Genomic DNA, 144,179 nt, shown 5'->3' with positions numbered 1-144,179 from the left:
TTCAAAGCTTCATTTGGGGATGCGGAACCCCAATTCCTTATTTTGTATATGTATATTGGCTATTACTGGCATTGGGGCAATGCACTTGAGAGTGCCCAAATGAAGAGTTAAGCCAGATGTGATAAGAACATAAGAATACAAGAAGAGCCATGCTGGATCAGACCAAGAGCCCATCTAGAATTCTGTTCTCACAGTGGCCAACCATCTGCCCACCAGGGACCCACAACAGGACATGAGTGCAACAACACCCTCCTGGCCATGTTCCCCAGCATCCTCCTGCCCATGTTCCCCAGCATACTGCATCTGATACTGGAGTTAGCACATAGACATCAGAACTAGTAGCCACTGATAGCCTTCTCCAGGCATTTGTAATGATACGGCAGAAAACACTCTCCTGGAAGTGGAAGTGTTTGACCTGAGATGACCCAAATCTTATTGTGGGGAACACAGTGCATCCTTATTAGTTTTATACATATACTGGCAATGATTGATGTAGGACCAGCACACAAGAATGCATCTTGCGGCAAAACAAAGTGTTGGGCTAGACAAAATGCTAGGAAATCTCATATAGGTGTGAGTATATGATTTTGTGGTGGACCAAAGATATTGGATCAGTGGGTGCAAGAATAAGAATTCCTTATTCATTTCTGTATTTATTGTTAAGTATTGGTGTGGACCCAGCATGCTTGACAGTGTCATGTTCTAAAAAAAATTCAAAAAAGCATTGGGCTGGGCACGATGTTGGGGTATTTCATAGAAGACATTTTAGGGGAAGTGTTGGTGGGTTCTTTGGGATGGACCAAAGCATATTTTGGGCTGCACACCTCCAGCTCCTTATTGGCAAGTGTCAGTGGAGGCTGGTGGCTCTGAATTTGGTGGGGCTGGGAATCCATTCTGGTTTTTTGTCAGAATAAGCCAGAATTCTAAATAACCAAGCCATGATTCTGAAGCCTATCTCCCAAACAGTTTCCAAACCTTGGATAGCTCCTTTAGAGTTCTGGATGGTTCTGACTGAAACCCAGAATCAATTCACAGCTCCAGTGAAATGAGACACATTAAAGAACTTTGCACAAAAGTTTTGATTGCAGAGAATTCTTGTGGAGCTTGATGGGGACAGTCCCCCTGTCATTGAGATATAAGGTAGCTCAAGGCTTATTTTTGGGTACAGGAACATACAAACTTCAGTTCCTTATTGAGGCTCTTCATTCAGCTCTGTTTTGTGGGAGTAAGAAACAGGGAAGCAGCAAACAATGTCAGCCTCATCCCACTTTCCAAGTCCCTCAGAGGAGTGATAAGTCTGTCGGCAAACATAGGGCATCACTTGCTCCAAATTTTGAAGCCAAACAGACTTGCTCTTGGCATCCATTATCTGCTTCTTGCCAACATGAAGGCACTTTATTTTATTGTATTCTTATTAAAAAAAAAACCTGTGTTATATTGGGAAGGATAATAGGAACTGTTGAATTTCAACAAGCAGTTGGTAGCCATAAAGTAAGCAATTGCTTCCTCAGAAAAGATGAGACATAATCATTATTATGCTGTACCCAGCAAATCTTTTAAAAAATACTTTGGCTGAGAAAAAATGTTTTGAAGATGTTACCATTATCATTAAAATAAGTGTCTGGTATATTTTCTTCCCACTGTTCTTTTATCTCTAAGTTGCAAGTATTTTATTGTACATAGAACCCTACTTCAGAACCAGCAGGCTCTTTCTCATTTTGTAACAGCACTACAGAATAGTGTGTGTGTTTTTCAATATATATCTCAAGTGATTTCCAAAAATATCCAGTCAGAACGAAAGCTCGAATTTAGGGGTGAAGGCAGAGGGAAAGAATGGTTTGTCTCATTTAACCTGCTTTATTCATTCTTTACCGAATTAAATCTGTTAAGTACAGATTTAAATGTTCATTCCATTCTAAATCTCAATGATGTTGAGCCTCATCAGGGGTGTGTGTGTGTGTGTGTGATGTTTCCCTACCTTTGCTTTGTCTCTGGCTTCTGTCACATGGGGGAGGAAGGGGAAGGAAGCAATGACTACCTGGCCCATTCAGTTTTGGGGTGCATTGGGGGGGGCATTTCATGCTGCTTCTCCTGCATACAGCAGGAAACTGCAAGTTTTGTTACAGCCCCCCAAAGTCAGATTTTCCAGGTCTTTTTTGCGATGGAAAAACGAGCAGAAGGAGCGGGAGAGGCGCAGGAGGTGGATGGTGTCATCAAAAGGACCCATGAACATGCGTAAGTGGCCAGGAATGAGTGTGCTATAAAACACTTGTCTGATGACGCTCCTTGGCAGCTCAATTCTATAAGCAGCCATGGGTTGGAACCGGGGTTAAAGCAGCACAACGCCAAAACCTGTAGCACTGCAGTAATATCAGCACCTGCACAGCTAGGCCAGAAAGGCTCCCCATTGTCAGATGTACCATAGAGTATTTTTGCAATACTTGTGGCATACCATGGAATAGAACAGAGAGAGAGAAAGAGGGCAGAACAGAGAGGGGTGGGTAGTGGAATGGAATCCATTCACCTACACCAAGTTGAACCTGTTTCAGCCAATGGGATACATTCAGCTTAGGAGAAGATCTTGGGGGGCCCATTCCAGTGATGGGAGGGACCAAAAGCAAAAGGGGTGTGGCCAAAGGCAAAAGGCTTGAGGTCAAACTGCCCCAAATACTAGCATATTGTAGTTTAAAGCCCTTACTGCCAGTAGTTTAGGAGTCTTAGAGCATCATCAGACAAGTGTTTTATCCTACGCTTGCGACTGGTCAGTGATGGATCTTTGTGGGTCATTTCGATGATGCAGTGATCCTGATGCGCATCTCCTGTTCCATTTCCTGGTTTTCATGTTTTAAAATAAGCCGCAGAAAACCTGACTTTTTTGAAAAGTCGGCATTTCCTGCTATGCTATAGAGGGCACTGTTCCCATGATTCTGTAGGGCCCCTACACTGGTCATCTTGGGAACCCTAGAAAACCAGACTAGGACCCCCAGGTGGGACCAAATTTGGTGCCTGAGGTTCAACAGCCCTGACTATTACAGTATTCTGGGGGAAGCTTGGCTCCTGCACAGCTAACTTAACTGGCCTAATATTTGGCCTCTACATACCTAACATTAGGTAGCAACCTTTATAACAAGTTCACACTTAGATACAGATACAGAGATATATCCACTTACCACCATAGGCTGCTGTTTTAACTAAATCAGGGCAAGTCATTCAGTGTGCCTTTGTAGCTACATGCACAAAGAGAGAGAGAGAGAGAGAGAGAGAATGAGAATGAGAATGAGAATGAGAATGAGAATGATCAGGCACATCCTTTCCAAGTAATTACACCACTTCAGTTCTTACTGGAATCCATGTGTTTCCAACTCCTCTTGTTACACTTCTGCTTTACCAAAACAGCTAACATCTTAGAAGGCATTGCACTTCCTGCATCTTCATTGTCATAGTCTCTCTCTTTGGGTGTTTCCAGATGGGGGGCTTCTAGTGCTAGGCACTGGACAACTATTCCATCTTTCCCTCCTTAACAGATTTTCCGTGTTAAGGAAAAAGAAGAAGCTGTGGGGAAACATAGGAGGATTGTGACTGGAAAACAATGTCATCTGGTTCCCGCGCCACCACCCTGTAAAATTCCATGAATGAGGCAGGGCAATGGTGTGATAAAAGCCTCATCTGGAAGAACCCTTTCTTTTTTTCAAATTCCTTCAGAGGGGCTTGCTCCCAAGTAAGCATGCATAGGATTGCAATCTCGTTCAATTAAGATTAGAGGCGTTAATTGAATTGTTACTCCTTTCTATAACACCATCAAATGGCATTTTACAGAACATAACAGGGCAGTGTTCCTGCCTAGAGAATCTTACATTCTAAAATTAGGTTTAGGAGAGACAATAGAAAAATGGAAGCTGGGTAATTTATTGTGGGTTCACTCCAGCTTTAGAGTATTTGGTAAGTGGCTGTTCCTACACTTTTTGTAACATACCAGACAGTGCACATCCATTGTTTTCTGAAAACTTCCACTGACTTTAATGGCTCCTGATTGCATCTTCAGAGTAAAATGTATGAAAAACAGCAGACACTTTTACAGATGCAGAGCTTTGAATCTTCTAATTTCCATGGCGGAAAATGTTCTCATTAAATATTACATTTGTTCTGATCCTAAATCACACATTTTTAACTGATAAACAGCCATATTTTTAGAACTGCTTTACTATTAAGTTAATGAACACTGGACTACATTGCACCAATTAAGGATTGTTTCGGGCAACCAGATAGCAAGATTATAGAAGCAAGAGGATTCTTAAGGGTGTTATTTAGCTTGCAATTAATATGAATGGCAGAAAAACTTATTCACACAAGACTGGTGCAAATTTACATCTGACAGTGTAGCCTTATACAGGCCTATTCATTTAAGTAGTTATAAGATTGCAGTCTAAATGTTGCTTCTGATCTGGGTGAGGATGCAAATGTCCATCAGGGACTTCTAGCTGTTGCACAGAGCTCATTGCATATAACTTGAGTTGGATCAGAGCCCTTGAGTTTGGTGCACAACCCACAGCCCATGCAGCTGAATATGGAGCCGCCTGTCAGTCCAGTTGGACTGCAGGAGTGGAAACATTGCAGATCCAGTCCTGCTGTGCTGGGACAGGAATGTCACTGGGGATTGTGAATGGTGAAAGTGCCATCCAACCCCCAGAAAACAAGATTGCTATTTTCCCGCTGCTAGTGGTGGCGGCAAAACAGGGATCTTGGTGGCAAGGCCATCCCAAAACGTTTTGCCACCTGAGGCAGTGCAACAAATGGCACCCCACACACTCAAGGCTTCAAAGCCAGCCAAGTTCTTTTGGTACATGGCACAACAACTCATAAGCACCTCTCCCATTCCTGGCAGTAGAAATGTAATAATAACAAAGTAAATCACTAACAATTTGTTGTCCTTTTATGGCACCTAAAATCTGCTGCCTGAGGTGATGGCCTTACTCTGCTGCAGTGACTATATGTCTAGAGGTAGCTATTTCTGCTGAGACTGCCCACCAGGAACTAGGGCCTTCAGCTTTAGCCCATTTGGAAGACTGTGCCATTCTTGCTTCGTTGGTTTTGATTGATTTTATATGACGTTAAACTGGCAGATGCCATCAGGGTGTTTTATAAGCATAACACCTCAAAACAATAAAATAACAATCCCAAAAAATAAATGTAACAAAGAAAATTTCAAAATATTAAAATAACATAAAAATATTAAAACATCAAAAATATTTTTAAAAATAGTAATAAAGAGACAGCAATGAAGGTAACAGCAGAGCAAAAGATGTAATGCCTGCTGATAGATGAATTTCTTAACCTGGCATCTAAACGTATACAGGGTAGACCCCAGACAGATCTCTCTGGGATGGGCCACTACAGAGAAGGGTCTTGCACCACTGTGGGCAGAGTAATCCAGAGAAGAGCCTTGGAAGATGATCTTAACTATTGGACAGAAACATATGGGAGAAGCTGCCTTCCGGTAGACTAGTCCTAAGCCATTTAGGACTTTAAAGGTCAGCACCAACACTTTGAATCTGGCCCAGAAAATGACTGGCTACCAGTGCAGTTGACCCAGCACTGGAGTAATATGTTCAAAACGGCTAGTCCCAGAAAGCAGCCTCATTGCTCTGCTTTGCACTAACCAAAGCTTCCGGACTTTATGGTAGGTTCTAATTGTGAAATTATCCTTGCCTGGTCTGAATTTAAAGTCAGGCTCCTGCAACTAAAGAAAAGCTGCTGAAAGCAAATGTTGGAAGAAAGGCATTAAAGTCATGTGCCTAACGATCATTTCATTGACTCCACCACCCTTTGATTTTTATTTTCATATCCACCAAGTGCCCCAGGCACTAAACACAGAAAATGCAAGAAGGAGAGAGAGAAAGAGAGAGAGAGAGAGCAGCAAGAAATCCAGCACAACAGTTCTTGTTTTGGAACATTCACTTCGCGGTGATTTATTAAGGACTCCTGAATCAAGCTGATTAAAATGCATAAACAGTTCAGAACAGTAAACAACCATGTCTAAGGATGAAAAAATGGGACCCACATGCTGTGCATGGAAATTGCCCTTAACAACATGGCCTATTGTTCAACAGATAGGAAGCCAAAGGTTGCTTGTAATCAAATTTGAAGTTTCCCATCACTTCTAAAAGAGCTACTTCCTTGTGTAAATGTTTTCAATTTGTTGTTGCTAAAAAGTGTTTCCTGACTTTCTCCTTACAGAAGCCCAGATTCCTTTGACTGTCAGGTGGAAAGACAATCTGGGACTGAGAGTTAGTTGGGATTTTTCTTAAAGGTGAAGCAAAATGCACACTGAAGACAAAGGTTCCCACAGGAATAAAGGATGAATAGTGGTCCAGTGTTAGTGTAAAAAACAAAAACAAATGGACACAGAAAACTAGCCTTATTTTACAGCTTAAAAATATAAAATATAGAAAGAATGCCATCTATTTCTATAGTGGAAAGCCTTAGTCAAAGCTTAACATTTGTTGCATCACCAGACAAAGACTGAGGGCTAAAACAGATGTTACTTTAAATCTGTGTCTAGCAGTTACGTCTCCCCGCCCCCCATGTTTCACAGTAGAGTAGATGCAGGGGATCCAGTCCAGATTAGGACCTTAGCATGGAGTGAGGGTAGGGAGGCTTTTATGATCCAGATCAGGTGCCCTGCACTATTCTAAAGTAAAAAGGGGGAAAGGGGGAAAAAGACCTACTGCTACACAGATTTAAATGAATGTCTGTCTGCAGCTTTAGGATTCAGATATGATCAATAAGAACCATGCCATGCCACTGCAGATGTCTGGCTTGTACAATCTTTAGGTTTGGGTAATTAAATATGAAGAACAATCAGTTCGTGGCCCTTTGAAATAATCTAATTGACTTCAGACTAGGTTTAAAATTGAGACTCATTTACACCATGATGCTAAGCATGTTTGCACAAAAAGTCAGCTCCAATGCATAACATATCTTACTCCTAAGTATCTGTGCGTAGGAAACTATGGCTTTAACTGAGGATGTGCTATACTACAGAGGCCTTGGAGTTTGGGATTTCAAGTTCTGTGTTTCCTTTATTTACAAATGTTATCACAGAAACCACGTGCATTCTAGCGAGGCTAAAATTACCACCTGTTCCTTATTCAGAAATGAATACTAAATTTCAATATGAATGAAGAAACTGTTCCTTGAAATGAGTTGCAAGTCTTACCAGCACCCAAACTTAGTTCCCATAAAGGGCACAAAACTATATGCTTTTATTTTCAAGAGCTTGGCCAGGCAAACAGGCCTTTGGTGGGAAACCCTTGATGGGTTCTCAGCAACATTTGTGCTACTTAGAGTAGACCCAGTGAAATTAATGGGACTTAAGCTACTCATGATTGATTTAAGCCCAATTATTATTATTATTATTATTATTATTATTATTCTCTCCCTCTGGATTGAGGCACGGAACATTATTAAATGCAATATAAATCAAATGCATAACACTGATTAAAAGAGCATGTAAAACCAATGCAATATTAAAATAACAATCAGAACATCTTAAAATTCTTAGATTTAAAATTCATCTGGATAGCCCCATTCATTTCAATGGGTCTACCTTAAGGACTAACTAAACAGACCTCTTTCTTCAGGTCTCTGGTGTAGGGATGCAAAAATATGATCCTTGGGTGAGATCCAGCCTGTTCCTAGTTGTCTTTCTCCAGCCTATTTTATTTATTTATTACATTTATTAGCCAATGACAGGCAAAACTGTTCTTAAGCCATGGAAGATGGGCACTGTAGTCCAACAATATCTGGAGGGCCAGAGGTTGCCTGCCCCTGTACATAGGACCTGGAAACAGGGTAAGAGGCAAGGGATGTCAGTGGGTGAAGAAATGATCCTCACATAGGTTTGAGCTCCAGATGTTTAGAAAGAATTCTGCCAGAAAGCCAAAGCCATTGCCAGATGGACAAATGAAGAAGCTTCTTATGTTTTGGTCCCATTTCAAGCAGCCACCATGCTGCTGTTTGTAAGAATTAATTAAATCAGGGATGGACTTGTCCATCAGCCCCCATCAGTCCTAATCAGTGCAGCCAATGGTCTGCATAACTGAAACATCTGAAAAGCCACAAGTTGCTGTCCCCTGGTTTATATGAATGGAAATCATTTATATGTAAGTAGACTTAGGTATGCTTGTGCATCTTTATTGGTCCCTCCTTTTACAGAATTCATACCCTTTTGTTCCTGTGTTGCTCTTCAAGAATTTGCATTACATGTGTTCAGACATCAGCTCAAGAATGATCAGCAACAAGGAAAACAATGAGAATCAAATGTGCCACTTGAAAAATAAATTGGGTTGCCTATCCACAAGATGATTTACTCCCTGGTAGGCTCTCATGTTTGCTGTTGCAACTAGCAAGCTTTAGAGCAGCCTCCCCCAACCTTGTGCCCTCTAGAACTTTTGGACTTCAATTACCACCAGCCCTAACCACTATGGCCAATGATCAGGAATGCTGGGACCTGTAGTCCAAAATATCTAGAGGGCACCAGGTTGGTTTAGAGGCATCAATGTGCTTTGTGATACAGGTTCCACAAGGAACTCTGGAGGAAAATTTGTATGACCTCTTCAAGAAAGCACTGACTTTTCTGAGACAAAATCCAGAATTAGAGCCTTAAATCAGAAATGGCCACCTCACCAAATACAGATCCCACCAGCGATTATGAGTGTCATCAGGTGGGTGGATTTTTGCATTTCCCTGCTGTTGCTATGGCCTCCTGCTGCTGTCCCACAATAGTGATTGTCACTTTACACAGGGAGAGAAAGCAGGAGCAGCAACGACCACGTGGCCCATTCAGGGGTTGTTTATATTGCGCCACTTTTCCTGCACACAGCAGAAAATGGCAGCACATTCTGTTTTTTAAAAAAGAAGATTGATTAAAAGGGGTCTATTTTGCAAAGGAAAAACAAGTAGAAGGATCAGGAGGTCTGTGGGAGGTGGACATCATCAGCTAAAGGATACACGAACATCCATAAGTGGGGAGCGTGTGATAAAATGCTCAACTGATGATGCTCTATATGTTTTAGAATATATCCCAGAACCATGGGGGTGGAGTGAGGGGTAACTGATGCTGATATAACCTGGGCAACTGCAATAGTAACCACAATCTTAAACAAATTGATCATAATTCAGGAGCACCAATTTACGCATGCTTAAGCCCACAAAGATCAATGGTCGCAATCCTATAGCAACTTCTCGGAGTAAACTCATTGGATTCAATGGGATTAGAGATGCACAGTAACACTTCTAAATCCATCAGGGATTGTGTACTAAACACATAAAAATAAAGGAGATGTGCCTAAAAAGAAATCCTATTGAGGTAAATGGACGTTAATGGACAGTGGCACGTTTATATCACATTGGTTTTAATGGGATGTTAAAAGGACATCTAGCTTTTGCTAGACCATCTCTGCTCCATAGAAGTACATCTATTGTAACCAAGGAGACTTTAATTCCAAGTAATGTGTTTAACCTGAATATAGAACTATTTGTGTCTGCATTTGTAAATGACCTGGATATATAATGAGAATTAGGATTGGTTTGGGTTTTTGCTTTCTTTACTGCCTAATAAATGGTTCTGTGTGATATGCAGACCTACCCACACACTCTTCCTAAGTAGATCCATGGACATTGACAAATGAAGTACTTTCTGTGCATAAAGAAGATGAGATCATTCCAATCTAACTTTGGGTTTGCAGATATACTTTAAAAAGTCTATCAAAATGGGATGTTCTAAGAAAGAAATTCAAAATACCACAGTTAGTCAATGGCAGGTGTAACTGTATCTTCAACTCATCCGTTCCTGAATGAAGCTGGAATTTCAGGAAGGAGAACTGAAGGACCAATGGAGATGCTGGTAAATGAATTTTGGCAACAAAGGATGAAATGGTGGATTACAAATGAGCCTTCCTTTTAGTTAGCTTGCTAAATTGGTGTGCAGAGCTGGAAAAAGAGAACAATGAATGCCTCCTGACACCAGGCTGTTTGTCTGGTGAGGGCTCCTCAGTGCAAATGTTGGTACTGTGTGAGGTGGATTTTTTTTGTTTTTTGGTCTTTCTATAAAGTCCTAATGAGCTCCTTGGGTGAGAGTGAAACCCGTTGCTTTTTCACACTGTGCTCAAGACCCCTAAACTTCACGGGGTCAGGCCTAAAGAAAGGGTAATGGACCATGAGGTCCAGCTTAATAGACCCGATATTAACACAGCAGCAAGAATGTCACCAAATGCAAAGTTTAGGGCATGCCGTGAATGAGGTATTTGTTACCCTTCATAATATACAAAGATCATCACAGAGTAGTAGCACTAAATCAATGTCAGCTCTGCAGGACTTTGGAAATCTTCCAGCTATGAAATAACTTTGCAGATTTGCCCTCCCCTGGAACAATTGCCATCTTTTGCTTTTAAGCACTGCATCAAAACAATATTGATATATGTGCACAATAGTCAAATAATAATCAACCTTACTTCCTCTTAAGGTGTGTGTGTGGAGGGGGGGAGACTCTCTCTGTAAAACTTTCACTGTTATTGACTCAAATAACAGAATATTTACATATGTGTGGAATAAAAGCGTTGCTGAACTTGTTCATGTGAGCCAGCTTAAATAAATAAAAGAATCAGAATTGCCTATTTAGGGCACTGTCCAATGTAATGTTGCGCTACTCAACCTCCAGCGCAATATGAATGCTTCTTGCTGGTACAGGTTTCCCTGGAGAACCCGACGCACCATCAAGCGCTATTGACATTGCATTAGAGGTTGTTTATGCTGACGCAACATAATTTACTTTAACGGTAGTGTCACATTGGATATCGCCCTTAGAACCAATCCACAGAACACTAGGGGCTTCGCTAGACCTACCTTGGAATCCGTGCAGGAGGAGGGGTGAGCCTGTGCTACAAGTAGTGTGGGCCATTGCCCCTGTCTACATGTAAGACACAACGGGCTGCAGGAAGGACCCGTCACGTCTGCCATTTTTTTTTTTAGTTTTAAAGGGCCATGTGCGCAGGAGCACACTAACGATAAAGGTAAGGTGTTTTTTTAAAAGGGTTCCTCGCTCTGGTTCCAATGTCCCCCCTCTCCCCATGGCTCCGTTTTCCCCCATCTCCTCCTGGCTCTGTTTCTCCCCCCCGCCCACAATTCCCGTTTCCCCCACACACCCGCAATCCCCAGCCCGCGATTTCCATTCCCCTCTGCCCGCGATCTCCATTTCCCCCCACCCGCGATCTCCGTTTTCCCCCCGCCCGCAATCCCCCGCCCGCGATCTCCATTTCCCCCCATCCCCCCTGGCTCCGATTCCCCCTATCTCCCCACCCTGTCCTGATGGCTGCAGCACTGCGCGCCATCCGCCGCTTTTCCCAGCTACTCGCGAGTAAATGTGGTAGCCGGGAAAAGCGACGGGCCGATCTACACGCCTGATCCCAGGAAATACCGGGCCACAAGCAGTGCCGGTTACCCCAGGGCCAGGGAGGTTTGACCCCTACCTGAGCCCAGGATCCCCTGTGTGTCATCTGGACGCACAGGGACGAGCCCAGGCCTCGCACCGGGCTAACCCCTCATCTAGCAAAGGCCTAGCTCTATGTCAAAATGTGCATTCAGGAAAGGATACATCTTTATGGGATTTGGCCCTGGATGATTTCTTTGCAAGATCCCAAGAAACAAATTTGTACACTTATCCCATTCAGCATTGACATAAATGACATTGCTGCATGTGCTCTCTAAACAGGGATCCCCAACTTTTTCAGTGGTGATGACATTTTAAATTGTGAGAAAGTGTCATGGATGCTCTCATAAAGTGGCTTCCATGGTGCCGGGGGGAGGGGGAGGACTTGACAAAATGACTGCAGTGTGGATATGGTCCATCATAAAACACCCATTTCCCAGAAAGCAAACTGGAAAGACTAAAGGAGAAATAATTTGCCCAAGAACCTAAGTAACAAGACAGGGATGGGAGGCTGAGCTCTTTTGAAACCACAGTTTTTCTCAGAAGGTATACTGATCAGATTCAGAGAAAGTAACTAGTTCAAACAAACTTTGTACATGGCAGAGGTGGGGTCTGAGACACAAATGCTAAATCACATATTTACACTCTCAAAGCACAACAAAATGTCCATTTATAGAAGGCAAACAGATGATACTTGGAGAAACACAAATCCACACATACAGAGGCAAAACAAGCACTCACACTACACACACTTATACAAAATCCAGGTAAAACATACCCACCACACCAAAACAACCACACCAGTTCTCTCTCTCTCTCTCTCTCTCTCTCTCTCACACACACACACACACACACACACACACACACACCTCCAACACCCCCCACCCCAGGATGTTCCCTACCATGAAGGGCCCAGAGACATTCTTGAAAATAAAAATGATGCTGATGGACAGCACTTCACTTTGCAGCATGCCAGCATCCCAGTTTTAAAAATAATAATATTTAAAAAAAATCAAAAATAGAATAAAATAATAATGGAATGATACATTTGAAAAGGAAGTGAGGCAGGTGGCTACCAGGAGGAGGGCCTTCTCTGCTGTGGCACCCCGGCTGTGGAATGAGCTCCCTAAGGAGGTTCGCTTGGCACCTACATTATATGCCTTTAGACGCCAGGTGAAGACCTTTTTATTCTCCCAGCATTTTAATAGTCTATAAATAAATTTTAACTTGGTGTTTTAAATTTGTAATTTTGCATTGCTGCTGTGTTTTTCTGATTGAGCTTTTGTATTGTATTTTATATTATGGTTTTATACTGTTGTTTTATATTTTGAATGGTTTAAATTTTTATGAACCACACAGAAAGCTCTGGCAATTGGGTGGTATAGACATGCAATGCAATAAAATAAACTAAATCAAATAATAAAATTATGTACACCTCTACTTTCTGTATCTATCATTTTACAATGTGCAATCCATTTAAGAAAACAATGTAGATACACTGTGTTATACTTATATATATAGTCTTTCTAAAATGCATCAATAAACTTATTGAAATAAAATAGAAATCAGGAATAGCAGGGGACCTAGCAGGTGCCTAGAGAGGGGTCTTTGGGCATACTGATGCCCACAGGCACCACGTTGGAGACCCCCAACCTGTAAAGATTTCAACTGCACTTTTAAATCTTGGTCTTCATTATTGAAATATCTACTCGCAGTCCTTCAGTTGTGCCTATTGCATAGAATGAGCTTTCCAGAGAGCTTCGCCTAGCACCTACATTGTGCTCATTTCAGGGCCAGGTGAAGACCTTTTTATTTTCTCAGGTGTTTTAGTTTTTCAGTTGTTTTTATCTGATACTGTGTTTTAAATATTTGCGCTGCTGCTAGTTTCTGGTTCATTATTTTTGTTTTCCAATTGCAGTTTAAACTGTTTAACTTTTATATTATATTTTATCTGTATCTTGTATAGTATGGTTTTAATTGTTGTGAACCATCCAGAGAGCTTTGGCTACTGGGTAGTATAAAAATGTAATAAATAAATAAAACTACTTCGCAATTGCAGTGTGTATTTGTTATATCCTCCCCAATCTAGAGCAGTGTGTTTACTGTTTCACTTCTAAGGCTGCATTCAAACACTCCACAGACTATATCCAAATGCACCATAGTATATTCCATTCCAGCAACTTTTTGGTTTGCATTCTGTACAGTCAATATGCTTTGCATAACCTCCTCCTCCATGTACACCCATGTGCATTTTTTCATGCTTCCTTGTACACTAGGTTATACCAGGCAGTGGCCAGGCATAGAAGGGGGACTACTTGCCTTTTACCTTACTAGTTGAGGAAGCAAAAGTTAGAGGAAAACTTGAAGTTATACAGGAATTAATTAGTATATGAAGGATGTAGGTTTCAATCCTATATATACTTACCTGAAAGTTAACTCAGCAGGGCTTACTTCTGAGTAAGCGCCTGTAATATTGCACTATTAATAAACTGGTTACTCTACATCTTTGAGGTGTCCTTATCTCCTTGTTTCCTGTAGTGGTGCCTTATCTTGTTTCCACTTCATTTGCTCCATTTAACCATATTTTGTTTTAAAACCATCTCATGCAACTGTGCTGTTGCTTGTGAAACTCAACCATACAGTTCCTATGGTGTGTCTCTTTGCTGCTGGTTAATCATCTGCCTGGGGTTTTTCCAACAACTCATTTGGTATTTATTTGTCAGTTCTACTCACAATAAATTAAAACTTTCCAAGCCAGGAGACTAAGGAGTCTGCGTTAGGATCACAACTTTGGCTCTTAAATCTAGCCAAGCTTGTTCCTTGCACTGGTTGGTTTTTTTATAGTCAATTGCAATGCAGCAGAGGCGGCAGAAGCAAGCAGATACTTGAGACTGCAAACTAAAAACACCACTGCCACCAGGAGGCCAACGTGAATAAAGTGGAGCAAAGTCCACAGAGCAGCTATCAAATTGTGTTGTTGCATTTGTCAAAGCCACATGGGGAAAGATAACAATGGAAAGCGCTTAATGAGGGTGTATAGTAATTACAGCTCAAAAGTTGCATTGGTTAAGTGATTATGTTAGCATCTACCCCGGGCAGGCATGACAGAACATGTTTGTAATTGTACTGACATGGTTGCCACATTGCTGTTAATGAACAGCCGGTATAGTGTAGTCAGGCTAAGAGACCGAGCTGCAAATCAAGAAATCCCTGGTTCTGCTACATGGCCTTAAGCAAAAGAATCTCTCATAGCCTCATTTCCCCACCCCATCTGAAAAATGGGGGAGAATCAACTAGAACTGGATAATGCATGTAAACCACACTGTTGCTGTGGTTGTTATTCCAGTAATGAAAAGGTGCATCGTCCTGAATAAAACAGGGGGTGTCTATACGACACCACTTTGGTAGCTGATTCCCTCCATCCCCTGCAGCATCGCTGCTGCGAGGCAGAATTGATAAAGTTACACAGCAGGAGTGGGTGCAGGCTATCCACCCAAGGAACCGCAGTGCTGGAGGCCATTAGGCTTGTCAATCCCATTCCCTGTCTCCTCCTGCCCTGCGTTCTGGCACTTGCCTTGTCATTGGACCCACCCCTTACCCTGCACTTGCTTAACCCAAACTGAGGCCACCACTGACAGATGAAGAAACATTGTGGTGACCTTGGAGCAACTGAAAAAAATGTGGGGGGGGGGACATTAAAAAAAGCACCATTTTCTGAGGGGGGGAGCCAGATGTGGCTGGGGTTGGCAGCTGCATCATATAGACAACAAAGTGCCACTGCACAGCCATGACGGGGTATACAGGGCATAGGGACAAGCCCCAGCCATTCTTCCTAAATAGGGCCAGGCATAGAAGAAACTAAAAACGTTGGCTGCAGCCTTCAGACAGCTCATTCAGAATAGTTCCCCCCTGTCCCCCCCCCCCCATAGTGAATAGCTGTATCCCTAATGAAGAGCTACAGAACTATATTTGGGTGGTGGGCCAAATTGCCCTCCACACAGTCCAGATAACATCAGTGAATGTGGCCACACCCATTGATATCAGTGGATGTGTCCATGCCCACTGATGTCATTTTCCCCCCCATGCCCTTGCATTTTGTATCACCCACCCCATGACAGCCTAATGGCTGCAATGACCAAGCCTACATACCAGATTATACTACCCCTGTATAGTGTCAGGAATAATTTGCAGCTAAAAATGAATCGAGCATATGCCTGGGGAAACAGGCTGTTTTTAATTTTAACCATCAGTCTCTAAATATCATACTCTTTTTACAGAGTTCAAAGAGGATGTGTGCATTTTGAACATTCTTCCAAGCATTGTACTTCCCCAACCCGGTGCCCTCCAGATACATTGGGCTACAGCTCCTATAATCCCCAGCCAGATTCTTTAGGGCCTATTATTACCTAGTAAATGTGGTGAGAGCATCTGCTCTCCTGGCACAACAAATGGGAAAAACTTTAAATTATGCATTAAGGAATAGTTTGGAGAATGCATTTAATATCAGATTCATATAAATGTGTTTTGTGGTTGTAGTTCTGTTAGAGAAAATATTTTTGAGGGTGTTTCCCCCCCCCCATTTATGTAGTTTTTTTTCTTTTAGTCGGAAAAAGCTATAATAAACATACACAGGATGGATTACATTCCATTGTCTTTCTCTGAGGAGAAATTACAATTTGCTTTATTTGAAGGAATGAGGCTTTAATGAATGTCCACAGCCCAACTATACAACAGGCTCATCTACACCAAACAGGATATTCCACTATGAAAGCGGTATGAAAGCGGTATATAAAAGGCAGGAGCCACACTACTGCTTTGTAATGATATGGAAGTGCGGGATCTACACTACTGCTTTATTGTGGTATTGAAGTGCACTGACAACCATTGGGGCCCTTGAGACATCTACACCAAGCAGGATATAACACTATGAAAGTGGTATGAAAGCAGTACATGGTATGTGTCATGGATCCCAACAGTTGTCAGTGCACTTCAATTCACTAGTGTGGCTCTTGCCTATTATATGCCACTTTCATACCACAATATCTGCTTGGTGTAGATGAGCCCTACGTGTCTGAGGAAGTGTGAAGGCAAGGGAAAGGTCTCTTACATTAATCTAACTTCTATATTTTTGAAGATTCATGCTTGTACTTCTGAAAAGCAAAGGTTAAGATGTTCAGATTCTAAATGTGAGTTAATGCGCAGATTTTACTTACATAGAGGAAAAAATGATTCTTTAGTTAAAGGTTGTATAAATGTGCCCTCGTGTGGTCAAATCATGGAATGCAGTTACTGGGAAATGATCAGAGGTAGCTAAGGGACGAAGAAAAAGCTATTGGATGAAGTTCCCAAGGACAAGAGGGAACAAAAAGATCAACATACTATCAACACAAGAAAGAGGCCTTTAAGGTATGGCATTTCTGCAACTTAAACGCAGTGGTTTCAATTCCATGCTACCTACTCTGTGTCACATTCTTACAGTTGTCAATAGGATTCCAATACAACTTGGCAATATCTCTAGGGCATATGAAGTTATACTTGCTTCCATATACTTTCGGTATCTGTCCTAGCTTTGTCATCTGCGTCAGAATGTAGTAAGGAATAGGATTTCTTCCGCCCTTTTGGCTCATTCTGAGATTATTGTTTGCGCTGAATTATAGCCAATGCTGTAAAATGGCTTTCCCCATCTAGCTGCAGTGTCCCAAAATGACTACAACTTCATTGCTGCAGCCCGCAGGAGGAGGGGAGGTGATGGCAGTTTTGCGGAAGGTCACACAGGGTAAACGAGGACAGAAGCTACCCATTCCCTTGTAATACCACCTCAAACCTCCTTACATTCCCTAAACGGATATAGTATGCAGGGAAAGGAACATATGCTCAGCAAAGTGCCCATGGCAACCAGTCCTTGAGTTTCCTAGGTGATTCACTGGCAGTTAGCCAAAGGGAAGAAGTGTGACAAAGTTAAATACAAGGCAGAGGGCTTTGGGGGGGGGCACATTTGCACTCAGGTGAAAAAATGCAGCAACCTCCCAATAGTTAAAACATTCAGGTCAAATAGTCTTCTCTACGTCCTGGCTGGTTGATTTATTTTATTTATTCCTGATATTTATGCCCATCTTTCCACTGTACTGCCTACAAGTTGGCTACAAGATTACAGTGAACGCAGTTAGAATGGCATGCTTCTGTGCCTGCAAACTGATAGGAATTGTGATATTAACTGGAACACTAGACTTCAATTTTGTCAATGCAGGACCTCCATTCAGTCCCAAATTGCAACATGCCACACAATTTTTATATTTTAAAATTATGTGTTCTCTTCCCCCACTGCCCTGCTTAGGGTGACCAAATACAAAGGAAGGAAGGGCACCTACATTTTAGGATTGCAAGTGCAGCTTTTCAGAAGCTGCTGAACTCAACATTTTTTTTAAAAAAAATATTGTTTTATTTATTACAGTTATATCCTGCCTTTTCTCCTCTTACAAGGAACCCAAGGTGGCTTGCATAGTTTTTCTCCTGTCCATTTTATGACATGAGGTAAATTAGCTAGGGTGACCATATGAAAAGGAGGACAGGGCTCATTTAACAGTTGTATTGAAAAGGAAATTTCAGTAGGTGTCATTTGTATATATGGGGAACCTGGCCAAATCTACACCAAGCGGGATACAACACTTTAAAAATGGTTTGAAAAAGGTAAAAGTAATGTGTCCTGGGCCTGAACAGTTGTCAAAACCATTATAAACTGTTATAAGCACTAGTGTAGATCCTGCCCTGGTGAAATTTCCTCTTCATCACAACAGTTAAAGCTGCAGGTGCCCTGCCATCTTTTAAATCTGGTCACTCTAGTATAACTCCTGCAGCTTTAACTGTTGTGATGAAGAGGGAATGTCACCAGGTTCTCCATATATACAAATGACACCTGCTGAAATTCCCTTTTCTATGCAACTGTTAAAGATACAGGAGCCCTGTCCTCCTTTTCATATGGTCACCTTAAGTTAGGCTGAGAGTCAGTGACTGGTCCAAAGTCACCCAGTGAGCTTCATGGCTGAGTGGGGCCTAGAACCTGAATTTCTATCACCACTACACCACACCAGCTCTCTAGAAATACATATATTTCTAACAACTATTTATTTATTAGATTTATATCCCACTTTTTTTCCTCTTTAAGGAACTCAAGGCATTATACATAATCCTCCTCTCCATTTTATTCTCGCACCAACAACAACCCTGTGAGATAGGTTGGTCTGAGAGTCTGTGAGTGGCCCAAAATCACCCAGTGGGCTTCCATGGCCGAGTGAGAACTAGAACCTGGATCTCCTGACTCCCAATCCATTATACCACACTGCCTCCCTATTCAAGATAAAGGAACTCTTGTCATCCTTTCTGTATGGTTGGTTACTCCCCCCCCCCAGTCGCTTTCCCTTCTTCACTTAAAGAAAAACAAAGAAACAAATTAAAATGGTGGTTGTGCCACACACTAATGCCACCCGCCACAGGCTGAGGCATGACTCTCTTGTGGATCCAAGTTCGTCAGTTGGACCAGTGGACTAGAATGCATATTTTATTTTAAAATGACTCTCTTCCACCCTAAAGACTTCCCCAACACATCTCTACCCCTTAGAATTCTTATTCATCTGTGTTCTGCAGACTACAAAAATCAGGACAAAATTGGATTTGATTATGCACAAGATATGACACAGAAGTAAATTATTGTTGTTAATGACCTTAGTGGCCTAGTCCTCATTCTCTTCCCCAGCCGCTCAAAATCCGGTAAGCTTCATGCACAAGTTCTTGTGTACATGGAACTCCTATAGGGTAGATATGAGTGTTTGTCTCAAGCAGCAGATATTGGACATCTTCGAAAGGAATCCAATTCTCAGTTATTTAATATACCATATTTATATGGCACAGGCAATGGCAAGAGGAAAGCTGTCTCACAACAGTGATGATGTACAAACTATCCAATAGGTCTCATGGTATAACCACACACATACACACACACCGCACACACACAAACACACAATGGACTGGCAGGCAGGTGTAAGTCTGTCACAAAGGAACAACTAAATGGCCACCATCAGCAATTAGTTTCTTGGGAAGAAAACCTGTGAACATGATATCAAACAAAGGTATGTGATGGACCTCCTGGTGTCGCCTGACTCTTTGTCAGGAAGATTCTGTGCTACTGTACAAATGCCTTGATGTTCCTGCAGTTCCGTCTTGGGACCAGCAGCCCAGCTGGTTCAGGGAACAGAACACCAGCCTCTAATCCACAGGGCTTCCCCAATTTGATGCCTTCAGCACAGCACCACCACTGTGGAAGGAGGATTCATTTTTAGCACTTTCTGAGGTACTATGAAAAACCTGGAATGTGATGGAAGCATTTCCATCAAACAATACTTCCATGCTGATGGTTCCTAGTGCAGCAATAAAAATCAAAACATTGTGCAGCCATTCCATTCCATCTTACCTGCTAAATAGATTTTCTGTGGCAAGAAAAGGAATGGAAAAAGTGGTGAGAAAATACAGTGGGGGGGATACAAATAGAAGATGATGATATCTGGGCTTCCATAAAATTCCATGACTGAGGCAAGATGGTTGCACAAGAAAAGCCTTGCCACATTTTGCCTGTGATGGAAACTCATCAGAAAAAAATGTGTGCATTGTACAAGAGGAGAGCAAAAGCACTGACATATCTCTGAAAGTTTACCATCTGTATGACTCCTAAACACATAAGAAGAGCCCTGCTTGATCAGACCAAGGGTCCATCTAGTCCAGCCTTCTGTTCACAAAGTGGCCAACCAGCTGCCCATGGGAAACCCACAAGCAGGACATAAGCATAATAAATGCAACAGCACTTTCCCGCTCATGTTCTCCAACAACTGGTATTGAGAGGCATGCTGCCTCTGATACTGCCATCTAGACTAGACTTGAGTGGGCACAGAAAATGTGGATATTCCTAATCCTCATGCCACAAAGCAGGCTGAGATCACTGCAGGGTGTGATGGAGCCACATTGGGTGCACATCTAAGCATGCCAGATGGATATCCATTTTCAATTGCTGGCGAAGTTTTTCTCCCAGGCAGAATGATTTTGCTCCAGTATAATTGGTATAAAAAGAACATATTGTTGTATAACAGAATAATTATACAATAACAGATGCAAATCCATGACTCATAATTTAATAGGGATGTTTTCCCTGAATAGGTCTTATATTCATCCTGATCTCAATTTTGTTAAGATGACCTTGGGTTTATTGTAAATTGTTGTTACCAACTCAGATCAATAGAGGGCAAAAGAGACATTAACTTGCATTGGAGGTTGCATGGAAACATGAATATTAAGAAGTCTTTGGAGGATTAAATGCAACAGGAAACAACACTAAAATGCATAATGGTTGCTTCCCACAGTATTTCTCTCTCTCTCTTTTTTTTGTAAACACAGTAATTATAATTTCCTCTAGTGCTTCACTGCCTGCCTGTCACTAAAAAGAAATAGAAATATTGGGAAGTAAATTCTGGTGCTTGGAAATGCACCCCAGCTACAGGAATCTGTTTTATGTTTTTATCAGGCCCTGCACAATTTGGAAATGTGTTTTTGCCACTGGGGGCTGTGATTGGAGGAATAAACAAGCTCACAAAATGAAGGAATTGCTCTTTTGATTTTCCTGGGCTGTTCCCTATTTTAACAATGCTTTTAATACAGTATGTTCCTTTGACTTCAGGTTCAGAAAGTTCAGTTAGTGCAAAACAGAGCAACAAGTCTGCTTAATAGGACTCGCCATACTGAACATACTACTCCAGTGCTTTGTCAGTTACACTGGTTGCCTGTCAGTTTCTGAGCCCAGTTCCATGTGTTGGTGCCAACCTTTAAATAAAACCCTTAATGACTTTAGAATCAGTCTGCCTGAAGGACCGCCTTCTCCCATGTGTTTCTGCCTGATTGTTAAGATTTTCTTTGGAGGCTGTCTCTGAGTGCTTCCACCCACAATGGTGTGGTCTACTAGGGAAAGAGCCTTATCTGTAGTGCCCCCACCCCATCTGTGGAATGCCCTTCCCAGGCAAATCAAGCTGTGTATCTTCACTGTATACATGTAGGCCTTAGCTAGACCTAAGGTTTATCCCAGGATCATCCCTGTTCATGTAAATGACACACAGGATATCCCGCGAACAGGCAGGGACGACCCCGTGACAAAGCTTAGTCTAGCTAAGGCCTTAGACACCAGGTTAAGACCTGTTTTTTCCCCTTACATGTCTTTTTACTGCCTTTAATCAAGGGAGAGTTCTGGATAATTTTTAATTGGTTTATGGTTTTATTTTTGGATAGTTTGTCTCACACATTCCCACCAACATCACTGTCTGGATTTAAAATGCCTGAAACTAGTTGTGATGGGTCTATACTACCTCCAATATCAAGGGCAGAATATCTGTGTATACCAGTTGCTGGGGGATGTGAGTGGAGGAATACTACTGCATACATGTGCTTTTGTGGGCTTCTCACAGTAATAAGAGAATTCTGAACTAGATAGGCCTTTGGTCTAATCCTGCACAGCTCTTATGTTCTTATGATGTATCAGATAAAACATTGAACTTGAACAGTCAGGATGCAGTTTCAAGTCCCTCCACAGCCAGTCACTCTCTCTTAACCTAACCTACCTCAAAGAGTTGTTGTAAGAAGAATAAACATGCATGCAGTCCCAAGCATCATGAAAGAAGGGTCCATGGAATAAGGGTGGCATAATAAATAATAATAATTTATTTCTTGGATCGAGGCGCAGAACAACAGTGAATATAAAACACATTAAAAACTGATTAAAAACACAACAATATTTGTTATTATTGTTGTTAATGAGGATGATGATAGAGTGGCAGATTTGTAGGATCATAGAGAATTGTAGAGTCATAGAGTTGTAAGGGACCTCAAAGGTCATCTATTCCACTGATGCAGCATCCCCACTAAGTGGCCATCCAGCCTCTGTTTAAAATTGCTAACAAAAGAGAGTGCACCACCTTCAGAGCCAGTCTGTTCCATCGTGAAACAGCTCATATGGTCATAAAGGTCTTTGTAATCACCATCATTGCCATTATCATCATGTGTATGTTATATGGCAGGTCATGACATCACCAAGACATCTCCCTTAGGACTGATGTCTGGCTGGCTAGCTCACCAGCACATTCCAACGGCCCTTGGTTAATCACTGTCCCTATGCGTTGTTTGCTATTGGAGTTGCTAAAGTTGCCATTGCTCAGGGTTCAGCACTCTCGGCAGAGCCTCTAGAGCAGTTAAATGGAGTGAGCCCATGAGTGCAATGCACAGGCTATTTGACAACCTGCACCTGCAGGGGTATATTTTGAACCACTGATCTCCTGTTTTAGATTGTGTATGTATGTGTGTTTATTTCCTATGATATATTAGATATCTATGATATCCTATGTTATTGATATCTTAACACAGCATTGTCTTCAGCAAGATGGACATAAAGTTTCGCTAGTCTTCCTTTTGGGCATAAGAATTGGGGCGTCGCAAGCGTCTCCCTGTGTTTTCACGAGTGAAATGAGTTGGAGGGTATGTGTGAATAGACAAACCCTTCCCCAGGGAGGCACCCCTAACTCGCTGCTCAGTGCTTTGGTTCCTGGGGCTGGGCGGGCTCTTCATCTTGCAACCCTCCTCCAGGTGCTTCGGCCCACAACTCCCATGCTTCCTGGGCTATGCTGTTGACCCGCCGGAGGAGGGCCACAGAAGTTGCCCATCCATCCCTGAATTAGCAGCAACCCTGCTGAGCTAACTTGCCGGCCACGTCGTGCCTTGAAAGGAAAGAGAAAACAAAACAGCAGTCTCTATAGCAACAGGAGGAAACTCCCCTCTGGGTTTCCCGCCTCTTTCGCCTCTCCGGGGCAGCCGGCCAAAAGGCGCCCCGTTGTGGCGCAGCGCTCGCCTCGCCCCGCCCGGCGCTTCCCTTCCCCGCTTCGCTTTTGTAGCCCGGAGAGCTGCGAGAGCAGGCGGGGCTTTCCGTCGCGGAGTGGCGCGGGGCCCAAGGCTCCCCCTCTGGCCGCTGTGCTGGTGCTCCCTCGGCGCCTCATATCTGGCTGGAGCAGCGCGCCGCTCCACGGTTGTTGCTGCAGCTGCTGCTGCTGCTGCTGCTGCCAGGGGCTGCGGTGCAAGTTCGCTTCTCTCAGCCGCGAGCAAAAAGGACGGCCGCCGCGAGCGACAGAGTTCTGGCAAGGATGAATGTGGAGAACCAGGAGGTGATGCTGGAGCTCGAGGAGGAGGAAGACGACCTCGACGACGACGAGGAGGAAGAGGATGGGGACATTGGTGAGTAAAACGGTTAGGATGGAGGTTAGAAGGAGCTAAGGCGCAGGAAAGAAGTTTGGAAGAGAGAGGGAGAGAAATGGAGGCGGATGGAGGACCTGAGTTCCAATTTAAGGCACAGAGAGAAGTCCCGTCCCCCTCGCTTTCTTTGCATTCATGACAGATGAATATCTTAAGAGTTTCTCCAAAATTGGAGAAGCAAAGATGATTTCTCACCTGTGCCGTTAGTGCCCTTCGATTCACCTCACTTCCTGAGAGGTCGCCAGCGCTTTGGGCTATCCTGCAGGCAGCACAACTGAGCTGGAAAGTTTTGCCTCTGAATTCCTCCTCCCGGTTCACTGCCCAGCCTCACCCTTATTATAGTTCGACAATCAACAAGCCCCGAGGAGCAAAGACTTTGGATTCCTGAGTTGAGGGGCTTTGGCGTTGCCTTCCGCCCCACCACACCCACGTCACTGTCGGTTTTAAAATGCCACTCTGATTTGACTGGGACTTGTGCAAAGAAAGTTGCCTGTAATGTAGGTTTTGATGAGCTTGGGAAAGAATTTGGGTTTATGCTAGTTTAAAGAGCAGTGAGTTGTCACTTTTCCAAATAAATGTGAATCAGAAAACAAATGATGCATTGGGAGGAAAAATGAAACCAGCGGAAATGGGACTTTTCACTAGATGATCTGGAAGCACTCAATAGCATTCCTTTTTCCCATGTGAAAGACAACACTTTGGAATGCTAGGATATTCGTTAATGGGCACAATCCAGGAAATGTTAGTCAACGGTCATCAGTCGGGACTTAAGATAGTCACAAATGCTGTTGAATAAAATGAGATTTCAGTGGTTTGTACCTATGAAAATGCTCCACACCGGATATTAGAACAGCAAGGGCTTGACATGCCTTTATCGGAATGGATTTGGGGTCATCGTAAGACATGTGATTATAAAAATCTGGGATTCAGTATGTATAGAGCCATATTGTCCCCTGTTGTAATTAATGGATAAGGATTTAAATAAGCAAAAGAGGAAAAATTGAAGCTTAGTTAAGAGGGGCATTACTAGATTTCAACATTTCATATTACTATGTATTATATTGTATGACCAATTTGTACACAGATACCCTAATGTCCACTTACCATTTTACTATAGATTTGAAAGTATATTCAAACCATGGTAAGAGGCATAAATATGGAGTATTAACTAGACTGGCCAGAAAGTAACTCAATTTATCAGATCTATGCTGGAGTTGTAGAAGGGGGAAGGGGACTTTTGCACATATCTGGGATGAATGTCCTCAGATTAAAAAATATATTGGTTAGGTATTGCACAAGGAATTAGAAAGTTAATAGGTATGCTATCCCACTGACCCCTCAAGTTGTTTTGTTAAAGACAGTAGAAAAAGACATTTTAGGAAAGAACATAGCAGCCTGCTTCACATATAACACTCACCCATGTTTAATTTATCCATGGTTTGTTGCTCTACCCCAGTGTTTGTCCTACAGACAATCAAACAAAACATGGTTGTTTTCTCAATCCTTGGGTTGTTTCCCTCCTCCTTTGCCTACTCCTTCCTTGTATCCCAAATGCCTTTGCAGTGTAATAACATTGCCAACCGCTTTCCCCGCTACCTCTGTAGAATGGCAAAACAACCCACAAATTTGGATTCATATGTAAGGACAACCCATAGTTTTATCGGGCCTAGTTTCGGTGCCACTGTGGAATCAGTTTTGGAATCAGCATCTGATTTAGACTTAGAGCAGAATAATTTTTAGAACCCAATCCAGTCATGGGATGCTCAGGGCCTGAGAGCCTGGCTCTGCCTGTCTTTCCATTTGATTGCAAGCCGAAGGAGAGTGATATCTATCAGCCACAGCTGCAAGACCTCTGATTTATGCCCTGAGAAATATTCTGTGGGAACTGAGTAAAAGTAGGACTCTGCAGGGGAGAAGGCTTTAAGACTGTCACCTGGGTTATGGTGCCAGCTGAAAAGGGTGGAACAGAGAAGCTCCCTCAGACGTAGTGTTTGTTTACTGGCCAGATTCCCCTGTCAGAACATCATTAGCAGTCCGTCTTCTGTATTTAAGCTCATGTACAGGCTAAAGAGCCTTTGTGAGAATGTCTCAAATGCCCAAAATACTTTCTTTCTTGGATTTATTATGAATCTGTGACTCTTGTCTCCTTTGAATCCTGTACTGTTAAGCTTCTGTCTGGGAATGTATGGCTGGACTTTGGACTATAACTGTGTCTGCATGGCTTCTAGGCTTGGGAGTTTCTATTGAACAAAGCAATGCACCAATAGCCTTTTGCCTAGGTTATCTGATTTCTTGGGGCTGTAACTATGGCCTTAGCTAGACCTGCCTATATCCCGGGGCGAACCCCGGGATCGTCCCTGTGCATCCACATGACACACAGGGGATCCCGGGATCAGGGAGGGATCAACCCTCCCTTGCCCCGGGATAGAGCCCTCCCCTTTGGGCCCGCTTTTTCTGCGGTTCTGGGCTGAGCCCAAGACTGCGGAACATGTGGCCCATTTCTGCGGTTTGACCCGGCTCCACATGATTACTCGAGCGGAGCCGGGAGCTGCACACAGGGCGCAGTCCTCCTCAGGAGCACTGCACCCATCAGGGTTAGGGTGAGGGGAGCGGGGAAACCAAATTCAATTTTAAAAAAACACTAACCTTCAGTGCACGAGCGCTGGTGCACTGCCGTCGCTTTAAAAAAATATGGCAGGTGCGACGCCTCTCTTCCTGAGGTCGTCGCGCCTTACGTGTAAATGGGGGAGAGATCTCGCGTTAATCCCAACGTGAGATCTCCCCTCCTCTGTCCCGGAACAAAAGGTAGGTCTAGCTAAGGCCTATGTAAGCTGTGCCATGAGCTTGATATGTGTTACATGATCTGCTGCAATAAAGAGTTTTGTTGTAATCAACGATTTGTGTTGACTTGTCAGAGGGTGTCAGAAATCTGGGCCTGATTGGTTAAAACAATCCAGAGTTCACAACCCAACAACAAGGTATAGGACAGGTTTGTATGACATGACAGCCCACTACGAGTTATTTAACTCACAGTGAAGCTGCAGTGTGTACAGGGCATGAGCAGCTGCCATTTTGCACATGCAACTATTGTTTGGGTGTTGTGTCATGTGAACCTAGAGAGAACAGATGAAGGGTTATGTGTTTAATGCTTTCAAAACCAACACTCACTGGGTTCACATGACATGACACCTCCAAGCACAGGTTGAATATATGAAATGGCACCCATGGGCATTGTTGCTCATCATGGGTTAAATATCCCATGATGAGCCACACTCTATCATGTGAACCAGGTCAAACTTTCTCTTTCTGGGTTGTTCATGGTTGACAAACTATGGTTTGTTAGCACAGCTGCATTCACACATCATGGAAATCCAGAATTCAACAACCCAAACCATGGAGTAATGTTAACTAATGCATGCTTTTTTGGCAAAAAAGTTGGATATTTGCCCTTCTACAATCTCTCAGTTAATGGAGTCAAAAATATGGAATAGTATGAAAATGTATAAAATAACACCTGATAAACTTTTATGGAATGGAAAGAGTAACATAAAGATTGGAACAGGTGCAGGTGTTTTGGCTTAGTAGCAATAGACTATTTGACAACATGATCTTAATAATAATTTGGTTTGTAAAGCTGGATTATATAATCACTGTTGAAATTAATGATTATGTATGACATATCTGGTAACAATAAATTAATTCAGAATGCATACCATGTATTTATCAATTGCCTTTTTTTCAAACAACTTGTTGCTCAAGTTGTTCTTTACTGAAAGTAGCAATAATAATAGTCAATTACAACAAAGACTACTAAAGCTGTGTAAAACCAGTGGCTCATAATAATAATAAAACCAGTACAAATTAAAGGTTACCTAGAAAAGCCATAACCTATTATACTCCATATGTCAGAATACATTAAAACATCACTTCTTGTACTCTAGTATCATAGAATTGTAGAGTTGGAAGGAGCCTATAAGGCCATTGAGTCCAACTCCCTGCTCAATGCAGGAATCCACCTTAAAGCTTACCTGACGGCTGTTTAGCTGCCTCATGAATGCCTCTAGTGTGGGAGAGCCTACAACCTCCCTAGGTAACTGGTTCCATTGTCATACTGTTCTAACAGTCAGGAAGTTTCTCCTGATGTCCAGCCGGAATCTGGCTTCCTGTAACTTTCCGTGTCTTGCACTCTGTGATGATATAAAGAGAGGCTTTCATAGCATCCCTAAGGAGAGACTAGTAGAGTTGGGGTGCCACCCCAGAGCAGCCTCTACTTCAGACACAACCAGCCTAAACTAATGAAGATAATACAGTGAAAGGCTTTTAATTAATGTAAGCAGAAGCATTTATGAATATATACAGAAGGATTATAGACAGGAAAAGATCAGGAAAGTGGTCAACCAGGTAACTACAAATCTAAAGCTGGAAATCTGAAATATTTCTACTGCACTGTGCAGGGCTAGTTCTAAGAATGTTAATATTGACACCTAAGAACTTGATACTGGATCAAACCAATTTTAAATGCTTTCCAGACCTACTTATATAAGTATATTTCTGCAAAAGTAGAAAATTGCCTTTAAAATGTTTTTAAAATATCTATACAAAAACTCCCTTTTCTCACATCTTGTCCTTCCACTTTGTAAGCTGAATTTGACATTTATCTTTTATAAATTATAGAGTAGGTCTGTCTGTGTATTTGACATGAGTCCTCCTTGCAATCGTAAAACCTTTTACTCTGCCTATGTTGTTAAGGAAATAAAATAAAGCAGAGGCAACAGATGACTGATATGTGTAATATCCATCAGTGATTCATGCAAGCAGGGGAGACTGGCTGTTATGAACTGTCCAGATTTATCAAAGGGATAACAGGTGAATGATTTCTCATCTTTGTTTCAAATTCTAGCAGAATAAAATTAAATAGACATATGAATGTCTCTGTTGCCATTTACTGTATGTTTGTATCAAATGTCTATATTTGCCAGAAGGGAGCAAAATTGTATATGCAGCTATCAAAACTATCATTTTGTATTCAAAAAGTCTTATAGTTTCACTATGTTAAAAGCTAAATGTAGCTAAAGATAAATGTCAACACAGTTTTAACAAAAATGACAGTAGGTGTTCAATAAAACCTTACCTCTCCAGTATTCCATGTTTTAAACAGGCTTTTAGCTACAATGTGTAAAGTATTAGCACATCAGTATGTCATATTTCTGGATTATGGATCCCTTGTGTGCTAGTGCTGAACATGCAGAAAGGCCAATCTGGTTTTTAAAAGAGATTTCAGAGTTCTTTGTCAGTTACGACAAACAGGAACTAAGCTTTTCACCACTTCCTTCTTCATGAATGGTACAGTCGTGTTGTGGTTTTAAAATCAAATTATGCTGTCTTCCCACCATTATTATTCCCTAAAGAGAAACTTTGTTGTTATTCATTTTATTTTCAAACTTTCTAAGCCACTCTTCAATATAAATATTCTTGGTTGTTGCTGTTAAGAATCATGCCTAAACTCTGAACCTATGCTGCAATCCACAGATGATGTTTTTATTCTAGAAGGAGAAGAGTCCCATTACAATTTGAGAGATTGCTCCTGAGTAAACAGCTAGCAACAAAGCAAACAATCCCTCCTGTCCCCAGTTATTGCAGATCAAGTAAAGGCTTGCACCTCAAACAGCTACAGTGGTACCCTGTGCAAAGCAGGGGTTTTTGTGAACCGCCCAGAGAGCTTCGGCTATTGGGCGGTATAAAAATGTAATAAATAAATAAATAAATAAATAAATAAATAAAGCAACAAGACCCAGACAAACAGCTCTGCCCTTCTTGTGGCAGACATTCCAGTTGCTACAGCTCCTGACAAGCACAAGGCTGCATTAGATATTCAATGACACAAGGGACTCACAGACAAGGCTGCCTGATATTAGGTACTCTATTAGGCAATGACCCCTTCTCCACACCTACATTTCTCTAATATAGTCCTCATGCAGTGCTATTTTACTGTGTGGTGCTGATGTGCACTGATGCTTTGGCAAAGGGACAAGGACTGCTAGCAGCAGAGCAGCAATAGGATGAGGTGCCTTTTTGTGCTTACTCTGGAAACTTAGTGCCACACCCCATACTCTAATTTGGCTGCCACAGTGCATAGGTTCTTAGAATTATATAGCTCAGTGGTATACCATATGGTCTGCATGCAGAAGATCCCAGTTTCAATTCCATACACCTTCAAGTTAAAAGGCTCAAAGAACAGGTGATAACTGAAGACCTCTGCCTGAAATCCTGGAGAACCGCTGTAAGGCTCTCTTATATACTTCCATGGAACCCATTGTGCCCAACTTAGAAATTTGTTTAATTCGGACACAAATGAGTTGTGGAATTGGAAAATAGGAGATCATGTGCGATCCATAACATCTTTCTTTGCATGCCTCCATGCATTTTCTAGACTCCTCGTATTCTCTCCATTTTTTTTTTCATTTTGTAGGAAAAAACAAATTTCTAGCCATTATACATGGAGAAAATATGCTGACATTATATCCTAAAGACTCAAAAATTGGCACCAAAGTGGTGTACATAATCCTCCTCTTCTCCATTTTATCCTCACAACAACAACCCCATGAGGTAGGTTGAGCTGAGAGTCTGTGACTGGCCCAAAGTTACCCAGTGGGTTTCCATGGCCGAGTGGGGACTAGAACCTGGATCTCCTGACTCCCAGTCCAACACTTTAGCCACTACACCACACATTGATGTTCTCAAAAGGGATGCCAAATAATATCATTTTGATTTATGATGAAAAGAAACTGTAACAGAAGAAAATCAATAATAAATTCTGCTTAATTTGGTGCAAATATACATAACTCTGAGATTAATGCAAAAATGCTTATCAGATTTAGGGACAAACTTGATGAGATGCTGGAGATCTGTGAACTTGATACTTTTATCAAAGCTGAAAAGCACCCAAGAAGAAGCCTGAATTGGATTGGGGCTGTACTGCAAGGGATATCTGTTCTCCCTTTTCACCATGCCATTTCCCCAATTGAAATTGCCCCATGAAGGTGCTGTTAGTCTCTCTGAGGGTGGGGGGTGTTGCAAGCATTTGATCAAAGTGGGTATGGCTATAAAGATTATTATATGGCAGTGATATTACTTTTAGTTTTATTTTCCAAAGGTTCTGGATCCCAGGATTCTGTAGTGATATTGGGCAAGGGTTATCAGAGTTTAGGCTTGCAGGATTTGTTTTGTTCCCCAAGATTCACCAACTCCAATACCCACCAAACAGAGCCTGGTGCAAAAGATAATGGGCCTGTTAGGACCATCACAGGGGTAAAAGAAGCCATCATGGCCTCTCCCCCCACCCACCCACATGCCTGGGTGGCTTCCTAGATGGCTTCATACCCATCCTAAAACCCACGACTTGCAGTAGGGGTTGTAGGGTGAAGCTACTCCCATGTGCTGCATGCTGGGTATGGATAACATGCCAACCCATGCTGTATTATGGGGAATTATGTAAATGATGGTCACACATGCAAGTGGTGGCAGAGAAGCCATGATGGCTTCTTTTACTGATGTGATTGTCTGAACCTAGTCATACACTTAAAATTAAAAAAAAAAATCCAAAGTAGTACTGCAAATCACAGAGATATCTACCAGTCAATCAAGATCTATTTTCTGCCCATCTCTGATGTAGGGAATGCATTCTAGCCTCTCTGAAACACACATTTAATAATTTGGAACTACTCTAAATTATTTATTTAGAGACTTTAGGATGCAGTGAAAAATAATCCATTATCTGTAATATAAAATTCATTCTACAGGCAATTGTTGACTTCTTTAGTGCTCTCCACAGAGTTTATGGGTGTGAAATATAACATCCACAATATTAAAATGCAGCAGTTTTGGTTTCTTAGAATAGCTTAAGGCATGATATTTTCCTGATTTTGCTCTATGTCTTGGATATTTTGTGCACACAACCTTCTCCAAAATAATCCCGTTTATAACTTCTTTACCTTGTCACTTCAATGAAGCTGTATTCTATGCATTGTTTAAGATGCAACTGCTAATCTAAATAGCCTTCTCTTTCAATTCCTTATTTCTGTTCATCCTGCTCAAAATTGATCATGTTAAGAAAAGTTCTTTCCACTACTATCCAAATTATTCTATCTAATTGTCAATGAAATGGATATCAACTAGTCAGCTAGATACTAATATCATGAGCTACCAAAAAGGATATCACTTGAATTCTTGCTTTCCCAAGAGATGGGTGGGACTTCTCAAAATTTTCCAAAAACAAGGAAATTAAGTGTTGTTCTTTGGAGAGCTGCACATTGCTACAGCAGCCATCTCAACACCAGTTCATGTTTCTGTTGTGACCTGGGAACTATTGCTATGTAGTTGGGTCCATACCACACCAGTAATATCTGTATCCAAGAACTACGTGAAACTGGTTTCCTATTGTGCATCCAGAGCATACACACAAACACTTTATAACTTGCTTGCAGAGATTATGAATGCTTATGAAGTATGTGGAGGGGAATGTCAATGAACAAGAACCTGCTCACCCTATGTGTTTCTAATCTATATAAAACTAATTTCTACACAGTCCTGATTTCCTCTTTTGCAAGCTTATCTAGACAAAAGCTCCCTATACTTACCAGTGTTCAACTCATTGATACTTGAATTATACTTGAGTGGATGTAATATAAAGGGGGAAAGAAATGGTTCAACCATTTCTTTCCCCATTTATATTGGGATCAATTCTCCATTCTATCAAATAATTATTTAATATTTTTCCTTCCACTTCCTCTATATTTTTATTTTGCCGTAATCCTTTATTGGGAAACAAATACTACTTTCTTTCCTCCAGAAGAGCAGGAGTACTTTGGAGATAAATACATTAAGGACTCTGAAGTGTTTGGTTGCTATAGCAATTGGGAGACATGAAGGAATAAATTGTATTAATGATTCAAATCAACTTCATTATCCTTCTCCCTCTAAGGCCGGACCTTCCTTTATATGCTCTATTGACAAAACACATTTTAGATTTTGTCAGATAGTCTCTTCTGAGCATAATTCTTAAGCAACTTACTTCAGACCATTACAAATGATGGTGCTTGGTAGAAAGATCTATTTTTTCTCTACCCTTACATTTTATGGTATTATATTTATTTGTATATAACTCTCCTGCCTTTATGCATATAGGCTCATATGATAACTTACAACAGTAATAAATACTTTTACAATAATATCATCAGTAGTACAACAATAAAGTGTTAGTATTACAATTAAACAGTTAAGCAGGCCAGAGAGAGTAAAATGAGAGTTAAAAACAGACCCCAAAAATAATTAAACCACCTACTCTCTCCAAAGGCATAACAGAAAATTTTAACTTGTTTAATGATTTTAACATTATCATTAAAGAGTTTGCCTTGTAGACATACTGAAGAGTTGCAAAGAAAAGGTGCCACCAGGAAAGATACCCTGCTTCTGATAGCTGCTAATGTAATTCCTGATAAAGAAGGCACTGAGAACAGGCCTTATCCGAAGATCTTATCAGAGATTTTCAGAGGAAAGGCAGTCTCTGCTATACACTGCCCAAGATTATAAAATACTTTAAAGATCAATATCAACACCTTGAACATTGCTCCTAAACCAATTCGTAATCAGTGGAAGTTCCTCAACACATGTGCAATGTGGTCTGAGAGGCCAACATTGGTTAATAGATAAGAACATAAGAAGAGCCACGCTGGATCAGACCAAGGGTCCATCTAGTCCAGCACTCTGTTCACACAGCGGCCAACCAGCCATCGGCCAGGGACCAACAAGCAGGACATGGTGCAACAGCACCCTCCCACCCATGTTCCCCAGCAACTGGTGCACACAGGCTTACTGCCTCGAATATTGGAGATAGCACACAACCATCAGGGCTAGTAGCCATTGATAGCCTTCTCCTCCAGGAATGTATCTAACGCCTTTTTAAAGTCATCCAAATTGGTGGCCACCACTACATCCTATGGTAGCGAATGCAGTAGTTTAACTGCACTGTGTGAAGAAGAACTTCCTTTTATCTGTCCTGAGTCTCCCACCAATCAGCTTCATGGATGAGCCCAGGTTATACTATTATGAGAGGGGGAGCAAAATGCCTCCCTATCTACATTCTCCTCACCATGCATAATTTTGTACACCTCTATCATGTCTCCCCTTAGCCTCCTTTTTTCCAAGCTAAATAATCCCAGTTGTTGTAACCTTCCCTCATAGGGGAGATACTCCAGCCCCTTAATCATTTTAGTTGCCCTTTTCTGCACTTTTCCCAGCTCTATTATATCTTTTTTCAGGTGTGGTGACCAGCAAAGGACACATCATAGATTTGTATAAAGGCAGTATGACATTGGCAATTTTATTCTCAACTCCTTTTCTAATTATGTTTAACATGGAGTTTGCCTTTTTTAGAATGGCTGCACACTGGGTTGGTATTTTCATCAAGCTGTCCATTGCAACCCTAAGATCTCTTTCTTGGTTGGTCACCACTACCTCAGATCCCATCAGGTTAAACCTGAAGATGGGATTTTTTGTCCCACCGTACATCACTTTACACTTGCTTACATTGAACCACGTCTACCATTTGGATGCCCAAAGCTTGGAGAGATCCTTTTGGCGCTCCTCACAATCCCTTTTGTATTTTAACCACTTTAAATAATTTGGTATCATCAGCAAACTTGGCCGCTTCACTGCTTACTTCCAATCCAGATCATTTATGAACAAATTGAAAAGCATTGGCATATAGACCACTGTGGGACCCACTATTTATTTCCTTCCATTGAGAGAATTTACCACTAATTCCTACTTTCTGCTTTCTTATGCCATGACTGCTAATTTTCCTCAGGAGTCTTTGGTAAGGGACTTTATCAAAAGTTTTTTGGAAGTCCAAGTAAACAGTGCTGGATGAATACAAACAACCAAACTTGGCAACAGGTTCTTAAAGACAGGGTTTTTTATCTAAGCCCATCCAAAACAGATAAAACACCTATCCTTTGCGTCCACCACTATTTCCATGTCGTCTGGGTTGAGGTTGAGTTTATTCCTATTTATCCATTCCATCAACTGCTGACACTTAAGAGAATCCACTGCCTCAAACGGATATGACAGAAATAAAAAATAAGAGCTGAATGTTATCATCATACAGATGATAATACTCCAAATTCCTGGATGACTGCAACCAACCACTTCATGTAGATCAGGATGTCAAACTGAAATGGGTTGAAAGGCCAGGCTCCTTCACAGCACATGCAGGGAGCGGTGTCATAATTTTTCAACTCAACATTCTTTTTTGTTGGATGGAGGGCAGTTATAGGTTACCCTATAGAATCATAGAAACATAGAATAGCAGAGTTGGAAGGGGCCTACAAGTAGGGTGACCATATGAAAAGGACAGGGCTCCTGTATCTTTAACAGTTGTATTGAAAAGGAAATTTAAGCAGGTGTCATTTGTATATATGGGGAACCTGGTGAAATTTCCTCTTCATCACAACAGTTAAAGCTGCAGGTGCCCTGCCCTCTTTTAAATCTGGTCACTCTAGTATAGCTCCTGCACCTTTAACTGTTGTGATGAAGACGGAATTTCATCAGGTTCTCCATATATACAAAAGACACCTGCTGAAATTCCCTTTTCTATGCAACTGTTAAAGATACAGGAGCCCTGTCCTCCTTTTCATGTGGTCACCCTACTACAAAGCCGAGTCCAACCCACTGCTGTGTGCAGGAATCCACCCTAAAGCATCCCTGACAGTTGGTTGTCCAGCTGCCTCTTGAATGCCTCTAGTGTGGGAGAGCCCACGACCTCCCTAGGTAACTGATTCCATTGTCGTACTGCTCTAACAGTCAGGAAGTTTTTCCTGATGTCCAGCTGGAATCTGGCATCTTTTAACTTGAGCCCGTTATTCCATGTCCTGCACTCTGGGAGGATCGAGAAGAGATCCTTGCCCTCCTCCTAACATTGAACTCTGCCATCCGTCCAGATATGGCCTGCCCAAATCCTTTTATATGCCGTTCCCAACTGCTTACCATCTAATTCCCTTCCCTCATGTCACTGTTTGCCCTCCAAAATATATGTATGTACAGTATGTATGTATTATGTAATTTATAAACCATTCTAAATTGAGAAATATTGGAGCAGTGTTAACACATTAAAACACAAAATACAAAAATGAAAGCAAACAGATCAATAAAGCAATGGCTGGAATATACTCATCAGTCAGGAAGTGCTTGCGTGAACAGAGAAGTCTTCAGCAAACACCAAAAACAAAGTAGCATAGGTGCAGCTCACATACCAAAACAGCTTCCCCCTCTCCATTCTGCCAGTCTAAAATCCTATCACTTAAATCTCCTTACCTACTGACCAGAGGCCATCATTATGTCCCATCCCTCTCTAGACTGCAAATGCTGGCAAATGGTAAATTCCATGTTCATTGGAATTTACACTACTAAAATAACTGGAATGTGGTGCAAGCTGATGTTAAGACATACAGCACCTGCCAATGATAGATCAGTCCCTTTAAGCTCATAAGAAGAGCCATGTTGGATCACATCTAGTCTAGTATTCTGTTCACACAGTGGCCAGCCAGGTGCTCATGGGAAACCCACATGCAGGACATGAGTATAAAAGCACCCTCCAACTCATGTTCCCCAGCAATTGGTGTAAATAGGCATACTGCCTTTGTCTTACTGGGGGGGAAACTAAATGTTCAGCTAATCACACAAAGTAAAGCTATGCATGATAGTTTTATTTACCTTCACGTAAGTGCAGGTGGCCAAGTTCAGATCAGGACCTCCCCTGCCTCCATTTCCCCCTGAAGTCCACCACAGAGGAAGGGGTTAAAGGAAGAAAAAAGCCTCCATTGACACCAAAGGAGATTTGTTTTCTTCTTTTAATCCCACTGAGGGGTCAGGATTTCAGAAGAAAAAAAGGCAGGTGGAGGGAAGGTTTAACCTGCCTAGAGCTCCATGGTCAAAATCTGAATCAGGGCTCCAAAGGTAAATAAAACTATTGCACATATCTATTTATTAAAACATTTGTATCCCACCCTATATCTCAGGGTGGCATACAGATAAAAATCAGAAGAATGTAAACATAAATAATATGCAATGCTAAAAATGAATTAAATCATTAACACATTAAAACCAGTGGAATTTTTAAAAAAGTAATAAAACAATTAAAACAATTAAAACTATGGGTGACCATGGAGAATTTAGCCCTTGAAGGCTTTGATAAAGAGCCATGTTTTAACTTGGCTCCGAAATGAAGCCAGTGTCAGCACCAGCTGGGCCTCCAAGTGGAGGGTATTCCACAACCAGACTGCCACAGCAGAGAAAGCCCTCTCCCATGTCCCACCATCATATATCACATTGGTGGGAAACAGAGGAGGGCTTCTCCAACAGATCTCAGATCTTGGGCAGGCATATATAGGGAGAGACGCTCCCTCAAGTATTGAGGTCCTAAGCCATTTAGGGCTTCATTGTCAACACCTTGAATTCCAACTGGAACATATAGGCAACAAATGCAATTCTTTTAAGCCCAGTTTTATATGGTCTTTATAGGATGCTCCAGTGAGCAGTCTAGCTGCTGCATTTTGCACTAGCTGCAACTTCCAAGTTGTCCTCAAGGGCAGCCCCATAGAGTGCATGCGTAGAGAGTTGTGCCTTAGCCATTTGAGTTCTGCTTAAGGTAGCAAAATATCTTGAGTTGGCACTTGCCCTAGAGAGGAAGAATCACAGTTCATAGTGATCACCTTTCATTATGATACTTGCAGCACAATTCTATGCTTGCCTACTCAAAACTAAGCCTCATTGGAGTTCAATGGATCTTACTCCCAGGAAAGTGTGTAAAAGTATCAAAATATACTCCCAGGCTCTATTTATAATGAAAACTAATGACTTCTATAAACTGTAATTTATTGTATGCATATTCCAGAATACTCCTTTTTACTCCAATAGGGCTATTTCATAGAAAATATTTGGAGATAACAAAGTATTTTATACTTTAATAGAAAGGTCAGCTATATGCAACTCAATGAAGATATTGTGAACTGATCTCTCATCCACATAGAATATATGCTTCCCTTTTTTCTGCCATAAAGGTTATAATTTAGGGGCATTGTCTTATCTGCACTCATTTTGGGGCTTGGACATGGTGAGTTAATATTGCACCTGGCCTTTCACTGTGTTGGCATCTTTCAATTTTATTTTCATACTGAGATGTTTTCCATCTGTGTTTTATGGACATATGCAGCAAGGCTCCAATTCCCCAAATGTCTGTTTTGTCTCACTAATGTCAATGTTTTTCTTCAGGTCTATCTCTGTGCCTAGTAACCAGCTACACATTAATTAAAGAAGAAAAAAATCCTTTATCTTGAACAGAAAATACAAAATGAATGTCTGCTGAAGAATAATTGACAAGAGAGCAATTCAATTTCAGTACAAGTAAAACATATTAAACAGCACACAGGAGAGGGGTTAAAGGGTTAATATACAACTTCCTCTGCTGCATTTTTAAAGGAGTAGGTTCCTGCTAGAATACTAACTGAAGCAAGTTGCTGGCACAAAAAGAAAACCAAGAGCCAAAAAAAGCAAACAAAAGAATATCTTTTTGTACTGACCCTTTTTATTCTTTATAGTACAGCCTTTTAAACAGAACATCTGCCTCTTTCTCTGGGTCACATTACACACCGAAATACTGCTTATTTTCTTTATTAACTATGCAGATATAGGAAAGAACGTTTGTGTGAATCGGACAAACACAGAAACAGCCAAAAGTCATTCTGGCTGCATATTTTCCAGTATCTGCTATGTTCATGGAAGTTGTTATGGCTTTACCCATGAACTGGTTTTGATTAATCAGCTACAATGTTTAAAATTCAGCTGTAAGAACATAAGAATTACTTTTCAAGATCCAACTAATGGTCCATCACTCCAACATTCTCTTTCCATTCATGCCGCAGGAAGCCTACAAGTGGTGTATGATGTGATCATCCTTGGTCATTTATTGCCAGGATCCAGTACTACCTCTGAACAGGATTTTTTCACTTTTTATTAATCATAATTAACACCTATCCTCCATTAATTTGTTTGATTGCTTTAAAGCCATTAGAGTCTCACTTCAGATGTTATATTTGTGAGTGACATAGCAACCTTCATTTTCAGATAGGCTAAAATCATACTCACACAGTGATTTTAAAGGGGCCATGTAGATCCTACATGTATCCTATAGTATCTATAGTATCCTATAGAAGTGCACCTTCATGGTCCCTTTTTGACAGCTACATGCCACAAATATAAAATCTTAACTGTCATGAGCTTTAGAACTAAGTTATGCACTGCAAAAAGAATTGCTTCTTTTTTATTTGTCTTGAAATCCTTGCTAACTAGTTGCATTCCTTTACAATCAAGTTACTATTTGAAGAATCTGAAAATGAAATAAAAGGTTTTGTGGCTATTTTGAAATAAAATAATAATCTCAGTGTTGCCAACAAGATCAAGCAGATTACATTCAGTAAAGGTTCTCTTTTCTGTTCTGCAGTCCATATTAAAGAACCTTAGGTTACTTCCTAGTATAATGAACACAAATCAAGCAGGTTTACTTTATACCACGCTACCAAGATGTTTTCAACATAGTATTGACCCTGTTCAGACAACACATTAAGTCACTGTGGTAAAGCATTTTGAGCTAAACTTTATGACTTGTGAACCATTCAATGCCATGTGAACCATTCCTAAGCATGGTGGCCACATAACCACAGTTTAAACATGCTCACTAAACATTTGCTACAAAGGGGTTAGCAGCCTAACAATGGGAATGTCCACACCACAAGGGTGTAGGGCTGGACCGTGGACTTACTGGCTTCCGTGATCCTCCCTGGGCATCCAGACGGCTGCGCGATGTCCCAGAAGGAAGTTGCTGCTGCCTTTTTGTTAAACAAACAAACAAACAAAAAAACGACGAGGAGAGGAGCACACATGCACTCCTCCACCAATAGTAAGATTTTTAAAAAAAACACTCACTCCTGCTCCCCCCTACCCCTGATGGGCACTGAGCGCCTGAAGAGCGCCATGACCCGGGACCGGTTACCACCTTCTTGCGTTTACTTGTGAGGAGGTGGGACAAAGCTGTGATGGGTGCCCATACTTCCCGCGATCTTAGGATGATCCCGAGACTGCAGGAAGAATTGGGTTAAAAGGACCTGCCGATATCCCGGGGAAATGGAGGGATCATCCCTCCCTGCCCCCGGGATGCCCTGTGCGTCATGTGGACGCACAAGGATGATCCCTGGGATAAGGCATGGTGTAGACATGCCCCAGGTCTGCTGACATATATACCAAGGAAGGGCAGGAAAATTTCTTTCACTTTACATACATTAGCAGTTGGATTATTGTTAGGCACTTCATTCTGACATTATATTTTGGTTTTTCTGAAACTTGTCATTTCAAGAGAAGTTGAAAATCCTTGGATCATTCAGCCAAAATGACTTACTAATGGAGATATGCCAAACCAGGGAAAGGAAACAAATTCAAAAATGAGAGTTTCACTGACATGTTTAAAAAACAGAAAGTGGGAATTCAACTATTTACAATTACTACCATTAACATTGCTTCATAACTTTGTCTTCATACAATAAAATATGGATGTGACCAGCCCACAGTACTAGCTGATAATAATTTTGCACCTGATAAATTGTACTCAAAATGATATTATAAGCTTTCCTTTGATTATCAATGTATAAAGTTGTCATGGGTTTGTAGAATGGATTTAGCAGTGTGTGAAACTTGAGGATTGTACCAAAGTTGTTGCTGTTGTTGTTGTTGTTGTTGTTGTTGTTATTCCCCCTGTATCTTGTATTGGGCTTACACAAGACTTAAGCCAAGGAAAGTTGCCTTAAGTCCAGCTGCTAATTCCATGCCCTGCATAGTGAAAAGAAATGCTGTTCTTCCTTCTTCTTTTGTGCTGTAGTGGTTTCTTCTGTGTATATATCTGCTGGCAAAATAACATCTAAGTGTTGATCTATTTTACAGATACATTATACAACAGATTCCTGACCTGTAACCTTTTAAATAGTTCTAGAATGTGAAACAGCTCCCATGGTAATGCTTATGAGTTTGCTTGCAGTTGAAATCATTACTTTTTGGCAGGTGTACTTTTCCAAATACAACACCACCTTTTAAAAGTAATGCATGTAACATGAGAAATATTATGAATTGTTCCATGTTTTATGTGTGCAGAGGTGCATTTATCAACATATTCTTCTCAAACCATGGCAATTCCCAAGGTCAACCATACACACTCATAGGCCTTAGCTAGACCTAAGGATTGTCCCAGGCAAATGGAGGGGTCGGCCCTGCCTGATCCCGGGATCCCTTGTGTGGATGCACAGGGATGATCCCAAGACGATCTCAGGATATAGGCCTGGCCTAGCCATAGACAAAGTCAGCTTCAAATAGCCCCAGATGCCACTATCCAGATGCAGTTATTCCTAAGACTTACCTGAGAGGAAAGTTTCATTCTTTCTGCTGCAACTGAGGAACAAGTATGTACACCACTACTCACATTTCTCAAGATGCATTTATTTCAGTGGCCAATGCTCCTACATAGTGAGGATTGTATTTAAACAATGACTATAGCTAAAACACACACACACACACACACACACACAAATCTAACAGCATAGAAAGTGTGTTCACTCTAAAGATGGGGAAATTTCACCATACAATTTTACAATCTCTATACCCAGTGGTCATGGCTAGACCTGCCAATATCCTGGGGATCACCCCAGGATCATCCCTGTGCATCCACATGATGCACAGGGGATCCTGGGAGCAGGGAGGGATGATCCCTTCCTTGCCCCGGGATATCACCCCACCCATTTCCCCCACTTTTTCAATGGTCTCAGGATGATCCTGAGACCGCAGAACATGTGGCCTGGCGTTGTGGTTTTGAGCTCTTCGCAAGTAATGAGCTCTGTGCCCATTGGGGCGTGGGGGGGGGCAGCGGGAGGTGTGTTGTTGTTGTTTTTTTAAAAAAACTTACCTTTTTCGTAAGACCGCTCCTGTGCTCTTTTCCGATTAAAAAAAATGGTGGCCATGATGTCCTCTTCCTCTTGGGATGTCGTGCACCATGTGTAGATGAGGGCGATGATCTCCCAATCATAAAATTGCAAGATCGTTGCCCTTAAAACCCCTCATCTAGCCATGCCCCTTGTCCATTTATTTGAAGTCTGGCCCTGTTTATAAGGCTGCTTGTAAGAATAACAATAGGCCCTTTCTTCCTTTTAATGCATTCATGTCTGAATCAGTGACATTTGCTCAGTTTCAGAAGTCAGAGAAAACAGCACTCCAGAATCTGAGTGGGAATTATGCATCACCAGAGCCACACACCTGCCATTGAAATGGCATCCCTGTTGAGTTCCGCACCTAACCTCAGTGATATGTAGAAACACATGCTGTAAGATAGGGATATTGAACCTCAGGCCCATGAGCCCAATCTGATCCACCCAAGGTCCCATTCTGGCCTTCCGGGATCCCCCAGATGGCCACAATCCCTTTCCTCTGACTACTTATCATTTGGTGGCTTTTGTGCAGTTCCCCCCACCCCCCACATTCTAAAAAGTTGAAATGCCTCTCCGAACACTTAGTCGAGTTTTACAGTAAAATACACTTGTATTTTAGATATGCCCATTTTGCCTTTAGTTCTCCCTCTTTTGCCTTTGGTCCCACCCAGCACTGGACTGTGGCCCACCAAAATCTTCTCTAACATTGAAATCGGCTCTCGAATTCACTGTAAGGAGTTCTAAATCTCAGCTGTCACATGACTCCACATCTGCCACTGGTGATGGGACAGGTGGCAAAAAAGTACATGGCATGATGATACGTTCAAGGTATTACAAGCCTCTTTGTTATTATACCCTAGGATAAGCATTAGTACATTCTACAGAAGATTAAGGAAATATTTGACAAAGGCAAGCAACTTTCAGTGGCAGCCCTGTGTCTCTGCTAACATTTAGTTCTACCCTTAATCGTGTGATTAAACACATAGACCAGGGGTTATCCCAGGCTGATACCTGGGATCGCCCCTGTGCATCCAGATGACGCACAGGGGATCCCATGCTTAGGCAGGGATCAACCCTCCCTAGCCCCAGGATAAAGCCTATCCCTTTGGGCCCACTTTTTCTCGCAGTCTTGGGCTGAGCTCGAGACCGTGAGTGTGCGGGCCGTTTTCGCGGCTTTTCCCGGCTCTGCACAATTACTTGCGAGGAGCTGTGAGCCATGCATGGGGCGCAGCACTCCCCAGGAGTGCTGCGCCCATCAGGGGCAGGGTGGGGGGAGCAGGGAAACCCTTTTTTTAAAAAAACCCCAAACCCACCTTACCTTGGCGCACAAACATTCGTGTGCATTGTTCCTTTAAAAAAAAAATTGTGGACGCAACGCTTTCTACTTGAGTTGCCTCGCGTTACATGTAGACGAGGGCAGGAACTCATGTTATTGACCACACGAGATCACCCCTCCCCCATCCTGGGATATCCGGTAGGTCTAGCAAAGGCCATAGACTCCGTTCCCTATGCATAGGATTCACAAAATGCATGTGGAATACAAAGGTGTTCCTGAAATTCTTGCTTGTATTAGTAATATTGCTTTCTCGGGTATAGCTTTGTCTGTGCTTTGTCATACCAACCAAGCAGCATTGATATACATTTATATCAATTTAAAATCCAGCAATGAAACTACTTAGATGCTCAGTAATGTTTCATTTAAAAGAGCCAAGGACAGAAGCTGTTTGGATGCTTCGTGTAGCTGTGTTAGTAACATTTGCACATCCTTGTGTGTTAAGTGGAGCCATCCAAGCTATGTATGTCAGCTTTTTGTATAGGAAAAGCCAGGAAGTCCTTCAGTTTTTGAAGAAAAATACTGTTCTTCATGCTGCATGTATAGCTGGTTACTTGTTTTGTGTCCAAATTGGGAGAAGGAGGGCGAAATGCTTTAAATCTTAAATCATAATTGTGTAAAGGTTCATTTACACATATTCCCAAAACTAAATAGTCTTTGCTAATGCTGTTTTCACTGTTAATTGGTTTCACGTTGTCCCAATGGTTTAAAAAAAAAATGAATTAGAATAAACATTTTCATTTAGTGTTTACATTATATACACTGCCTTGGAATCTGGAAAGGAAGGATTTGGTAACTTTTTTTTTCTTTTCACTTTCTTGAGAAGCAGCATACCCTATATTAATCCTGCCCATCAGGTTCTTCAAGATTTTTTGCACATTACTCACAAAGAGAAAATGAGTATTTACATAGTAAACAGGAATGAGCCAGAATAAAACCCTTGCTATTTTGTTTTGGCAAGCACTCCACGTCCATCCCCATGCACTGGGTTTTTTCCCCTTAAAGATAGTTGGCACATTTATGGCGATTTGTATGCTGCTATTCTGAAGAAAATAGTTTAGGCTTTTAAAAATAAGCATTACTTAGGGAGACTTCTTTTGTACTCTGTATTCTTGGACAAAAGTAGAAAAGATTTGCCAGAGCTGGTGTCAGATCCTGAGGCTATTTCTTAGTCAGACAACAAAAGCGAATCACATCACCAGCCACTGTGCTGCCAATAGAGTTTCTTTCTGGAGCTACATGGAACAACTGCCAGGTAAGGAAAAGAGTTAAAAGAACCGCAAGTGACAGCTTGTCCAGGAAGAAAGCACATTTCTGATTAAGAGGCAGCAGACCTTTTCATTTTAAGTATGGCAATTTCAGTGGACAGATAATAAATTAACCAGGTTTTTCAGGAGAACATTATGGGGAAAAAGTGATTTTTAAGTGTATATTCAGTATCAACAACCTTAGGACATAATCTACAAAACCTGCTGTGCTGATGTAAAAGAGACAGTTAAGGCATACAGGGGAATGTTAGGAACAGATATACTATATGAGAGCATTGTTTTGACAAATTACTCATACGTATTGTTAATCATTTAAACTTACACAAAATATGCATTGCTTACTCCTGGGGCTGAAATGAGAAAACAGTCATGGAAAGAAGAACATAAGTGGAAAGGACCAGTAATCTGGCTTCTCTTTGTTTATTATATGGCATCCATTTATTATATGGCATCCAAATAATAAATAAATGGGAAAATGCCAACTAAGAATCAGTTTGGATTGTGTTTGGGAGATTTTACTGGACCTTAAGAAAAATAACTTCACCTTCCACATGGCCTACAGCTTTCCATTTCCCTTCCCAAACCTATGAAAATGATATATGGATTTTTCTAAAGTGCAATGTTTCATTAAAAACAAACAACCGAACAAAAAAGAAGTCAATAAGCTAAAAAGAGAAGTAAGGTACATCTTTTATGTATGTATTTCTGTTTGAAGAATGTCTTAATGTTAATATAACAGATGAATACTACAGGAGACTTCTCTGTATAATCAAAGTTAACATCATCATCATCATTATGATTGATTGATTGATTTAATCTTTGTTGAATTTTAAGGGTGGAGTATAATAGTACATAGATAATTTCCTGGCATTGGAAAGAGAGGTGTGCCAGGCATAATAAAAGTAAAGATCACGGAGATCTAAAAGACATACATAGCTGCAACAACTCACAGTGGTGCTCACAACCTGTATGGGGCTGGTGGGGCAAGTCTGTATATGTTAACATTATTTGTTGTAGCTTGTCTTCTGCAATGCAAAATAGGACAAAACTACATGTCTCTAGAATGCTAACAAACTTCAAAATGCAGCAGTATTTAAAAGATATAATTTTATAGCACTGCTATACATCATTGCAGTTTCAGTATCCATTTTCAGATTCAGGGCCTTGCTAGACCTACCTGATAATCCGGAGGAGAGGAGGGGAGATCTCGCGTTAGGAATTACGTGAGATCTCACCCTTATTCAGACGGGAGCCGCAACAAGCTCTGGAGAAGAGCTGTTGCGGCCGCCATTTTTTATTTTTAAAGAGGCAGCAGGAGCCAGGAAAGGTAAATAGGTTTTTTTAAGTCTCCTTCTCTCCCCCACGACCCCGTTCTCCTTCTCCCACCCACCACCCACCCGCGATGTCTGATTCCCCACTCAATGTCCCCCAGTCCCGTTCTCCTTCTCTCGTCCACCCCCCCACCCGCGATGTCTGATTCCCCCCAATGTCCCCCAGCCCCGCTCTCCTTCTCCCGCCCGCCCCCACCCGCGATGTCTGATTCCCCCCAATGTCCCCGAGCCCCGCTCTCCTTCTCTCGCCCACCCACCACCCGCGATGTCTGATTCCCCCCAATGTCACCCAGCCCCGCTCTCCTTCTCCCGCCCACCATCCACCCGCGATGTCTGATTCCCCACCTGATGTCCCCCAGCCCCGTTCTCCTTCTCTTGCCCACCCCCCACCTGCGATGTCTGATTCCCCCCAATGTCCCCCAGCCCCGTTCTCCTTCTCCCACCCGCCCCCCACCCGCAATGTCTGATTCCCGACCCGATGTCCCCCAGCCCCGTTCTCCTTCTCTTGCCCACCCCCCACCCGCGATGTCTGATTCCCCCCATGCCCCCCAGCCCCATTCTCCTTCTCCCACCCGCCCCCCACCCGCAATGTCTGATTCCCGACCCGATGTCCCCCAGCCCCGTTCTCCTTCTCTCGCCCACCCCCCACCCACGATGTCTGATTCCCCCCCAATGTCCCCCAGCCCTGCTCTCCTTCTCCAGCCCACCCCCACCCGCGATGTCTGATTCCCCCCAATGTCCCCCAGCCCCACTCTCCTTCTCCAGCCCACCCCCCACCCGCGATGTCTGATTCCCCCCCAATGTCCCTCAGCCCCGTTCTCCTTCTCCCGCCCGCCCCACCCACGATGTCTGATTCCCCCCCATGCCCCCCAGCCCCACTCTCCTTCTCCAGCCCACCCCCCACCCACAATGTCTGATTCCCCCCAATGTCCCCCAGCCCCGCTCTCCAGCCCACCCCCCACCCGCGATGTCTGATTCCCCCCAATGTCCCCCAGCCCCGTTCTCCTTCTCCAGCCCGCCCCCACCCGCGATGTATGATTCCCCCCAATGTCCCCCAGCCCCGTTCTCCTTCTCCAGCCCGCCCCCCACCCGTGATGTCTGATTCCCCCCAAGGCCCCCCAGCCCCGTTCTCCTTCTCCCGCCCGCCCCCCACCCGCGATGTCTGATTCCCCCCATGCCCCCCAGCCCCGTTCTCCTTCTCCAGCTTGCCCCAACCCGCGATGTCTGATTCCCCCCAATGTCCCCCAGCCCTGTTCTCCTTCTCCCACCCGCCCCCCACCCGCGATGTCCTATCCCACACCCGATGTCTCCCACCTGCAATTTCCCCCCCATTCCTGGCCTCCGTTTCCCGCCCCCCCATGTTCCCGGTCTCCGTTTCCCACCCCCCCATGTCTCTGGCCTCCGTTTCTCGCTCCCCCATGTCCCCGGCCTGTGATGGCCTCCGCTGCCGAGTTCCCGGCCTGTGATGCCTGGCCGGGAGATATGGCAGCTCCGGGCATCACAAGCCGGGGACTTGGTGGCAGAGGCCATCACAGGTCGGGGATATGGGGGGGGGCGGGAAATGGAGGCTGGGGACTCAGTGGCGGCGGGAGCGCTGCGGCCCGTCTGCTGCTTTTCCTGGCTACTCATGCGTAAGTGCGGTAGCCAGGAAAAGCGGCAGACCGGTCCACAAGTGCGTGGTCCCGGCCTCAGCCCGACCTGAGGCCGGGACCGCAGGAAGAACCGCGCTACAAGTGGTTCTGGTTAGCACGGTTCCAGGGTGGCTCAAGCCCTGGTTGAGGCCGGGATCCCCTGTGCGTCATTTGGACGCACAAGGGTGAGCACGGGCCTCGCACCGCGCTAACCCCTGGTCTAGCAAGGCCCTCAGTGTTTATATTATATGTGTAAGATGACTAACGGGTTTTTCCTTGAGTGCTTTTTTTATTTTATTTTTAAGATTTGGCTTTTAAAATGCTATGCTTTCAAAGAGGTTGCTGTAATTCCTCCATCTCTGCCAAACTCCAATCTTAGTTTGAGAGCCAACCAAATGTGATTATTGAACAGGGCCAACATTTAAGTTATGACTCACATATTACTGATGTTTAATGCTGATGCAAGATTTTCTTGCTTCCCTCCCATCCTAAATGGAATTCTCCACATCTGGAAGAAAAGTTTAAACCCAATTGTAAAAGAAATTGAGTTTAAAGGTGAAATCCTATGCATGTTTAGACAGAAAAGGGTTCTACAACTCACAGCATTCCCCAGCCAGCTATTTCTGGTTATTGTAAGACTTTTTTCTGTTTAAACTTGCGTAGGATTACACCCTGAGCCAGAAATCCTAGAAATATGAAATGTAGTTTATGACAACCCACAGCTAAAATCCTACATCCGTTTCATATGTTGTACTGCCACTATAAGTTGCTGACAGGAACGCAACTTTCAAGGAATGCTTTCAAATCCTTGGCAGTTAGCTGAGTGGAATGCTCAATGGAGTCATCTTCTGCTCTGCCTTTCCTCTGCTCCTCATGTATTTTGGAGATGATGAAAATGTTCTGTGGTCCTGAGCAGCTGGAACAAGTTATCTCAAATGTCTGGGAAAAGACTGAGGGTTTATGTACTGGTTGTCCCTGATTTAAAAGTTCCAGCTGGATCTTCTTCCGTTATAGCTGGGACTTCTTCCTCTTGAGTAAACCTTGGGTTTTCTGGTGTCCATGTGGGTACTTTAATGATGACTCTCAATGTCAGACCTAGTCTGCTGCTGGTGCTATGGAGAACCAAAGGATGAGAGTCAGGAACCACATCAGGGCTGGGATCAAAGGACCTCCAGCAAGTCATACTTGCAACAGGAGTCCTCAGATTGCTCTACATCTTTTGTGGGAGTGAGTTGTGTGGAGGTATCAACATAATCCTCTTACAAAGAAGTTTCTCCTGAGGTTGGGGTGGCTGGGAGCCTGTCATCAGTTCCCTCTCTACTCAGTATTAACCTGTTACATAATTTCTTCTCTACTCTTGCTACTCTCTTCCTTGAGATGATTATCTAAATACATCTTCCCCAACCTGGTACCCTCCAGTTGTGTTGGAAGGCGGGGATCAGAGTTACAGTTCAACACATTTGGAGGGCACCAGATGGGGAAATCTGATCTAAAGAAATAGGTGGAAGTTTAAGAATAAACTGAAAATGTCTGGTGCAGTTTGGAGCTGATCATCACTACAAAATAAAGTAAGGAGGAAGTTAACAAGAGAAAAGGGGAAGAAAGATGCCTAAAGGGTCATCCAGATCTTCAAATTATGGTTACAAAAATTAGCAATAGGCTAATTGTGAATCAGATGGCGATGATGATGATCCCATGATTTTCCTAAAAAGGAGAACCAGTGGGTTACAGTCATGCCTGGATATAAACTTTACAGGAAGGGCAGGGAAAGGTGAACTGGGGGCGGTGTTGCTCTGTACATCAAAGAGGGCATTGTGTCAAGTAGACTAGAGCACCTAAACAGGGAAGACTCTTCCACAGAAGTGCTGTGGGTGACAATGCAGGGCCCCAAAACTAATGTAGTGCTAGGAACATGCTATCGTCCCCCAGACCAAAACGCTCAGAGTGACCTTGAGATGGAGACCTCCAAACGAGGAAGTGTTGTAATAATGGGTGACTTCAATTATCCTCACATTGACTGGATAAATTCATATTCCAGTCATCACAAAGAGGTTAAATTTCTTGATGTCCTAAATGACTGTGCCCTGGAACTGACCAGAAGGGAGGCAACCCTGGACTTAATCCTAAGTGATGCCGCCAGGACCTAATAATACGAGATGTGAATATTGTTGAACCAATTGGTAACAGTGACCACAGTGCTATCAGATTCAATATATACTTAAGTGAGAAATTGCCAAGGAAATCCAACAGGATCTACACTACTGCTTTGAAGCGCTTTATAACAGTTTTGACAACTGTTGGGGCCCAGGACACACTCCATATACAGTTGTCAAAACTGTTATAAGTAGATCCAGCCACAGTCACACTTGAATTCCAAAGAGGAAACTTCTCTAAAATGAGGGAACTAGTAAAAAGAGAGTTGAAAGAGGGAATCAAGAGGGTTAAATCCTTGCCAAATGCATGGATCTTACTCAAAAGCACAGTAATAGAAGCTCAACTAAAATGTATTCCACAGGTTAGGAAAGGTAGCACCAAGTCCAAGAGATCACCTGCATGGTTAACAAGTAATGTTAAAGAAGCTATTGTAGAAAAGAGGACTTCCTTCAAAAAATGAAAGTCTTGCCCAAGTAAGGAAAATAAAAGGGAACACAAGCTTGCACAAAGGAGATGTAAGCAAACAATAACAGATGCAAAAAAGCATTTTGAAGAGGGCATCACTAATAATATCAACAATAAAGAAATATTTAAATATATCAGAAGCAGGAAACCAGCTAGGGAAGCAGTTGGACCATTGGATGACAATGGAGTTAAGGGAGTACTAAAGGAGAACAGGAAAATTGCAGAGAATCTGAATGAATTCCTTGCATTGGTGTTCACTGCAGAGGATACAGAACAGTTGCCTGTGCCTGAACTGATGTTTTCAGGAAGGGCATCTGAGGAACAGAGGCAAATAGTGGTGACTAAAGATGAAGTTCTCAACCCTATTGACAAATTGAAAGCAAATAAATTATCAGGCCCAGATGGTATCCATCCTAGAGTTCTCAAAGAACTCAAATATGAAATTGCGGACCTCCTCACAAAAATATGCAACATGTCCCTAAGCTCAGCCTCTGTACCAGAGGAGTGAGCTTAGGGACATTACAGGCCAGTTAGCTTGACATCTATTCAAGGTAAATTGGTTGAAAGCATTATTAAAGACAAAATTAGTAAGCATATAGAAGGGCAGGTCCTGCTGAAGAGGAATCAACATGGCTTCCACAAAGGCAAGTCCTGTCTTACTAATCTACTAGAATTCTTTGAGATTGTCAACAAACATGTAGATGGGGTGGTACGGTGGACACTGTTTACTTGGACTTCCAAAAGGCTTTTGATAAAGGCTCCTGAACAAGCTTAGCAGTCATGGAATAAGAGGAGAGGTCCTCTTATCAATCATTAACTGATTAGAGAACAGAAAGCAGAGAGTAGGAATAAATGGTCAATTCTCCTGATGGAGGGAAGTAAATAGTGGGGTCCCACAGGGATTGGTATTGGGACCAATTCTTTTCAACTTGTTCATAAATGATCTGGAATTAGGAGTGAGCAGTGAAGTGGCCAAGTTTGCTGATGACACCAAATTATTTAAAGTTGTTAAAACACAAAGGGATTGTGAAGAGCTACAAAGGAATCTCTCCAAGCTGGGAGAGTGGTCATCCGAATGGCAGATCCAGTTCAATGTAAGCAAGTGTAAGGTGATGCACATTGGAGCAAAAAACCCCAACTTCAAGTATAACCTGATGGGATCTGAGCTGGCGGCAACCAAACAAGAAAGAGAACTTGGGATTGTGGTGGACAGCTTGATGAAAAGGTCAACCCAGTGTGTAGCCGCAGTAACGAAGGCAAACTCCATTTTAGGCATTATACAAAAAGCAATTGGGGATAAAACTGCCAGCGTCATACTGCCTTTATATAAATCTATGGTGTGACCACACATAGAATACTGTGTACAGTTCTGGTCACCACACCCTTGATCTGATCCAGCATGGCACTTCTTAAGTTCTTACGTTATTGTGAAATAAAAATTGCTTACAACTATAAAATATACAAACATAAAATCAAATCTACAGCATGTATGAAAAAACACCAGAAAATACCAACAACATAGAAACAAAAATCTTTTTTAAAAGAAAAGAACAACTCATAAACCAAAATCCTGAAGTGAATATACAGAAAAAGAAAACCAACTTTGACCATTCATAATGTTGATTAAAACAAATTCAGCTGAAAGCCTTCCTAAACCGCCCAGAGAGCTACGGCTATTGGGTGGTATAAAAATGTAATAAATAAATAAACAAGCAAGCAACTAGGGTGGGAGTAGGCAACAGGATGCCCAGGAGTCACCATTGTGCCTCTAGACATTCTTCTTGGCACCCAGCAAGGTACCCTATCCTCCAACTTTTCTTAGCAGTTTGGATTACTGTAAAATAAGTTTTGGTTTTATGCTGAAAACTGATTTCAGAGGAGATGTTTAGTTAATTGGGGCTTAGACCCTACCTCTACCTTCCGCTCAATGTTTTGGACAGGTTACTTGTCCTTTGCCATGCCTCCCATGACAGCCATTTTCTTGTGATACCCAGGACAGTTTCTCAAATTACTAAATGTGCCCATTGTCCCAAAAGATTGCCTAACCCTGAACTAGAAAGTCCATACACTTAAACCATTAAGTGTTGGGACTTGGCGAATCTTAACTGGGAGGCCATTCCACAGGCTGAGTGTCACTGATGAAAAGGCCCTACTCCTTTTTTGCCACCCTCCAGGCCTCAGACAGCTGAGCAATCCCATCCCTCAGATGATGAATCAAACATGTGGAGGTGGGAAGAGAGATGTGGAAGAAGGCGGTCCTTACCCAAACTTATTTAGGGTTTTAAATAATAAAACTAGAACTTAGAATTACGCCCAGAAACAAATTGCCAAATAACAAAGTGTGCAATCCTATGCATGTTTAGCAGAAAAAAGATCCTACTTGTGGCTGGAGAATGCTGGGAGTTGTGTGTGGGGGTGTTCCTGTCTAAACTTGCATAGGTTAGTGCCTTAAATGAGGCAGACAGGTTGTTTCTAAAATGACTACAAAAGATTCCTAGCAAAAGGCAGTATTCCCTTGCTGCTTATCTGGCAGAAGATCCAGGGATCATAACTTTTGGTAATTCCATGCTGAACCCTTAACAAAAGACTTGGTTGTATATTTATAATAAAACCTGGTGGTGAAACTGATGGGAAGTCATAACCTGGTTTATGAATAGTTGTGTAATTTAGGACATTATATTCTTAACTCACCATGACACATAAGAAAGAATCACACACACAAAATGAAGGAAATGTCACATACTTTAAAGCTATACTGGAAGGATTTAATCACACTAAAATGTCTCTTCTTACCTTTTTAGTTTTGCAAGAATTGGAACAAACAGTTATTCCCGGCTATGGAGCACTACTGAGCCAGCAAGCACTTCATATGCCAGAATTGGTAAGTACTATTTCACTTAACATTATCTTTGCTTTCTTATAAAATTTGACACTCCAATCAAATTTTGATTGGAGTGGGGATGGGGATGGGGAAGGTGGTTCAAAACCAGAAGTCAACCCTGCCAGGAAAAATATAGCTGGGGATAAAATATATTTTGGGGAAGGCCACACGTGGGTAGTAGGAGGGGTCTCCATCCCTCCCACTTATACTGTGCTTTAAATCTCCTGCTGTTTTATAGGAAATTAGTATGACCAGTATTGTGTATATGGGCCATGCCACCATACCATCTACTTTGACTCTTACATCACTTCTTCCTATGTGGAGAAAAGGAAACTGCTTCATGGCAGAGAAGGCTTTTATTGTAGAACCATCCTACCTCATTCATGAAGTGTTTTTAATATGTAAAACCCAGAGTCACTTTAACACCTCATTGCAATTACTATCTTGCTTTTTCCAGGAAGTGTTAGCCTGTTGCTGTTAGTATTTTTAAGGGCCATGTTAGTCTCTTTAAACAAAACTAGTGGTCTTGTAGCACAGTAAAACTTATGTCACATAAATCTGTTAGGGCTTTTCTACATGTGCAATTTATTGCACACTTGTGATTGGTCACTCACAGAAGTTAGCGGGTCCTGTACACAACTTAGTCAACTCCAGGACATCTCCTGCTCTTCCCCCCTTTATCTCACTTTCAAAAAGATCAGAGATACACACAAAAGGGGTGTTATTCCAATCTACTGGCTATGTGAAATGCCAGTGTAGTGCTCTAATGACAGTGGCTGCCATCCAGTGGCTGTAAATTGAAGCACCAGAAACATATAGAACTTTCCGAGGAAAAACTTTCCTCAATTCATACCACATGTTTGTCATGGAAAGGGGCCCATCGTAATCCCGCAAAGAAACCGTAAGCAGAAAGCCCTGATGAGGATGCAGCTTTTTTGCTTAATGTAAGGAAGCTCTTAGTCTTTAGGTGCCACAGCAGACTTTGTTGTTTTATCTTGCGTTTGTTTACTGAATGCACAGCAAAAAATCAATTCCAGGTGTCCCTACCATTGTGTTGGGCTAAATTTGTGGCATATGAAAGTATGCAACAGTCATGTTAATTCTAACTTCGTATGCCAATTAATAGCTGACTAATTAATCAGGAATAAAATGTTTAAGCCTGGAATCCACAGATCATGCACTTGCTTTCATTTAGTGTCATTGCTAATTAACTAATCTCTCATAAGAAAGTATTCATATAAATATATAATGCCTCAGTAATTAGCAAGTGGTATAAATTATGTTATATGTCACCAAGCTCTAATTAGGAGAGGTGAGTGGAAAGGGGAAGGAAGCATTAGGATTTTGGCTAGCCTTAAATTTAAAGTAATTTGCTACCTCTAGAGTATGAAAGAAATTGCTGATGCTTCTCAGATTGTTATGTAAGATCCTTTACTTAACATATATTATAGAATTAGCTCATCATTTCACACAACTGATCGGATTTCTAATGTCATGAAATGATTACTTAGTAGGAAATAAGAAGTAAAGTTCTGGATGTACAAAGAAGCCCTACTTATGCAATTACACAGAAAGGGTTACATTATTTTTGGTGCTAAGTAGATATTTTGATCGATATTTCTTTGATCTAATTGAACAGAGAATATGGGATTGACCAAAGAGTGCTTATTTTTATCACATTTTGAAATTGGTCAGTCGCTTTCATTAGGAAAGCACCAAATGTGCCACCATTTTCTCAATATATGTCAATAACATGAAGGGTAAATCCCCCCCCCCCAAAAAAAACATAAGAAGAGCCTTGCTGGAGTAGACTAAATGCATATCTAGTCCAGCATCCTGTTCTCACAGTGGCCAACCAGATGCCTATGGGAAACCCAGGGCCTTCCTAGACGAGGCCTTAGCGTGCCTTCTGTCCCGGCTTCCCTGCTGTGCGTCCAGATGACGCACAGGGGAATCCGGAGACAGGCCGCGCTGAGGCCTCCTCCAACGCGCCATAAGCGAATGCGCTTATGGTGTGCCTTTTCCCCAGCTCCGGCGTCAGGCCGGAGCTGGGGAACGTCTAGGGACTTCTGCAGCTTTTCGCGGCTCCTCGCTTACTCACGAGGAGCCACGAAAAGCCGCGGACCTGGCACAGCGCCTATAGGAGCGCTGTGCCCATCGGCGGGGGGGCGAAGGCTGGGAGGGTGGGTGCCAGGGTGGGTGGCACGGGGGGAAGGCGGGTGCGATCGCGCCGCGCGCCGCCCTGGCAATGCCTGGCATGGGGCGGCATTGCAATGCCGCCCCATGCCAGGCATTGCCCGGGCAGCGCGTGGCGCGCGGCGCGATCGCACCCACCCTGCCACCCACCCTCCCAGCCTTTGCCCCCCCCCCCCCGGTAAAAAAAACCAAAAAAACCCCACTTACCTCTCCGGAGTCTTCGGGCCGCACCCGGCCCCTTTAAAATTAAAAAAAAAATGGCGGACGCCGCAGGGACGCAACGTCCCTGCACGTCGTGCGTGTGGTAGCCTGGGGGAGGCACACTAACTTCAGCGCGCCTCAGCCCCACCTCCCTGCCGGCGTAAGCCAGCAGGTCTAGCAAGGCCCCCACTAAAAGGACATGAGCACAATTGCCTTCTCCCACTGTTAATCCCCAGCAACTGATATTCAGAAGCATGCTTCCTCTAATCCTGGAAGGAATATATAGCCATCATGACTAGTAGTCACTGATAGCATTATCCTCCATGAATTTATCTAGCCCCCTTTAAACCCATCTAGGTTGGTGGCTGCCACATCTTGTGGCAGTGAATTCCATAGTTTATGTGATGTCTGAAGACATAACCTTAATGCATTCCTTTAACCATTTTGTGGTTAAGCAGCATGGTTTAGTGTGTTGTCTGAACCAGGCCATACTCTTCATCTAACGCCAACACATGCAGGAACATTGGAGGCATTGAACTGGTTCACACCACATGATAGTCCACCGTGGGTTAATTTACCCAGAGGTTGATGCATTGTGACAGGTGCCTGAAGACACCCAACTTGCCATGGGTTAGCATGTCATGGAAATCCAGGCAGCAGCCATGGGCTATTTACGTGTTGTCTGAATCTAAACAACCCTGCTGGCTGGGTTTGCATGACAAGACAACCCACAGCAAGCTCAGCACCCATAGACACCATGCAAAAATGGTGCACAACATCCTCCATGGGTAAATTAAATCACAGTGGGCTGTCATGTCATGCAAACCAGGTCATTATTTCAACCAGAACCCATAACTAGAATTGCCAAGTCCTCATCCCATTTTAACAGCTGAATCCATTGCAAGTAAATCCCACAGTGTTCATTGGAACTTATACCCTATTATGTTTGCAGCCTAAAGTCCATACTTTCAAGCATTGCCTATTTTAAAAATATTGAAATGAAGAATGAAATGTAATATTTATTCAATTATAAAATGAAAGTATGGCAAAAAAAGTGTAAATTTTGGTTGTATAATGCTGGTTTTATATGTTTATTTTTGCTATTCTTACAATGCATATCTTAGAACTAAGTTCTGTTAAGTTCAAATGGGACTTACACATGGTTAGTGTTTATAGGATTGCAGCCTTAAGGTTTGTTCCTAAATATTTTTCCTAGCATTTGTAACTGGCAAAATGTGTGACTGAGGCCAAGGATGAGAAAAAGAAGCTTTAAAAAATATCCATTCTGCACACACATAACACATGACAGAATAACTAGTATAAATATATTTGTAATTAATTACTTGCCCACTTGTCCAGGATGAACAAGAGTTCTTTCCAGTTAAACAACTTGATAGACCCATTGCTCAAGCCATCCAATGCCACATAGGTCAATGTATTTATTATTTATTCCAAATATTTCTATGCCGTTTAAGAGGACAAAGTCCTTCCAAGGTGGCTTACATAAATGAAAGCATAAAAACTAAAACAACAAAGAGTCCTGTGGCACTTTAAACATAAGATGTTTATTCTGGCATAGGTTTTCATGGATGCTGTCAATTTGCATCTGATGAAGTGGGCGGTGTTGGAAGCTTATTAGTCTTTGACTTATCAAAAGACTCTTTGTTGCTTTTGCTGCAACAGACTAACATGGCTACCACTCTGGAAATTGTTACAATAAAAATTAAAAACATCTTCTTATTGTAACAAACCAAAACAAAAGCTTCAAAACATTGTACAGCATGGCTCATTTCCCATATGCAGAGTAGCAAGCTGGTACATATATTTGAGTTAGCCAACCAACTTCTTGTGCATGCAAGTTTGAGATAAATTTTCATATCCTTTCTTCAACACTCATACAATATTTGTTCCCAAGATCTGTAATGGCATGCCTAAACATTTAACTGGCTTTTCCTTTAGGGGGTGTTTATTCTACTATGACAGCTTTATATAAACAATTGCTTTAGCATATAATGAGTTCAAATTAAATCTTTACATTGCAGTACAGTTTGCACATGGGTACACTATGCTTTTAGTGTGGGACCTTAATAATCCACTTTTGTCATCCTCAGCTAAATAGAAATGTGCTATTTCTCAAACTGCTTATTATAGTTGTGCTGCTTGTGTTCAATATGAGAGACTATCCAACTTTATCTATGGTAGAAAAAAATGTATTCCGTAAATCACTAACATTAAAGGTATTGTCTGTTCCTTATAGGCAGAGTTTAATCTGAAACCAGACTCCCTGTACTTTAACGATGGCCAGAGAAGAATTGACTTTGTTTTAGTATATGAAGATGAGAACAGAAAGGAAGGTCATAAGAAGAGCTTACATAAAAAGCAGATGGTATAAATTATCTTCTTTTTTTATGCTGCTGGTGATTCCAGGTTTCTGTTTTCAGCATGTTCCCCCGCCCCTTAACCTCTTATTCACAGCAACTTCTGTCTTCCCACCCCACCCCAAAAAGGCATAATCTGAGTCATTATTTGTATAATCTCAAACAAAGATAGGATTTGCTGCTCTCCCCCCTTGGCTTTTCTGTTGCTTGTTCTTTGGGTTTCTTAACGTTGACAGATATATTATACCTTAAATTCAGATGTACTTGATGCTGGCATGCTTAGTTTCCCTTCTTAGCACCTACCATAAAAGATGCTTGAGGCCAAGAATGAGAAAAAGAAGATTTAAACATTATACCTTCTGCACAGACATGGTATTCCTTCCCCTCCCTGATTTTACTTTTTAACTATCATTTTATATCATATTATATATTATTAGTATTTATTAAATTTATGTGTTGTTTCCTTTGCAAAAAGCAGTCTCAAAATAATTTACAAATATATAGCCTTATATACAAATATATAGACTCATATAGCTTTCCTGGAACTCACCACTTCAGAATGTGTGTTTGAATGGCTCCTAGATATAAAAACACACAGCAATAATGATGACGATGATGATGACAACAAAAACACAACCTCCATGCACATAGAAAACCAACTGTCCCTTACTTGCTAGCTTTCCATAGGCAGGGAATCTTTTACTTGGGAGATTGATCAATCCCATCATCCCTCATCCAAATTCAAAAGTGCTAACAGGAAAGGTATACCATGTCATTCTTCTATACATGTGTGAGGGAGATTGTAGGTGGGTGGAAACTCTACTATGCTTGTTGCTCCACCTAATGATGCTGTTCCAGAAGTGGTGGGGTTGGGGTGACAGAGACACTGCCAGAGACACTAAGCTGCAGGGAGGGAGATGTAGAAGGGTGTGGAAGAAACAGAAAATGGAGAGGAGCAAAGATAAGAAGTCCTATTGTAAGGAGCAATCAGCCAGGCAAGCATTATTTGAGGGAGGTTTGCTCGACATAACTATGAAGTAGATGAATTGAGTCAGGGAGTGGAAATAATAAAGGTTGTAACCTCTTTGATGAGTTATCTCTCCATAGTCTAAGGTCAAGAGATATTTAGCTATCTCAAGGAATGCAAATACTCAAATTCGACTTTATGAGGTATTATTAGCAGAGATGTTTATCATGGTGTAGTTTGTTCATAGGGATGTATCAGAAATTTGTTTCAGGTCATTTTTTGTCTGGATTTACTGGGGCCATAGCTAGACCTAAGGTTTATCCCTGGATCATCCAGGGGTCAAACCTGTTCATCTAGGTGACACACAGGGGATCCAGTGCTCAGGCAGGGGCAAAGCCTGGATGATCCCAGGATAAACCTTAGGTCTAGCTGTGGCCTCAGTTTGCACCTTCTGGACTGATCATGGGTTTGCAATCTGATAGGGACTCAAGACAGAACAAGCTTCAAGATGAAATTTGGAGAACTTTGACTAGTTTCAGTTTTGAATTACACATCCCTGTTTGTTTGTTTATTTATTATTAAAGCTAAAATGAAGAAATAACAGAGAAAGACATAAATAGCCATGAGCCACAGGTGTCAGCATATGGCTACCGCTACATCAGCACTGAACTGCATCCTATTTCTCACAGCCATCCTGTAGCTGGTCTCGGTTATGATGTTTGACATTTGGTGCTAACTTTTTAACTGAGATAGGGTTTCCATATTCTAGCAGGTGTTGCTGTAATTTTAATAACTCTTAGGAGGCAAAAAATCAATAAGACTTTTTTCTGTCTCAACAGGCATAGGGTTACATCTTTAGTATTTTTGCTGTCTTCCCACACATCGTGCTATTTTTTCACTAATTATCCGATTGGTTCAACAACAACAAAATCAGCTCAAGTGCCATATTCTGAATGCATCATCTTTTGTGTTAAAAGAATACTCTTACTATGCCAGAGGCCTTAGCTAGACCTAAGGTTTATCCCGGGATCGTCCCGGGCTCATCCCTGTTCATGTAAATAAAACACAGGGGATCCCGGGAGCAGGCAGGGATGACCCCAGGATGATCTTGAGTTCTCTCTATAAAAATTAGAGAACTAAATGTTGATACAGTACTTTCTGCATTAAGAAATAGTATTCTGTCATATGCTCTGTATTTCATTATTAGTTCTGTGGTTGTTGTTTTTTACATATGTATGGTTTTCTGTTAAACAAGTAAAAAATGGGAGGAACTCTCTAAACTTTGGAATTATCCTGGCTCAGAAAGAGACATATCAAAAGAGTTTATTTTAAAATGCACTGCATGAATTGTGGGAACCTTAGTTCCATATCTTTTCTTCCTGAAGAGCTGTATCTTCTGACACCATCTTGCAAAACATGTACAACAGTGTGCAACAGTAAAGAAACTTAGTCACTGACCACACAGATACAAGCACAAATTAGGGTGGGGTAAAATCCACATGACTGAGCAAACTCAGAATGATCTTTTGAGTCACACCAAAATACAATGAAAACAAATATGTTTAATATGTTTCAACATAAGTTTTCTTTTGCAAATACAGTATCCTGGCCAGTTCAACCTACAAGCTTTTTCTTGAATTTCAATTCATAAGGCCTCTAGTACGGAGGTTATCTATGCAATGTTTCTAGCTGTGTTGATCAAAGTTTTGGATCAGTAAATGAATAATTCATTCCATGTTTTGAAAGGCTCAGATCAAATGGAACAACAAACCATGGTTTGGTGAAAGACAGAGAACAAATCCTGTGCTCATGTGCTTCTTCTCTCCCTCATGTGCTGGGCTTCACCACTTTAGCACAAATTTTAAATCCCAGAACTGTGCTCATTAGCCCTTTAACACAACAACAACAACAACAACAACAACAACAATAATAATAATAATAATAAAATATTTATTTCTTACCCGCCTCTTTCTCTGGATCAAGGTGGGGTGCAACACAAATACAAAACACCATACAAATAATTGATTAAAAACATAAAACTTATACATTATTAAAAGGCATCTTAAAATTCAACTGTGTAGGCCTGCTGGAACAGATCAGTCTTTATGGCTTTCTTAAATTCCTGAATTTAAATCATTAAATTTTAAATGATTGGACATTACTTTGGTGAATGTAATGTACATTCACCAAAGTAATGTCCAATCTCAACTCCCTGATTGAGAGCTTGTAGGATGTATAACATTTCTAAGATCTGTTTATTGCATGTACTATTTGAGTGTATTTATTTATTTACTAAATGCATATACCGCCCCATAGACAAAGCTCTCTGGGAGGTTTACAAAAGTTAAAAACAGTGGACATTTAAAAAATATACAAAATTTAAAACCATCAAAAAATATAAAAACAACAGTATAAAACAAATCTCTTCCAGCAGGCCATTCCACAGTCTGGGAGTGGCAGAAGAGAAGGTCCTTTGGGTAATGGTTGTCAGTCTAGTTTTTATTGACTGGTGTCAATTCTTCCCAGAGGACCTGAGTATACAGGGAGGATTGTACGTGAGAAGGCGATCCCACAGGTAACTTGGACCCAAACCATATAGGGCTTTAAAGGTAATAACCAATACTTTATACTTCACCCATAAACCAATTGGCAGTCAGTGTCGTAATTTTAAAGCTGGTGTAATATGGTCATCCCTAGATGTACCGGTCACCAACCTGGCTGTCATATTTTGCACTAGTTGAAGTTTCCGGACTAGTCGGAAAGGTAGCCCTATGTACAGCACATTGCAGAAGTTGAGCCTCAAAGTTACCAGTGTGTGCACTACCATCTTTAGATCTTCCAACTCTAGGAAGGGGCACAGCTGGTGTATCAGCCAAAGCTGATAGTAGGCACTCCTGGTCGTCGCATCTATCTCTCATTTGGAGAGACATTTAATGTACATTCACCAAAGTAATGTCCAATCTCAACTCCCTGATTGAGAGCTTGTAGGATGTATAACATTTCTAAGATCTGCTTGTTGCATGTACTCATTTATTTTTATATGTGCACATGAAATATTTTATAAGGACACCTTACCAACTTTCTCTTTGAACCTATAATGTGGGAATGAGACTAGGTTTTCAATTTAGTCTTAACAATAAGTAATTTGAGTTTGAACAATGATTTGTTAATTTTGCTAAAAGATCTATGACTACAACTTATGTACATTTCAATTGAAGAATTTGAATCATTAGGAACAGAAGTTTCACAATTTTCCAATCAATTTTAACAGAGGAAGAGGCAAGCATATGAGTCTAACCTGATAAGTCGTGGTTTACAACTTGAAGCAACAAAGTCTGTGAGTACAGTTCCCTTTGTACTTGTTGAAAAATGTGAATTGTTTCATCTAAAAAGAAAGAGACCGAATTTGTATGAAAGTGGCATTGAAATCTATCCATGTGTCTCTATCTCAATCAAATTTATTATGGTTCATCTTTCTTTTCGAAAGCAGGATATACTGAGGGAGGGATTAGAACCATCTGATGCACTTCTGTTTGAAATGCTGTTTTTCAGGTTTGTGGTGTGTGTGTGTGTGTGTGTGTGTGTGTGACAGGGATCAATCCAGTCCAAGCACTTGGATTTAAATGAATTTGGTGTACTGAAGACTGTTTTGCATATTAGGGCAAAGAAGAGTCCTTATGGTTTCCAGCATGGGACAACACTGTCTTTGCTGTAATATTTGAATGGAAAGATTCCTTTCACTTAACTTTCATTGCAATACAAGGGAAAACCAGCCCTCACAAGAGTTCAGTGAGCATGTTGCAGCACATTCGGTCTGTACATTACTACTGCAAGTTGATTTGCTTTTATCTGAAATAGTGTACATTTGTAATGTTTCCAGGGCATATTTATCTAGTCATCTGTTCCTTCCAGTCTTCCTATATTAGAAGTTAATTTTCTGTCTGCGCTTGCTAGGCTGTGATGAAATTACTCTACGATCACTAGAAATGAATTGACATAGTTCAGCTTCCATAACCCCTCTATGTTGTTCTACTTTTTTTTCAATCTCTGATGAAAATTGCCCAGCAGCTTACGTATGCATGACAAGCAGGCCTACTTGTAGATATTCATCCATTCCGCACATATTGCTGAAATGTAATAAGCTGAAGCGAAGAAGAAAAATATCCATCTTCAAACTTGCACAATTTACAGCACCAGCACCAGTTCCAAGATATGTTCTTTTATGGACAATGAAGGTCAGCTGCATATATTATATGTGGCTCAAATGATAGGCTAGTTATAAAAAGCGAAAACAAATCAAACTTTAGATCTAACTTGGTCATATTTATTACCATACGTCGTACGTTTTATGCTAGCTTCATCAACTGGCAATGTTCATCAATCAAAACATTTTCAAAACAGCCACTTTGCTTGCTGATATAAATTCATAATCACAATTTGTAACTGGATTTTTCTTTTGTTGTTTATGAGACTTTGTGTGTAACATGCTTGGCAGACTTATTGTCTTAAAATAAGACAGTTAATCATCCCTTTAATATATGTCTGGTGAAATTTTCTGTCTACCTTTCTATGGGGCTTAATTTGTGCTAGACTCACAATCTAGTTTTAAGCAAGGTCTTAGTCCCCAAACACAAAGCAATACTATATTACGCCTTCTCCTCACCTTTGGCTCACCTCAGCTTACACTTTTTGCAATGATACCTACACACGCTCCTGTGAACTCCAAGACTCCCCTGAATCTCCTTCCCTTCCTTTCTCTCAAATCTACCTGGTGAGGTGAGTGACAAGACAAGAGTAGCAGCAGAGATGACAAGGCTCTTTTCCTCTCCCTTTGTCAGGATGCTTAGAAACAGCAAACTTAGGTGAATGAGCACTGAAATGTCTAATGTGGTGTGGTTCAATGTAAGCAAGAGTAAATTGATACAGATTGGGGCAGAAAATCCTAACTGCAAATATATAGTCATGGAATTTGAGCTGTGTTGACCAACCAGGAAAGGGATCAAGGGATTGAGATAGAGAACTCGATGGAAATGTGCGGCTGCTGTGAAAAAGGCAAATTATGTGTTGCAGATTGTTAAGAATGAAATTGAAAATAAAGCTGCCAATATCATAACACCTTTATACAAATCTATGGTGCAACTACACTGTTTATACTGTGTACAACTCTGGTCACTACATCTCAAAAAGAAAAATGACCAGAAAAGAGGAACTAAAATGATCAGGGAGAGGAGCAGCTCCCCCATAAAACCATAGAATAGTAGAGTTGGAAGGGGACTATAAGGCCATCGGGTCCAAACCCCCCCCCCCCGTTTGAAGCAGGAATACTCCCTAAAGCATACCTGACAGATGGTTGTCCAGCTGCCTCTTAAGGAAAGGTTACAACATTTTGGGTTTCTGAGATTAAAAAGAAAAAAGGTGATTAAAAGGGACATGATAGAGGTGAATAAAATTAAACATGGTGCGAAAAAAATGTTCATAATGCCTGAATCTGGGGTCATCCAATGAAGCCTAATAGTTGGAGACAAAAGGAAGTACTTAAACTATAGAATTTGCTTCCCTGAGGTAATGATGGCCACCAAAGGCCTGTCTATGTGTGGGGAAAGCCCCTCAGTGGCTATGGATCTGCACCGCATTGGTTACATGATGCAAGTGCAGTTTCACAGCCACCACAAGGCTTCACCATGATGCTGTGATTTTTAAAAGTCAGGGATTTAACCTGACTTTTTCAAATGGAGCGGCGTCAGTACAATGCTTCCGCAATGTAACGTCGCTCTGAGGCTAATCTGTGGTCAACTTGGGGGGCAGAACCTGGTGGAAGTCAAACAGCAATTGGTCATCTTCCATCAGGAAGAAGACGGGGTGGCTCTGGAACCTGGATGGCCTCCCAGAAACCCTGCCACACCGGAAGAGGGAAAGCATGGCCTTATAGGACTTGATGGCCTCATAGGCCCCTTCCAACTCTACTATTCTATGATTCTATGGGGTTGAAGAGGGAGGCAGCACCAACCCAGCACTGTGAAGACAGCCCTGAAGACTTGGACGGCTTTTAAAAGGATTAGACAAATTCATGGGTGACAAGGCCATCCATGTATACTAGTCATGTTGGCTTTTGTTGCCCCCGGTATAAGAGGCCAGTTTTCTGGGAACAGAAGTGGGAAGATGCTAATGTGCTCATGTCTTGCTTGTGGGCTTCCCATAAGCACCTGGTTGGCTTCTGTATGTGAACTAGACAGGGGGTTGATCTGATCCAGCGTGGCTCTTCTTCCTAGACTGTGGGAGCTTCGATATTGAGCTTCCCCAAGTTGAACTTCACACGCATCACTAATCACAAGTGGTTCACTCTCAACTAAAATTCGGGTGAAAGATTTTCTGTATGGGGTTGAGAATTGGATTCTAGCCGGGCTTACACTTTGGCACTTCTTTTCTCAGAAATTAAGCACCAGCTTTCCAGAGGCACATTTATTTATTTATTTATTTATTTCATTTTTATACTGCCCAATAGCCGAAGCTCTCTGGGCGGTTCACAAAACCGCCCAATCACCGAAGCTCTTCTGCTGCTTCCATTACTATCAGGGGGAATTGTGCAGGAAACTTCCCAGTAGATTGTGTCCAAAATGTCAGAAGTCTGAATAGATTTGAGAATGGTATAAAATACGATGAAATCTTTAGCAATACATAGAATAATTTGATATTTTTTCATGGCAGGTCTTGGAAGAAAAGTTGATATTCGTAAAAGTTCATGTACCTTGGGAAGTGCTGTGCAGTTATGCTGAGATTATGCACATCAAAATGCCCCTGCAGCTCAATGATCTGAAAGCCCGCGACTCAGCATTTCATTGGATTAGTGGATTCTTCCGTGTGGATGAAAGCATCATCAAACCAGAGCAGGAGTTTTTTACTGCTCCATTTGAAAATGATCGTTTGTCAGACTTTTACATTCAGGACAAGGAAACATTTTTCAATCCAGCAACAAGGAGCCGAATAGTAAGTCACACAAATTCATAAAGATATTACTTTCTGTTTAAGTTCCTGTCTAGCCTACTGTTTTCTCCTGTTATTTTGGTCATCAAAATAAGTGAATAATGGACTTCATGGTACAATCAAACACTAGGGGAGATCATAGCTTGGGTTGGGACATAGCTTGGAGAAGGTCTACGGCTCAGTGGAAGAACACCTGATTTGCATGCTGGAGATCCCTGATTCAATCCACAACATCTTTAAGTATTTCTGGTAAAGACTCATGCCTGAAACTCTGGAGAACTGATGCCAGTCAATGACTGGTTTTGCATGTCACACTAAGCTATGGTGGGTTGTTATCATGGGTGGCTGCAAAGTGGCTTGTTTTCACAAAACTATTGGGTGGTTATAGAAATGTAATAAATAAACAAAACTACCCGTGACAAGAAAACTGCTCTGCCACCGTGAACACCCATGGCTTGTAGTACTGATGTTTGTTCTCAGGGTGGCTGAGCATGAAGTCCGAACCCAGGAGGGAGACTTTTCCAGCACTTGTCAGGAACGGCTAGAGAGCCACCTGGGAATCCTTGGAGACTATCCTCTTCATGTTCGCAAGACTTTATGCTATTTTTATTTATTTTATTTTTCACTCCTGCACACATGTGCAGGAACAAATGACTGCTGCAAGGAATTTCATGCAATTTCTCCCTCTGTTGTACTACTCTGCCATAAAAAAATTTGTATTCCCCCCTCTTTTGTATGGTTGTGCCATAAATTTTGCATAATTTTGGGGATCCTGCTCACTGCTCGATAGCCTTCATGTACATCTAACAGTTAAGTAATAGAGACCAATGGAGGGGAAATGACATGAGGCGGGGAGCTGAAAGCAACTGGTGGCTGCAGGAGAGAAAGCACTTTAAGGGTGGGTGTTCTTACTTCAGTGTAATGTGAACCAGCTTTTTAAAAAAGTGTTCACGAGCAAGGAAAATACGGAAATGGAAGATGAAACTGGCAAGGACATTGACAAGGGGCATATGAGTATGCTTGGCTAGATAGTGGAAAGGCAGTTTTTCACTCTTGAGCAAAAATGCCAGAAACCACACACACATACACTCACCCGCAAAAGCTTGCAAATGTGTTCCTGTGTCCTAAGAGCACAAAAAATTATTTCCTTTTTACAATCTGATGTAACCCTCATGTACATCTTACAGCTTGCAGTAGAAATCAGTAGAGGGGAAATGACAAGAACGAAGGGGGGCGGCAAAAGTGGCTGGTGGCTGCAGGAGAGCAGGTGCTTTAGGAGTGGGTGTTCTTATTTCAGTGTAATGGAAGCACTGAAGTGCCAAGAGGCCATACAGGTGTCTTTGGCTAGATAGCAGACAGGGAGCACAAGAGCCCAGAAAAAGAAAAAGGAAAAAGATCTTGTGAATGTGTTCCTGCATTCATAAGAGCTCAGAAGAAAATTTCCTTTTTGTGATCTAGTGCGGGAGGGAGAGGAATTTTCTCAGGGTGGCTTGGCATAAAATGTGAATGTGCCCAACGTAGACAACGCTGACCTAGATGGACCAATGTTTTGACTTGGTATAAGGCAGCTTCCTATGTTCCTATAACTGTTGTACAAACTATCACTTTCAGTTTTTTGCACTGACATGTTTTTACTCCCACAACTTGTCTTGGCCTTTGCCAAGTTCATATTCTCATGAGCAAATGATGTCATGTGTGGGTTGTGATTCATAGATTTAGGCCTCTGCAGCTTCCCCATCTTTGAAATGTATTTTCCAGCCTTCAGAAATCACAAGCTATCATTACTCAGAAAAGTGCAGTCTCAAGAATGTGAGAAAAATACAGTACAGGAACTGGCCATCTGACCCCCACAAACTGTTATGGTCCACTTGTCCACATGAAAAACCAGGGATTACAGAGTCACCATAGATGATGCAGTCCGTATGAAAGAAAGATGTGCAGGACCCTGATTACATTCTACATTCTGCAGTTTTTGATATTACAAACATTGTTTGCAGGGACTGAGATGGGTAGAGAGACAAACCATTCACCTGAGGAGGGCATTTGAGCTGTTAATGTTGGAATAATTTGTGCATTTTGCCCATGCTACATAGGTCCTTTCTGGTTCCTAAACTTGCAGCAAATACTATCCACACTTACTTCATGTGCCTATTATTCTCAGTTGTTGTGATTGTTGTAAATGTAATTATCACATGATAGTTTGGTCATTAGTCATTCACTGAGAGATAGTCTATTCATTCCAAATATCTATAACTACCAATAAGCACAATGTTTCCACATAATATGATTATTAGGTTTGAGTTATATAGAATCAGTGTAGGGTAGAATGATCTTGACAATCCATATTCCTTGTCACCTTTACCACATTCCCTGAGTTTACCCTAGTCTAATTCCTACAAGTCATGTTCATTCTTTGCTAAGTAAGAACTTTACCCATTTTTCAGGCTTACTTTATTCTTTGCCGTGGGGAATATGCTATAAGAGACAATGTGAAAAAGTTTGGCATCAATAAGCTACTGGACTCTGGGATCTACAAGGCAGCTTTTCCACTCCATGATGTAAGTCCAATATTTTAAATAATTGCACTTTTGAAAGTAAATGCTATTGTTCTAGATACTCCTTTCCTTCAATTTACCCAGCACCCTATCTGTTAGTATTGTCAGCAGCTCCTTACACTCTACCAAAAAGTTATTTATCAAAGATATATCTTCTGACAAGAGAGTAAACAGCCTTCTGATCATCTCATACTGGTTGCTAAGTAGATCTGTTGTTAAAAGGGGCAACTACTTTCCTCTTACTTGTTTTAGATTAAATAATAGCAGGTTGTGATAAAGGCGATAAAGAATAACCACAGTTATTTTTGATGGAGAGCTAAATGGCTCTTTAATTTCACCTAGTAATGGTTCAATTGAACAACGCTAAGTACTTGCTTAACTGTTTATCCCTGAATTCTTTTCAGCTAAAACCATCTCAATAACCAAACTAACGCTGTTCAGATGACACATTAAGCCACAGTGGTTAAGCATTTTGAGCTAAACAATATGGCTTAGTGTGTCGCATGAACCATGAATTAACATGTCATGTGAATTATTCCTAAACTTGGTTGCTACATAACCATTGTTTAAACATGCTCCATTTCCTGAAAAAAGCTTAGCATGTTGTCTGAACAAGCCCAATGTGTTCACCACCACCCAAGCCTAGATCCAGAGGCTTCATAATGCAGTGAGGCCCCATAGATAAGTCAGATGTTTCAGGGACTTTGGTCAACCTCATTTTTAGCACAGGAAAAAACTGATCTAGAGATCTTGGGGTTGTGGTGGACAACTTGATGAAAATGTCAACCCAGTGTGTGGCTACTGTAAAGAAGGCAAACTCCATGTTATTCATTATTAGAAAAGGAATTGAGAATAAATTGCCAGTATCATAATGCCTATAGAAATCTATGGTGAGACCACACCTAGAATACTGTGTACAGTTCTGGTTACTACACCTAAAAAAGGTACTGTAGAGCTGGAAAAATTACAGAAAAGGTCAACTAAAATGATCAAGGGACTGGAGCATCTCCCCTATGAGGGAAGGTTACAACAGCTGGAGTTGTTTAGCTTGGAAAAAAAGAGGCTAAGGGGAGTCATGATAGAGGTGTACAAAATTCTGCATCTTTGTTTAGGGATCTCAAAACTTGCTGCTGCCATCTTTCCTCCCCAACAGCATTGTCTAAGGCCGTAGCTAGACCTAAGGTTTATCCCAGGATGTTCCTGGGGTCAAACCTGTTCATCTAAGTGCCACACAGGACATCCAGCACTCAGGCAGGGATGAACCCGGGATGATCCTGGGATAAACCTTAGGTCTAGCTACAGCCTAAGTGATAATGGTAAAGTGTGACTTAAAATGCTTCAAGACAAGTGATCCATGTACAGGCATGGACTTAAACATGAGCTGATTCTAAAAAGATTGGATATGAGTTTTATTTTCAAGGAGGTTGGGTTCTTTAAAGATCCACCTAATGGGTTTTTGTTTGTTTGTTTTACAGTCAAGATTCAACTACCAGTCGGAAGATCCCAACTGCCCAAATGAACGGTACCTGCTATACAGAGAATGGGCCCATCCTCAAAATATTTTCAAATTGCAGCCGTTAGATCTTGTCAGGTAGGTGTGGAGAAGCATCAGAAGGACAGTAGGGCCACTTCAAATAATAATAATAATAATAATAATAATAATAATAATAATAATAATAATTTTTTTAAAAAAAATGTTACCCGCCTCTCCCTCTGGATCGTGGCGCGGTACAACACAAATAAAAACACCATAAAATACATAAAACTAATTCAAACGTTTAAAGCCAGTGCATCATTAAAAGCAGCACATCATTAAAAAGATATCTTAAAATTCAGCTGGGTAGGCCTGCCGGAAGAGATCAGTCTTTATGGCTTTCTTAAATTCTGGAAGACGGTTAAGTTGACAAATCTCTCCCGGCAAGCCATTCCACAAACTGGGAGCAGCAGAAGAAAAGGTCATCTGGGTAATAGTTGTCAGCCTTGTTTTTGTTGGTTGAAATAAATTCTTCCCAGAGGACCTGAGTATGCAAGGCAGATTGTATGGGAGAAGCCGATCCCTCAGGTAGCCTGGACCCAAACCATGTAGGGCTTTAAAGGTGATAACCAACACTTTATACTTCACCCGGAAACTAATTGGCAGCCAGTGAAGGGATTTTAAGACTAGTGTGATGTGGTCACCCCTAGGTGTACCAGTGACCAACCTGGCTGCCATATTTTGAACTAGCTGAAGTTTCCAGACTAGGCACAAAGGTAGCCCTATGTAAAGCGCATTGCAGAAGTCGAGCCTCGAAGTTACCAGCACGTGCACAACCATCTTTAGGTCTTCCGACTCTAGGAAGGGACGCAGCCAGCATATCAGCCGAAGCTGATAGTAGGCACTCCTGGCTGTCGCATCTATCTGGGCTGTCATTTGGAGGGATGGATCCAGAAGCACCCCCAAGCTGCGAACGCAGTCTTTCAGGGAGAGTGTAACCCCATCCAGAACTGGTTGACACACAGTGCATGTTTTCCCTCTTTCTGTGGAGAAGGGAAAACATGGAACATGTAAGTAGATAATTAAGCAGGACAATTGTACATACATACATTTTGCTTTGTGTACCCGTGTGCTATCATCAAACCTGGTCATCTAAACACACATGCTTTTCCTTACATGGAAATATTATTTGTATTTAAAAGACACATATAACCTTGAGGGACCCAGCATATTTACCTGAATTTTTTGCTTTGAAGTTCCTTGGAGATTGAATGTTTGATTTTGTATTATCATCCATTACATCATGTGTTCAAAATACCTATATATCTTTGTATAATAAATCAGAATCAAAGTCTCATTTGTAAGGAAGGAATTACTTTATTATTTCATGTATTTGTAAATGTAATTTATAGTGCAATTATAATGAGTGAATTACAATAATTGTATTTACATTGCATGGATGTGAATCTTAATTATATGAATTAATTAATATTTATATCCCTCCTTATCCTAATATTGCAACATGAGTGGGAATATGTTTGAAAGAAGATTTTTAAAAATAAAGATGTTGAACTGTAACAAAATCAACCTGCTTAAGAGCAGCTACAAAAACTTAACCCCAGACAAAAAGGTCTTAAAATGGCCAACCCTGAATTTCAGCAAAAATCCAGGAAAAGGTAGTTACACATTTGTGGATAATCCACGGAGATTATCTCCTTATTGTACAAATTTTGTGGAAAAATAAAATCACTACTTTTGAAGGCTCTTTTGAGTCATTCCTGAACACAGAAGAAGAGGAGGTCTCAAAGCTCAATTACTACAAGAAATCTGGTAGCACAGAAGTGATGTCAGGGCATAATAATCCATGTTAATTTTCAAAGGATGTGTTGTATCTACAGGAAATATTATGGTGAGAAAATTGGGATCTATTTTGCCTGGCTGGGATTCTATACTCAGATGTTACTCCTGGCAGCAGTAGTTGGACTTGGATGCTTTTTGTATGGATATTTTACAAAGGACAACTGCACTTGGAGGTAACCTATAACATTTTATGCTCTATAGAATCTAACATTATGGTCCTGGGTGCATTCATTAGAACATTCTCATATAATATTTGTTCTTCCAGCTTAGCTAACCTAAGGTACAATATAAACACTTACCTGGAAGTTAGTTCAGTTGAACTCAATAGGATGAGCAGAAGAATCCTAGTGGGGCGGGGGAAGGAGGAGTGAAGTGGTGGATCATCCCCCACCTCCATAGCCTTGCAAGTGCATGCCCAGTTATGGCAGGCACATCTTTGCTTTGTTTTTGTTTTCCCCTCCCATTGGTTTCAGCTGGAGCAGAAATATCAGTGCCTGCTCTAGACTGGTGTAAGTTAGGTGGGGCAATCCTTGAACCTTTCAAGGGGACAAGGAGGACATAAGAGGAGCCATGCTGGATCAGACCAAAAGTCCATCTAGTAGTCCAGCATTCTGTTCACACAGTGGCCAACCAGCTGCCTGTGGGAAACCGAAAAGTAGTACATGAAGACATATCCTGCTTGTGGGTCCAGCAGAACTAAGTCTACTTACAACTTGTTTGGGGGCTATCCTTGGTGGAACAGCACTAGCAGTAGATCTAGGTGTATGGAGCTTTCCATGATTGTACCTAGATGTGCCCCCTGCTAGAAGAACTCTTCTCATCCACCCTATCTTAACCCACTCCATGCAGAAGATCTGGAGGTTAGGATCGTTGTCTTAATTGTGAGCAGCCATACATGGGATTTCATTGGTAGTTATTTTATAGTAACTTACATACAGTAAAGTTATTATTCCAGTTTTCAAATATCTTTTGGAAGTTCAAGAAAGATGCCATCCTTTTATTACTGTATAACCATTTTCAATGTGAAAGGTTAAAATATGCTAAGGACAATTAATTTTCAGTGAGTGCAGTTATAAGTGCTCCACAAATCTCCTATTATCTAGACAAATTTTCTAAACCTTTTTGTCCCTGCTTCTGGTAGTTCCTTTCTGTTATAGTTCTCTTGAGTAATATTATTTTCAGATTTTTAAGCATTGTCCTTTGGACATACGTTAAATGTAACGAGAAACATCAGCAGCTTTTCATCTAATGGAGCTGAAATTAATGTAGCATTTTGCTATGAAAACTAATGATCCAATATAAACAATAATTTCATTTATGAATTGAAAATTTTCATGGGACACTCATGACAAATAAAATAAAATGAGCTCTAACAAGGAACAACAAAGGGGGAAATCAATGGGGTTATTCTAGACAAGGGGTTTTAGGATGACAGTCCAAGAGCAATAGAAAATTAGTTTCTCTAGTTCATATATCTGACACCAAACATGCGTTTGGAACCCAAGTGGAAATAGCCACTTGAGGGGTTGTAACTTGGGACAGAGTAACACTGCATGGTGAAGGTGTGAAGGACCACTTCCTTCCACTCAACTGCTTTTCCTGCTCGATCTTCCAAAACTTTATTTCCCTGTTTAAAAAGGGGCCATTGGAGCAAAAGCACCTGTTAGGTGTAAAATGTGTTTGGCCCTGTTGAAGTGATTATGAAGTGAAATCTTAGGGCCAAAGCAGACATTACTTTAAAGACATCCCCCGCCCCACTTTTACTGTAGATTAAACAGGAGGTACCCAACCTGAATCTGGACCATAGAGTGAGGATAGGGGCTTTAATCCTGGCCCCCTTGCTGTACTCTGGATCTGGATTGGGGGGCCCATGCCTGCAATTTCCAATGCCAAATAGTGATTCAGAGTAAAAAGACCCAGTTGCTGGGTAGGTCTTTAAAGTAATGTCTGCTTTTAGTCTAAAGGAATATAGCAAGGAAGAACAATAGTTTTTGAAAGTGGTGGATTTAGCAACTTGTTCGCTGAATTACATAATATGTGAAATGGATTCTTTTCTATTTTTAGCCAAGAAGTCTGTGACCCTAACATAGGAGGTAACATCATCATGTGCCCACAATGTGATAAAGAGTGTCCATACTGGAACCTCACAATCACCTGCGAATCATCCAAGGTAACAGCATTTCCTTTGGCAGCATAAGGAAATGCATTCTTTTTTCTTTTTTTGTGGCTTCATGTTTTATTTTGAAATAAAGTTAAAATACAAGCAGCAGAAAGGAAGGACTCTATATAATATTACAATACACCAAGATCATTGTGAAGAGAAATGGGGTAAATGCAACTTGCTGATTATAGTTCTTAGTATACCATGGGGGGGTTGTTGGGCAGTTTTGAGTAAATCAAACTTGAGGAAAGGTTCCTTAACTATTGAAAGAGTCTGGATGTGTAACACTGCAAATGGTATTTTGAGACTATCTGCTTATTTATAAATGTAAAGGCTGAGAAGGATTTAATTATTATTTATTTAATAAATGTATATACCACTTACTATACTTAAAAATACCTCTAAGGGGTTACAAGCAGCACTGTTTCTGGGCAAAAAGAATGTCCCCCCCTCCCCGCGCCACTGCCTCCCACTCACCATCCTCAGCGATCAAAATTCTTCCAGGCCAACATCTCCCACATGATATTTCTGTATTCCATGTGCTGCTCAGTTTAGTCTTAATGAAGTAGCCATGACAAAATTGACACTCCGTTAACTTGAACTGCTGCACTATATCTGTGGCCTTGTCCTGCACAATTGTGTCCAAAGAGACAGCAATTGTCTTATGTTATTTGGCAAGCCTGGCTTTGGCTTAAAACTACTTTCTTCTCCTTCATAAATAGAGCAGCACTGAGCTAGCATATCCTTTCTCCTTATTTTAAGATTTCCATTAGAACAATAATATAAGGGATATGGAAAGGGTAAATCTGTGTGTGGGAGGGGGGGAATAGATCAGAGGCTGAAAGCATTCAAAAAGTCTATGTATTATTAAGTAGACCAAGACTTATCACACTTTTTGCATGATAAGCTTATCACATTATCGTTTGCCTTCCATTAGTGGATCTTTGTTTAATGATAAGAATGCAACAGCTGGAATAGCTTATCTATGATATTAATTTTCACAATCACATTACCATCTGACAGTTGCCTGCCATCACACAAGGAACATATTGTTCCAGCCTGCAGCAGTTTATATGCATCCTTGTTTTTCGTTTGCTCTGCTTTTTAATGTATGCATTTCACATTCCTAACATCGACATATTGCCTCTCTTTTCAGAATGGTACGTAGTGGTGTCCCCTTTTAATCCCATGCATAACATATTTGGTCATGTTTTTAATAATACAGCACTGGATTGGTGTTACATTTTTCTGATTTATAAAACTTGGTGGAACACTAGAAAATGGGAAGTTTCTTTAACCATAAAACTCAAGAGTCCCTTATCCAGATGGCTTCTCCTACAGCAGCAAGCATCATATCTATTGTTGCCAGTTGATAACCACTTTCTTCCCCCTAGCAAACAGATGGTCAGAACCTTCAGCTCATCAGCTGTGGGGCAAGAAGATAAAACTGATAATGAACACTGTCTGTTTGGCACTTTGTGCACGGACCAAGAAGATCAAGCGCAGAGCCATAGGTGCATAACATAAGAGAAGATCTGCACATGAAAACTGTTTCAGTACATGAGTACCCTCAAGGAATCAGGCTGTGTACAACAACTGCAGCAACGAGGATGTTATTTTTCTGTGTGGAAAGATAAGCATTATACATGAAGCTATGTTTCCCCTTACTGTTTTCCAGAAACTATGCATATTTGATAGCTTTGGAACACTGGTGTTTGCGGTATTTATGGGAATCTGGGGTAAGCTAATATATTATTTGTTTAATGCAAATCAAAGCAGAGCCTAATGGCTATGTTTATAACATCGCTTATATTTTGCAGCAATGGTGTAGTATAGAATTGTGCACGAAGATTATCTACAGACATCACAAAATCTCCCTATGTGCTTATTTAGATGAGGAGGAAACTGATTCATTGCCCTGCCCAGCATAGCTCTGCATACAGGAAATGACCAGCATAACACTCAGATAAACCTCTTTACCTTTCCTAGTTGTCCCTCAGCAGTATGCCAGGAATAGGAGGTGAGAAAAAAGATTCCTATGGTAATCCCTCCCTGTAATCACAACTATGCTCACAGAAGATAAAGAGTGAATATCCTTCCCATTATTATTTTTAAAGAAAAGAAAGGAACAGTATACCAAATGGCAGAGCATTGTTGCAGTTGGTGGGGGTAGCATTGCTGATGTTTGCTTCTTCTTTTTTCCTTTGTAAAGGACTACAGCTGCTGCTGAATGATATAGCAAGATAGCAGACTCTCATATATATTCATTAAACAAACAAAAAACTACGGTTTACAAAAAAATGTTAAGGCTCTAGAGCTTTCAACAAAGCACCAAAAAGTAGGAAAATTGAGAGTTAAGGCTCACAAGCCTTAATGCCACATCTTCCCTAAGGAGGCAGAAAGTACAAGTGAAATTCTCATTCTCCCAAAGCAGATAAACCATGAGGACAGGATGGAGAATATGATATACAGAGGTGACTGTGGGTTTGTGGAAAACTGATGATGATCCTTTTTCCTTTTATTTTTTAAGCAATGAAGTAGTATGATTTGAATGGTGGGGGAAAGCAACAGGTCCAAAGTCATCCAGTGAGTTTCATGGACAATACAGGACTAGTACACAAATCTCCCAAGTCCTAGTCCAACACTCTAACCACTCCACCACACTGGCTTTCTATGTTCCAGGTCATATGCCACTTTCGCTATGTTGCTGCTGTATGTGGCAGTTGATGTATTTCCCACTCTCAGTGGGGGATTTTAAACATATACACTGGGGCAAATTTCAAATATTCCATCACCCTTTTATCTTTTGTACAGAGCATGAAGCTCTGGGCACAAGCATGTCCATAGTCTGCTGCATTTTCCAGGGTCCTAGACTGCATGTAGAGAATCATATGCACATTCAGTTGGTTTACACTTAAGCTTGGTGAAAATGAGACACTTGAATGCATACTGGCCATAGGCAACATCAGCAGCTGCAACCCCTATCAATTCCCCCCGTTTATTTGTACCTGAATGAATGAATCCTTTTGGAGTGTTTTGATGTCACATTCCAAAAGGATGTAGAGTCATTTATACATTATGCAGAACGGGGTAGTAGAATGAGTGATAAACTATTTGACTATACCATTCGAGGTGGAGGTAACATATGTTTTAATGCTCTCCCATTTTTATAAAAAGACACTGCATGTAATATACCATCACATCAAGAAGGCAGCTTCTGTGTGGCAGAGAAAATGTCTAGGGGGTTATAAATACTACCATGCTTTCTCCTTTCCTCATTTTAGTAGTTTATATGCTAGGTATGCAACACTAATAAGCAATAGGGACATCTCGTGGCAAGATCAATAATTTATTAACCAAAATATTCCCATTGACTGAGTGATGTTGTATTCAGTGGTCAAAGTAAAGTTGTTTACCCAGAAAGCTGTTCACTGAATTGATGCCATTTACAAGGTCACTATAGCTAGCATTAACCACTCTGATTTAATCAGTATACTTACAAGCTTGTGATTAGAACTAATGCTATATTGAAATCTAATTGCACAGCATGTGAAGAAACATTTAGACTACCATTAGCACTGTGGAAAGGTTAATATACAAAAAGGTCTTGTTGTAACATTTTAGCCAAACATTGCAAATTGACATGAACAAACATGCTTTTAACATTAAATACAGCTTAGTTTCCAATACATAACATTAAAAAGGACCAAACTACTTGTTTTCTAAAATATTTATATTAAATATAATTTAAAGCTTTTTCAGTAATGAATAATGAATAATGCACAATTCCTAAATATGTTTGAGTAATGATCATTTCAGTAATTGAACCATAACTTAGGCCTTTGCTAGACGAGGGGTTAGCCCGGTGCGAGGCCCAGGCTTGTCCCTGTGCGTCCAGATGACACACAGGGGATCCTGGGTTCAGGCAGGGGTCAAACCTCCTTGACCCCGGGGTAACTGGCACCGCTTGTGGCCCGGTATTTCCTGTGGTCTTGGGCTGAGCCTGAGACCGCGGGCGTGTCCCGGCTACCACAATTACTCGTGAGTAGCGAGGAAAAGCGGCAGATGGCCCGCAGCACTCCACAGGAGTGCTGTGGCCATCAGGGCATGGGGGGGAGATGGGGGGAATCAGAGCCATGGGGGATGGGGGGAATTGGAGCCATGGAGGATGGGGGGGAAACTGGAGATCACGGGGGGGGGAATCGTGGCCAGGGTGGGGAAATCATGGCCAGGGGGGCGGGGAACCCTGTTTTTAATTTAAAAAAACCCAGCCCTTTAAGGCTCGAACAAAATGGAAGACGCGACAGGGCTTTCCTTTACTCTGTCACATCTGATGTGTTGAAAGGAGCGACAGCCCGCGCTACTTCTAGCACGGGCTGGTCCCTCCTCACCACCGGATTTTAAGGTAGGTCTAGCAAAGTCCTTAGTCTGCAATCCTGTACACTCTTACTTGGGGCTAAATCCTGCTGAACTCTGAGTAGATGTGTATAGGACTGCATTGTTACTTAAGTACCTGTGGGTCACCATCCATCAACTGCTTAAAAGGATTTAGTGGCTGTCTGGCACTAAACAACAGATTAGTTTTGAACTTCTGCATAACAGTAGTAGTTTCACTGAACACAGTGTCTTTCAATAACCAAAACTTGACAGTCATCGTTATTTTAGTGCATTGTTTCCCATTGCTAAGTTCAAAGAGATAGCATGGGTTCTGTGAGTTTCAAATCCTTATTAACAGCAAACTGTGACTTGGTTAAGTGCCAACCATAATTAAGACCAACAGTGGCACTGTGTGCCAGAGTGGGGTGGGTGTGTAATCCCACATCCTTGCTCCGATTTTTCAACCATAGTTAAGGAGTCAGCAGTTTTACATTGGCAATGCAGCTTATAATCAAAACTGAAATTCTAGAGATTGGATGCCACACATAGAAGTATATTGGGCCAACATGCAGCCAGCAAAAAAAAAAACCACATTATCCATCACTGCTTTAGAGGTGCTTTGCTGTATATTACAAATATTCATATATAAAAGACTTAGTTCTTTTACTAAGTGATGAACGGTCACTTTGATAGATGTTATAGGAAACTCGTATTTTCCCTAGTATAGTTGTGTGCCTTTTGTTATAAGTCCTTATTGTTAAAGTACATATTATTCTCAAGTACCAAGTCTCTAGGCAAACTGTATCCCAGTTCAGGGTTTGTCAGAAGCTTATCAGGGGATTCTTGATGAAAAAAATCAGCACCAGGAGACAAGTGTCCCTGAAAGACAGCATATACTATAAGTCTTATAGGGCCTGTTCAAACAACACACTATGCTATAGTGAGGTTGCTAACCCTTTTGCAGCAAGGGGTTAGTGAGTGTGTTTAAACAATGGTAATGTAGCTACCATGGTTAGGAACGGTTCACATGCTGAACTACAATGTTTAGCTCAAAATGCATAACCACCATGGCTTAGCCTGTCTTCTGAACAGGGTCATAGTAATCTTCCTCTGCAATATGCATCTGCAGGAGAGTTTTGGCTATATTTTAGGTCATGGATTTGGGGTTCTGCATAGAATGAGAAAAAAACACTAATAACTCTTGAACATTGCTCTAGTTCTCCCTGTTTTATCTTTTGGACAGTTACTTTGTTTCTGGAGTTTTGGAATCGACGGCAGGCTGAGCTGGAATATGAATGGGACACTGTTGAGTTCTTAGAGCAAGAAGAACAAGTACGTCCAGAGTATGAAGCAAGATGCCATCATGTAGTAGTGAATGAAATCACACAGGTAAGATTTTTTTTTAATTGCATTTTAATTTTTTTAATTGTTTTGTTGGAAATATTATATGAAAAACTCTAAATACTCTGCCCTTTTATCCCTTCTTTCTCAGTGGCTAAAGATGTATATTAAAGAGATGTGTAGCAGCACAAATGATACATAGCTACTATGGAGACGGTGTCATAGGCTAGTAACCAATATAGCCATGTGTACAGCCAGCTCCACCAGGCCCCAGTCCATACACGACCCTGATGTAGCACTTCCAGAGACAAGCCCAACACAAAAGAAATACTAATTTCTGGAAGAGGCAAGTCACACCCCTTCCAGAAACCAGTGTCAGCACTTGTTTCTGGAAGCAAGTGTGTCAGCACTTGCCCCCAGAGGTGCTATATCATGGCTGTGCATGGAACTGGGCTGGGTGCACACAGACTGGGTCCAGTGGGCTGGTCACTTGTGCACAGCCTTTATTGGATACTACCCATCATCTGGCAATAGAGTGCATATACTCTGCATATAATATGTGTATATATACACACGTGTGTGCACAGCCCACCCCACACACACACACATAAGTCTCCAACTTCAATGTTCTTAGGTAGAAGGACTGGGGAAAATCTCAATGGGAAAGTTGGAGAATTGAGTTTAAACCCAGTTGCCAGTTACTTTTTATAGCCTTATGAGGATTCCAGTTCCTGTTATTCAGTCTCGGGCCTTAGCTAGACCTAAGGTTTATCCCGGGATCGTCCCGGGGTCATCCCTGCCTGCTCCTGGGATGTCCTGTGTGTCATTTACATGAACAGGGATGACCCCGGGACGATCCCAAGATAAACCTTAGGTCTAGCTAAGGCCTCAGTCTTCAACAGTATAATCCTTATGAATGTCCAAAACATAAAGATATAAAAATAAAATTCTGAAAAGGTCATCATAGAAGTCAGATTGGGCATCTAGGTGCTATAAGTCAGTATAATAGGGTCATCTTTGTCTCTGCTGGCACTTGATTATCACCAATTTAGAGGCGGGCAACTTTCTGTAATTGAAAAAGTATCTGTGAATTGGATTATTACACAGAATTACTGAGAATTAAAGGAATGTAACAAGATAGTCTTTTAAACCAGGAGAGAATTTCTACCATCAGAACAAAATGATAGGAAGCTGCCTTATACAAATCTGACCATTGATCCATTTAGCTGAGTACTGGGTCCCCTGACTGGCAGCATTTCTCCAAGATTTCAGACAGGGTTTTCCCCTGACCTTTCTTGGAGATGCCAGGGATTAAACCTGAGACCTTTAGCATACAAAATATGTGCCTTATCACTAGCTACGGCCCTAGCTTTGTTACATTTTGGTTACATGTGCAGGACCTCATTGGCAAATCTTAAACCCTATGGGAGGGATATAGGAGAAAGGGATTCCCTAGGGTGGCCTCCCCCCACCCACCCACTCACCCCTCAAAAAAAGAGGAAAAGCAACACCCAAAATGAGGGCATTGATGTCCATGAAATTTCCATATGCTACATTATATGTGCACTTAGAAATAATTATGATAATTTAAATAGATCACACCATAGTGAGGGAAATTATGATTAGGCAGCCTGTGTGCCTTGCTCAGTGTGCTGTTGAGTCTGCTGTTCAGGCAATTTCAAGTTGCAGTGTTCCCTTCTGGTTCTTTATCTTTAAAACAGACCAGGAATGGACACCCCATCAAACAGAAGACAGTCCTCTGAGAAGCCTTCAAAAGGAGGACTGTCCTATAAAAAAATAGGACACACGGCCATCTTAAAGTTCTCTGACATATTCAGGGCTAAGTCTATGTAGGACTTTAATAATTTGTTGTCAGCAGCAAAGATATTAGTTGCCAGGAAATAGAGTGATCAAACTGCCCTTTGAAAGAATGGGTGGTAAAAGTTTTGAAGCTGGTTGAGTTGTCAGAATTAGCTGAATGTATTTGGCCAAGGGACAGCAAGCAACATAGACTTTTGTTAAGAAATTGTTTCCTTTTATTATTTTTTAATGAAGGTAAAGTATAATTTAGATGCTAACATTTGAAAGGGTTTCCACCCTCCATTGAATGATAGTTGATGTCTATAATAATATCTATGCACTTGCAATCAGTCATTTGGTCAATCATTGAGAGATAAAATAAATTATTAGAGACAAGTTGTAGAGTTGACCTAATTAAATGCCTCACCTGAATTTGCTGTATCTTTTTTCATTCTGTATTCTGGTATGTCAAGAATATCCTTATCTGTGAGGGCTATATTGGAAATCTATCATATCACAGTTAATTTGTGCCCAAGATCATCTTCATGAACATAGTGGATGCCAAAATGCAGTTTATTAATATGCAATATTCTTTGTATGAAAAACTAGATCCAGCCATTTGAAAAATCTTTCTTTCCCCCACCTCCTCTATTTTTTGGATTTGGTGTTGAAAAGCAATGAATATATTTTTCTCACTATGAGGGCTTTGTTGCTGATTCTTTAATGTTTTTATAATAACATTTGAAAGCATTACCTACCAATTTCACCTAGAAGACAATACCTTTTTGCCCTCACTATGGTGATCAAATAACTATTTCATATTACACTGCAAGTATAATCTACTTCCCTTTTAAGTCAGTTAATGATGGATTTGAATGAATCTATGATGTTTGCATCTTGTGTTAAACAATAGCTAATTTTAGTGTTTAGATTTTGAAGCTGCATGATTTTGAGCATTTTTCAAGCAAAAGCAAAAGCATTACTGTCTCCATGATTTCAGCAAAAGGAATTGTTCTATACTCCTTTCATATTGTTAGCTTTTTCTTTGACATAAAGAAGCACCTTTTAGTTCTGATTCACAAGAGTCCTTTAACTAAGGCTACTGTTCTAAGCAAACTTACCTGGAAAGAAGCCCCATTACTTGGATTACTTCCAAGTACATGTGATTAGGAATATACTCTGAGGGCTGCTTCGTACACAACATCATGCCAAACAAATTTGAAGTGTGCTGACCACACGGAGATGGTGTGTACCATGCAAAAGGACTCAGCCCACACTGGGAAGAGACCTTCTTCCACAGCACTGACCATTCATTGCCCGCATCCCCACCCTGCCCACATCCCAAGTCCTGCCTATTGGAGGAACTTAAGGAGGATCAACAGAGTGGATGTGGAACCTCCAAGGGCCAGATTAGGTAGACAGTTTGAACGTTCTGCATTCCTGATTTAATACGTAGAGCTCCTCAACTGTGTGCAATGGTGGGCATTTTGTAATTTGGAAATGGTTTCACAAATGTGTACTTACACAAATGTGTATTTAGCTGATTCCCACTTCTCTTTTCAGAGATATGTATTGTGCCTCAAAAAGCAAAGTTACACAGGCATTCTCACATTAAAAAATACAAGTATCTCTGGCAAGAATCCAATGCATTACTTGAGGCATGCAGGCCGTGGGCTTGGGGACGCCCAGTGAGATGTTCGTATTGTTATTTTCTTTGAAGAGCAGATCTCCATGACATATCAGAAACTGCTTTTGAAAGGTCACTCAATTTTAACAGACATTTCTATTAGGGCTGTGCACAGACCCCACAAACCACTTCGTGGCCCAATCCGCAACTTTCGGATCAGGCCAATCTGCTTCGGGTCGATCCGAGCCTCCCCCGCTCCGCTCTGTGGAGCGAGATCCGGAGGGGCAGATTGAGATTTTGCCCTCCCCTTCCCTACTTACTTGCCTCCGTGGTGGACAATGGAGGCAGGTAAGTGGGGAAGGGGGTAAAATGGGGGCTGAATAAGCCCCCCTGCCCCCTTACTTGGCTCTACTGCCATTGCTGTATGGACTGCGGAGGCAGCAGCAGAGGCAGGTATGCCCCCCACTTACCTGCCTCCGTCGCAGGCTTCAACTGAGGCCCAGGCCTCAGTTGAAGCCTGCGATGGACCGCTACAGACACAGTACGCCCCCCTCCCCCCTTACCTGGCTCCGCCGCCATTGCCGCACTGACTGTGGCGGCGCCAGCAGCGCCAGGTGAGCTCCCTCCCCCCACCACTTACCTGCATTCAGAGCTCCGGATGGAGGCGAACCACTTCACCTCGATCCGCAGCTCCCCTGACCCGATTCAGATCCGCCTTTGGCAGAGGCAGATAAAGTCACTCCAGATTCGCAATCCGAATCGGAGCAGAGCACAGCCCTAGTTTCTATATGACATGAGGGGGGGTGCTATTTAAGAAACCCATTCGCGTAGGGGGTTTGGAATGAGCAGTATGGTTCTTTGGATCCTAGCCTTTGGATTTGAAATTGTAATGTGGGAAGCCACTAAGCCTCTCAATATTAGACTCAGCAGGGGTGACATTTTTAACCTAAAAGAATGACTAGCCAGCACGAAAGATAAAGGAATCTAGTCTGGAAACGAATCAGAAACCCGAACTGGCTTTCCTAAAGACCAAGTATTAAATGGGTTATCTGTGTGTGTGTGTGTGTGTGTATGTGTATGTGTGTGTGTGTGCATTTGACGTTGGATTTCCAAATAATTCATTCTCAATCAACTTTCTTCACAGCAAGAAGAGCACGTCCCATACACAGCCTGTGGAAAGTGTATAAGGATTACCTTCTGTACAAGTGCTGTCTTATTCTGGGTAAAATTACTACTACTATTACTTAGCATTTATTTAGCTTCAGTAGCATGATAGATGTCATAAAAGAACAAAGTGATATGGCCTTGCCTAAGCCATAGGCACAGTTCTCTCTCATTGCTGTATTGCCTCAGAATGGCATAGGATTCTGCCGCTTGGAAAGCCCCCCTCCCATATTTTCCTGAACATGGAAATCTAGCATCAGAGAGAAGGATTACAAGCCTACCATTCTGAATCTTTCAAAAAAGAGGGGTATTTTGGGCCTAGGAGCACTCTGAAAACAAGCTGTCTTCCATATGTATTTTAAGAGAATATAATGAAATGAGAGGATTGTGTCATGTAAGCACCTCTACGTTTAAACTGGCTTATAGGATTCCTACTCTATTTTTTTTCCTATGACAGTGCAACATCTTTCTTTCTTTTTCCAGACTTGCTCTCTTTCCTTCCCCCATTTCCTGTTTCCTTCTGCTATCCTGCATTGAATTCCAGGCATCTTTGCACAGCTGTATTTCCTCCTGATGTTAATATTTCTGGATTTCTGACTGCTTGATCCCCAGCTTCTGAACCCGCAGCTTCTGAAGCCCCTTCTCACTTCTTGACATATCTTGTATATCAGGTTTCTCAGCTTAATTTCTTGGATTCTGTGGGATTTTCACAGGTCAAATTTTAAAGGTATGTTTTGAAATGCTTTAGGGCATGGCTAAATGTAACAGGTATGTGCAGCAAAATGTATTTTAGCTGCTTTTATAAAAGGGGTCACATTACTGGGATTGCCCATGTCTTCCACTTGATGGAAAACACACATGTAGTGATACTAAATTCAATCCTTGTTTTTGACACAGAGCACAGTGGCTAGGTCAGAATAGTATGTAAACTATTTATTCAATGAATATTTGCTTATGCAAAGTAGATACTTGTTATGCAAATCTGTTCTTAAACAAATTCCTTTTGAACTTTGAGGCCTTTGCTTAAAAATATAGATTCTTGTTTCCTTACACTGCATTTTGATTAAATGCCTTGTTCCATGCCATGAAAGCAAAGTGAGCTATTTTGAAGATAAATTACCCTCCTTTCTACTTTTTTTTTTCATACTTGTTGCTCCAGTCATGTGGTTCAATGTCATGTTACAGATGAATGGGTCTTTTTTAGCTTTTTCATTTCTGCTAGCAGAGCAGAGCTCGGTGTCCTTTAATCTTCACCATGTTTCTGCTTTAATTAAAGTAAAAGTTAAAAGAACTCTAGCCAGCCATGAAAAAAATGTAACATTGTGGAAGCAGTTTCAAAAAACATAAAGACCTTAATATCTTATAGGTCCCTGAGCATTGTGGGCATTGATGCCAAGTTTTTTCTATTAATCTAAAAGTACTTTAGGACAATTTTGGGAGTTAAAATTCACTTAGTTTAACAAGGAACAGGTTTTGTAGCACAGAAACTCAAATATGGACAAAGGTTTTTTCAGTTTTTTAAATTTTTATTATTTTGAATTATACATACCATGAGAGCAGTACAATACATACTGTATAAACAATCAGTAAGAGAATACATACTACAATCAATAAGATATCACTTCTCTAGGTTAATAATTTACGAATATACATTTTCACATATTATACTTATATGTTTCATATGCAGAAACCAAAATAGAACAGCTGGGAATTCTCATCTACTAGAATATCACTAGAGTTTAACTGTAGGAGTTCATTGCAATCTAATCAAAATCTTTACATATTTAATTTATTTCTGATTGAAGATCTTTAAGTGAGAGTCCACAAAAACCAGGATGTGGGTTGGTTTTAATAATAATAATAACAACAACAACAACAACAACAACAACAACCCACAATGGCATTTAACATCAATAGATTTGGAAATTGACAAGAATACACCAATCACAGAGGTTATAGTACACTGGCAAGCTTCCCCTTTGCTCAGGCTGTAACAGGGAGAAACAGTTATATCTGTCAATGCCTAAATTATATCTTTCTCTCATATAGACAGTGAAATCATGCCAGGCATTGAAAAATTAACTGTCTTTGGACTGGCATCACTTAAACGAGCATATTCGGTTAACTTAGTCATTTCTGCTACCTTCCAGACTTTGCACAACCATACTTTTAGTGTGAGGATAGCATTACTCCTCCAGTTTCTGGCAACCAAAATTCTGGCAGCAATGAAGAGATTCTGAACCAGCTCTTTAGTGAAATGTAAGGCCAGGTGACAGGGTGGACTTAGCTTCCCTCATCTGCATGCTCTTTTCGTGCAAAAATTACAAACAAAACAAAAAACCCAACTCTTCTTGGGACCACAGTATCTGATGGAATGCCTCTCCTGACCTGAACATAGAGGGGCTTGGAAGAAGGCAACAAGACAGAGGGCCTTCCATGGGCTCTCCATTGAGGCCCATCTGGCACCAACACTGCCATCTTTTCAGAGCTTGGTAAAGACCACTCCCTATTCCAGGCATTTAATGATATATTATAATGAAGCATCTATGTTGGCTTTTTTAGAACAAGTCGATTAGGAAAAATATTTTTCATTTAAATTGTTTTTAGCTGCTTAAGTTGTCTTAATTTTGTGTTAAAAAATTAAACTATTTTTATTAATTATTTATTTATTTTATTATATTTATATACGGCCCCACAGCCAAAGCTCTTATGTTGTATTTTGTATTTTTATGAATACAATAAAGTGCCCAGAGAGCTTGATCTATGGGGCGGCATACAAATAATAATAATAATAATAATAATAATAATAATAATAATAATAATAATAGAGCAGAGCAGACATCCTGTGGTTGCTCCTATCAACTTTAGTTTGGCCCCGAGCAAAGCTGGAGAAACCATATTATTTAGGGCACAATCTTATGCATATTTAGACAGAAAAAAAGTCATCCAATTCCCAACATGGTAATGCTAGGAGTTGCAGGACTTTTTCCATGCTTGCCAGGGGAATGCTGGGAGTTATAGGACCTTTTTTCTGTCTAAACATGCATAATTTTGCACATTAAACATGTTTAAAATATCCAGCACTTGTTTGCATTCCACAGAGCATCTGGTTTTTAATGCAGCTGTATTAGGAGGGAAGGCAGAGTCCATTTTCTCCTATAACATGCACTACTTAGAAGGAACATCAAGATGCTATCCTGAGTGCCTCTCCCATCACTTCAAGACTTTTCCATGAAGATGGGTATAACTGTCATTATCAAGGCTGTAGGTACTACCTTGGTCTTAGAGAGACAGCCATGACAGTGCTACTACAAACTTTCCTCCTAAGGAAAGTGTTGCAAAGGCTAGGAAGGGGAAGAAGCTAAAATTATTTCTAAGGTGGAGAGCATGTATTTTATTATGTATTGTACTGCATGCAATTCTTGCATTCTTTTTTTTAAGCTCCCTTACTACCCAGTCCTCAATGTGCTTTTTCATTTAGTTCTCTCATTCTTGCTACCTACCTTATGTAGTCTATTCACTTTTTGTATGTGTTTAGGTCCTTCTAAACTAGGTTTTTATTGTGCAATTGCCTTGCCTCATTCACAGAATTTTATGAGAGCTCCAGAAATCGTCATCTTCCATTCATAACCCTCATATGTTTTTCCACTGCTTCTTCTGTCTTTTTCCTGATCACAAAAAAAAATTGTTAAGAGGGGTAAGACAGAATAGCTGCAAAATGGCTTTTGATTGATAATGCTAGGAATTTTATAGCATCCTTTCTTACAGCAGATGGACGTTTTCGATGGTATTTGCAAGTCTGGGAGAAAAACCCAACAAAATTAAAGTTCTTTTTTTAAAAAAACCAAAAAAAACACAAATTTGCATGTATTCACATATTATAAATTAGTTAAGAATATATCTGTTTCTCTTTGTTTCCAGGTCCTGCTCATTATCGCCTCTGTTATTGGCATAATTGTGTATAGACTGTCTGTTTTCCTGGTGTTTTCTGCAAATCTTCCCAAGCACATTAATGGAACAGAAGCAATCCAGAAGTACTTGACTCCACAAGCAGCAACTTCAGTATCTGCATCTGTCATCAGCTTCATAATCATTATGATTCTGAACATGATCTATGAGAAAGTAGCAATCATGATCACTGACTTCGGTAAGGTTATCTTGTAATAGGCCAACTACAAAACACCAGGGTAAATGGAAGAAAATGCTGTATTCCTAAATGGTAACCCAGCAAATGGAACAAATAGGCTAGGTACTTTAGAAGTTTCCCACAACTGCTTGCAATGACTTCTAAATATTTTAAAGTACAGACTTTCTCTCAGTGAACAAAGAAATGACATTCAGCTTCTTGTCTAAGAAATCCTCATATATCCAGCATGAAACATCAATTGTATATCAAGCTGTATATTTATGAAACTGACAAAGCACAGAAGATTACTACAATAATTCCAACTTTATGAAAACAGATCAGCACAGCATAACACATTAAATTACATTAGCTATTGTTTATAGATAGGGTAGCTATTTTCTTGTAAATAAATAGGAAAAGAATCACTATTTGAAAGCTTTATCTCCTAAGTAAATAGCTAAACCATTGCAGGATTGCTGGTTTTCTTCCCATCCAGGTCATCTACATTAAAGGAGCTGTCCTATTTTGCTGCATCTAAAGTAGCGCATTTTAATATTCTTTCATTTGCATCACATCAAAATGTTATGTTCATTATGTATTAAATCTGCTAGAAGCTTTTTGCATTGAGAATTGCTGCTTGTTCTCCTCTGGAAGAGTACATTCCACCTTCCTTTATAGCACATAGCCATGGAATTAGCATAATGGGTACACTATATTAGATAATTCCAAATAATCTAAATTATAAAGTTGTAAATTGTATTCAAGGCTGAAACACACACACACACACACACACACACACACACACACTGTTCTCAGGTTAACAATTTCTCTCTCCTTTCTCCTGTAAACTGCAGAACTACCAAGGACACAGACTGATTATGAAAACAGCCTGACTATGAAGATGTTTTTATTCCAATTTGTCAACTATTATTCTTCGTGTTTCTACATTGCATTCTTTAAGGGTAAAATTGTAGGCTACCCTGGTGATCCAGTTTATTGGCTGGGAAAATACAGAAATGAAGAGGTATGAATGAACTGCCCATTTTTACTTTTTGTCTTTACTTTTTAAATATCAAAAGATGTTAGGGCCAGACTAGACGTTAACATTCAGATGTGTGCATGTAGCATTATCCCAATTGCATTTAAGAGCTAAAAGCAACTCTTGCAGGAGGAAAAGGAGATGATTAACACTTTCCCTACCAATTCTATTCCCTGTTAGTAAACATGTTGCCCTGTTTTGTACCAGTTGAAGTTTCCGGACCCCACGTATAATGCATTGCAGTAATCCAAACGAGAGGTTATGAAAGCATGGATAACTGTAGCTAGGCTATCTCTGTCCAGATAAGGGCACAGTTGGCATTATACAACACAATCATTATACACAATTTATTATATTAATTACTCAGCAAAAGCATCCAACATAACACCACATATAAACATCTAGGAATAACTTTGGTATCAAATAGATTAAATTCTCATAACTCCACACAAAAACTTTCAATAATCAGTAAAACAATATTATTATAGATTAAATAGTACATGACATCAAGTTTTACATATCTTCCAAAGCCAATGATTTTAAAAAATAGAAAAACAAGAATGTGTGTTAATTTTCATATCATTATTATTTTTCCACTATTCAATAAAAGGTTTCCATTCCTCCATAAATTTGGGGATCTGTTGTCTACCATCTCTCAGTCTGACTACTTTACTGATTTTCAATTATTGTGCAATTGTGCAATAATTGTGCAATTTGCCAAATTTTAATAAACCATTCTTTACACACAATTGGTTTTCTGTTTCCATTTCTTGGCAATAATCATTTTTGCTGCTGCTAACAAATTTGATATCGTTGGTTGATTATTTTTTTGGACCTCAGATTTAAAGAGCTAATGACATTGTTTTAGGGTTAAGAGATAAGTTATATCCTGCTATTTTAAGAATTTCCCTCTTAACTTGTTTCCAAAAAACTTGAACCTTTGGACACATCCACTATATATGCATATAATCAGCTGAGTTTATCCCGTGTTTTTAACATACACAATTATCTTTTCTACATATTTTATTTAATCTATGAGGTGTTAGAACCCAGCAATAAATCAGTTTATAATAATTTAATTGTTTATTCCTCTCATGAAAACTATTCTACATTCTTCTTCATTAATTCTTGCTATCATTCCCAACGAGTTTTAAAGAATCCATCCTTATTTAAGTCTTATTCTCAAAGTAAAATATATATTTTTGACAGTAAACCTTTTTTTAAAAAATCAATTTGTTTTTCAAATTTAAATAACTCTATTCTTAAGGTAGCTGTCATAGACTGAATATTTATGTAGTTCTTAATTTGGCAATATTGGAACCGTTGGGGATGATCCAGTTGCATTCTTCTTGTTAGCTCAGCCCAGCTCATGTCTTAGCATGTTGCTGAATATTGTAATACCATATTTTACCCAGAACAAATCTTTACCAGCAACTGAAAATTGATTGTTATATATGAAGGAGGTTAAGAGGGATATACCTGGATGATGATGATGATGATTTTGCATTATGCCCCCAATATAGGGATTTTTAGCATTTAGAATTGTATTACTATTTTTACTAAAGTTTCCTTTATATGCCCATGACAATTGGGAAAGTTGAAGTTTACAGTTTTACAACTTTACTTCCCCTGCAATGTGTTCTATTACATACCAAGAATTGGGGTTAGTAAGTGCACTGACATTCCAACATTCTAGGCTCCACAGAAAGGCTTCCTGTGAGATCTCCCTTGTGTTGCAGGTGCCATCAGGTCCCTTGGGTGGGGGAAGGAAGGGATCAGGGTCTTGCAATGGAGAAGTGTTTGGGGACATCCTGCACTTGATGCCTAGCGAAATATGATGTGGTCCAACTTCAGAACAGGCTTGGAAGCAGGACAAGTTATTTTCTAATTCAGGGAGAAATAACTCATTAGCCAAGTCCATTCCAAAACAAGATGAAGGGTGGATTTCCTCCACACAACTGTTATTCATGGTGAATCACTTCTAATTAAATGACTTCTCACAATGGCTGCAAACACAGTAAATGGCAATACCTCTGTGGATAGTATTGAATTTATTTAGAACTCTTGCTATTCTGGAATTGTAAGGAAAAAATTGATGCTACCCTACTGTTCCCCACTCTCTATTTTGCCATGAGACGTATCAGGACACTAACAGAAGCATGCTTCCGAGTATGTATTCTTAACTACAAGAGGTAACTCTCTCCTGCACTTTCCTTGCCCAAACAAATGCTATGTGACTGTCCAGAAGTGCACACACACCCTTACTGTGATTATCAGTTATTTTGGGAGAAGGGGCAGAGAATAGTGAAAGTGCATTAACAGTTCTTCTGTTCTGAAGATGGTCTGGTCTGAAAACAGTGAGGAGGAGATCCTGGAAATTTTATGTGAGCATCTCCTTTCTCCTCCAAGGAAAGTATAAATGAAGTAAATAAATAAAAATATTATGTAGCTCTCTTGTGTATAGTTACTTGTTTTTATTATGTTGAATTGTGATGGCTTATCCCTTTTAGCAATAAAGATATCATTCATTCACATATAACTAGGGTAGTTGCTTGTATAGAAAGATGTTCATAAAATCTAGCATAATGTTCTTTTAAGTAATAATTAGAATTTCAGGTAATTTTATTTTCCTTTCAACCATAGTGTGATCCAGGTGGGTGCCTTCTTGAACTTACAACACAGCTGACAATAATAATGGGAGGCAAAGCAATCTGGAATAACATTCAAGAAGTACTTATCCCGTAAGTAAAATAGTGCTGATATCAAACCTGAACTCAAAAACCTAACTAAGATTTTTTTTTTAGTGAACTAAAATTGAACATGATCTTAAAATCTCTCAGTTGCCTTGAACTTAACCAAGAACTCAACATTTAACTACAAAAACCTGCAACCTGTTCAAAAAGAAGTTTAATGATCAGAAAAACTTTCTCCAGGAACAAATAAGTAGCTCACTCTTTAACATTATAAGATCTGATAACGGTATTCGTACATTATGCCTAGTTTTGCCCTATTAGTCATGATAGTTAAAGAAAGGCCATGTCTACACCAGGTAGTTATCCCAGGGTCATCTCTAGGCCGTCCTGTGAGTCCAAGTGACACACAGGGGATCCCGGGCTCAACTGGGGATGACCAGAAACTTTCCCCAGGATAACTGAAACTGGGGATGACCCAGTTTTTCCATGGTCCTGGAACAACCCCGAGGACCACAGCTGCTGTAGCGTGCAATCACAGGTCCTCAAATGGGCATGGAACTGTGCAGGGTGGCTCCGTGCCCATGGAGGTGGGGGGCAGCAATTTCGCCATCCCTGGGATAGCGGAGGGGTTGAGCATGGAGTTTGGTGTGGGACAGGTTCTTTACTTTTTTGCCACACATGGCTCTTCTTAAAAAAAATAAAATGGCACCTGCGTCATCCCTCTTCCCTTTTGGGACATCGCACAGCAGTATAGATGCCAGGGGAAGTTCGCAGAAGCAGGTAAGTCCATGATCCTCCCCCTCCCTCTCGCTAGGCCTTCTGATGTACATTAGCCCAAAATTTCTATCTTCAGATATAATTTAGTACTACTCAGAAGTGTACTTCATTTGGACATGGAGTTTCATTTAAATATCATGGCTAATATTAATTGAAGATAGGTCTATCAAACGCTTTCTCTAACCCTTTTCTTTTAAAGCTGTCTAACCTACTATCCCTCATCACAACTTACAATTTCATAAATGTAGTGTAGGAAAAACTACTTTCTTAAACCAGTTCTGAACCTAATTCCAATCAACTAAATTGGGTGTTCGTGTGTTCTACTATTCATAGTGGGAGTAAAATGTCATTCTGCTCTTTTCAACCATTCATAATTTTATAAGCCTTTGTCATGTCCCCACTTAGTCATTTTTTTAAAAAAACTAAACAGCCAAAAATGCTTTTAACTCTTCTTCACAGGAAGGTACTCCAAACTTTTGATCATTTTAAGTGCCTTCCTGTGCCTTTGCAGATTTCCATCATTATTTGTACATGTGTTGATCATAACTGTACAAAATATTATATATACGCATATGGTCATGCCACAGATTTATTTAATGCCTTTGCTCCTGGCAGAATTTTAAGCAAAAAAAACCCAAACAACTTGAAGTTAGCTAAAATTGTCTTCATAGTTTCTGCTGTTCAAGTCAGGGTAAGAATATGTGCAACACAATCCTATGCATGTTTACTTGGAAGTGAGTCCCACTGTGTTCAGTGGGATCTAGCCTCATATACTTATGTATAATATATATGATTGCATCTTTAGAGACTCAAATTCATTATGTCCTCTCAGTGGACAAATATGATTGATAATTTTCTAGACTAGAGGATATAGTATTAGTGTATGCAATTAGCAGACTGAAACAAATATAAAGCAAAAATGAAAAGGAATAAAGCAAACATTTAAAAATTGAAACAAAAGGTCTTGTGGCACCTGAAAGACTAACAAATTTATTCTGGCATAAACTTAATTCATCAGAGGAATAAAATAATATGCAAAAGTCCATGCATCTGATGAAGTGGGCTATAGTCCATGAAAGTTTATTAATCTTTAAGGTACCTCAAGACTATTTGTTTTTGTTTTTCTGCAATAGATTGCACTCTGGAAATTTTAAAATTGGTTAAAGAAATAGTTCTGGGATGGAAGCCCTAAGTTACCAAAGATACCCTGACACAACCATTCAACTGGAACTTTTAGATATTATTAAATGACAGAACAGAAGCTTCAGTACCAGTGTGTCTACTTATGAAATCTGCTTTCTCATACAAAGCAAGTGAAAAACTAGGCCTGCTGTTACCTGGGAGTATCCCCTACTGAACTCAATAGGACCCACATCTGAGTAGACATGCATAGGTTGCAAATGCATGCATGTCTGAGTGATCGCTTTGGAAAAGTCAGAAATGACCATCTGGAGCCATCCAGAAAGGATATCATAATTGTCCTTTGTTTAACAACAGGCAATTGCAATATTGCTTTCGAAAACAAGCCCAAAGAGTTCTCATGTTGTCTTGATTCACAGCCAGTTCTGAAATTATTTATTGATTGTTCCCTAATCTTTGGGAAATGTAGTGAAAGATGAATGCCATCATTCAGAAAAATCTACTCTACAACATTCTCTATTTTGTTGGCAATCCAAACTCATAGGTGGCTTAAGAATCTGATTGGAAGATGCTGCTCAGCTAATCGTTCGGAAAAGATTGTCCCACGCTGGGAACAGGACTATCACCTACAACCCATTGGAAAACTTGGATTGTTTTATGAGTATCTTGAAATGGGTAAGCCGGCAATTTATTTGCTGTTTTATGTGATAATTTACTGTACCCAAAAATGTTCCTATTAAATAATTAAGACTATTTCGAAATGGTACAAACCTGTAAAAAGGGTGTTTGTGAATTGGATGGGTTTGATATTTGTCCTAACACAAAGGATTTCACTGGGGTTGTATGTAAGACACAGAGCTGCAAACCTGTGTACACTTCCCTGCAATTAAGCCCCATTGAACCCAGTAAGGGTTCCTGCTGAGTAAACATGTATAGGATTTCACTGTAGATGTATTTTGATCACAGTCTTATAAATCAAATATTACGGAGTATAGATGTACATGTCTTGAACAGTAAACCCTGTGTGGATCCAAACTCACCCCTTTCTTCTTTGCTGTCTCTGTTTATCACACATATGGGCTCTGCCATTATCACACATATGGAAACTTCTATAGCTCAGGCAAACGTTTTTTGGCGGGAACCCCTCCCCCACTGTCCACTGACTCTAGGTTCCTGCCTTTCTCTTCTGTTCTTTTTCAACCGCCTTGCTGAAAGGATGTCTTGTTGGGAACTTCTGTCTTTCTCGTGAGGGGAAAGCTTTAGAGTGCTGAGGTTTTTAGTTGTTTTTAGTTTGGTTTTAATTTATTTTTAGTCTTAGTTGATTATAGTTATTATTTCTTGACTATTTAACCATCCAGCAATCTCAGATTGCATGGGTGGGTGGGTCATGCAGCTGTTAAGGCCCCTTTTCGAAAATGTGTTGAGTGCAGCAGCAAGCTTCCCCAACAGACAGATGTGCAATCTTTCTAAGAGAATTGAGTGTGGAAGAAACCATTTCTTCCTGTTTTCTGCAGAAGCCAGTGATGCAGAGTGCTGATTGGCTGGCCCTTGTGCAATTACGAAGCTACCCCCACTGCCTGCCCAGAGCAATGTTTCATTTTTTATTTTATTTTTTTTAAAAAATGGATGTGTTTCAAAATGAGTGCAGAATTAATGCTTAACCAAATAACTTGCTAGCCGAAAGCTTGCACAAAGCATTGGAGGAGGGGCAAAGATCCCTGCTGGTCCCACAACGGAAAAACCCACACTGGCTGCTGTCAGGAGACATATCTGTACATACCCTATGATCCAGTTGTTTGGTGAAAATGTGTGTAAGAGGTAATATGAGCACTTTCCCCATTATCTACAGTCAACAGGCCAGTCCTCCTCATGCAACACTGAGAGTCATTACATGTTCATGGAGCATTTCTCTTCATTTCAAGAGAGCAGGAAGCCTGCACATGGGAAGCTTTGAATTGTGCTCAAAATACCTACATCATGAGCTCTCATATTAATTATAACTTTTAAGTTACTTATTGTTTCTTCCTTGCAACAAGGGTATTTTCGTATTTAGCCAAAGGTTTCTTAGGTTGTCTCTCACACACAAAAATCTAACCCAATTAGCAACACAAATTCCTTTCCATAATTCCCTTGTTTCTTGAAAGTTGCAGAGTGTTGATAGCATAAAAAACTCTGAGTAACTGTTCCAGATTTTTGTGATACAATAGTCCATATTTATCAAGGATTTGGAGGTTTTGGTAGCCTAAGTATCAATAGACCATGCTAATGTTTCACTAATATATGTCATATTTGTCATTGTCAGTTATCCAGTTTGGATTTGTCACCTTATTTGTGGCATCATTCCCACTGGCACCCCTTCTGGCTCTCATTAACAATTTACTGGAAATACGTGTGGATGCCTGGAAGCTTACAACACAGTTCAGGCGCATGGTTCCTCAGAAAGCTCAGGACATCGGAGCATGGCAACCAATCATGCAAGGAATAGCCATTCTTGCTGTGGTGACAAACGTAAGTGCATTCTTGCAGCAACAACCACTTGCTACCCGAAACATTACAGGCTGAATAGTTATTTCATTAGGGGAAGCATAATGTCTCCATCAGATGCACAAAGTGTCAGCCTCACATCATGCATCTGATGAAAAGGACAGAGCCATGAAAGCCTATGCTACAACAACTGTGTTACACTATAAGGTGCCACAAAACTCTTTTTCATGTTGGAGGTAGTATTCCCTCTTCTTTCACGCTAGAAGGAAAGCTTCTTCTAAGATTATGGCCATAGCTAGGTGGGGCGAAATCCTGGGGTGATCCCCGGGATTGTCCCTGTGTGTCCACATGATGCACTGGGGATCCCAGGATCAGGGAGGGATGATCCTTCCCTTGCTCTGGGATCTCACCCTCCCCTTTAGCCCCATTTTTTCCGTGGTCTCAGGCTGAACCCAAGACCGCGGAACGTGTGGTCGGGCGCCGCCGGTTGACCCAGCTCCTCACGATTCCTTGCCGTGAGCTGCGCCTATTGGGGGTAGGGTGGAGGGAGCCGGGAAAATATTTTAAATTAAAAAAAATACTTAACTTATGCGCATGAGCGTTCATGCGCTGCTGGCTCTTTAATAAAAAAATGGCGAGCGTGACACCTCTCCTACTGAGGTCATCACGCATCACGTGTAAACAGAGGAGGGATCTCACGATAAACACATCACGAGATCTTCCCTCCTCCGTCTCATGCTAACAGGTAGGTCTAGCTAAGGCCTCAGTCTGCTGCAATACAAGTCATCTAAACAAAAGAAAACAAAACACCATTTTTTTCTCTTGACTTAAAATTTTCTTCATATTAAAATTGATTGATCAAGGTTTCTTTAAAAAGGTGACAATATTGGCAGTGGCTAGAAATGAGTAGTCCAGGAAGCCTGGTTGTTACTGCCAGCAATGGAGGCTCCCATTGTAAATCTTCAGTAAAATTGATTCTGTGCTTCTTTTATAGTTTTTCTCCATTTCTTTCCACTTCATGTATTAGCTCTGCAATACCTACAGAACTATGTATAAGTGAAGGTTGTGTGTAACTCTTGGGAGTTATCATCCATCCAGCACAGCTGGCATCATTATACAGGCCCATATGTTGCCAATTTTAAAATCAGTTTTCCGTTGTTCTCAAGTATATGGGAAAGTTATTATAACTTGGACAATGGAAATCAGAATATTTTTCTAGTATGATTCTCTAAAAATCAGACTACAAATCAAGGGTGGGAATGTTGCCTTTTAGAGACTGCACAGTAGAATTAACTCTCCAGAATCCAGCTGACTAAAGCACATCTGGAGATGATTTGAAAAGAGGGCAAGAGTGAAAAGAGGAGAAAGTTTAATATGAAAAGAATACCTGGGGGGGAAGGGGATATAAAAGAGCAAATAAAAACGGAGGCAGAATAAATCAGTGTTTAATCATACATAGGAAAAGCACCAAAATGTTTTGATGCTGTGGTGGTACTGGAAGTTTATAATACTGTGATTGCAAGACATTGTTTCCTAATAGTACACAAAACCTGGCACTTATCTTTATTTCTGTAAAGTCACCAGGGTTTACATCTACATATAACATATTTCTTTGTTTAGGTATACTGTGCTTTTAACAAAGTTTTTTTTGCTGCTGTTTTATTTGTTTTATCTTAGTTTTTGTGTTTTATTATTTATATTTTGGATCCAGACTTAGTCATATTTAGAGTATGGGATTTAAATTAATCACGATGTTCTCAACTTGAAGAGGAAAAACTAAGAGGAAAAAGTTTAATTCATAAAAAGATAAAGTTTAATCTGAAAAGAAATATCTAGGGGGGGAAACCTGCTTAGGGATTTTATTATGTTGAGCAATAAAAGAAAGAGCTGCACTTGCGGATTGGTGGTGACCAGGGAAGGGAGCAGTACTTGGCTGTAGGGTTTCTTGGATCTAATGTGTAATATTCTATGAAGAGAAGCCTTTTTTATTGTTACATTTGTATCCCACCCTTCCACCACAGAAGACAGACCATTGTACATAGCTTATTAGAACAATAATAACAACAACAAAATGAGGTTCCCAAAGTATTTGCCATCCAGAACTGCAGAGGCATCCAATAATATGTACAATAAGTACAATAATATGAATCATAGAATCATAGAATAGCAGAGTTGGAAGGGGCCTACAAGGCCATCGAGTCCAACCCTACAAGGCCATCAAGTCCAATCTAAGCATTGAAAAGCAATGCTTAGATTGCTTTTCAAGAAATATACAGGGAAGAATTTCTCTCAAGGCTCTGTTAAGTTTTGTTCATTTTTCACTCATTTCAAATGCAGGCCATGATAATTGCTTTTACATCTGATATGATTCCACGTCTGGTTTATTACTGGTCATTTTCAATCCCTCCCTATGGAAATCACAGCAGTCATACCATGAAGGGGTACATAAACAATACACTCTCGGTTTTTGCTGTATCAGACTTCAGAGGTAAAAGCAAACCAGCTCATCTTCCCATGTTTGCAAACCAAACAACATGCAGGCAAGTCTATTGTCCTATTTAAAATAGCTGATCTCTCTCTCTCTCTCTCTCTCTCTGTGGGCGGGGGGGGGGGGCAGAATCAGGATTTCTTTGTTGATTGAACTGCTCAACAGTGCAAAGTTACATTGAATGGTAACATTTGTCAAAAGAAAAGGTTAAATGATATTTTGCGTTTTTAAAATCTTAGAAAATATTTTCTATTATTATAATAACATAAAATTAAAATGATGTATTTCAACAGATCTGACTTGTTATCTAGATTTGTTCTACATTAGTTCTGATTACACGCTGCTTCTATATTGTGTGCTGCGTTAAAACCAGGGGAAGAGGACAGGTTTTCCTCCCTCTTCTGGCTGAAGTACATTATTGCAGAGTCTTTTGATATAATTGTTTGTGTTTTTGACCATGTTAGATACCGGGATTTCCGATACCCTCCTGGTCATGAACATCAGTATGAACACAATATCTATTACTGGCATGTTATTGCAGCCAAGTTATCATTCATCATTGTCATGGAGGTCAGTATCTTTTATCCTGAACTTTAGCAAGTTTCTGCAACATTTTATATGTTATTGGTACATGACTTTCCATTCCTTCACCCCAGAGCTGCCCCAGTCTCTGTTTATATCCTTTTTTTGTAAATCCACTTCAGGCATGTCACTCAGAGATTGCAAGTGAAAAATCAATCATAGAGCGGTATTAAATGAAAACAAAACTGGCAGAATGGTTTTGGCACAGCTTTATTTCATGGTATAGATTATAGCATATGTACATTTGTGAAGAAAATTACAGTGAAGGTTGTGAAGACATGTGCAAAAATAAATCCTCATGGATTTCTCTCTCTATAGTAAGTCTAATCAAATGCCATCAGCTTGTCTGTATTCTCAACTTGGGTGGAAGATGAGCAAATACAGAGCAGATATTGGATGCTGAATTTTCACTGCTTCCATGAAGACTGAGAAGGCAAAGGGGAAATCAAAAGTTAATATTGTGCTGGTTGAAACTCTTACAAATTCACTTATAACATTTACTTTATTTTATTGGTATGTCCTTTATTTTAAGCCCATCTGTATTTTTAGGACCCACTAAGCCCTTTCCCTACCACCCTGATTGGTTATCGTCAGTGACCCCTGCAAAGAGGAGCCATTGTTCAAAAGGTCTGCCCCATTCTTTCCTTGCAAAGAATGGGATGCAGTTGCTACATTATTATTATTATTATTATTATTATTATTATTATTATTATTATTATTTGCATTTCTATACCACCCAACAGCCAAAGCTCCCTGGGCAGTTCACAAAAACTGAAACCATTCAAAGTATAAAACATGATATAAAATACACATTAAAAACTGATTAAAAACATGCCATACATGATTAAAATAAAAACATCTTTAAAACATCTAAAAACATTCTAAAATTTCACTGGATAGGCAATTTTGAAAGGGTGGCTGTACAGAATACTATGTCCCACAAAATCTGTACACAATGGTGATCCCAGTACTGGTCCTTTCTTTCCCATATCACACAAACAACATGTACCTGTGTAGTCTGCAGGGCATGTGGCATATTGTGACATATAAATAGCAGTCTGACTAGTTGTTTACTAGCAGACACACACTTAGTTGAAAGAGAAAGAAATGGCCACGTAGACATGCTCTGAGAAACCTGTTTTAGCAATTTTCAAGAATTCTTAAAGAAACACCTTCCTTTTCAGTTCAGTGGAAGAGACCAGTTGGCACATTTATTTGTATTTGAGGATTAGCTCCCTCTGTTGAAATGAGAGAGAATTAACAGAACCACAAGTTTCTGTGTGTGTGTGTGTGTGTGTGTGTGTGTGTTGCAGCAAAAATAAATAACTAGGCAATGCTTTTCTCTCTAATAATGGTTATATATTGTTTTTCCAGCACATCATCTACTTCGTGAAATTCGTTATTTCATACGCCATCCCAGATGTGTCAAAGAAAACCAAGAGCAAAATTAAACGAGAGAAATATCTAATACAGACACTCCTGCATGAGAATCCTCTGAAAAGTATGAAGAAAAATATGGGGAACATCGCTGACAAAATATTAAAAGGAACAGACGGCTCTTTCCGACCAAAATATGAATAGAGACTTGACAGTATCTGGATTGCTAGTGATGTGTGAACATTTCAGCCAAAACAAACAAAAAGGACTGGACTAAAGACTTGATAAATCATAATTGCAAGAGAAGAAGCAAATGCTCATAAATGTATTTAACAAAGTAGAGAAGTATCTAGTGCTATTTCCCCATGTTCTTTTCTGGCCTGGAGATTCTAAGTATACCGAATCAGCATTCGGCAGACCAAATACCCCAAACCAGCAGCGTTATAGGTACTTGCCCAGGTGTTCTTTAGCATTAACCCATTACTATCAATGGAATTCTAGTTGATTGCTGTGAACCACATTACCAGACCATGGTGCCCAGAGGGCTTTTGCTTCATTAATATTTTCTCTGTTTTGGTCAACCAATTGTCTTAATGGTTTCTTACTATGTAGGATTTTCCCTCCAGTGCTGCCAGTACCTATGGGGAAACTCCTCAATTGGGCAATCCCACCTATGAAGTTTCTTAGTTTTAGAAAATGCTTATTTTTCAGAGCCTAAGGAACTCTCTGCCACTATAATCAGAGTTCCACAAGCTAAGCTTTTTTTACACTGCCACCAGTTCTTGGCATAAGAGGCTTAGGTGTGAGATAGGCCAAATGTACACCAAGCAGGATATAGCACTATGAAAGTGGTATGAAAGCAGTATATAAGAAGCAGGAGCCATACCAAGCAGGATACAGCACTATGAAAGTGGTATATGGTATGTGTCATGGGCCCCAACAGTTGTTGGTGCACTTCAATACTGCTATAAAGTAGAAGTGTGGCTCTTGCCTTTTATATACTGCTTTCATAGTACTATATCCTGCTTGGTGTAGATCTGGCCATTGTCACCAACATGAGAGATGACATGAAGTATTAAACAATTACATTTATTAAAGGGATATTTTGTACATTAGGAAATACTAATATTTACTTTGGGCTTTTCAAAAGAATGTTTGTTGACACTTCTTAAGGACTAAAGAGACACCATTGTTAATGCAAGCCTCTTAATGCCTTCTTTTACCTCAAGCCAAATTCCCTAAATCGCCATCCTAGCCAAATGCACTCACAACTAGGTCCAGCTCTTGGATACAGATCTCTTCTGATTCCCAAATATCTTCCTGTTGTATTTCTGGCTGCTTTCTAGCCTTTAATATCTTCTGGCAACATCTTAGGACAGCCTCCTGGCATAACACAATCACCTGCTCCCCACTCCCGATCTTCACCAGCCATGTGCGGTTATCCCACAGAGAAGGAGTAGGTTAATATTGAGACCTTAGCTATTCACTTTCTCGCCAGCTTTCTTCTAGTCCTTCTATAACACCACCCACCAACCAGCAGATTGCCCTACCCCGACAGACTTAACAACTGGCTCCCTGAATCCCTGTCACCTGTCATTTCCCAATTGGTCTTTTCTACCTAGCTAGAATTGAATTTACCTGATCCAGGCCCCATCTAGAAGTATTACAAGCAATCATCTCTCTCTCCACCTTCATAACATCATCAAGCAGCTAGTATTAAAATAGGTCTTCAACACTAAGCCTCAGTCCTACACAGATACATTATAGCCTCTCAGAGTAGTTACAGAACAACAAGAGTTACGCACATTGCATTATTTCACACTTGCAAATACCTTTTGTGGTTATTTGCTGGAGGGAAAAGTTCCCAAGGTACCACAGCTGGCACTATAGGGTGGAAGCAATGGAGGTGAAACCAAATGACTAGTCCCAAGGGGAAATATGATGTCAATATGCACAGCATCCGTATCAGCATTATGAGCTTGGAGGGGATTCTCTGAAAACAGACACCCTTCTTCCAAATGCTCAACCAGGATAAGTGTAAATGCTGAGGTTATTTCAAATTGGATCAAAATCCATTCATCAATATACTGGGTTGGCCAAGGTTGGTATAAATATTAGGCACCTGGCCTTATTCCTTGGCATAGGTTACAACACTTGATTCTGCTTGCTGCTCTTATGGCACCAACTTCCTTCTCAAAGCACTGAGCTGTAAAATGGCCAACAGAAGAAAACACCTGCAGGGGGAGAGAAAAGTGTTAAAGCCGTCATTGGCGTGCATAAATGCCCATTCCTTTCCTTCATGTAGTTGTGTGCCTCTGTACATGATGAAAGCAAGTGAAATGTGTGAATTGTGCATGAGCTCCAGCATGTATAAGCACCAATGGAATTCTTAAGGTATCAGTAGAGACAATGGTATGACTCTAACCTATCACATCAGAAAATGAATTCTTAGAATGAGGTATACTGACAGGACATCATTGAGACTACAGTGATTTGGGGCACCGATTCTCCACTAGAAGTACTTGCCGTTATCTTCATTCTAATTGATTCTGCAAAGACTCAGAGTGAGCTAATAAAGATTACAAATAGAAGTACATTCAGTTTAGCGTAGTTATTGACAGTAATGGCTTCTTTTTAAACTGCTTTCCCAAGAAATGGTTTTAACAGACAAATTTATGGTGCTGACAAAGTGTTCTGTGCAATCCTGAACACCAGTGACTTGTTCTGGCATTTGGATTAAGAAACTTACAGTGCAATCCTATACATATCTATCCAGCCGTCAGACCCCTTGAGTTCAATTGGACTTCCAATTAAGTATGTATAGGAATGCAGCCTTAACATATGTGTAAGATCCATTGATTCATTGAATAATGGTGAATCGAATATCAGGCAGTATGGTTAATGTGCATGTATTCGATGTGCTAAAAATGCTTATTCATGTAAGATTATTATGAACTGCAGAGTTGAAAAGCTAAGTAATCTATTGATACAATGTCATTTTGTTTTAATCTGGCTAACAGAAAAGAATCTTGATGCAATACTTATATGTAGCTAATGTTCCGTATTGCTACTTCATTATATCTCCTTCAATGCAATTTGCTATATTTATTTATGGTCATATAAAAGTAAATAAAACTGTAGTGAGAGCTGGTAAGGTGATTGTGTTCTAACTGAAAAATTGAACATTATTAGTGCAATCCTATTAATGTCTACTCAAAAATAAGTTGTGTTCAACTGTGATCCAGTCAGGATAATAATATATCAGTTTACATTACGTTAAGCTTACCTAAGTAATTTATTTACTTAGTCTTATTCTTAGGTTAATTTGTACAGGATTGCAAATTATTCTTAGGTTAATTTGTACAGGATTGCAGCCTAAACATGTATAGGATTGCACTGATAATGTCCAATGTTCCATTAGAATATCAACACAGGTAGATTAGGTACCACAGCTACTACCCCATCCCAGCTACAATTCCTGAACTGAAATTGCTTCGGTAAGCTTAACGTAATATAAACTGATATATTATTATTCTGACTGGATCACAGTTTTATATGAAAATTAGAGATAAAAAGAGCAGGCACCAGTAACAGCATTGTACATTTTACGGAGGTTCTGTGCACCAAATAAAGTTGCTGACAAAACTTTTGTGATATGACTTAAACTGAAAAAAGATTGTATAGGAACAAAAGCTGGTGAATTGTGCTGTGGATTATTATTATTTTCATTAGATTTATGTAAACTTGGAATGTAAATGTAATACCCAAATTAGTTTCTTGGCTCCAGACAGCAGCTTTGCTATCATTAGCACACGTCCTAAGCATTCCACTGCAACTTGTGCTGGCCCAGCATTTGGAGATTCAAACTGTGAATCAACATTTTAGAGGATTTCCGTGACTTACTAGAATTTGTTGAGTAAAAACATATTTTTTGTACTTTTTAGTAAGGTTTTCTATTATGTTCTGGCCTGGAAGATATTACTTTTATTTATTATTGTAATAAAGTTGATTTTATAATGTAATTTACTTAGTTTTGGTCTCTCTCTCTTTAACTAAATACATCTACTGGTAAATTTTGTTCAGAGGGTGTTTGTTTATGACTTCTGCTAGACTAAGTCTTGCAAAATCCAAAATAACAATTACGTAGTCCATATTAGTGTAATAGCCTTTATTAGGCCAAGCAAAAGGTCACCAAAAATATGCAAGCTTTCGAGATCTCCAGATCTCTTAGCAGACAAGATGTTACAAAAAGAAAGGGGAGGGGGAAGAGGTGAGAAGGGGTCTACAGACATTAAAATTAGGCTTTTAACAGGTCATGTGATGGTTACAGTTGGAACCTGTGGCTGCCCTTATCTTGATGGCAGTAATGAAGGGGGACTGCAGTACTGGGAAGAGTAGGGTTAGATCTCCCCTCCCCAGTGGCACCCCCTGCAATGAGGCTTTTAAAAGCATCCATGGGCACTAATAGAAGCTTCTTAAAAGGTTCATTTCAGCATGGGAGGGAGGAGTGGAAAACTATCTCCACTTTCTGATCGGAGCTAAGCCAGCAGTGAATCTGGCAGGCCAGACAGGGCCCCTCCTCTCACCGACAGCAGCCTCCCTGTGACATTACACATCTGTAAATATAGTAATGTTTCCCAGCTATAAGTCTATGTTATGGTTATGTATTCCTGCATATCTCTGTATTTTATGGTTTGTATTTCTAGAGGGAGAGGGTGATGAGTAAACCACCCAGAGAGCTTCGGCTGTGGGGCAGTATATAAATGTAATAAATCAAATCAAATTAAATCAATGAGTGACTGGAAGAATGGTGGATTTGCTTATGTGTGCTGACTGGCTGAATGTATGAAGAGGAGGGTGAAGTGTGTGTGCTATATAATCAGAATGGTGTGGATGAGTCAGATAGGGAATAGATGTGAGCATGTGATTAGATTTATTGTGTATGAGAGAATATACATTGATAGAAGTTATAAAAAGTCATTTACGTATTGTTCAACAACTTAACATTCTATTTAATAAATATTCCTTTGTTTATAAAACTCCTGTGGCTTCTGCTCTTGTTTACATAAGGGGGAAGTAATAAAGAGAACATTACAGCAGGTAGAGGACTGAATGTGGGTTGGACCTGAGCCTAAAGGTCCAGGTGGCAGAAGAAACCATTTTTTTGTGGGGGGGGGAGATCAGGGCCGCGCTCCCATAGAGGCAGCTCAGGAGGTGGCCTAGAGCGCCAAGCAAAGGAGGGCGCCGAACGGCACACCCGGAAGCTGCTCTCCTAGAGCGGCTTCTGGACGTGCTGTTCCAAAGCCGCTGCCCCAGCCGCCCCCCCAGCCCCAGCATCCTGGCTTCGAAGCCAGCACCTGGCCGGAAGCCGCTCCTGGCTTCGAAGCCAGGACACTGGGGTTGGGAGGCGGCGGCTTCAGAACGGCACAGCTGGAAGCCACTTCTGGGCGCACCACTTCGAAGCCTCTACCCCGCCCCCAACCCCAGTGTCCTGGCTTCAAAGCCAGGAGCGGGGGCGGCTTCAGTACGGCACACCCGGGTGCGCCATTCTGAAGCCACCACCCTGCCCCCCAATCCCAGCGTCCTGACTTCAAAGCCAGGAGCGGGCACGGGGGGCGGGGGGGCTTCAGTACGGCATGCCTGGGCATGCCATTCTGAAGCCACCACCCCGTCCACCCCAACCCCAGCGTCCTGGCTTCGAAGCCAGGAGTGGGGGGCGGAGGGCGGGTTCAGTATGGCACGCCTGCCTAGGGCACAAAATAGTCTGACGCTGGCCCTGGGGGAGATGTTTCCAGCTGGGGTGAGAAAGACCTTAGAGAAGGGCCATTTTCACTGGGAATAGGCACTCCCTATCTCTGATATTAATGAATATACATATTTCTTTAACAACGGTGCTTTTGGGCAGGAAACTTCAGTCATGCTGAATACATCCATAATTCTATAATCAGCTATCTTCTAAACCACTCTGCTTATTCAGCACCACCCAGGCTTGACTGACTCTAATTCCATCAGCTGCAAACATTAAAATATTCTGTCTCACTCTGACACACATGTATGAACTTTTTTCCTCTTCCTGCCTATTGTCTGACAACTTGGTGAACCACTGGGATTTGGATGCTGGCATATAACTTCCCATGTGGGAATTTGCCAGTCACACAAGCATTTTCTTATTCTTTGGATTTTAATACTGGAACAGCTGGAAGAAAGGTATGGAAGTTTTTAACGTGATACCTGAGACCATAGTGTGCCAATCACTTGCTGGAAGAACTATGGATTAGTTGAATTAGTTGTATTATTTTATGGTATTTTTATTTGTGTTGTACCCTGCCTCGATCCAGAGGGAGAGGCTGGTAACAAATATATTAGTAGTAGTAGTAGTAACAAGTGATTATATTAGAAATATTTTACAACAAGTATATAAATATATTTTTAACAGTAGAGCTTCTTTTGGGGGGGGAATCAGTCATGGTGAACATTAATACAAATATGTTTCATACCGTTCAAGATTTTGTTCCCCATATGTAGCTTATAGCTACAATAACCCTTTTTCTTCTTACAAAGTTCATTAAATAACTGTTCTCCCCCACCCTACCCAATGTGTAACTAAAAGTAGATGAACAGTTTAAAGAGCAATCGTATGGCTCCTGGGTGGATCATAAAATAGTGTGAACCCCCCCCATCCCTATATAGGGAGGGAGCTGGTCTTGTGGATGTTCTCCTTGGAAGTCAGCAGAGCTTTCCGCCGCCATGGCTACCCTGCCATTGCTGTTCAGGAAGGGGAAATGGAGCATTCCACTGGTGAGCAGGGGGGTGGGGTCAGGACAGAACAGATCAAGAACAGATCCCCTAATTCCCCAGACTGGGAGGAACCTACTCCTACCCTAGAATTAGTGAGTTTCCCTCCCATTGTATAAATTCTTCCCTCCCCCGCAAATCAACAAAAACAGGAACAGGTGAAAAGGAAAAAGCTCTTCCTCCTAGCTGGCAAGAGTCCAGTGGTGGCTCTTCTGCCACTGATTCTCCCCTGCCCCACCCTCCACAGGATCACACTGCTCAATGATATTTCTAAGTGCAGTGTGGAATTCAGGGCAGCAGGGAATCATATGGCAGAACATTTTGAGAGAGGGAGTGCCGCTTTTTGTCTTATTTGGAAATAGCAATATTTTATTGGCAGCAAAATTCCCTCATTCGACTTGTAGTGGTTCTCATTGGCCGCACCAAGACTTTGGAGTTCCCTTTCTGTTGACTTTCCATCAGCAGGCAAAGGACTTCTTATGCAGATGGCACTTTGGCCCACTGAGGTAACTTGGTCTTTTTTCTTTCTTTTCTTTCTTTTCTTGCTGCTGCTGCTGTCTTTAATTTGCTCTGCTGGTTTTTTAAAAACTGTTCTTGCTTTTATTTATTATTTTTAATTGTAGTTTGATGTGTGCACGCGTGCATCCTTTTATATTGCATTTGTACTGTTGTTAGCTTCCTTGGCACAGAGTGAAAAGGTGGTATATATACTTTAACAGACAGTAACGTACTGTTGAGCCTCTCTCCTGCTGTTGGTGTGCATGTGCAAAAGACAGATATGCAGTTTTAAATGAATTTTATAGGGGTTTTAAATTGATTAATGGCCATGAGGAAGACAGATTTACAATCACATTTCAACCTTTCTGAAGCTTGTGTATCACCTGTGAAGAGTGCACCATCTGCTTTCTCTGAGGTGTATTTTTATTCTTTGAGCCACCATTTTTTCCACAGAGTTCTACGCATTTGAAAATGCCTCTTTTTGCTCTTCTTTATGTTTTTTTCTGTGTGTCTCCTAATCTCCTCTTCCATAACTCTGAGCATCTGCTGCACAGCTATTTTCCATTAACAGCAGGTTAAACTTTAGATCAGTGGTTCCCAAACTACTTCAGGTAGCCACCCCCTTGGTTCCACAAACTCATGCCCAGTGCCCTCTACCCTACAGTGTAAAAATCATTATTCAGAATAGCAGTTTTCAACAACTCACTAAGGAAGATAATAACAATAAAATTCAAAACAGTAACAATTAACTGAATATTCAAAATCCAATTACATTGTTTTAGTTAATTCAATTAAACATAATTGATGAACTTGATCCAGTGATATCATCTTTTCAATGTCTGATAGTCATTTAGCAAGAATATTAGATATCACATTTAGTAACTAGGGTAGAGTACCTCACTATTCTGTAAATTCTTAATGTGATGGATGGGCTTGATGAAGCGATACCAGTTTCCCAAAGTCTGGTTTAAAGTCACTTAACATGAGTCTTAAATCACCACGTTTAGTAATCTGGAGTCGATTTCTTTGCTTGGAAAGAAGTAGGCAGACCACACTAAAACCATGTTCCACCAAATATGATGTTGGAAATGCAACCAAGAGCTTCTGAACCACTCTCCATAGTGCAGGATAGAGATCAGAAATTTCCTTCTGTAACCAAAACTCCTGGTATGATTTCTTAAACTTTGGCTTCAGATCAATATCATTTTGTAGCGCAATTGGTCCCTTTAAATGGGAAGCACCCGCCGCAGGCTTGCCGAGGGAGGGAGGGAAAAGAGAGCGAACACCTCTGTTTTGCAGCTGGCGTGGCGGGGCAAGCAGGTTATGTCTCTTCATTAGTGTTTTGGTGCTTTTGAAACATTTCAATTCACCATTAAAAGGACTCTTCTTCAATGGTATTAATACATGTGTGGATTCTTCCCCTTGGGACCAAACTACCTTCTCCCATAAAATGTCCCTGGATTTTAAGACCTTCTGGAGAGGCACTTCTCAGAAAAGACCACCTCGAGAGCCCCCCTGCTGCTCCTTTGCCTCTTAGTGCCCCCTGCCACCCCCTTGCCCCTATGCAATCCCGGTACAACCCACTTTGGGAACCACTGCTTTAGATAAACTGACATGGTCAGGGAAACATGTCAATGCCACATGTCAATTTCCCCCCACCTCTTCTAGACCTAGTGAAATTGACATTACTAGTGTAAAGACTTAGCAGTTCTATGGATTTCTAGTCAAAGTTGTTTTGTTTGTTCCTTTAGTGCAGGACCCGCCAGCATAATGCTAAACTTAGTATGAATCTGGATGTGATGACATAGAAAATGGAAAGAGAATCACTTGTGAATGGTTACATGTTAACTGAAGCAAGAAAAATTCCAAAAGGATTTAAGTGCTTGGATGTAGACAAGCCCCACACTCATGGACAGCTGGAAGACTTTTATTAGATATTGGTACAGAACTAAAACTTATAAAGAAGTACATCAGAAAAGACTGGATATTGGATCATTCTTCTTTTCTGGTGAAAGTAATCCCATAAGTGATTTGTTGTTGTTGCTTTTTTATTATGTTTTCTGAAAATAATTTTAAAATTTTACATTAAAACATACACATGATTTTGGTCATTGATGTCTTCCTGAGATAAATAGGATTAATTTTAGCAGAGGGTAGAGTAAGTACCATTCAGACCACCTGAGCATTTTGTGAATATATTTCAAGGAGTCATCTCAGTAATTATTTTTGCGTGAATGAGTCTTCTAATCTGTCTACACCTTATGAATAAGCACTGAAAAAGGTGAGGTGGGAGTGGGGACAGGGAGTTCAAACAAGTTTAAAGTCTGTGGGTGGGTGGGTGAATGTACTGTCTGTGCTACATCTCCCTACTGCATCATAAATGCATGACTTTCCCATATTGGAGCATATTTTGTAATTTTAGCTTTTCCACCTTGTCTCACAAGCACAGGATGTGCTAGAAATATATACATATCTAAGCTTATCTTCACAGTAATCCTGTGACTCAAAACCATGTACAGCAGGGCAGAAGTTGGTCAATAAAAGGTGCCAATTTTGGCTACTTTTGTCAGCTATACGGGTCGTTCACACAGGCCCTGAAAGAAGAAATCCTAAGGATTGTACTCGGTATTAACCTAACTTAAGTGCTGTTCATTTCAACCGGTCTACTCTAAGTTGGAAGAACATGGAATGCAACCCAGTTTGTGCATATGGATGTGATGGCACAATTGTACCGAGTGGTACAAAACATGCCACATGGGTGGTGGTAATCCTACACCCCATCATGCATTCTGTATGACTGAATGGGGAGTCTGTGTGAAGTGACCCTCGCTAGATTTGGCAGACTTGAGAGCTTGAGGCAATGGGTGGCATCCAGATTTAAGTACATGCAAATGGCCTTGTGGAAGTGGGGCATCCTACCTCCACCTCCCTGAAACAGCCTGCTGCCAACCCCCTGAAATAGCTACATGGAGTGTTATGAGACCAGCTGGACTGTGGTATGGGGCTGGAGTGGGAGAAGGGTTCCTCTGAAAAAGAAGTGATAATCTAATATAAACTAGTTGGGCCTTTCCCCTAGGAGTGCTTGAAAATCTTCAAGGGGATTTTCCTGACTTCTTTTGGTGTTTTTAGGTTAGATTATTATTGTTGTATCTTAATTCTTTAAGTGTGATAATAAGTTTTGATGGCTGTTTTATTTATACTTGTTTATTAATATTGTAAGCTGTGCTGTGCTCCTTTTGGAGGCAGGATGGGATATAAGCATTTGAAATGAATAAATCTCCACACATGACGATCCTACTCATGTGTGTCTCACTCTGAATGTGTTTGTAGCACATGCATAGGGCAAGCTACAGCTCATAGCATTTTACCAAGGCATACACATGAGCCATATGCGATGATCTCTATGTACACATGCATCACATTTTGTCTTACTTTGTCCTTCCATGTAGGAAAAAAACCCAATGGATTCCAGAAAGATCCATACTAATGTCGGTCTCAGTGACTACACTTGTTAGATTTCAGCTTCTTTTGTCAATCAAGTTATCAATCACTTCATTTAACAAGTTGCCAAAAAAGAACTTCTATGTTACAGTTTCTGAACTACTCCCCAGATGTGTACAGCATTATCTGAAAGCCCTAGGCATTCCCTCAACCTGAGCAGGAGGAGGGATGAGGGGGAATGAAAATCCGCATAGCAAAGTCAGCATGATAATCACACGTGTTTGTATAACATTGTCCTTAACAGAGGTTGGTTTCACCTGGATCTTTGATGGAGTGGAGAACCATGAAAAAGAAGAGTCACAGGAGGTATTTGCAGCCAGTTATTTCCTTTTACTTGGCACAGCTCTTTGCAGCCGAAGGCTATGAAGGGACAGACTGCAGCGAGGATTAGCAGGTTTTCTTTTCAGCATTACCGATGTGCCAGACTGATGACTCTATTAGCATTGTGTCTGGTGAAAGGTTTCTTTCATGCAGGTCTTCAGAAACCTGCCACCAATGCAACAGCCCCAAGAGTTTCCAGGGTCCATTTGATGTCTTTTTCTCCCACTTTTCTGGACTAAGAATGGTTTTACAATGGTAGTTTGGTCTGTTGATGGCCATGAAAAAGGATCTGCAGCATTTCCAAGGCACTATGTTAGTGGTAAGGCTTCTAGAAGTCTTAAGTCTGATTATTTATTTAACATTACTTTTCAGACCCAGGGTCTCCTAAAGTAGTCAACAACTTAATACAATGAAAAAATTAAGTAAGAATAATGAAGCAGAATTCTAAATCCTCCAATTTATATCGCAAAACAGCAGAATCGGAGGATAAAGCATAAAAAGTGGCATAGCAAAGAATCATTTTTACTGACAGCTGAAATGGAGAGGAAAAGGACCAAATATATCTCCGGAGAAAGGAAATTCCAAGGCCTTGGTGCAACTGTGGAGAAGGCCCTGTCCTGTGTACACAGCTACCAGACCCCAGTTAAAGGCAGAACTCAGAGCATAGCCCCTCCAAAGATCTCAACAGGCAGGCAGAATCATATGGAAAAAGCAGTCCTTCAGATAGCATGGACCCAAGCTCTTTAAGATATCTGCTGCATATTTTGTTTGCAACACAACCATATTGTTCCTAGAGCAAAAATGTTTGTGTAGTGATGGAGAAGAGTCCATTTCTAAGGCTCCTTGGCCTTTCCTTACTTCTGAGTACACATGCACAGGATTGTTCTGTAAATGGATTATTGCTGGAACCATTAAGTCTAATAGAATACCGGTAGAGATCAATTTTAGGGTGGGGATATCACCTACAGAAACAAGGTTAAACTGATAGTTCATTCCTGTCAAGGTTTGGGCAGCAAGGCCTCAGCGCAAGAAAGCCAGGGCCAGGATGGAACTGGCAACAGAGTCCAGGCAGGGCCAGAGGCAAAGGTCATGGTCCAGAAGCAAGCAGGGTTCAGAGTCCAAAGGCAAACAGAGTCCAAGCAGGGCAGAAGGCCTGGTCAGAAAAAGCAAGGTCTGGAATCACAGGAACAGACTACAGGAGACCATGTTGCTGTGGCAAAGACTGAGGTGGAAATGCCTTTCTTATATAGCCCTTTCCTGGCTGCTCCCAGCTGGTCTGCATCAGCCCATCTAGGAGTGCTGCTGATATGGGCCTGGGTCCTGCAACTACTCTGCAACTCGTCAGGTGGTGCTGTAGGACAGAACCTGACAATTCCACTCAAAATTCATGCTGTAGGTGTGATTTGATGCACACGTGCACTGGCACACTCTGTCGCTCATAGTTTCTTAGCTTAAATGTACATAAGAATTTTCTTTTTTTACTTCTACAACTGCTATCATAATGTCTACTCAAAATGTCCCTGTAGTCATGCATTTTGACTGTGTGATCAATGGCACAGGTAAGGCAGTTACATTAGCCATTCCTGCCCAGGATTACGAAGATCTGCTCCCATGGCGAGCTGTCAATCTCTTCTGGTGACATACTATCAGTGCGGACACCTCTAACTTGATTATACTTATTGCTGTTGAATTTTGTACATAAACTCAAGGAAGGAACAGTCAATATGAAGAAAGAACAGGGGACAATATTTTGTGATCTCAGCAATAAAGCTCAACCCTTTTAATACCAGAAGCCCTGCAAACTCTTCTTAGTAAATTTCTTCTTAGAAAATTTCTTCTTAGAAAATTTTGGATCGGTCCGCCCCGCTCCGCCCATACTCCACTCCTCTTCAACGCGGCCCTCTGGCTCCGAATCGGAGCTCCGCAGTGGAGGGGAGTGATGCCAGGTAAGGCTGGGAGAGGAGGGCGGGGGGGGGGGGGTTACTGGGTCCTGCCGCCGTCGCTGCCCGTGCGGCAACGGCAGCAGAGCCCGGTAAGGGACCAAGGGGGAGGGGGCCCTTACCTGCCTCCGTCCGCGGTCCCTCAGCTTCTTCAATTGAGCCTGCGGTTCAACCAGGAAGTCTGGGCACTTGCAGCCCAGACTTCCTGGTTGAACCGCGAGCTCAATTGAAGAAGCTGAGGGACCGCGGATGGAGGCAGGTAAGGGAGAGGAGGGCGGGGGGGGTTACCGGGCCCTGCCACCGTCGCCGCCTGTGTGGTGACGGCGGCAGAGCCCGGTAAGGGACCAAGGGGGAGGGGGCCCTTACCTGCCTCCGTCCGCGGTCCCTCGGCTTCTTAAATTGAGCCTGCGGTTCAACCAGGAAGTCTAGGCCGCACTTGCAGCCCAGACTTCCTGGTTGAACCGTGAGCTCAATTGAAGAAGCCGAGGGACCGCGGACGGAGGCAGGTAAGGGAGAGGAGGGCGGGGGGGTTACCGGGCCCTGCCGCCATTGCTGCCCGTGCGGCGATGGCGGCAGAGCCCGGTAAGGGACCAAGGGGGAGGGGGACCTTACCTGCCTCCGTCCGTGGTCCCTCGGCTTCTTAAATTGAGCCCGCAGTTCAACCAGGAAGTCTGGGCACTTGCAGCCCAGACTTCCTGGTTGAACCGCGAGCTCAATTGAAGAAGCCGAGGGACCGCGGACGGAGGCAGGTAAGGGAGAGGAGGGCAGGGGGGTTACCGGGCCCTGCCGGCGACGGTGGCAGAGCCCGGTAAGGGACCAAGGGGGAGGGGCCCTTACCTGCCTCCGTCCGCGGTCCCTCGGCTTCTTAAATTGAGCCTGCGGTTCAACCAGGAAGTCTAGGCCGCACTTGCAGCCCAGACTTCCTGGTTGAACCGTGAGCTCAATTGAAGAAGCCGAGGGACCGCGGACGGAGGCAGGTAAGGGAGAGGAGGGCGGGGGGGTTACCGGGCCCTGCCGCCATTGCTGCCCGTGCGGCGATGGCGGCAGAGCCCGGTAAGGGACCAAGGGGGAGGGGGACCTTACCTGCCTCCGTCCGTGGTCCCTCGGCTTCTTAAATTGAGCCCGCAGTTCAACCAGGAAGTCTGGGCACTTGCAGCCCAGACTTCCTGGTTGAACCGCGAGCTCAATTGAAGAAGCCGAGGGACCGCGGACGGAGGCAGGTAAGGGAGAGGAGGGCAGGGGGGTTACCGGGCCCTGCCGGCGACGGTGGCAGAGCCCGGTAAGGGACCAAGGGGGAGGGGCCCTTACTTGCCTCCGTCCGCGGTCCCTCGGCTTCTTAAATTGAGCCTGCGGTTCAACCAGGAAGTCTAGGCCGCACTTGCAGCCCAGACTTCCTGGTTGAACCGTGAGCTCAATTGAAGAAGCCGAGGGACCGCGGACGGAGGCAGGTAAGGGAGAGGAGGGCGGGGGGGGTTACCGGGCCCTGCCGCCATTGCTGCCCGTGCGGCGATGGCGGCAGAGCCCGGTAAGGGACCAAGGGGGAGGGGGACCTTACCTGCCTCCGTCCGTGGTCCCTCGGCTTCTTAAATTGAGCCCGCAGTTCAACCAGGAAGTCTGGGCACTTGCAGCCCAGACTTCCTGGTTGAACCGCGAGCTCAATTGAAGAAGCCGAGGGACCGCGGACGGAGGCAGGTAAGGGAGAGGAGGGCGGGGGGGGTTACCGGGCCCTGCCGCCATTGCTGCCCGTGCGGCGATGGCGGCAGAGCCCGGTAAGGGACCAAGGGGGAGGGGGACCTTACCTGCCTCCGTCCGTGGTCCCTCGGCTTCTTAAATTGAGCCCGCAGTTCAACCAGGAAGTCTGGGCACTTGCAGCCCAGACTTCCTGGTTGAACCGCGAGCTCAATTGAAGAAGCCGAGGGACCGCGGACGGAGGCAGGTAAGGGAGAGGAGGGCAGGGGGGTTACCGGGCCCTGCCGGCGACGGTGGCAGAGCCCGGTAAGGGACCAAGGGGGAGGGGCCCTTACCTGCCTCCGTCCGCGGTCCCTCGGCTTCTTAAATTGAGCCTGCGGTTCAACCAGGAAGTCTAGGCCGCACTTGCAGCCCAGACTTCCTGGTTGAACCGTGAGCTCAATTGAAGAAGCCGAGGGACCGCGGACGGAGGCAGGTAAGGGAGAGGAGGGCGGGGGGGTTACCGGGCCCTGCCGCCATTGCTGCCCGTGCGGCGATGGCGGCAGAGCCCAGTAAGGGACCAAGGGGGAGGGGGACCTTACCTGCCTCCGTCCGTGGTCCCTCGGCTTCTTAAATTGAGCCCGCAGTTCAACCAGGAAGTCTGGGCACTTGCAGCCCAGACTTCCTGGTTGAACCGTGAGCTCAATTGAAGAAGCCGAGGGACCGCGGACGGAGGCAGGTAAGGGAGAGGAGGGCGGGGGGGTTACCGGGCCCTGCCACCGTCGCCGCCTGTGCGGTGACGGCGGCAGAGCCCGGTAAGGGACCAAGGGGGAGGGGGCCCTTACCTGCCTCCGTCCGCGGTCCCTCGGCTTCTTAAATTGAGCCTGCGGTTCAACCAGGAAGTCTAGGCCGCACTTGCAGCCCAGACTTCCTGGTTGAACCGTGAGCTCAATTGAAGAAGCCGAGGGACCGCGGACGGAGGCAGGTAAGGGAGAGGAGGGCGGGGGGGTTACCGGGCCCTGCCGCCATCGCTGCCCGTGCGGCGATGGCGGCAGAGCCCGGTAAGGGACCAAGGGGGAGGGGGACCTTACCTGCCTCCGTCCGTGGTCCCTCGGCTTCTTAAATTGAGCCCGCAGTTCAACCAGGAAGTCTGGGCACTTGCAGCCCAGACTTCCTGGTTGAACCGCGAGCTCAATTGAAGAAGCCGAGGGACTGCGGACGGAGGCAGGTAAGGGAGAGGAGGGCAGGGGGGTTACCGGGCCCTGCCGGCGATGGTGGCAGAGCCCGGTAAGGGACCAAGGGGGAGGGGCCCTTACCTGCCTCCGTCCGCGGTCCCTCAGCTTCTTCAATTGAGCCCGGGGTTCAAGTGCAGCCTAGACTTCCTGGTTGAACCGCAGGCTCAATTGAAGAAGCCGAGGGACCGCGGACGGACGCAGGTAAGGGAGAGGAAGGGGGTTACCGGGCCCTGCCGCTGTCGCCACATGGGCGACAGTGGCAGGGCCCAGTAAACCCCACTTACCTTTCTGGCGGAGCTCCGGATCGAGGCGAAGGATCTGCCTTCACCTCGATCCTCTTCGCCACGCTCCGCCGGCCCCCCAATCCTCTTCGACTCTGCCTTAAGGGCAGGCGAAGCCCCCCGCTCCACTCCTGCTTCTCTGGTTCGAGGAGAAGCGGAGCACATCCCTACTTCTTAGGTATTTCCCGAGAAAGAAATCCTACAATTACAACCTATTTTCCTACAACCAAAAGGTGAGTATGAACAAACTGGAAAACATCCACAGGGAGAGAACAGGTCTCAGAAAGCTAGGAAAATTGCTTTATTCTTAAGAAATTGCCAACAATTTTTCTACCATGCTGAGATGTGTTCTCACTTTGTTGACTACAACTAAAAGGGTCCGAATTTTTTTTAATGAAACAGGTTTTGAATGAAAGTTATCCAGATGTATTTATTTATTTTAGGATGTCCAGTTTTGCAGCCAATTACAGATTTCACATTTTCATGCCAAAATTTCAGAGAGATGGACATGATTTTGGACTCACCACACAACCGGCTGTGTGTGGTTAGCCCTCTTGACTCAAAGCTTTATCACCCCAGGGTTGTACTGTGCAATCACTGTGAATTGCGTGCAAAGAGAAGTTTTCCACCTTATAATCTGCTTTGACTGTGAAGTACTCCCATGCATCCTGCTTTAATTGGGCTATAAAGCCAAAAGAAGTGCAATATTTAGCTACCAGATTTCTAGTGTATCTTCCGAGCGGCCACTGAGGCGCAGGAACAGGATTTTAAAGAAAAATTAAACAAATGCTTACATCTGCATAAGTTTTAAAGATAAAGACATCAAAATTGGCACAGTAATAAATATTAAGGAGAGCTTTAAGCATACCAAATTTGAATCGGATTGGGTCATCCATTGATTTTTTATGATTTTTTTACATTTCCCCCCTTAAACCCACTTCCTGGTATGCAAAGTATCGCTGCTGCCCAGTAACAACAACAACAGCGCCAACAGCTTAGCACTGTAGGGGATAATTCAAAGGAACAGGTATGTGGGATGAAACTCTCATTCTCCTGAATGCAGGAGGGCTAAAATTGGGGGGCAAGGCCATGCATGCTAGCCCCAACTCCAACATCCCTATGTGCCCCACAACAGGTTTTTGTGGCACCTAGGGACTCCAACATCCCTATATGCCCCTGCGAGGTTTTTGTGGCAGACTTGGATGGAAAAGTTGATTTTTTCCTTGGATCTACTAGTGTGTGCTGGTGGTATGTTTTTGTCATTCTCAGCTTTGTGTGCCAGATATGACTTCTCTTGTATAACTGAAAGGCAATACTTGTGACTGCAACATGTGTCAGGATTTTGGTTTTGCCCTGCCGCTTCTATAGCTTCAGAGGCTCCTTTGCTATTGGAAGCACTTATTGAGCCTGATCATTTAGAAAACGAGCAAGTCAGGGTAATGGTATTCGCTTAGCATGCTAGCTTTTTACTAGGGTTTAATAAGGTGCAGGAAGGTTTCTGGGTTTTTTTTTGTTGTTTTCAAAATGCGGATAAAAATTTAAAATGCAATCCATTTCTGCAATCCAGCATGGTACAATCTGGAAAGGACATTGCCATGTGATTATTCTGATTCTATAGATTGGGTCAGGGTGTCAGGAACATAGTTTATCGATGCTATTGGCATGCTAGGTGCAACCCTTTCCAGTGCAGAAAATATCACTAAAAGTTTACATAGAGCAAGCTTTAAAAAAAAAACACACACACACAAATGAACTTCCAGCTTAGCCTGAAGCACAGCTGAAAACAAAATATTTCTTCTAAGCTTATGTGGAAATGATAAACTATTCAGACAATTCAATATATGTGTGTTGCCAAGACTAATTTCATGTGTATTAATAAAGCCCATTATTCCTGACAACAGCTGTTGTTTTAGGATAAGTCTTTTGCATCTACAGTGTAACGTGAAGCAAGAAATTTTTCCAGCTTTCCTTTGTTTGATTTGACAGTGTGTGACTAGAATCCAACTAGTTTTAAACTCCTGCCTTTTCATGTTAAGTACAGCCAGTTCATTACTCTGGGGATATTAGTACTGTACAGTATGAGACATACCAAACCATAATATGTATCTGGAATACATGTATAAACAATGAGGTCCTTTTGTTTTACAGCTTTAGTTTCATTTTAATAGACTTTAATGTCATGTTTCGGGTCCATTTGGTTTTTATTAGGCTTTTAATAATGTATTAGTTTTAAATGTTTTAATTACTTATATGTATTTTATTGTGTTTGTATTTGTGTTGTACCCCACCTTGATCCAGAGCGAGAGGCGGGTAACAAACAAACTTATTATTATTATTATTATTATTATTATTATTATTATTATTATTAACAAAATTAAGCCTAGTCTGCTGAATTATTTTATTAGTGATACACAGATTGAAGGGGCAGGGGATGGAAAGAGAAATAGCAAAAGCATCTTCAGTTTGGAATCCCAAATGAAAATTCATTCAAAGGATCCAATTGTTGCATTGACAGTGTTGGCAGAGGGAGTGGATCCCTGCAATCTGATACACGATGAAGCGGTGAATTGATTGCTTCACAATATATTGGGTCCATATATGCAGAAAGCCTAGGGCACTTCCAGCCGTAGGTCAATTCGCCACACCAGATCATTATTTTTTCTACTTCATGTCACAAGCGTAATAATAACTCTGATCTGTTGCTTTGGGGCAGTCTCCGTCCCCAGCCCCAAAAGTCAGTGGCAGGCAATTCTTATTATGACTCTAGCATGGGAAATAGGTTAGAGGTTCCCTTCCCCCTTATTTGGACCCAATCCTGACTGCCCCTCCCCCAACCTCACCCAGCTGCAATTTAGAAAATGAAAGGGCAGGGAGGGGGAGATGAAAGTCCATGCCATCTAGAATGGAAACGGTAAAAGCAGCAGCAACTTCCATTTCCGAGAAGCCCTGGAGGGTGGAGTTGCAGTGGTAGGTGGTGCTGAAAACAAAAAAGGGGCAGGGCCAAAGGCAAGTGGGGAGGGGCAAATATAGCAGCATATTTCAGTTGGAAGCTCTTACTGCCAGTAACTAAAGCCTCCAGGGGCATTTCAACCATTAAGAATGGGGAGGGGAGGGGGAGAATTTTAAAAAACTGGTAAACTACCAGATGAGGAAAGGGGTGGGGCACCTGGGGAACCCGAGGGCAAAATTGGGACCCCTGGACGACTAGATTTAAGTAAGCGCTGCACCAGGCAGGAGAGGCACCCACACCTCCAGCAGTCTCAGGGCAATCCTGAGACCGCAGGAAGAAGTTTTCCCAGGGTTTCTTTATCCCTGGGAAAACTCGTGCCTGTCCCCCACTGCCCCACTTGGCAAAACATAACAATCAACAAGGTCACCAAGTGAACATAAGAAGAGCTCTGCTGCATCAGACCAAGGGTCCATCTAGTCCAGCACTCTGTTCACACTTGGGCCAACCACCTGTCAGCCAGGGACCAACAAAGCAGGACACCGTACAATATCACTCTCCCACCCATGTTCCCCAGCAACTGATGCACACAGGCTTACTGCCTTGGACACTGGAGGTAGCATATAACCATCAGTACTAGTTGCCATTGATAGCCTTCTCCTCCAGGAATTCATCCAACTCCATTTTAAAAACATCCAAAATAGCAGCCATCCCTACAACTTGTGGTAGTGAATTCCATAGTTAAACTATGTGCTGTGTGAAGAAGTGCTTCCTTCTATCTGTCCTGAATCTTCCACCAATCAGCTTCATGGGATGACCCCCAGTTCTAGTATTATGAGAGAGGGAGAAAAATGTCTCCCTATCCACATTCTTCACACCATGCATAATTTTGCACACCTCTATCATGTCTCCCCTTAGCCTCCTTTTTTCCAAGCTAAACAACTCCAGCTGTTGTAACCTTCCCTCATTGGAGAGATGCTCCAACCCCTTTATCATTTTAGCCGCCCTTTTCTGCACTTTTCCCAGCTCTACAATATGTTTTTTATGTGTGGTGACCAGAAGTGGTTACATGCAAAACATTCTGATAGCTACAGTCACCATTACAGAAATATATTACAAAATGAAGTTTAAAGGAAAGAGGCATCAATGGCCATTTTCAAACAACATGCTAAGCCATGATTTTTCCTAACTATGTTGGCTACATAACTACAGTTTAACCATGCTCACTAACCACTTTCTGCAAAATGGTTAGAGTCCCTAACCATGGATTAGTGTGTGGTTTGAACAGGCTCAATGAGAATAAATTTTGACAAGTACTTCTGAAAAATAATGTTATGGAGTTTTAGAGCTTCATCACACCAGCGTTATACTGTGCAATCACTGCAAATTGCGTACAAAGGACTCCGAAGTTTCCCAGCTTATAATCTGCTTTTACTGTGAAGCACTCCCATGCATCCTGCTTTAATTGTGCTTCTTAGCCAAAAGAAGTGTTGTATTTTGTCCCCCTTTGAGAGCAAATCTTTTGTTGTTCTCCGAGCAGCCACTGGGGGCGCAGGAGGATGACAAGAACAGAGTTGCCCAGCTGCCTCCCTCTGCAGCTCCCAAGCGAGTGCCACGCGGAGCCCTCCATACTGAAAAGTAAGTGTTCTGGCACTCAGGAAGGCGCTTACTTTTGAGTAAAGATGCTAACAGCTTGATCCTATCCCTTGCCAGTCACAGAAATAGTAAGCTTTTTTCAAGTTGTGTTTGCTAGTGTGGTGTGTGTGTGTGTGTGCTTACTCTTGAGTAAAAATGCACACAGAAAAAGCAGAGGGGCCCCGAGGGAGCGCCTCTCCCTTGTCACCCCCACCCTCCCCGTAAAGAGACCGTCTAGCCGGCGCAACATTTCCTTCCTCTCCCTCCCCCTCTCCCTCCACAGGTGGTGTGATGGGGCTACAGCTTTGATACACTATGGGATAATTCAAGGGAAATGAGTAGGTGTGATGAAGGCTTTAATATACCAGTTGGCGATTAGTATAGTTTGTATTATGATAGTGAAAAATGCAAAATAACACATGGAAGTTTTAAAAAAGAACAGAAATAATATTGAAAGTGCATGCATTTACATCTCTATCTTCAATTATGAAAATCCACAGCAGTTAAGGAATATCAATAAAGGAATATATAATACACTAAACTAGCCACAAAACGTATTTCACACTCAGAGGACGAATAATTGCAGAACTTCATCCAAAAGAAGAAGAATGTATCCCTCCCCACAGTGTCCTGTAGAGGGAGCAATTCTTTCATTTAGCAGTCAAAGTCCAATTGCAAGTGGAAAATAAGGAAAAATCTGGGAAATACTAGCTTAAGAAGAAAGCTAAGATGTACAGTATATCTTTATACTTATTTGCTTGCTCAACAGGCAGAGAGCCAGTGAGCAGGGAGGCAGTGGCATCTGCTACTTCTTCCTCTGACCACCACTGCTGTCTGGAACAGAACAACAAGCAGGTGAACAAGCAGGTTGCAAGGGTGAAAAGGAGAAGTAAATCTAGGGGATTCTTGTCAGTTGGGCCCTGCTAAGGTGTTGGTTCTTGGCCGGTGCCCCTTGACCCTGGCCCTGCATTCCACCACCTCAGGGTTCTGCCATCTCAATCTGCTGTAGATGTAGACCAGGAGCGCTACTTCAGCGTGAGGGACAATTGCAACTGCATGTTTCTCTGGAAGATTTAAGAAAAAGAGATGTGTAAATAAACTTCATTCTTTGGCTTATTTTATTAAATGTTCAGTCTGTCCTACTTGTTTTCCGAGGGCAAGACAGGCCCTCATAAAAGGGTAGGGGATGCTCCTGAGGAGGAAGACATCCTGTGCTTGAATTTGACTGTTTATTAGTAGTCTAATTTAGACACATTATTAAACATCCCTTATCTGAGAGTCTGGGACCAAAAGTTAATGCTAGTCAAAGAGGTGCATCTAGCTACATTCCAGGCAAAGTGTGGATTCATTTTGTAGATGTGCTTCGTGTGGATGCTTATAAACTAGAACTGCCTTCAAGGAAGAAGAATACGTTCTCACTTCAACACACATGGGATTTGAGCACCAAATTTCCGTGTGCAGGTGAGATGAGAAAGTTTCCAGAATGCCAAGGATGCTTCAGAAATGTGCGAAGATAAATGAAGGAAAGGTTCAGAACACAGAGGTTAAATCACAAGAAAGACCAAATTTAAGACTAAGGCTATGAGTTCAGCAAAGAGTGCAATGCTAGGCATGTCTACTCAGAAGTAAGCCCCATTAATTTAGCTGGGACTTACTCCCAGGCAACTGTGTATAGGATTGCAACCCTAGTCTGAAGGATTCTACGCATGCCTAATTGGACTTATTCCTAGATAAGGATTGCAGCCTAAGAGCGTCATCACACAGGGGGAAGCTTCTCCACCCCCGCTTTTGTCCCACATTACTTCCTTATTCTTCCCGGAGGGGAAAGAGGAAGTAAACAAAAGGCTTTTAACAAAGTCCCTCACTAAAGACTCCTGAACAAACTTAGTAGTCATGGAATAAGATGAGAGGTCCTCTTATGGATCAGTAACAGGTTAAAAAACAGAAAACAGAGAGTAGAAATAAATGTTAAATTCTCCTGATGGAGGGAAGTAAATAATGGGTCCCACAGGGATCGGTATTGGGACCAATTCTTTAGAACTCGTTCATAAATTATCTGGAGTGAGCAGTGAAGTGGCCAAGTTTGCCAATGACACCAAATTATTTAAGGTTGTTAAAACACAAAGGGATCTGCCCCTTCAGGCTCAGAAACTAGAACAGAAAAGACACAGGCTATCAAATTTCTCATGAAATGTAACCATTATTATTATTATTATTATTATTTATTTATATAGCACCATCAATGTACATGGTGCTGTACAGAGTAAAACAGTAAATAGCAAGACTCTGCCGCATAGGCTTACAATCTAATAAAATCATAGTAAAACAATAAGGAGGGGAAGAGAATGCCAACAGGTACAGGGAAGGGTAAGCAGGCACAGGGTAGGGAAAAACTAACAGTAGAAAGTAACAGTAGAAGTCTGCACAACATCAAGTTTTAAAAGCTTTAGGAAAAAGAAAAGTTTTTAGTTGAGCTTTAAAAGCTGTGGTTGAACTTGTAGTTCTCAAATGTTCTGGAAGAGCGTTCCAGGCGTAAGGGGCAGCAGAAGAAAATGGACGAAGCCGAGCAAGGGAAGTAGAGGCCCTTGGGCAGGCGAGAAACATGGCATCAGAGGAGCGAAGAGCACGAGCGGGGCAATAGTGTGAGATGAGAGAGGAGAGATAGGAAGGAGCTAGACCGTGAAAAGCTTTGAAGGTTAACAGGAGAAGTTTATATTGGATTCTGAAGTGAATTGGAAGCCAATGAAGAGATTTCAGAAGCGGAGTAACATGGTCGGAGCGGCGTGCTAAGAAGATGATCTTTGCGGCAGAGTGGTGAACAGAAACCAACGGGCTGATGTGAGAAGAAGGAAGGCCAGAGAGAAGAAGGTTGCAGTAGTCCAACCGTGAAATAACCAGTGCATGAACAAGCGTCTTGGCAGAAGAGACAGACAAAAATGATCGAATCCTGGCAATATTATACAGGAAAAATCGACAAGATTTAGCTACTGCCTCAATATGAGGAATAAAGGAGAGCAAGGAGTCGAAGATAAAGCCAAGGCTACGAGCTTCCTTGACCGGAGTAAGCGTAACATCATTGACAGTAAGAGAGAATGAGAGATGAGGAGAAGGTTTAGGAGGAAAAACAAGCAATTCAGTCTTTGCCATGTTAAGCTTCAAGCGACGATGAAGCAGCCAAGCTGAGATATCTGAAAGACATGCCGAGATACGATCGTGAACATCAGGAGAAAGTTCCGGAGATGACAGATATAGTTGTGTATCATCGGCGTACAGATGATATTGGAGACCATGAGATTGAATAAGCTTGCCCAAGGGCAACATGTATAAGGAAAACAACAACGGGCCAAGCACCGAGCCTTGCGGAACCCCTACTGAAAGGGGAAAGGAGGAAGACGAGCTGCCATTAGTCAACACGCTGAAAGAGCGACCCGCTAGATAGGAGGCAAACCAGTTATAGACAGAGCCACAAAATCCAAGGTCATGAAGGGAATCTAAGAGAAGATCATGATCAACCGTGTCAAAGGCTGCAGTTAGATCAAGGAGAATAAGAACGGAATAATGGCCTTTAGACTTGGCAGTAAGGAGATCATTGGTGATCTTAGTAAGGGCTGTTTCGGTGGAATGCAGAGGACGGAATCCAGATTGAAATGGATCCAAAGCAGAGTTACTAGAAAGAAAGTCAAGACAGCGAGAGTAGACCGCACGCTCCAGGATCTTTGAAACAAACGGCAACAAAGAGACAGGTCGGTAGTTAGACAGAGATAGCCTATCAAGAGTAGGTTTCTTGAGAATGGGAGAGACTGTAGCATGTTTAAAAGCAGAAGGAAATGAACCAGAGGACAGAGAAAGATTAATAATATGTAGCAAGGAAGGGAGGATAGCAGGAATAAGATTAATAAAGACGCGAGAAGGAATCGGATCACGAGAACAAGTGGAAGGCTTCGAAGAGCGCAGTATTGTAGACAGTTCATCCGCAGAGACCGAAGGAAACGCAGAGAAATTTGCAGGAGGAGCTGACAGATGAGGAACAGGAACTGGAAGAGGAGCAGAGCTGGCCAGATCAGAGCGGATAGTTTGGATTTTAGCATTGAAAAAAGAGGCAAAGTTGTTAGCAGACAGAGAGGCGGGGAGAGATGGCGGATTAGGCTTCAGAAGAGAATTGAAGGACGCAAAGAGCCGCTGAGGATGCCTAGCATTTGACTGGATCAGCGTTGAGTAGTACTGCTGTTTGGCCAGTGAGATGGCAGAAGAGAAAGAGGAAAGTACAAATTTGTAATGGACAAAGTCTGCCCGGTCCCTGGTCTTACGCCAAAGGCGTTCAGCTGCCCGGGAACAAGAGCGAAGGTAGCGGAGGGAAGAGGTGAGCCACGGTTGGGGTTGAGAAGGGCGAACTATCCGAGTTGTAGATGGAGCAAGATTATCAAGAGTTGAAGATAAGGAGGAATTAAAGAAGGAGACAGCTGAGTCCAAGGAGACAGCCGAACAGACAGAAGGAAGGGAGGAGGCTAGGGACTGGGAAAAAGCCTCGTAATTGATAGATTGCAAGTCATCTCAGTAGGATGGTAGAGCACATGGTTTTGGCAATAATTTATTGCATTTTATATCATGTTTTTATACTGTTTGTTTTATACTTTGAATGGTTTTAATTTTTGTGAACCGCCCAGGGAGCTTTGGCTATCGGGCGGTATAAAAATCCAATAAATAAATAAATAAATAAAATAATCTCTCCAGCTTGGGAGAGTGGGCATCCAAAGCAAATGTAAGGTGATGCATGTTGGGGCCAAAAAACCCAACTTCAAGTATAACCGGATGGGAACTGAGCTGGCATCGACTGAACAAGAAAGATCTTGGTGTTGTGGTGGACAGCTCAATGAAAATGTCCACCCAGTGTGCAGCCACTGCAAAGAAGGCAAACTCCATGTTAGGCATTATAAGAAATGGAATTGAGAATAAAAGAGCCAGTATCATACTGCCCTTATACAAATCTATGGTGCGACCACACTTAGAATACTGTGTACAGCTCTGGTCACCACACCTAAAAAAGGATATTATAGAGTTGGAAAAAGTGCAGAAAAGGGCAACGAAAATGATTAAGGGGCTGGAGCATCTCCCCTATGAGGGAAGGGTACATCAACTGGGATTGTTTAGCTTGGAAAAAAGGAGGCTAAGGGGAGACATGATAGAGGTGTACAAAATTATGCATGGTGTGGAGAATGTGGATAGGGAGGCATTTTGCTCCTTCTCCCTCTCTCAAAATACTAGAACCCGGGGTCATTCCAAGAAACTGATTGGTGAGAGATTCAGGACAAATAAAAGGAAGGACTTCTTCACACAGTGTGTAGTTAAATTACAGAATTCACTACCACAGGATGTAGTGATGGCCACCAATTGAAAGGGCTTTAAAAGAGGGTTGGATAAGTTCCTGGAGGTGAAGGCTACTATCCAGTATCCGAGGCAGTACACCTGTGTGCATCACTTGCTGGGGAACATGGGTGGGAAGGTGCTGTCGCACCATGTCTTGCTTTGTTGGTCCCTGGTCAACAGCTGGTTGGCCACTGGGTGAACAGAGTGCTGATCCAGCATGGCACTTCTGATGTTCTTAAAGACCATGTGGCCCATTTATCGCACCGCGATAAAAAAAAAAGTCAGATTAAAAGGGGCCTATTTTGCAACAGAAAAATGAACAGAAGGAGCAGGAGGAACATGGGAGGTGGACGGCAGCATCTAAAGGACACACACACATCCGTACGTGGGCAGTACCGAGCATGCGATAAAACGCTTGTCTGATGGACTTACTCTAGGAACTTCATACAAAATTGAATGAATGCTCTGTTGGCCCTTTGTAGGCTCAAAATCTGTTCCTAACATGCCAGCAAAGTAGATGTTGATATGTGATTTCCTCCGTCTCGCTCTCGCCTGGTTGCTATATCTAGGAAACCGAGTGCCTGGCAACAGGCTGCCTGAGACAGGAGAAAGTTGGTGACCTGTTTCCAACACAGGGAACGCGCTGCAGGGCACTTTGCATTATCTGGCTGGCAGGAAGAGGTGGCAGCTGTGACAATCTGGCCGTGAAGCAAGCAGGGAGGGTCAGGGAGGGTATATCAGCATTCAGTTTGCTGGTAGGCTACAGAATGACTATAACAAAAAGAGAACTGGCTGCTTATTTACAGGGCTCTGAGCTCCTTTTTGGTATTGCGTCTGTCATCAGCCGAAGAGCTTGCAATGGCAGCAGGAAGGCCAGCCATGTGCAAACATGTGCCACTGGCAAATGGAAGATCAATTTTGTACAGCAGTTTGACACCACTATCAGTTTCCCATGAGATGCATCTTCCAACAGAATCCAAGGCTAAGTAATGGGGTGGGTGGGGCTGTTCCCTTCCATGTCATCCAGTTGATATCAGCAAGCTGTAAAGCCCCAGCATGGCCTTGCTGCATTCAAATGGTGATGTAACTCCCAGACTTTCTTGAATGAGTATTTGGAGCCATTCCGATCTGGGTTCAGGCCTAATTTGGGGGAAGAGAAACAGCCTTGGTCACCTTGGTGAGTGACCTACAGCAGGAACTGGACAGAGAGAGTGAAGCCCTGTTCATCAGCAATTGATTCAACCTAGAAATGTATCTTTTCAGATGTTTGGCTAATAAGGGACAGGCGTCCTGCTCCCATTAGTTTCAGTTCTCTGCTATGCAAAACATCAGCTCTTGGCACAGTATAGAAATGAAATAAATAAATTTTATTGTATTTTACATTTTACATCGCTTTGAGGGCAGAAAAGTGACTTATAAATACTTTTAGTAAGAATAAAATGAGGAGAGCAACTCTATGCCCCTCAGGCAGCATTCTGGGATGGCTGTGTGGGTTAGGATAGTTGAGTTTCCTGGTTCCGAGGTTGGAGACAGGGCTCCAACCTCGGAGCCAGGAAACCTCACTCCCAGCCCTCTCCCCCTTCTAGCCAGTGCAAAGAGAACCGCACTGGCTACCTCTCTGCACTGGGGGAATGGAGCATGGCGAGGGGGAAGGGGTGTGTGCCTGGGGGTGAAGAAGGGAGGAGACTGGGACAGCTACGCTACCTCATTTCCTATGGCTGCCCCACTGCCTCCTTCTGTCGCCCTCCAAGGCGCCACTGCAAGACAGGCGAAAGCGAGTTTGGAGGCTGCGGAGTAATCACATAGGATTGCACCCTAAGAATAAGAATGGCATGAATGACATTGCAAGATCAAAATTGTCAAAAGGACCACTTAATGGATGGATTACTCAGATTGCTCTGGGGAGTTATCTGTGAGAATCGGCATGAGAAACTTGCTGTGGAAGAACATTCAGATGCAAAAAGTTTCCATGGAGAGAGAGAAATTATCAGAAGGAAAAATAGTTATAACTAGGCCAATGATCTACAAATGAATAATGTATAGTTACTATTTTAAAAATCTAGGCTGTGCAGCAGACAATGCAATTGAACCCTTATGTTACCGATCCTGTACCTTTGAATAGAAAATACAGGCAGAGGAGAGGACTAGTTATATACACCCATTAAATGTGGCTGTAGCTGACAATGCTTATCACATGATGCAGTTCTAAAGCTCATGCCCTCTGCGAAACTACTTTTTCTTTCTTTTTTTAGGACAACTAACAATAACAAAAAGGGATGTTTCGATTTTATTACTACCTGCATTTCTAGGAACTTTCTAGAGGTACTAGATAGCTTATGGTTCAATGATCACCAATAACCTAGGAACAAGGGATTTAGTAACTTGTTTGCATGCAATTCTGCCATAGAGTGCACAGAATGCACTCTCTAGAGGAGAATCTGGTAGTTGTCCTGCAATCCTGAAGCTGTGAAATCTCATTTGTTTTTTGTTTTTTTAAAAAAGGAAGGAAGGAAGGAAGGAAGGAAGGAAGGAAGGAAGGAAGGAAGGAAAAGCATAAGAAGGAAGAAAAGCAGCAGCAGCAGCAGCAAATTAGTTATAAGATCTTCTGCTAGGAAAAGAATGACTAGGAAAAGAAAACAAAGGGCCAGGGCCACCCCTCGCATGAAGCAAGGTGATGCGCCTATATCAGGCGATGGAGTTAGGGGAGCGGCAAATTGCACTGCACCTGTCCACCCCCAGGAGGACCCACTGCCACTGCCCTGCCACCTCCAGCTTCCTTACTTTACTGCTGTAACTTGCTGCAGGGTTTTTGTGAGAGCCCCAGAGCCAGTTCTTCCAGCCCCATAGCTCTCCATAAACGCAATGTGAAGGGAGCGGGGAAGGGGGCATAATGCAGCAAACACTGCATTGGTGGTGCATGTTCTCTCCTTTCTTAGGCAGGGAGGGAGTTTGCATTGGGGCTGCTAAGAATGCAATTTTATGCATGTTTAAACATAAACATAAAGCATTATCCAGACATTTTTCTGTCTAAACAGGCAGAGGGTTGTGTTATTAGAGGGATTTTTGGAAGATGATGAGTACAGATTCCAAGAGTATTTAAGAATACTTGGGGCCAAATGACATGTGACAAATGTACATTTTAAAAAGCATGTTTATATCTGGTCACTTGGAGACCCCAATGTGGATTGGGGCTGTGATGCACAGGAATGGGTGGAGAGCTCAACCCTTTCTTGCCCATTTTGTTTTCTTCCCAAAATACAACCCAGCTGCACTTTTCCTTAGAAGGTGCTACTGGCAATGAACTGCACCTTTGGTGGAAATCCCCTTTCATGCTGTCCAGGCCTCTGGCTGCTTGAAACCTTGTCATGCCCAACGCAAGCGACATGATTTGGCTTGGCTCTTTTCCACTGCTACTGCAAACTACATTCCCAATTGCTGCTGTTGTTTCTCTTGCACAAACGACTTGTCATGGAAAAGGAATGTCCTTAAGCATCACTCAGAGATGGGAGGAGTCTTTTCCCCCCACGCAGCAGAAACGCAGTCAGCAGGATTAAAAACACAACTACATGTTATTTTAAATGTATAGTTTGATATTGTGTGTTTTTATTTTTTAAAAGCCCTTAACCTCCTGTGTTGCGGTCTGAACAAAACTCTCAAACACCATCAAAGCTGCTGTTTGACATGAGAGGGAAGCGGTCATTGATCTGATCTTCCTGCCCCACTATGTTAAAAGTAAAAAACAAAAAAACACAATTGTACAATGCCAAATTACTCATGTAACATCATGTTTAGTTTGGCTCTGAGACATGATATGAGATGGCAATTGGACCTAGATGTTATGCCTGGGGTTTCCACCTGCCAGGCTCCCTGATCCTCCTGATTTTTATTTTATTTCTTAATATATATGTATTTGCTTTTTATTATTATTTTAACTGAGACACGTTTGTATTTTGAAGCTCAGGTACCACCTCTGTCTTGTACCTAGGCTCTTGGTTCTTAGGTAATTTTCTTTTAGTCACACCAGTTTGCCTTCTGGGAAATGTCTTTTGAGAATGGCCCTGCACACCAAGGCAGCCATTTTCTGACTGGGCAAACCCTCCCTGTGGCAGCCATTTTGTGAGAGTGCCCACGACACTCTCAAAATTTTCTGCCCACTGACCCAAAATATAGGAACCCTGTATTTAGAGCTGTGTGCAAATGGCCTCTCAAAATTCTCCACTCTATTTATGGGCAGAAAAACTGGGGAAACAATTTCACCAACTTTCTCCACGGGGAGGAGAAATTCTCCAACAGTTTTTCACAGATAGGGCTCACTATTTGTAGCACTAGTTTGTAACACAACCTGTTAGTTTTTTCCTATGGCTTTCTGTTTTACTGCTAATATAAGTGGCGACAGGAAGGAATGTGTTGGCAGCCAGGCCCACATTTTTTCATCCTACACTATGTCCCATACTCTTGGCCTTATTCCAGAGCTTTGTGGGATGTGGGGTAGGGCTGGGGATAGGTGGCTACAATATGTATTTTTTAAAAGGTGAAAGAAAATTCTGCGAAGTGTCAGGGAGTTTTAAAAAGAAAAATCTCAGAACTTTTCGGAGAAAAATGTGTTCTAAATTCTGAGGGGTTGTTGCAGCTACATCTTGTGTCTAATGCAGATGCTACCACTACCATGTCCAGCTCTAGGGAAGACATGGAGCTAGTGCTAGGCCCAAACCTGTCCTCCAATTTCCTGAATCTTTTCTTTCATGAAAACTGTTTCTATTTTCCTACCTCAGTCTCAGGACACTCTACAACACCATTTGGGTGTTCTTTTTTAGCTTACCTAGCAACTACAAGGTAGCTGAAGTTGCATTTTGTTTTTCTTCATCTCTCTATTACACATCTCTCCATTGCTCTGCAGCCTCCCAGGCCATAGCTAGACCTAAGGTTTATCCCTGGATCATCCAGGGGTCAAACCTGTTCATCTAGGTGACACACAGGGGATCCAGTGCTCAGGCAGGGGCGAACCCTTGATGATCCCAGGATAAACCTTAGGTCTAGCTGTGGCTCCAGACTGCCTGCACTACTGATTTGAAAAAGCCCTGAGGGAAGAATTATTTCATGCTGTCTACTTCCCCTGGGCTTAACTGAAGTGAGAGAAGCTGAGGAGGTTATAGGCTTCCAGAAAGGTGATTGTACAATGAAAAACAGGACAGACGCACACATTTCTTGGCCACCTAATAAATCAGATAAGCACAACTTCTGGAGGGCATCAGGTTGGAGAAGGCTGCAGTAGGGTAAGTAAATAATAGTACAAAATGATCCAGAAACATCTCTCAAAGCTCCATCTGACGAGCATTTTACTGCACTCTCGTTACTGGGCACTCGTGAATTACTCACATGACATCGTCTGCCTCTCTCCCATCTTCCACCCCTTCTGGCCATTATTACACCATTCTGGCCATTATTGCAAAAAAACACCCATTAAGTCCGGTTGCTGCTCTCTCCTACTGGACTGAATGGGGCTAATTACTTCCTGTTTTCAGGAAGCGATGTTGGAGTGTCGACAGAAGAAGCGACGGGAGCCGTGCATTTGATTAGATGCGATAAAGCTTTCATACTCCAGACTTTCATGAAGGCATAGGACAATGCTGTCTGCATGTTGGTTACGGAATCTATGCTCTCATTTACATCTCTGTTATTGTGTGAGTGAAAATAAATTTGGCAAAGTCTGCTATCTCTTTGCAGATCTGCTATCTCTTCATCATACATTGGATCCAGACGGTTTTTTTGAATTTAGTCCCCACTGAAATCAGTGGGGCTTGTCATGGCTCATCTGTCCCATTGATTTCAATTCCACTAAAGTACAACTAACTCAAAATGCAATCCTAATATACATGTACACTTAGAAGTAAGCCCCCATTGAGTTTAGTGGGACTTACTCCCAGATCACTGTGTATAGGCTTGCAGCCTGAGTCTGGATCCAGCCCAATGTATATGTCACAGAATTTTGAATGAATGTTTAGAACAAAGTTTTTCTTTAAACTTTCACCCAAAATTCTGTAACAATGTTTTTTTTAAAATTAAAATATTTCTATGCCACTTCCTATTTAAAAAATCCTCAAGTGATTTACAATAAATTATCAAACAACAAAACATTATAAAACTCAACAGTATTACAAATTACAAGGCTCTGTAGGACAAGGCTTTAAACAATCAATTAATGGTTGGGAAAAGCCAAGGTAAGCTAAAAGCTTTTTAATCCATGTTGAAAGTATATGATCATCAGTGCCTGATATATTACACAGGGAATGTAAATCCAGAGGATGGACACTAGCACAGGGAGGGCCTGTTGCTCTGTTGCCACCAGATGGTGCTCTACAAGAAGTGGAACAGTCAATAAGGGGCTCCCCTAAATGAGCAATTTATAGCACACTTGTGACTGGCCACTCACAGAAGTTTGCAGGTTGATTACATTACATCGTCAATAGCCAGAACGTCTCCCACAGTTTCCTCTGTCCGGCATTTCAAAATACAGAGATAATCCAGTAGCTAATTATGATGGCATTTATTCCATCACGAGATGCACTATTTAATTGAAAAGGATAGACTGCAACAGCATTCCCTTTTCAATTCAAAATCACGTAACTGCTGTTGGTTGCTGTCTGAAGGAGCCCATTGTGAATGCGGAAAAATCTGAGACCTATTAAGAGTACTTTTTTTTCTTAATGTACAGATGCCCAACTTCTCCCTTGAAGTTTGTAGTGATCTAATGGTTCTATATAGGGGCAGATGATATTTCAGGTAACCTGGTCCTGAGCTATTTAGGACTTTATATGTCAATAATAATACATTGAACCAGTATACCAGCAACAATTCTGTAACATATTCAGTAACAAAGTTCAACTTCCTATTGGTTAACCCTGGGATATGCTTACTAGACTGCAGTTATGTTAGAGAAGAAAAATGAGACCTAGCATGAATTTTGAGGGGAGTGTTTCAAAGTATGCTTTAATTTGAACCCAATGCCCTAGTATGTCTAATCACTCTCTTTGCCAATATTTACCACTTTTTAAAACAACACCCCTTCCCCCCAGTATCACAAGATTTCTGCCCCTTCCCTCACCTGCCCCCCCCCCAGTCAATGACATATTTTCTGAATGCCAACAATGGTGACTTGTTTTTTAGTGGCCAGACAAATAAATACATTTAGACTCAGAAGTAAATATACGGTTGTTGTTTTTTTAAAAAAAGGTTGTAGCTATGACATAAGTGTAATACATATCTTCCTTTAGATTAATCTCACATTTGAAAACAAAAGGAGCAGCAAAGATCACAGACGAACTATTAGGCACCTCAGCTAGAATACAGTTTCTCTTGCATTGTTGACACCATAGAAATTACCTGTTGCTGACAACAGGTGTCAGCAACAGGTGCAGCTGTACTGAAACTGAATACAGTGGAACAACAATAAAGAATGGCAAACAACTTTCTGTTTGGTTTCTTAAACCACATTTTAACTCATGCATATACAAACAATGCATATGTGAATGATTCGGAGAAGTTCAGTCTCAAAACAATTTCCGGGGAAGGGGAGAGAATGAGGTCATGACACACTTCCTATTTTGTTTTCAGCTCCTTGTGATTTTATTTTAAGAAAAGGCATGTTCCTAGCACTTACAGTAGTGGTAGTGAGAACCAAAAGTAAATCAATACAATAATGCCCTAGTTCACATGTAATGACAATCAATGGTTTAATTAACCCATGAGTTTTGCCATTAACCAAGATTTGTTTTTGTTTTGTTTTGTTCAATTCCTGTGTTATTTGGTTCCTGCCTCCTTCCCCCACTTCTTTCAGTATCCCACATGCCTTGGCGGCACGACAGTACTGGCATGTACTGCCTGCTGCATCTATAGCTTGGTGAAACAACCCATGAACAACACACAATTCTTGATTTGCATATGACAACCCATGGTTTAAACAACCAAGAGTTCACAAATTTACAACAAACCATGGGTTCTCTTTGTGGATTGTTCGTAGTTAACAACTCATAGTTCTGGGTTGGCGTGTAACAACAATCCACAATGATCTGTGGATGCACAAAAAGTAACATGGCATTCCTTTAGCAGCGGCAGAGAAAATAAGATCTGTCACTTCAACAACCCATACTAACATAAACTATGGTTTAGTTACTGGCTGAACCTAGCCAGTAACCCACTTGATACATAATAGTGGCAAATTGTTGCTTAGTTATCCCAAGATTTGCTACTGTTATGTCTGAACAGGCCTAGTAAGTGGAAATCTGCAATCAGCCTAAAATGTATATTTAAAAAAGGAGAAATTATCAAAGCTCTCAGGCCTAAGTCTTTATGTCCATTTTCTATGAATATTTGCAAAATAGTCTCAGGGCATGGTTTGAGGGTACATGATGAACTATCTTGCTGAAGCTAAGCATGTTCTGGCTTGGTCAATATTTGGATGGGAACTTGCATATATGCTGCTTTGAATTCCATGATCAGAGGTGCCATCAGGGTGGGATTTTGTGGCAGTAGGGCCCCCAAAGGCAGCAGAGACTGGCTTAACCCATCTTGAAGTAATATACCACACCACAGTCCATGATGCCTCTATGCTACCGCCAGTAATCAGAGGCAGTAAGCCTATATATACCAGTTGCTGGGGAACATGGGTGGGAGGGTGCTGTTGCACTCATGCCCTGCTTGTGGGTCTCCTGTCAACAGCTGATTGGCCACTCTGTGAATAGAATGTTGAACTTGATGGACCTTTGGTCTGATCCAGCATGGTTCTTCTTATGGTCTTATGATGGGAGAAAGGTGGGATATAAATGTACAAAATAAACAAATAGCCCTCTTGCTGTTTATGCTCTTCCCCACCCCCTCACACATTTCAAGCAGAGCCACACTCGAAAACCATCACCTTCTATTCTGAAATGATCTATGAATGCACAAAAGGTAACATAGCATTCCTTTAGCGGCTGCAGAAAAAATTAGATCTGAGTGTCACTTCTAACATAGGCTGTTCTGTGGTTATCTGAGTATATTCTTGCTTTTTACTATATCTCTGTTTTAGATGAATTAGATGTAATAAGAGCCATAAAGCAGATGAGCAAAATTAAAGATTTATTTTCTCCAGTGATTTTATGTGGTAAATGATGTTAAGCAAGTCACCAGTTCTGCAGGTGGACAAAGGAAAGTGGGCTGCTGAGGGATTTCAAACTTACCAGTGACTCCAGTGTCTCTCAGTAAAATACATATAAAACGTAATTGCTTCAGGCCTGTAGAGTCTTCAGGTCTCTCATGAGTTTCTAGAAGGTGTAAAAGACTTGGCAAGAATTGCTAGCCACACATTTAGTAATGCAAGGAGAAGATGCATATCTCAGCGTTAACGGTTCAGATTAGTGCAGTATAGGAAATACAGAACAATATAAGTGTTTTGCTTGATTGCTAATTGTTAGGACATTTGGTGAGGCATCCAGACATTGCCTGCATATGGTCAGCATTTTATATCCATCTTTGATCTCCTAATCAAAGAGAAACGGCCTCTATTCCATTTAGATGTCAGGAATAGCAAGTAAACTGTTATGGACGTATCTTCCATGCATTTGTTTAAACCTTTTTTTTAAGCCAAAGGATAATAATAATAAAAAATAAAAACAATAAAAACAATAAAAACAGCATATCGCCGGGAAAACAGATAAACGGCATACCTTACATTTATACAAAAAAAAAAAAAAATACAGACAAAATAGCATGCAAATCTAGTTAAAATTCTGACTTGTCTCATGGAAGGTCGAAGCCCTGGTGAAAATATTAAATGACAAAATTTCCAACATTCAGCTTATTATATTCTATACAGTAATAATGGGCCTCTGTCTTGTATAATCCAGCCTGTGGGTTCTGAATGGTTCTGCAAATTGGGTTGAAGCCAGATTTAAGCTGGATCAACTACATTGGTGGAAGTGGACTTCCATGCCCCCTCGTACGCACAGCAGCCAGCGGAAAATCCGACACTGAGTTAGGAATCCCTGCTGAGTGGCGTGAGCTGTGGTGGTGAGGGGGACCTCAAAAAGTGAGTAGGAGGGAGAGAAGAATCCCAAAAAATCAGGTGAGGGATTTTCCTCAAGTGGATTCCTTCCTCTCAAGGAAAGCAACTTCCAAATCAAACCCATTATTGTTACTCAAGGAAAAATCAAACTCCTTTTGATTGAAGGTTCATTTCAGGTATGGTTGCATCCTAAATTAGGTAGTTTTGAACCAATTAAGACCAATTTTAGTTACCATTTCAAACTGAAAAAATGTCGTTAACAAGTAGGTTTGATCTGTGCTGTTTTGTTTTTGTATGTTTCTTTCCAATGAGAATTACTGCTCTGTTGGCACGAGTTAATGAATACAGGGCAGTATCCGTTCTGTTTATAACACAATCAAATGGGATGTGTCATACAAATGCATCATGCTGTAATTATGGGAGAAGTTGGAGGAGTTTGAAAAGTCATGTGTACTCAATCATTTGTGTGTATAGCACAAGAACAAGCCCATGCCACTATACAGTGCTGCAACAGTGGCAGGTTTCAGGCTCCCTTTTTTAAATGTATGTACAGGAATGCAGGAATACAGCTGTGCAGGAATGCAGGTTTTAAAATCAGGATTGTATGGTTATTTACAGCTGTGTAGGTACACATTGAAAAATAGCTGCTAACACATGTATAATGGCTAAACACCCCAGTCTTAGGAGGCAAGGAAATGGAGGACATCCCCTAGATTCCTTGCCAGCAAATCTCTTCCCTGTGCCTGAGATCAGAAGAGAAGGTGGAAGGAAATGTTGCAAAACAGATTCTACAGCTTTGAAACCGCACCCATTGGTAAGAGTGATAATACTACCAGATTGGAACATGCATAACTCAGTAGCACCCAGAAATTGCAATCACTGGGAAAATGTCATAGAAGTCGACTGGGTGGGTGGGTGGGAAATGATGGAGAAATAGCATCAGGACAATAGGTTGGGTGGGTAGGTGGGTGGGTGTGCCCTACAATGTTAATAGTACCAAGAAAAATGCTAATGTAGATTGGACCCTGGTCTCATTCACTTCTCCCTGGGAGAAGAGGAAGCAGAAATTAGTGACGGCAGCAGCACCTGATCATCCTTGGGCCTACTATCAATGTTTCCAAGGGTAGAATTGTGCAAAGAGATTTGAAGGGTGCAGTAGGTGGACTACAATGCTCTATTTACTATGGGCCTGTTCAAACAACACCCTAAGCCATGGTTGGGGATGCTAACTCTTTTGTAGCAAATGGTTAGTGAGCATGTTTAAATCGTAGCTATGATAGGGTGACCATATGAAAAGGAGGACAGGGCTCCTGTATCTTTAACAGTTGCATAGAAAAAAGGGAATTTATTTATTTTTATTTATTTATTTATTTATTTCACTTATATACCACCCCCATAGCTAGAGCTCTCTGGGAGGTTTACAGAAATTCTAAAATTGAGATAAAAACGAGTATACAAAATTTATACTCAGCAGGTGTCATTTGTATATATGGAGAACCTGGTGAAATTCCCTCTTCATCACAACAGTTAAAGGTGCAGGACCTATACTAGAGTCACCAGATTTAAAAGAGGGCAGGGCACCTGCAGCTTTAACTGTTGTGAGGAAGAGGAAATTTCACCAGGTTCTCCATATACAAATGACACCTGCTGAAATTCCTTTTTCAATACTGTTAAAGATACAGGAGCCCTGTCCTCCTTTTCATATGGTCACCCTATAGTTATGTAGCTACTGTGGTTAGGAATGGTTCACATGACATGCTAAGCCATTCTGGCCCCATTCAGAAGACACTGGCTTTAAAGCCTTTAAAGCCTTAAAGCTACCATGGCTTTAAAGCCTTATTCGTTGTGGTTAAAGCCATATTTTAAGTTTTCTTCTGAACAGGGCCAATGTTTAGCTCAAAATGCTTACCCACCGTGGCTTAGTGTGTCATCTGAACAGCGTCCATACCTCACTAAAGCAGCAATCCTGTGGGACTTTATTCTGATTAAACATGCATACAATTGCACTGTGACTGTCTTATATGCCCCTTTCCTTTATTTATTTATTTATTTATTTATTTATTTATTTATTTATTTATTTATTACATTTCTATACCGCCCAATAGCCGGAGCTCTCTGGGCGGTTCACAGGAGCTCTCTGGGTGGTTCACTTCATGAAGAGTATTCCATTACCATCATTACATTTTGAGGACACTGAAAGGCATGGTTTGGCTAGCCATCTTACTGAGATGAAAAGAAATTGTACTGAGTTACACTGACTTTCAGAATTCAGTATTGGCCTACAAAAGCATCAACTGATGAAAGGTTTACTGCCATATAATGTGTTTGGAGATAGGTTATAGTGTTTAAGCCTAGGATGAGCAAACATGTTCCAGAAGAAAAGATAATGTGCAACCAGAAGACATGAAATAATTTCATGTGTGGAGCAAACCTGCTCATTAACTAAAATTGCAATCCTCTACACATTTACCTGAAAACAAGTCCCTTGAACTCAATGGGGTTTATTTCTGCATAGATATGCCTAGGATTACACTTAAGGATAGTTATACAGAGACTGGTGAGAAGGTAGAGTTGATAAAATAAGGAACTGCATTATGAAATACAGCCTTTTAAAATGTATTTTTAAATAGCTAAAGAAGAGCTTCAGGATAATGCAGCAATCTGAAAGAACTGAAAGAACAGAACAAAAGGAGCTCAAAAGAGCCGAAACCCAAAGAGGCAGAAAATAGAAAAAGGGAAAGAAGAATACATTAGAAAAGTCATCAGGGTCATCAAGAGATAGGACAAATCCCATAAAACCAGATGAGTAAACGGTTTTATTCATGAGTATTTTTTTCCCAGTGATGCCCCCGCCCCCGATTATGGAACGAGCTCCCTGACAAGGCTTGCCTGGCGCCAACATTGTTAACTTTTCAGTGCCAAGTCAAGACTTTTTTCTTCTCCCAGTCATTTAACAGCATATGTTAAGGTTTTTTTTTTTAACTGACCCCAGAATAGTTGTTTTAAATGGATATTGTCTGGTTTTATGCTTTTTATGGTTTTAAATTTTGTACATTCATTTTTAATGTACAAAATTTTAGTTAATGAGCAGGTTTGTGAACCGCTCAGAGAGCTTCGGTTATTGGGCGGTATAAAAATGTAATAAATAAATAAATAAATAAATAATGTTCCGTGTTTTAATTTTTGTAAACCGCCCAGAGAGCTTCAGCTATGGAACGGTATACAAATGTAATAAATAAATAACTAAATAAATATGGATTATTTTTCTGAATGTAGAAAAATTTAAATAGGCTGGTTGTAACAGAGAATGTAATTCTAGGACATGTTCACACGACATAAAGGGAATGATCTTTTAAAATTACAAATTCTTTGACATCTAATAGCTGAGAAGGAAGAACAGGCCATGGGTAAATGAGCACCTTTGGCTAATTACTTTTCACTCCAGTCAATGAATGGTTGGGTGTTGCCGGTTGAGCAACCAATTATCACTTCAAATATATACAGATATAAATGTACCACAAGCAAATAACCTTCCCCAACTTGGTGCCCTCCATTTGTGTTGGACTAAAACTCCTAGTATCCATAGACAGCATGGTCAAGCCCCCTGTTGGCTGGGGATTATGGGAATTGTTGTCCAACACATATGGAGGACACCAAGTTGGGTAAGTTTGTAAGCAAAGAACCACAAAGAAGAAACTCCAGGTAGCAGAATAATCACTAACCCTTGTGATAAAAAACATGCTTAAACTAAAGCACTAAAAACTGCAAAGTCAAGAAATTTCTGAGAACCCTTATTGCTCAGAGTCATTAAATACCCAAGCCAGAAATGAATGTCAGTGCAGGGAAGTGGGTCTCAGTTCAAAGAGGAATACACTTTAAAAAAGAACAACCCTAAAATGATTGCTTTTACTGCACGTTGCAATTCACTTTTGAGCTAGCCCCACATTTGCATTTGCTCATCCTCTCCTGAATTAGATGCACATATTATTACTCTGCAGTTTTCACCCCTCTCATGATTAATAGCCTGACCATTTCAGTGTGTTATAGTACATGAAAAGCTGTAGTATACTGGAGCTAGGACTTGGGGTCAAAATGCTTGGATATTTTGATTGGCAGGGACAGTGGTGTCATCTGCTACTCCCAGACTTTCTTCTTCCCTTTGAGATTAGCTACAATCCTCATAGTAGCTACAGAGGTGGGGAAGGGGAGAGAGAATGGATTTTTCCAGTTGTGAGCTATCCCTGTTTTAATGCAAAATGATTTGTGGTTGCTTGGTCTTAAATTATCAATTAAGAGCCACTAGTTTTACAAAAGAACGGCTCCTGGTAGAGAAAGAAGTTTTAAAACTGCCTTGCTGATATGCATCAACACAGCTACATTTTTGGACTCTCCTTATGGGGTGTAGCACTACTCCACTGATAGAAAGAAAGGTGTGCTTGAATGCCAACCTAAAGAAGAAATATGGATAGGAAACTCTAAGTTTCAATGTAAAATATCACCTATTATATAGCCAACTAATATTTTTGTAAAGGAAAGGAAAGGAACCTCTTGTGCAAGCACTTGAGTCATTGCTGACTCCTAGAGGGACGCCTGCTTTCACTTACGTTTTCTTGGTAGACTTTGTAGCGGGGTGGTTTGCCATTGCCTTCCCCAGTCGCAGTTACCTTTCCTCCAGCTAGCTGGGTACTAATTTTACTGATCTCGGAAGGACGGAAGGCAGCCGATCTGAGCTGGCTGCCTGAGAACCAGCTTCCGCTGGGATCGAACTCAGGCCGTGGGGAGAGTTTCGGCTGCAGTAACTGCTGCTTACCACTCTGCACCACACCAGGCTCATATTTTTTTTTTTGTAAAACACACACCTAAATATAATATTGTTAAGCCACTCATCCAGCAACAAAATCATAGATGCAACAAAAATAAATGGTTTAATGATAACACACCAAATTGAATTTGAAGTCATTACCATATAAGTTTTCATCTTCCTATGTATGAAACTTCAATGTTTAGATAAATATGTAAATAAATACAGAATGTTATCATCCAGTATTACGATTCACTGCAGATGAAAGACCAGAAAGGATTGATGAAATTTCAAAGGATCCTTTCCTAAAATTGACTGACCCATTTCTTGAGGGAACAGCATGCAAGTATAAGATCTCCATGGAAAGTTAAGTACTTGCAGCACATAATTTGGAAGTGGTGTAATATACATTCATTTTGAAATCCAAAATATGAAAATGTGACCTTTAGTGGAATTACTTCTTAGCAACAATTGATCCACCCAGACCTGCCATCTAAGTTCTTCATTCGCCTTGAATGGAACTGTAAACTGAAGACAATTAAAGCCACTCCTAGATATCAATGCCAATTAGGATAGGGAGAAAGGCACAAACACTCCTACTCAACCTAGAGATTCCTCCTCCTTATGAATTTAGAAAAAAGACATACAACTATATCTGAGAATCCAAACCAAGCAGTTGCTCCTATTGTAACTATAGTGCTATTTAAAAAAAAGTTAGCCCTGATTTGATGGTGATAAACATTACACACATTTTTGAACAAGAAGTGAACAGATGCTCTTAAAATAAAATCCAACCTCCTCATCTCTGTACCATACTCTGCTTAGTGAATACACATTTATTAGTATTTCTATTCTACTCTTCCATTGAGGAGCTCACGTGGGGTGGAACGATACAGCAAGAACTTGTTCAAGTATTTGCCAGGCCCAGACCTATTTATCTTCAAAGGTAGAACCACAGCAGGTGCCTGCAGACCAATCTTGGGCTGGGATTGGGGGAGGCAAGAATTGTATTTGCTCAGACCACTGGGAAAAGAATACATCCTTATCATTTTTATCTTATAGAGTACCTAAAATTTCTGAGCACTGCATAGTGATTAAATAAGATAGATTGTAAAGACTAAGAGAGATGATACAAAAGGAAAAAGGAAAGGGGAGGGAAGAGGCAAACAAGCATTGGAGCAGAGAGTCCTTTCTGGCAGGAAGTGGGGAAGCAAGCACCCTGCAGTGTTTCTTCTCTGGCTGATGGTTGGGGCCAGTCTTCCGCTTGCCGGGATGTTCTACCTTGGAGGCAGCAGGTGAAGCTTCTCACTGTGCTACCAGACTAAGGGCTTCTAGTCCTGGGAACCAGAAGGTGGTGTGCAACCTTAGGGTGGCCAGGTGCCCCCCCCTTTTTTTTTGACAGAAGACTGTTCACTGTTTGAAGGGCATTCAGAGGACCATCCTCTATTTGAAGGGCTGGGCTGTCCTGTTCGATTTTAGCTTAAAGATCAAGAACCATCAGAATTATTGCCCATCCGCAGTCAGAACTGGGGCAGCAGATTGAACAGCAAAACACACAGGTCACCATCTTTGGCACTTTGATGAGCAGCTTCTATTAAAATTATTATTTCTAAATGTATAATTATTTCTAAATGTGCATCTACACAAATAAATCAGCAAATCAGAATCCTCTTTTCTCCCCCTTTATGGTGATCCCTTTCCTCTGCTTTGGCGATCATAAGCGGCCACCCAAACTCCATTTTTTCTTTCCTAATGGATGATCTGCAGTAAGGGAAAAGATGGAAGGAGGGGTGGGAAAACATGGGATGAGTAGAAGACATTGAGCTCCATCTGACAAGGGTTGTATTGCACACTCATTACTGGCCACTCATGGATTTTTTGCAGGTCCCTCCCATGACGTCATCTGATTCCTGCGTGACTTCCGCCCCTTCTTGCCTTCCTAGTGCGACAAAAAAACTCTCTACCAAGTCCGATGTATTTTAAACCCAAAAGTTGCTGCTCTCTCCTGCTGTATGTAGGAGAAGCAGCGCAATTAGAACAGCGGATTCAATGGGCCTTGTGCTCATTGTGTACTTCCTCTTTTGAAAGAAGTAGTAACTGAGCAACGAAAACATGGGCAGAGAAGCAACAGTAGGGAGTGTCGTCGTCCGTGCCCAACCCCCCGGTGTGATGGAGCTCATTGTCTGGAGACATCCCTCCCCAGGTAAAATTCTGTGAATTAGGCCAGGTGATGGTGCCATGAAAGCCTTGTCTGGAAGCAGTGGCCCTTGGTGACAGAGTATGCCTCCCACTTGCTTGGCACTCCTAGTGCAACCGTTAGTTGCCAGGGTCAGAGGACGCAAGCTCTCTGCAGCTCATCCTTACTTGTCCAATGGATGCAGCCAGGCTGCTCTTGCCCTTGCTGTGATGTTGTTCCT

The 144,179-nt window shown here is 41.7% G+C and overlaps 1 protein-coding gene across 1 annotated transcript; it reads left to right on the top strand.

The window, feature by feature from the left end:
- The first annotated feature begins 23,656 nt into the window (after window positions 1–23,656).
- ANO6 (anoctamin 6) lies at window positions 23,657–101,508 on the top strand. Its single transcript, XM_063133976.1, has 20 exons — window positions 23,657–23,794; window positions 52,870–52,949; window positions 57,604–57,732; window positions 61,963–62,028; window positions 65,397–65,675; window positions 68,117–68,230; window positions 69,703–69,818; window positions 71,600–71,734; window positions 73,626–73,731; window positions 75,401–75,461; window positions 79,343–79,488; window positions 84,012–84,089; window positions 87,953–88,178; window positions 89,012–89,181; window positions 91,840–91,937; window positions 94,351–94,481; window positions 96,109–96,314; window positions 98,628–98,830; window positions 99,243–99,348; window positions 100,735–101,508. The coding sequence occupies exons 1-20, from the start codon at window positions 23,704–23,706 to the stop codon at window positions 100,939–100,941; spliced, it is 2,748 nt and encodes a 915-aa protein (XP_062990046.1). The 5' UTR covers window positions 23,657–23,703; the 3' UTR covers window positions 100,942–101,508.
- The last annotated feature ends 42,671 nt before the right edge of the window (window positions 101,509–144,179 follow it).

The sequence above is a fragment of the Elgaria multicarinata genome, chromosome 9, assembly GCF_023053635.1.
Source record: "Elgaria multicarinata webbii isolate HBS135686 ecotype San Diego chromosome 9, rElgMul1.1.pri, whole genome shotgun sequence".
In the NCBI taxonomy this organism is placed as follows: Eukaryota; Metazoa; Chordata; class Lepidosauria; order Squamata; family Anguidae; genus Elgaria; species Elgaria multicarinata.
The sequence above is the reverse complement of the archived record's forward strand: the minus strand, read 5'-3'. Positions and strand labels throughout refer to the sequence as shown.

Bases quoted from the DNA above. Each gene is read 5' to 3' on its own strand.
- ANO6 (XM_063133976.1), top strand. From the start codon at position 23,704: ATGAATGTGGAGAACCAGGAGGTGATGCTGGAGCTCGAGGAGGAGGAA. The intron at 65,676-68,116 runs GTAAGTCACACA...CCCATTTTTCAG, and splicing joins CAGCAACAAGGAGCCGAATA to GCTTACTTTATTCTTTGCCG. The intron at 75,462-79,342 runs GTAAGCTAATAT...TCTTTTGGACAG, and splicing joins GGTATTTATGGGAATCTGGG to TTACTTTGTTTCTGGAGTTT.